Genomic DNA, 144,179 nt, shown 5'->3' with positions numbered 1-144,179 from the left:
AGAACACACATGGTGGAGGGGGTGTTATAGCCTGTAGGATGGCATGGTGATATTAGGTGATGGACGGTATAAGGGAAAAGGGGGGGGGAAATAAATCCATCAACGTCAAACAGATCCCAGTGACAGGAGAAGATAGTAAAAACCCAGAAGTAAGGGTGACCTGTAGGTAGCCAGAATGGGATAAGCAGCGCGGTTACTTTAAATTTGTAATAGAGCAAAGGAGGGGCGCTTGAAGGGCGTTCTATAAAGCCGGAGGCACGGGAAAAACAGCCGTCTCCGACTTTGCTTCTCACCAAAGAACTTCAGCGCTTACTGTTTGACCATCGTGTAAGCTATGATTAAAACGGATAGATTCCTCTTCTGAGCGTGAGTGTGTGTGTTTATCCGGTGCAGCACAGGTGGTTCCAAGTGGGTCTGACAGGCAGGTTAAAATCCCCCATGACCATAAACCTCGGGGTATCAACCGCCACCCCGGCTATAACGTTGAGCAGTTCAGCCAGGGCCACTGCCATGTGGCAGGGAGCCAAGTACGTGATCAGCAAGCCCACCTGTACCCCATGACCCCACTTCACCAGGAGGGACTCACATCTGGCAATCTGAGGGACAGTGGCCTCCCTTGGATCAAGACCTTCTCTTATAACAACCGCCCCTACCCTGTGACCTCGGTTGATGAAATGCGCGGAAACTAGGAGGGCACATTTCAATGAGGGGGACCCCCCCCTCTTGGCCCAACCAGGTCTCCTTGATACCTGCCAGATCCGCTCCCCCCTCATGAACAAGATCACAAATGAGGGGGGCTTTATTTACTACGGATCTGGCATTGCATAACATCAGCCGAAGGTCCGGGCCCTGAGAGTCTGAACTACCTGGGGGACGAGAGGAGACTTGGGGGCCGGAGAACGCCACTGCTTGAAGACAGCGGGCGCGCACTCCCACAACCAGGTTTGGCCCCCTGCTCCTGCCATATCTGCCCCTCCCACTCACAGTACTGATGTACTGGCTCTCATCGTTGCAAGCTCTAACCCCCTCCTTGACCCGGAGCCCCATGCCTCCCATGCCATGACCCCTAGCCAGGCCTGGTCCCACCCTCAGTGGGTTATCCCCCAAACCCACAACCCCAGACGAACTGGGGATAAGGCATGCCTTAGTGGCACCTTTTTGTCCGGCGGGAAATGGACAAGTGGAAAGAATGGTGAGACTCACCAAGGAGACTCTCACCAGAATGGGCCCCAGGAACTGGCAGGAAAAAATTGACAAGTTCCTCCTCGCCCAACATATAACTCCCAGCTCAGCCACCCACCGGAGCCCAGCAGAGATGTTGATGGGCAGGAGACTACGGTCCCGGTTGGATCGATTACACCCAGAATACCACCCGGATACCCCCATATATTCGGCCAAACCCGAAAGGGATTTCAATGTGGATGACTTGGTGTTTGCCCATAACTACGCAGGGCACCCGACATGGGTAAAAGCTAGGGTAATTGCGATTACAGGTCCCAAATCATATAAGGTGGAGCTAGAAGATGGTAAAATATGGAGAAGGCACATTGACCAACTCTGGAAAAGGTAGGGAGAATCATGGCTCTGCCCCGTGGAACATACATGCCGGATTTGGGAAACACCAATGACAATACACCAGCCCTACCTACTAATACACCCGATGCACTAAACTCAAGCCGGAGAGTCAGTAGTGGGGACTTACCGGGGTCAGGCAAGAGTCCCCCGAGCAGTCCAGGACCAGGAAGCAGGGAAGTTAGGCCAGAAACCACCACGTGCATCGAAGAGTTCCAGGAGGTTCCATCCCAGCCGGCTGGAACAGCAACAGGGCTGACTGAGCCGGCTGAAGTCCCAGGAACAAATGAGCTGTGCAGGCCTAGTAGGACGATCAGGCGCCCCGCCTACCGGCGTGACTACATCACATACATAGGTCACGGATTGGACAATCCTTCAGCTAGGAGGGGAGGGGTGTTACGTACATACGTACTTAGGAATTTGCATGACTACCGTGGATTGGATGAAATTCGTGGCGGGAAAAATAAATTGCTGTCAGTGGCTGGCTGGCAAGTCGAATGGCTTTAAAAGATGAGCCGCGGCTGCTGTGCCGGCAGTTCTTGTTCTGCAATGATCTGAATAAACAGAGGAATAAGTTCTGGAGTCCCGTCTTTTCCTTTCCCGCGCTTCAAACTTAACTTAGATCCAAGGGAGACCACTGTTCCACAGATAGCCGGATGTGAGTCCCTCTTTGTGAAGTGGGGTCATGGAGTACAGATGGGCTTGTTGGTCACGTACCTGGCTCCCTGCCACGTGGCAACGGCCCTGCCCGAGCTCCTTAACGTTATAGCCGAGGTGGCGGTGGCTACCCCCAGACTTGCCATCATGGGGGACTTTAACCTGCCATCCATCGGTGAAACGTCTGAGGTGGCTCGAGAGTTCATGGCTTCCATGACGGCCATGGACCTTACTCAGTTAATTCATGACCCCACTCACACAGGGGGACACACTCTGGACTTAGTTTTTGTCTCTGGTCAGTGGTTGAGTGGCCTTGATATAGGGGATATAGTCATCGAACCCTTGTCATGGTCTGACCACTCGCTCCTTCGACTGGACTTTCTAACCGCTGCACCCTGCCGCAGGGAGGCGGGACCGACAAGGTGGTTCCGCCCCAGGCGCCTGATGGACCCTGACAGGTTCCAGATGGAGCTTGGGCCATTTCCTGAGATTCTGGCTCATGACTCGGCGGAAGACCTGGTGGCCGCCTGGGACAGTGCGGCTGCCGGGGCCTTGGACCGAGTCGTGCCTTTGCGGCCTCTGACCCGGCACCGAACTCACCTAGCTCCTTGGTTCTCCGAGGAGCTTAGAGAGATGAAGCGCCGGAAAAGACGCCTGGAGAGTAGCTGGAGGACCAGCCGCTCCGAATCTGACCGAACACGGGTGAGGTCTCATATTAAGACCTACCTAGTGGCGATAAAAGCGGCGAAAACTAGCTATTTTGCCGCTCTTATCGCGTCATCAGATAATCGCCCAGCCGCCCTGTTTAGGGTGACCCGCTCCCTCCTCCATCTGGAAGTGCGGGATGACCCCTTGCAGGGTCGAGCTGAGGATTTTGTGCAATATCTGTATGACAAAATCGCTCAGATTCGAGAAGGGCTGGCCTCTGACTGGGTATGTCCGGACGGGATGACTGAGGCAGGTCTTGAGAGTGTTATCTGGGGGGAGTTCGATCCTGTGACTCCCGAGGACATGGACAGGATCCTGGGACGGCTGAACGCGACCACATGTTTATTGGACCCGTGTCCCTCCTGGTTGGTACTGGCCTCCCGGGAGGTGACGCGAGGCTGGCTCCAGATGATTGTTAACGCTTCTTTGGGTGAGGGGGTCCTGCCGGCCGCTTTGAAAGAAGCGGTGGTGAGGCCCCTCCTCAAGAAGCCCTCTCTGGATCCGGCTGTTTTGGCTAACTATCGTCCAGTCTCCAACCTTCGCTTCGTTGCGAAGGTTGTTGAGAGTGTGGTGGCGCAACAGCTTCCCCGGTACCTGGATGAAGCTGTCCATCTAGACCCGCTCCAGTCCGGCTTCCGGCCTGGGCACAGCACGGAAACGGCATTGGTCGCATTGGTGGATGATCTCTGGAGGGCCCGGGATAGGGGTCATTCCTCTATCCTGGTCCTGTTAGACCTCTCAGCGGCTTTTGATACCATCGACCATGGTATCATGTTGCACCGGTTGGCGGGGTTGGGGGTGGGAGGCACCGTTTTGCGGTGGTTCTCCTCCTACCTCTCCGACCGGTCGCAATCTGTGTTGACAGGGGGGCAGCGGTCGACCCCGAGGCACCTTGCTTGTGGGGTGCCACAAGGGTCGGTACTCTCGCCCCTTCTGTTCAACATTTATGTAAAGCCGCTGGGTGAGATCATCCGTGGCTTCGGGGTGGAGTTCCATCAATACGCTGATGACACCCAGCTGTATATCTCCACCCCAGGCCACCCCAATGATGCCCTTGAAGTGTTGTCCCAGTGCCTGGAGGCCGTGCGGGCCTGGATGGGGAGAAACAGGCTCCAACTCAACCCCTCCAAGACCGAGTGGCTGTGGCTCCCGGCGTCCCGATATAGCCAGCTGACGCCATCGCTGACTATTGGGGGTGAATTACTCGCCCCCACGGAGAGGGCTCGCAACTTGGGCGTCCTCCTGGACGCACGGCTGTCCTTGGAAGATCATTTGACGGCCGTGGCCAGGGGGGCTTTTTATCAGGTTCGCCTGATACGCCAGTTGCGTCCCTTTCTAGATCGGGACTCCCTACGCACAGTCACTCAGGCACTCGTCACCTCCCGCCTGGACTACTGCAACGCTCTCTACATGGGGCTCCCCCTGGGGTGCACCCGGAGGCTCCAGCTGGTCCAGAACGCGGCCGCGCGGGGGATCATGGGGGCGACGAGGCGCTCCCACGTGACACCTCTCCTGCGCGAGCTGCACTCCCGGTGGTCTTCCGGGTGCGCTTCAAGGTGTTGGTGACCACCTTTAAAGCGCTCCATGGCTTAGGGCCGGGGTACTTACGAGACCGCCTTCTGCCACCAATAGCCTCCCACCGGCCAGTACGCTCACACAGAGTGGGCCTCCTCAGGGTGCCGTCCGCCAGGCAATGTCGGCTGGCGACCCCCAGGGGGAGAGCCTTCTCTGTGGTGGCGCCTACCCTCTGGAACACCCTCCCCCCAGAATTACGCATAATAACAGACCTCCGGATTTTTCGTCGGGCCCTAAAAACCTATTTATTCCAACAAGCTGGGCTGGCTTGACCAAATTTTTTAATTTTTAAATTGATTTTAAATTGGAAATGGTTTTAATTTGGCCAAAACATTTAATTATTTTAAATAGTTTTTTAGATTCACCATGTTTGTATATATGTCTTGTTTTTACCTTGGCTGTGCACCGCCCTGAGTCCTATTTTGGAGAAGGGCGGTATAAAAATTTAATTAAATAAATAAATAAATAAATAAACAGTCTGAGCTATGCTTTTCTTCTTTAAATGGAAGTACTACCCATTTTAACCAGACATTAAGACTCATTAGTTTGGAATACTAGTATGGCTTGCACTGAACCTTGACAGTACTTATTTTCCTTACAAACTAGCTCAACTTTGTTTCCTTTAAATCTTGCTTTCGTTACACACCGCCCGCTTCAAACCAAGAGCTCCGTTTTTAGGGAAAGAGAGTGGACTGGAAGGGGGGGCGCTTTGGAAATAAAAGTGCAGCAAGAGAAAAGGGGAAAGGCGCGCTCTGGATTCTGGACTCCGAGCCTTCCCTGAGCCAAGAAGTCCTCCTCGTTCTCATTCTTCCCAATCCCTTCCCACTCCCGGATCCTTCTCTCCCCCCCCCCCCCGCTTCCTTTTCCTTGAAACTCCTTTCAGGGTGGGAGGGAAAACCAAATAAAAACGGGAAGGAGGCAAGGACAGAAAATGGTGCATGGAGGAGGGCATTTTTCAGCCGCTTTCTGGGACTGAAAATTTGAGGGGACCCAAGGAAGCAGCAACCGGCCAGGACTAAGACGTCACCCGCTCCCACCACTTTTTTAAAAGCAAAAAAAAAATGCTTTTAAAAGAAAAAAAAAGAGCCTCTGATGATCAGGCAACTCAGCTGGGATCGTTAGAGCCTTTTAAAAGCATTTGGCCTTTTAAAAGCCTTTTAAACCTCTTTGGCCAAAGAGGTTGTAGAAAAAATGCTTTTAAAATTAAAAAAAAGCCTCTGATGATCGCGCGGCTCAGCTGGGCATGGGGGGGGCGGGCAGGGATTTTTGCTACCAGTTCTGCAAACCACCTGCCACCAACACTTCCAGATTGGGCGATCCGGTCCGAAGTGGGAGCATTTCACCCCTGCCCTGGCCCCATCTCTGCCTCCAATGCAGAGCCCTCATCTGAGCCTTCCCCAGACTCCAGGACTGGCCCATATTCCTCCCCAGCCTCCTCACTGCCTGACTCTGCTGCCAGCTCTGCAGGCTGCTGGCGGACCACAACACAGCTGAAGATATTGGGCCAACTAGTGAGTCTGCTGCTAAGAAATGCCAGTCATGCCAGGATTATGCTGGGGTCTAAGAAGAGAAAGTGCTGGGTTTGAAGGATACGTTGGAGGCAACAGATTAAAAAACTGAACTACTGACAACGAAGGTGACTGTGCAGTTTGGAATAAAAAAGACATCTTGAAGGAAGGGGTGAAAAAAAAGCTTTTTTCTTTAAAAACAACAACAAACTCTTATGTCCGTTAACAACTAACTGAAGAGCATTTAGTATTCCATATATATATATATATATATATCCCTTATATATATCTATATAGCAACTGAAGTATTTATAATCTATATTTGTACTTATTATACTTAGATAATACTTATTTTTATTTACATATACATATATTGAAATATTTATAACTTGTATTAATCCATATCAATCTTTGTGTATTCACATACTTATATATTTAGTTCTGCATATTAATAGACTTTCACTTAATTGTAAGTGAATAGAGTAGTATACATAGAGATATAGAAATATATCCAAGGTTGCTAAGTGTAATGGTAATAGAAGTTTAGGAAGGGACATCCCAAGAACAAATCACAAGGGAAGACATAGAAGAGGAGAAGAAAAAGGAAGACACAGAAGAAAAAGGGGGGGAAAAATCTAGACCAGTGAGAGCAGTAACTTTAAAGGGTAAATAAGTACAAGAGACTAGAAATTAATTATAGGAATGAACGATACTAAGATCATATCGTTGAACGTGAATGGCTTAAATGACCATAAAAAAAGAAGGATAATATTGTCAAAATTGGTGAAACAAAACCCCGACATAATCTGTATCCAAGAGGTCCATATAAAAAAAGATGAAGCCAACCACTTAAACTATACTAAATTTGGTAAAGTATTTTCTTCACTAGCCGACAAAAGAAAAAGCGGGGTAGCTATCTATGTTAAGAAAGGAATAGAGGCAGAATGCAAATACAAAGATGAAAAAGGGAGAATACTTATAGTAGAAATAACGAGAGGTAATTCTAAGGTGTTATTGGTAGGGGTCTATGCCCCGAATAAAAAACAAGGGAAATTTTACCGGAAACTCCACGAACAGCTGGCAAAATGGGCACACATTGAAATATGTATGCTAGGAGATTTTAATGGAATTGTGGATCCAAAGTACGATTATAAGTGTGACATAACTAAAAAAAATAAAAGATCTCCCTTACCAAAGCCCTTTTTTGATTTGGTGGACGAGATAAATTTAGCAGACATGTGGCGTACCTTACACCCCCAGGATAGACAATTTACCTTCTATTCAATGCCACAGAGATCTTGGTCCAGAATAGATATGGTTTGGGCTACCAGAAAATTGGCTTTAGAAATTAAAAAGGTTAACATGTGCACGAATACTTGGGCAGACCATAAGCTCCTTGAAATCAGTTGGCTCCATGACACCAAAAAAATACACCAGAGATGGAGTTTAAAGATTAATTTGTTAAATGAAAAAGAGTTTTCACTTAAATTGAATGAAGAAGTTAAACGCTTCTTCACAGAAAATGGGAATAGAGAGACAGCTAAAGAAATCGTGTGGGACACCATGAAGGCTTATGTGAGAGGGGTAGCTATCTCATATACTGCCTTCAAAAATAAGGGAAAAAGAAAGATTAGAGAAGAACTCACCCAAAAACTATTACAAGTTGATGATGAACTTCAGCAACGCCCGGGAGATGAGGCGATTAAACAACAGTGGTTGATGATGAACTTATTCAACGTACAATGTACCAAATTGTATAAACACTGTACCTCTGATGAAGAAAGAGATTGTATACTATTTTTATATTTTGGAAAAAATCAATAAAGTATTTATAAAAAAAAAAAAAGAAGTTTAGGAAGGAAAGAATACATTGATGAATTATTGACTACGATTGATTTGTGTTATTATTGATTTATATATTTATATATTATATATATTATATATTAATAATTACTAAGCAAATATTAATAGTGTACTAAACAATTGACTGTTAGAAATTGGAATTTACTTAATTAAGGATTATATTATAGTATAATAAGAGATTATTGGGGAACATTATAACAGTTAAAGGGAAAGAATATAAGGGAAATACGGATGGATAAAAAGAGGAAGAGAGGAATAAAGAAATACTGGAGATATATACATATATATATATATTTGTTTTCTGAGGTTTTCGCGGGTGTTTGTATGTAGGTCTTTGGTTATTCGGGTTTTCTCCCACGTGAAATTGGAAGTGTCTTGGCGACGTTTCGACGAAGTCTCATTCGTCATTTTCAGGCTGGTGTTTTCGGCTTCGTGCTTCTAGGAGCAATGTGTGGTCGCAGCTGTTTCTTCCTTTTAACTGCCAGTGGGGGTGTGAACTGATTGGATGGGGGTTGGCTGTGCTCTGATTGGCTGGGGGTGTGTTCTGTTTGGGTGGGGGCTTGTTTGTGCTCGGGTTAGTCTGAGTTGCAGGGGGATTTGAGCTGGTGAGCTCCGTTGCTGTTGTTTGGCTTCACGTTCGTGGTCATGCCACAAACGCGAAGGTATCATCTCATTTATTCATGCTGTGTGGGCGTTTTTCTATCTCAATGGCTTCTCTGATTATTCTGTTGTTAAAGTGTTCAGTTTTGGCGATAGTTCTGGTCTTTTTAAAGTCAATTTCATGTCCTGTGGCTTTAAGGTGTTGGACCAGGGAAGAAGTTGGTTCCTCTTTTCTGACTGAGTTCTTGTGTTCTTCAATGCGTGCACTTATTCTTCTGTTGGTTTGTCCGATGCATGTGGTGGGGCAGGCGGTGCATGGGATTTCATATACTCCTTGATTTTCTAACTCAATTTTGTCTTTGGGGTTTCTTAGGATGGTGGATATTTTTCGGTTTGTGCAGAATGCTGTCTTGATGTTGTGTTTGTGGAGGATCTTACTGATTCTGTCTGTGGTGCCTTTTATGTATGGGAGAAGGGCTTTGCCGTTTTCTTGTTCTCTGTCTTGGATTTTAGTGGGGGTTTCTTTTTGGTAATCTTATTTCTTTGGAATCCATTGGATGTTAGTACGTTAGTGAGAGTGTGTAGTTCGGTTTTTAGGTGTTGTTCGTCAGCTAAGCGTTTTGTTCTGGAGATGAGTGTCTTGGCTACGGAGTTGATCTGTGCTGGGTGGTGGTGTGAGAGTGCGTGCAGATAGTGGTTTGTGTGTGTTTTTTTCTGGTAGATGGTGTGTCCTAGGGAGCCATTGGATTTCTTGTAGACTAAGACATCCAGGAAGGGAAGTTGGTTGTTAGCTTCTGTTTCCATGGTGAACTGTATTTTGGGGTGTAGGCTGTTGAGGTGTGTGAGGAAGTGGTCCAGTTTTTCTTTCCCGTGTGGCCAGATTATGAAGGTGTTGTCTACGTATCTGAGCCAGAGTTTGGGTTTGTGATCAGATTTTTGTAGAGCTTGGGTTTCAAAGTGTTCAATGTAGAGGTTTCAATGACAGGTGAGAGAGGTGATCCCATGGGTGCTCCTTCTATTTGTTTGTATTTTTGTCCATTATAGATGAAGTATGTGTTGGATAGGCAGTGGTTGGTCAGATCTAGGATGTGCTTGGGGGGGTATATTTGTTTTGGATAGCTGTCAAGGCTTCTTTGATTGGCACTTGGGTGAAGAGGGATATGACATCGAAGCTCATGAGTAGGTCGCTGGGCTGTAAGTTTTGTTTCTTTATGATCTCTATGAACTGGAATGAGTTTTTTATGTGTGAGGTGATGGATTCTGCATAGGGCTGTAGTTGTTTGGTGAGAAATTTGGCTAGGTTTTGTAGAGGTGAGCCTATGGAGCTGACTATGGGTCTAAGTGGAGTTCCTTCTTTGTGTATCTTGGGGAGACCATAGAGCTTAGGGCATCTGGATGACTTCTCTCTGGGAATGATTCTTTGCTGGATCTCTTCGCTGATGGGGGAGGCTTTTATTTTGGATCTAGTGGTTTTTTCCAGGTAGGTGGTGGGGTCTATGTTTAGGGGTTTGTATGTGGAGTCTTGGAGTAGGTTGGTTAATTTGGTTTGGTAGTCAGATGTGTTCATAACCACCATGGCATTGCCCTTGTCTGCTGGTAGGATTATTATGCTGGTGTCTTCTTTCAGGTTAAGTAGTGCTGTCTGTTCCTTTTTGGGTAAGTTGCTTTTGGGTGGCTTGCTGGTGCAGAGGATGTTGGTGATTTCGAGTCTGATTCTGTTAGCATCGTCGGGGTTGATTTTGGTCAGGCTGGTTTCAACTCCGCATATAATGGTTTTGGTGGGGATGTGTTTGGGAGTGACTGCAAAGTTGAATCCTTTGGAAAGGACATTGGTTTCGGCTTTGGTGAGAATCCTGTCTGAGATGTTATGCACTGTTTGTTTCGTGTGTGGCTGTGAGGGGGGAGGGGTTTGTTTCTGGCGTTCTTGTAGTCTTCGGAGTTTGTTGGTGTGTGTGTCTGTCTTGAGGGTGGTCTGTGTTTCGGCTCTCCAGACAGTGAGTTGTTTGGATTTGTCCCAAAGTGTAGGGTGGATCTTGTTGCTGAGTTTGAGGTGAAGTGTGAGGAGATCTTTGTTGATTCGGTCTAGGAGGAATCTTTTTGTGTGAAGTTCATTTCTCCAATCCATCTGAAGCAGACTGACACCCACCATGAAGATGTGGCACGACCACGAACGTGAAGCCAAACAACAGCAATGCAGCTCACCAGCTCAAATCCCCCTGCAACTCAGACTAACCCGAGCACAACCAAGCCCCCACCCAAACAGAACACACCCCAGCCAATCAGAGCACAGGCAACCCCCATCCAATCAGTTCACACCCCCACTGGCAGTTAAAAGGAAGAAACAGCTGCGACCACACATTGCTTCTAGAAGCACGAAGCCGAAAACACCAGCCTGAAGATGACGAATGAGACTTCGTTGAAACGTCGCCAAGACACTTCCAATTTCACGTGGGAGAAAACCTGAATAACCAAAGACCATATATATGGTATTGTGGAAAAACTTTTTAAGAAATATCAAAATGACAAGCACAACTACCACAGTCACCAAAATGGGGGGGGGGGGGAAATAACCTCAATGACAGCTTCCCCCTCAGGATCAAAGTCAGTGGAAGCCATGTTGGGAGGAGAAAAAGTGGGCTCTACCATCAATTTACAACATATGCAGTCAATCTCAGTAGTTCCGTGCAAGACACAAGCAAAACTCAGCAAACACAGTTCAGCTCTTTGCAAAATGCTGGTTTATTCATGTCGGCTTCCAGACACATGCTGCAATTCACAAAAACAAAGGAAATCAGCGCTATGGATTCCTGACGGTGAGCGTTTAAATAGCCCGTCCGTCCATTACCTCCATTTCCTCCGTAATACCATGCCCTTGTTATTAGTACCACACACTCCCTCATCAGCGTATCGGGCTTCAGTGTGCTCTGGAGTGGTCTTCCGCAGCAACGTTCATGAACCACCCTACACCTGTCGCACACGACACCTCCACCCCACACCCCGCACACGACCACCTGCACCCAGTGCCACCATCACCCCGTGTGTATGTATATCTTATTATGTTCTTTGCTGCTGTCATTGCGTGGTAGCGTTGTCAAGCGTGCTGCGAGGCTCGACAGGCGGCTCCCCTTTCACCAAGGATCCCCCTGTAAGAGACAAATGTACACCATTAGCGCTGAACCACGGTTTCTGTGGATTTACTTTATGAAACCATCGCAGTAGCCGTTTGACGTGTACATCAGTGCATGGTATCCAGGACGCCTCCTCTAATGGATATCCTGTCCATTTAACCAGGTAATACAACTTCCCTCTTTGTAGCTTAGAGTCTAATATTTCGTCTACTTCATAATGCCCTTCTGTGATTGGACCAGGACGATCACAGTCCTTCTGGGTTTGTTTAGCTGGTTTAAGCAGGCTACTATGAAATACAGGGTGAATTTTCCCCAGTAACGGAGGGAGTTTCAGCATTACAGTATCTGGATTGATAACCCTGACAATGGGGAAGGGGCCCAGGTATTTTGGTCCTAGTTTCCTACTGGGGAGCCTTAATTTGATGTATTTTGTAGAAAGATATACCATGTCCCCTACCCGTAAAGGTGGAGCAGGATCTCGGTGCTTGTCAGCCTGAGATTTGTATGCAAGAGCTGCCTTATCCAACGCCTCCCTGACTTGGGGCCATACCATATTCAAAGTATCAGCCCATTCATGGGGCATGTGTGAGGTTGTCGGTGACTGGTCTAATCCTGGTATAGCTACAAAGTCCCGTCCCATCACTACATGAAAGGGAGTGAGGCCCGTACTACTATGGACCGCATTGTTATAGGCCACCTCCGCAAATGGTAGGAGGGAGGACCAATCGGTCTGTTGATATGACACATAACAACGGAGATAGTGTTCTATCATCGCATTTGCCCTTTCAACGGCTCCGTTGGTACTGGGATGAAATGCGGAACTAAGACCTTGTGTCGATCCGATAGCAGACAGGAAGTTTCTCCAAAACCGAGCCATGAATTGTACCCACCTATCGGAAATGATGAGACGGGGTACCCCATGTAACCTGTAAATATGGATTATAAACAGTTTAGCCAGCTTACGTGCCGAGGGTAACCCTTGGCAAGGAATGAAGTGAGCCTGTTTAGAAAACAGGTCGATAACCGTCCAGATTACCGTGTTCCCATTGCTGTCCAGTAGGTCGACTATAAAATCCATTCCTATCTCCTCCCAAGGATGGGTAGGCCTAGCTACTGTCTGTAATAACCCTAAAGGCTTACCAGGTCGGGATTTGGCTTTCGCACAAATAGAGCAGTTTTGTGTGTATGTCTCCACATCTTTCCTCATGTGTGGCCACCAGAATTGATGCCGGGTTAGGAGTAGTGTTTTAAGGAAACCATAATGCCCGGCCGACTTGTTATCATGACATCTTTGTAATACCAGTCCCCGGACCTCCTCCGGAACATACAACCTATCCCCCTTCCACGGTAGGCCGTCCCTATGTGTAAGCAAATGATTGTTTTCTTTGAACCATGTGTCAGATTTCAAGGCCGTTTGTAACAACTCCTTCCATTCCTTTTGTTTCTCAGTTGTTGTCGCTACGACAGCCTCACTACCTGTGTTGCCATTGGGCACCATAGCCTGAACTATCTCGTCTCGTTTGCTATGGAACTGCAGCATGCGAGATAAAGCATCGGCTAGAAAATTCTTGCCTCCGGGCATGTGTTTCAGGGTAAAGTGGAAATGCTGAAAATAATGTGCCCACCAGACCTGTTTCGGTGATAACCATCTGGGGGTTTGTAACACTATTAAATTACGGTGATCCATCCATACCTCGAACGGCACCTGGGCTCCTTCTAAGATATGGCGCCAGGTGAGGAGAGCCCAACGAACAGCGAATGCCTCTTTCTCCCAAATAGCCCAGCCCCTCTCCGTGGGAGTAAACTTCTTGGATGTGTATGCACACGGGTGTAACTGTCCCTGACTATCAGCTTGTAACAACACGGCCCCTACTGCAACGTCACTAGCATCCACCTGGACTATGAATGGTTTTGTTTGATCAGGATGTTGTAATACTGGTGCCTCAGCAAAACAATGTTTCAAGGTCTTGAATGCTCTCTGGCACTCTAATGTCCACTCCAGACGCTGGCCCGGTCATAAAGGACCCTCCCCTTTTGTGCGTAGGAGGTTTGTCAATGGTAGAGCAATGTGTGCGAATGTTGGAATGAATTGATGATAAAAATTGGCGAACCCGAGGAAGCTTTGTAACTGTCATCTGGTTGTCAGGGCCTGCCATTCCAGTACAGCTTTCACCTTCATCGGGTCCATCGCTATGCCATTGTTAGATATACGATAGCCTAGATAGTCTAACTCAATGTGGTGGAATTCGCACTTAGATACCTTAACGTACAGGTGTGCTTTTAGCAACCGTTCCAATACCTGACGAACGAGTTGGACGTGTTCCTGCATGGTCTTCGTATATATGAGGATATCGTCCAGATACACTAGAAAGCCTTGATACAGATAATCATGTAACACCTCATTAATTAGTTGCATAAAGACGGTGGGAGCACCCTGCAACCCAAAGGGCATAACACAGAATTTGAAACTACCCAATGGGCAGTTGAAGGTGGTCTTCCACTCATCCCCTTGCTTCACACGAACCCTATAATAGGCTTCCCACAAGTCTAGTTTTGTAAAGTACTTCCCAGTAGCCAATGCAGCTAAGAGGTCTTTCATTAATGGTAGCGGGTATAGTGGCTCTACGCTAACTGCGTTCAATCCTCGATAATCGACACACAAATGAAGACCCCAATCCTTTTCCTCCCGGAACAATACTGGGGCGGCCAAGCGCGAACGACTGGGTTGTATAAACCCCCTAGCCAGATTCTTATCGATATATTTGCGTAGTTCCTCCACCTCCCTCGGGGTCATTGCATACATACGCGGCTTCGGTAACTGCACACCGGGTATCAATTCGATGGCACAGTCCGTTGGTCGGTGTGGCGGTAACGTGTCACATTCTTTTTCATCGAAAACGGGTGCTAGATCCGCATATTCTGTGGGGACCCCCTCGGGACTTACCCTATGGTCTAGTCCTATCATCGACACCCCCTGCTGGTCTGATACCTCACGTACAGAATCCGGCTCTGGTCCTATTGGTAACCGCAGTCTGCGGAAACCCCCCTCCCACCATATGGTGGGTGTCCATTTGTCCAACCAGGCCAGGCCCAGTATCACAGGTTCAATCATCGTGTCCACCACTATGAACCGTATGTACTCCCAATGATCCTCCATCTCCAGTTTTACTAATTCAGTCACCTGGGTAGCTGGGGCTCCTCCTAGGGTAAACCCGTCCATCTGTTCAAATGTTATTGGGGATTTCAGGGTTCGTAGCCTTATACCTAGGCGAGTAGCAACAGATCGCCTCATCAAACATCTCGTGCACCCAGAATCAATAAGAGCTTTGTGCTGTACACGTGGACTACCCTGTAATGGGGTCAAAGATATCGGGATAAGGAAGGGACGAATGGGATCACTTACCATCGGTTCGTTACTCTCCTCGTCCTCCTCACTCTCCGCTAGAACGACAGGAACTATCCCGGGATGTATAGAAGGGCCCGTCTCCTTGGTGTTGGGGCACTTGGTCCAGTCAGCTGCGCCGGTGGCAGCGGGCACTCTAGAGCCCTATGGCCCGTTTGGTTACAATGGAAACATCGCAAGGGGCACCGAATGGAATCGGTTACCCGAGGATCGGGCTCCCCCCTACCTGTCGCTCTACCAAAACCGGGCCTCTCAGGTTGACGGCGGCTGGGACTCGAGCTCACACCACTTCTGATCCGGAATTCCCTTAAGCCAACGTCCAAGTCAATAGCAGCTTTACACCATTCGGACAGACGGGGTGGCATCCCCCGATATACACAGGCCTGCCGCAAATCACGGTCCAGTCCAAGATGAAACTGGTGAACCAGCATGCGTTCAGGCCACCCCCGCACTCTCCCTGCTAACCGGCGGAATTCTTTCACATATTCTTTTGCCGGGCGGCCCCATTGCTTCAAAGCTACGAGCTCTCCTTCTGCCACCTGGGTTCGAGTATCGTCTTCGAACCGCACTCTGAGGCCCTCCAGGAATAGCGATGTCAGGGCGTTTATTAATCCCATGTTTGGCTCTGGGACTAATTACCCTGGTTTAGAGTAGATGAATCGAGGCTTATTCCAAGTTGCAAATAATCTGAAAAGAAACGCGAGAAAGGTTTCTAATAAAACTCATTTATTTGTTATAAAGAAAATAAAACACCTCACTAACTAAGAAAAGTTAATTGTTACATTAATAAAATAACGCAGTGACAAGCCCGACATCGGTGAGCTCTCGGGCATGGTCGTTATGCAGATCCGCCACCCAATCAGCAGCCTCCTCCGTCAGAGTCGTTGTAATGGCCACCACCATAGACCATCGGGTGGGATACAAACGGCCATACAGGTCGATATAGCTAAGTACCTGGCTTAGAAAGAGAGCCACCCGATCGGGGTTACCATCAAACGTGGTCTGTAAGGGGGGTGGTCCCCATACTGGTTGGGACCCCCACACCCCCGGATGCCCCGCCGGTCCTGGAGGTTCCTGACCTGAAACACTCGGGCCCCTGGACCCGGCAACCTGTCCCGGAACTGAGCGAAGCAAGCCAAGTACCGGTCCCATAGTTGTCGATCCAACAGGTTGGGGTGTTGGGTGGTGTGTGGCATGCGGCCAGGAACCACCACCTAGGGAAGGGCCCACCCGCAACTTGGGGCTGGCTAACCGGAACCGGGTCTCTTTTCCTGTAGAGGATGGGTGCCAGCCAGTGTTACCTTCAGTCCCCATCAACCACGGTTGCCTGGACTGGGCGTCACAAAAGCTGGCTTCTCCAAAGCGCTCCCGAAGTACTTCTATGGTGGATTGGCCCAGCCCTGTTGAGTAGCTCCACTCCCCGTCATCGTCGTCGACCCAATGCCTCTCTCTCCATCGATAAAACCTTTCGCTGTACGGGGGCGATGTTGGGTCTTTGCAAGCAGCCGGAGCAGCCAAAGCGGGGCTTTGCCACCACTCCCCTGATCCTGCCTGGCTGGCCACACCCCTCGCCAGCCCAGCCTCTCTAGTCTCCTCACCCTAACTGTGGCTTCGTCCTCGTTCCTTCGGCCGAACCGAAGGCTGAGGCTCAACCGGAATTTCTTCCGCGTCGGGTGGTGGCCCCTCCTCCTCCAGGGCCGGTGAAGCAGTGGCTGTATCCACGCCCTCTGCCATCTCTAGCCAGAAAAAGGGGGAGCGCTGATTTCCTCTCAGTAGTTCTGTGCAAGACGCAAGCAAAACTCAGCAAACACAGTTCAGCTCTTTGCAAAATGCTGGTTTATTCACGTCGGCTTCCAGACACATGCTGCGATTCGTAAAAATGAACAAAATCAGCACTATGGATCCCTGACGGTGAGCATTTAAATAGCCCGCCAGTTCATTACCTCCATTTCCTCTGTAATACCACGCCCTTGTTATTAATAACACACACCCCTCATCAGCGTATCGGGCTTCAGTGTGCTCTGGAGCGGTCTTCCGCAGCAACGTTCATGAACCGCCCTACACCCGTCGCACACGACACCTCCACCCCACACCCCGCACACGACCACCTGCACCCAGTGCCACCATCACCCCGTGTGTATGTATATCTTATGTATGTTCCTTGCTGCTGTCATTGCGTGGTAGCGTTGTCGAGCATGCTGCGAGGCTCGACAGTCAATGTCAGCACGTCAAGATGCTGTCAAACTTGCATTGCGTGTCTGAGTCAGAGCGGGAAGAAGAACGCTGCCAACAGGTTTCAGTTGCTGTAATCTTTTATTTCACCTGATCAGCTCCGCTAATAACAAGTGAACTTGATGTGAAAATACACAAAGTCGGCGTTGGGAGCGACTGCCTCCCAACGCCTTTTAAAGATCGCGCCCGCTCTTGCAGCTTGTTAACATGCCCTTCCGGGTATGGCATTCACAACGCATGCGTGAGCCGCATCCTCCTCCTTCTCAGCGGTGGGCGGAGGGCGTCAGGAACACAAAGCCTGTCCTGACTGCAGCGTGACCGACCGCCTGCAATTACACTACTCACCCCCACCACCAGTGTAAACGTGAGATCCCACCCAATAACCCAACCAACCCCCACAAGCCGCTTGCTGCTGAAGGTTTTCTAGCACCAGGATCCACCGTAAGTCAGGGTGTCGAGGGGATCCCGACAGGCGGCTCCCCCTACCAGGGATTCTCCTGGAAAACAGAAACGAACATGTTAACATCAGTTTAGGGTGTTAAACACATCCTCCAGGGTCCAGGTTTATGTGGATAGTGTTTATGGAACCGCTTAAGCAGTCGGCTAGCTCTTACGTTCATAGTGGTAACCCAGGAAGCATCCTCGAATTGATACCCTTTCCACCTGATTAAGTAGTGTAGTTTACCCCTACTAATTTTTGAATCTAATATTTCATCTATCTCGTAGTGGTTTCCGTCTACTGGCCCTGGTCTATCCAATTGCTCTCAGACTTTGTCTACCGGTTTTAAGAAACTACTATGAAACACAGGGTGCACAGTTTTAATTCCACTGTAACTGGATTAATCACTTTTATAACAGGGAAAGGTCCGAGGTATTTGGGTCCTAACTTGCGACTAGGCGTTCGTAACTTTAGGTATTTTGTCGACAGATACACCTGATCTCCAATGACGAAGGGTTTGTGATCTGACCTTTTTTTATCTGCCTGGACCTTATATGTTTCAGTTGCTTTATCCAAAGCCTCCTTTATGTGTGGCCACTGTCTCCCAATGTGTGTAGCCCACGTGTCAGGAGAAACATGTTCCTGGTTTTGTAAGTCTAGTTCAGGGATTGCAGCAAATTCCTTACCTGACACGACCTGAAAGGGTGTGACCCCTGTACTGCCATGGACAGCATTGTTATACGCTACTTCAGCAAACGGGAGTAGTTCCAACCAGTCGGACTGTTGATAGAACACATAACAACGCAGGTATTGCTCAACCATAGCATTTGCCCTTTCGGCGGCCCCATTGGTACTCGGATGGAAACCTGAGCTTAATCCCTGTGACGAGCCTATCATCTTTATAAAACTGCGCCAAAACTTTGCGGTAAACTGAACACCCCTGTCTGAAATAATACGCTGAGGTGCTCCATGCAAGCGATATACATGCCAAACGAACAATTTCGATAGTTTTCGGGCTGATGGTAACCCATGGCACGGGATGAAATGGGCTTGCTTGGAAAAGAGATCAACCACAGTCCATATCACAGTATTACCGTTACTTTCTGGAAGATCCACGATAAAATCCATGGCGATCTCATCCCAAGGCCTGGTGGGTTCTGCTACGGTTTGCAAGAGCCCGAGCGGTTTTCCCGGTCGAGATTTAGCCATGGCACACACTTTACAGCTCTTCACATACTGCTCAATTTCCTTTCTCATTCGTGGCCACCAAAATTGGCGTCTTACGAGGTGTAGGGTTTTGAGGAAACCAAAATGTCCAGCCATTTTATTATCATGACATCTATGTAGCACTAACTGTCGTAGTGATTTGGGAATATACAACTTGTCCCCCAACCAAGCAAAGCTGTCTCGATGGGTCAACGTCGTTCCGTGTTCCGACAACCAAGTGTCTAAAGCTGATTCTCGCCTCAGATCCTCCTTCCACGTGGTAGACGGCTCGGTATGCAACGTCCGGGCCACCTGTTGGTTTCCGGGCATCATTGCTTGCACTACTTCCTCTCTTTTACTATCAAACTGAGGCAATCGCGATAGAGCATCTGCCAAAAAGTTCTTCCCCCCGGGACATATTTCAACTCAAAGTTGAAACGCTGGAAGTATTGTGCCCAACGCACCTGTTTCGGCGACAACCGTCTGGGGCTTTGAAGCGCTTCCAGGTTTTTGTGGTCAGTCTATACTTCAAACTTAATACCACTGCCCTCCAACAAGTGTCGCCACGTGAGTAGTGCCCATCTCACCGCGAATGCTTCCTTTTCCCAGATAGCCCAATGCCTTTCTGTGATTGTAAATTTGCGTGAAGTATATGCGCACGGATATAGTTCCCCCTCCATGGTTCTTTGCAGTAATACAGCTCCTACAGCAACGTCGCTAGCATCAGCTTGCACAATGAACGGTAAAGCTGGTTCAGGATGTTGTAGGATCGGAGCTTGTGAAAACATGGTCTTCAATCCCTCAAACGCTCTTTGGCAGTCTGGAGTCCATACCAACAATTGTCCTGGTTTTGCTTTTAGGCCTGGCGATTTCGTGCAGAGCAGATCAGTTAACGGGCGAGCTATTTGAGCAAATGGGGGAATAAACTGCCGATAAAAATTTGCGAACCCGAGAAAACTTTGTAACTGCCTCCGTGTCGTAGGTGCTTGCCATTCCAGCACCGTGCTCACTTTTTTCGGGTCCATTTCCACCCCATCCCCAGAAATGTGATATCCTAAATAATCTAACTTTGTGCAGTGGAATTCGCATTTCGATAGCTTAACGAAAAGCTTCGCATGCAGTAATTTAGATAACACCTGCCGCACTAATTTTGTATGTTCTTCCATCATTCTGGTGTAGATCAAGATATCGTCTAGATAAACGAGGACACCCCGATATAGGTGTTCATGCAACACCTCATTTATTACTTGCATAAATACAGCCGGGGCACCCTGTAGACCAAAAAGCATCACCCAGAATTTATAACTTCCTAGTGGACAATTAAACGTGGTCTTCCACTCATCGCCTGGTTTTATGCGTACCCTGTAATAGGCCTCTCGTAAGTCCAGTTTTGTGAACACTCTCCTGGTTGACAATGTGGCCAATAGATCCTTCATCAAAGGAAGGGGGTATAGGTATTCAACGCATACAGCGTTTAATCTACGGAAGTCCACACATAATCGTAAACCCCCATCCTTCTTTTCCCGGAACAGCACAGGAGCAGCCATGTGTGACCGGCTAGGTTGGATAAAACCCCTAGCTAAGTTCTTATCGATGTATCGTCTGAGTTCCTCCAACTCTGGTTTTGTCATGGCATACATGCGTGGTTTGGGCAGTTTGACACCTGGTTTTAGTTCTATGACACAATCGGTGGCTCTGTGGGGAGGCAATACCTCACACCCCACAGAGGGGGCCCGCAACTTGGGCGTCCTCCTGGACACACGGCTGTCTTTAGAAGAGCATATGACGGCCGTGGCCAGGGGGGCTTTTTATCAGGTTTGCCTGATACGCCAGTTGCGCCCCTTTCTGGATCGGGACTCCTTGTGCACAGTCACTCATGCCTTGGTTACATCACGCCTGGACTACTGTAACGCTCTCTACATGGGGCTCCCCCTGAGGAGCACCCGGAGGCTCCAGCTGGTGCAGAATGCGGCCGCGCAGGTGATTATGGGAGCGACGTGGCACTCCCACGTAACACCTCTCCTGCGCGAGCTGCATTGGCTCCCGGTGGTCTTCCGGGTGCGCTTTAAGGTGTTGGTTCTCATCTTTAAAGCGCTCCATGGCTTAGGGCCAGGGTATTTGCGAGACCACCTGCTGCTACCGATAACCTCCCACCGGCCAATACGCTCTCACAGAGAGGGCCTCCTCGGGGTGCCGTCGGTCAGGCAATGTCGGCTGGCAGCCCCCAGGGGGCGAGCCTTCTCTGTGGGGGCACCCGCCCTGTGGAATGAGCTGCCTCCTGGAATACGATTGATCCCGGACCTCCGGACCTTCCGTAAAGCCCTGAAGACGTTTTTATTTCATCAAGCCGGCCTAGCCTAAATGGTTTTAATTGGGATTTTAAATTTTATGGATTTGGGGTTTTAAATTGGGTAGCCAGTGATTTAATTCTTTTAATTATCTTAACTTTTGCATTTGTATGTTTTTTAATTTTGGCTGTTCACCGCCCTGAGTCCCTTCCGGGAGAAGGGCGGTATACAAATTAAATAAATAAATAAATAAATAAATAAATAAATAAATAAATAAATGTAGGTCAGCGACCCAATCAGGTGCCTCCCCCATTAAGATAGTGGTGATAGCGACCACCATGGCCCATTGCGATGGGTAGAGGTGGCCGTAGAGATCCATGTAGCTCAATATCTGGCTTAAGAATAATGACACCCTATCTGCACTGCCATCAAAAGTGGCCTGTATAGGGGGGGGCAGAGTTGATGGTGTGGCTGGCCAATACAAGGCACCCACATAGGGGCCGGCCCCGGCATCCGAGCATCCTGGCCCACTCCAACCCCCCCTCTCTGCTGACCAGTATGTCCACGCTGTCCCGTCTGGCCCATCGGCTGGGGGCTCTGCCGGCGTGGGGCTGCCCGATCCACTCCATGCAAGCCCTCTCCTGATACTGATGTGGTAGGGCCAGAGGGTGGACGGTCTTTCCTTCCAGGCCTATACACCCCCTTCTCAATACGTAGCTTCAGGCTCGCCAAAAGAAAATGGGTTTCAGTACTGTTTCGGGTTTCCCCTTGTCCTTGCCAAGCATCCTGTCCCGGTACCCATGGTTGCCAGGAAGGGGCGTCCCTGAAACTGGCCTCTCCGAACTTTTCACATAAAATGTCCAACGTGGAGGTCCCCAACCCCGTGGAATAACTCCAGTCACACTCTTCATCTTCAATCCACCGTTGCTCTCTCCACCCCTGGAAGGACGGCTCCCCCCCCGGGGTGTAAGTTGTTTGGGCCCGGTTATAGTGGGACTCTGCCACCACTCACCCGTCATGAGTTTTGTTCCAAGGGAACCAGCCGCCTCCATGTCTGCAGAAACGCCCTCCTTAACTGGGGCGTTCTTTCTTTGGGGCGTACCACCGGCAGCTCCGTCTCTCCCGAAGCTTGGACAACCGGCAAAGCCTCCACTGCGACATCCCCTGCCACCTCCTCTAGCACTGGTGAACCGCCCGTTGTGCCTTCAGCCATTATACACACGTAGCCGGCCGGTCAAACCAGAAAAGAAAGGAAAACGCCAACTTTCTGTCAAACTTGCATTGCGTGTCTGAGTCAGAGCGGGAAGAAGAACGCTGCCAATAGGTTTCAGTTGCTGTAATCTTTTATTCCACCTGATCAGCTCCGCTAACAACAAGTGAACTTGATGTGAAAATACACAAAGTCGGTGTTGGGAGCGGCTGCCTCCCAACGCCTTTTAAAGATCGCGCCCACTCTTGCAGCTTGTTAACACGCCCTTCCGGGTATGGCATTCACAACGCATGCGTGAACCGCATCCTCCTCCTTCTCAGCGGCGGGCAGAGGGCGTCAGGAACACAAAGCCTGTCCCGACCGCAGCGTGACTGACCGCCTGCAATTACACTACTCACCCCACCACCAGTGTAAATGTGAGATCCCACCCAATAACCCAACCAACCCCCACAAGCCGCTTGTTGCTGAAGGTTTTCTAGCACCAGGATCCACCGTAAGTCAGGGTGTCGAGGGGATCCCAACAGATGCATTTATCCTAGTGCTGACATAAGAAGGAGAATGCAGGCGTCTGCAACGGGACAGTTGCCTTTCACCTACTTATTTCCTCTGGAGATAATGTCCCCTAGGAGATGGATGGGAGGGGGGAAATTCTTTGAATTGGAGCAGTAGATTAGGGGTGAATGATTGGGAAGATGGCCAATGAATGCAGAGGAGTGGGGGAAGGAAGAGGAGGGGTTTGGGGTAAGGACGTCAGTGCCGACTGCAACGAGTCGGTGTAAAAAGTGCTGTGCTTAATAAAATGGAAATTTGTTTTATAAAAGACTTTGTTTGCGATGCAATTTATTTGAAGACAGCCTGAAAACCTGACAGTCAACCTTATTAGCAATACAAGAAACGATGCTAAAAATGCAGGAGGTCATGGCAACCAATCACGAAGACATTAAGAATGACATGGGAGAAGTAAAGGGGGAGATAAAGGAGGAGATACGAAAGTTAGATGAAAAAATCTGTACAATGCAGGAGACAATAATTTAAAACGAACAAAAGATAAAGTCGGTTGAGGCTAAAACGGAACATATGGAAAAAAAGATGGACATAGTAACGAATAAAATGATGGCGGAACATAGGGAACTGGAAGGAGCCATAATAAATTTGGAGATGGAGAAATAGATGGTATATCTCCGCTTTCAAAATATACTGGAAAACAAGGAAGAAAATCTCCCTGCACTGATGGCTGAGCTACTAGCGGAACTATTGCAAAAAGGCAAACAAGAATTGGAAAACGAAATCGATGAGGCATATAGGATCCACACGAATTATACACGGAGGAATAGGCTCCCGAGAGAGGTCCACGTCAAATTTGTTAGGAAAAAAATAAGAGATGAAATATATAGTAAAACATGCGAGGACCCACTGATGTTCAAAGGAAAGGAGATGTACTGTACTGAAACAAATTCCCAAAAGAATAAGAGAGCAAAGACGAAATTATCATTTTCTCTCTACACAATTACTAAAATATAGAGTGATGTTTCGATGGCTCATCCCGGAGGGGATGTTGATAACGTGGCAGGAGAAAAAAATTCAGATTGACATATTAGAAAAGGCTCAGGAGTTCTATGATCATTATATAAGCGGAGAAGATGAACAAGACAGCAGGGAAGATGATGGAGAAAGTAAAAGTCAGGAAGATCAGATTTCGGAAGAAAAAATTGTAGAACAAGACACAAGAGACCATTAGGAAGTAGAGTGTCAAGTGAGGGAAGGAGCCAGAACCAGAGCACAGACCAAGAACAGAGCGAGGAGAGGACTGAGATCAATGGATAAGTAAGAAGATGGAAAATGAAATAAAGATGCTGTCAATATAAACAGCATCAACTCAGCTACTAAACGTAAACAAATACTATCAAGATTACAGAAAGAGAAAATGGATATCATCTGCCTCCAGGAGGTACATATTAAGGAAAAACATAGTGATCTCATAAAATGTCCTAAATTAGGGGAAGTATTTTCAGCATTGGCACAGAATAAAAAAAGAGGGATTGCTGTATATATAAAAGATTGGTTAAACCCTAGGAAAATATTTAGTGATAAAGATGGAAGAATTTCAATAATGGAAATAAGTACAAATTATAGGAAAATTCTGCTAGTAACAATTTATGTACCAAGCATAAACCAAGAAAAAAATTATAATAAATTACACAGGAAATTAACGGAATTAGAGGGCAAAAATATTTGTATAATAGGGGACTTCAATGGAGTGGTAGACAATAAATTGGATTATAAGACAGTGAAAGAAAACAAAAATAGAAGACAAAAATTACCAAATGCATTTTTTGAATTGGTAAAAGAGTTTAATCTAAACGATGCATGGAGACAATTAAATATACAGAAAAGACAATACACCTTCTTCTCTCATTCACATAACTCATGGTCCCACATAGACATGGCTTGGATGAATCCAGAATTGATCAATAATCTAGAAGAGATGGATATCATGCCAAACACCTGGGCGGATCATAGTCCCTTAGTATTAAAATGGAAAGGTAGGGGGAAAAAGAAGAGATGGACATTAGATCAAAGAATTGTAAAAGAGAAACGTTATTCACAAATAATGGAGAAGGAATTAAATATGTTTTTTAAAGAGAATAGGAATGAAGATACTACAATACAAAACCTATGGGACACTGACAAAGCTTATATGAGGGGGATAACTATTGCTTATATGGCGAGGGGAAACAAAGAGAAGAAGGAACAACAAATGTCAACATTGGAGAAGCTGAAAAAATTAGAACTATCACTTCAGAAAGATCCCCAAAACAGGGAAATCAGACAATCAATTCATTCAAAACTATAGGCCAATCTCGCTGTTAAATGCAGACTATAAAATCCTGGCAACAATAATAGCAGAAAGACTAAAAAAGATATTAAATAAAATAATTCATTTGGATCAAAATGGGTTTTTACCCAAACAACAAATTAAGAACAATACAAGGATTATCATGAATATTTTAGAATATTATGAGGCTCATCCAGAAAAACAATTGGTAGTAATAATGATAGATGCACAAAAGGCGTTTGACAACTTGAATTGGCAGTTTTTAATTAATCAATTAATCGGGATGAAATTTGGCGAAAAATTTATAGAAATTATTAAGACAATTTATTCTAAGCAAACAGCAAAAATTATGGTCAATGGAGATCTTACAGAAAAAGTCGATATAAACAAAGGGGTTAGACAACGCTGTCCATTGTCCCCCCTCTTATTCATCCTTTCATTGGAAATATTATTGGCACAGGTAAGGGGAAATAAGGAAATAAAAGGGTTAAAAATTAAAAGAGAAGAATACAAAACACAGGCGTTTGCAGACGACATGGCATTTATATTACAGGACCCTTTGGAAACAGGAGAAAAACTCCTACTAGAAATAGAGAAATTTGGAATAGTAGCAGGCCTGAAAATAAATAAAAACAAAACAAGGATAATTACCAAGAATCTCACGCAAGGCCAAAACAAGAAATTAGAGGAAAAACTAGGAATTCAAATTGTCAAAAAAGCAAAGTAAGGGACTTCCGGTGGCAACGCGTCGTCGATAGCAGCTCCTTTCGGAGCGCTAGCCCCGCGATCTCATTAAAGCTGCTAAAACAGCGAAAAACAGCTGTTTAGCAGTTTGAAAATTTTCCCCTCAGGAAAAGAGGGGAAAGAGAGCAGCCAGGCTTGGGTTGAGCTCCCCAAGAGTCCCAGGAATAATTCCTGGGGCACGAACAGTGAGAGCTCCCTAGAAGCCTGACACAAGCTCCGGACCCGGGACGCTTCTGCATTTAGCAGAACAAGACGCTGCAACCATCCCTGCAACATTTTAACACTATTCTGGATACAAAAGCAGGCAGAGCAAAGACAGGAGGAACTCCAATTGCAAGTATTAAACTTTAACTCCTGTGTATTGAATACTTCCTTCTTGATTGCTGTGGGAAGAAAGTGAAAGGAAATGGCGCTGAGCCTTAATTGGGTGTGGTAACAAAAGTTAACTTCAAAGTACTCATCTGCGCTGACAGTTTCTGCTGCCAATAAAAGGAACTTGTCTCAAAAGAAAGAAGAATTAAATTGGACTGTAGAGAAATTTAAATTTGCTGAGGACAGAAACTAATTGGAAATTGAGCTAATTTCTGGGAGTGGTTGCTGTAAAAGTTTTAATTTGGAACTGAAAATTTGAAAATGGCTTCTAAGCAAATAAAGATTGCTGGGGCTAAAATTACTGTGAGCTCCCCTATTCCACCACCTAAACCGCAATCTTTGACAGCTCCAGCAGAACCACAAGTTTTAACCCTGGAAGCCCTGCAGCAAGCCTTAAAGCTGCAAGCCTTCTCTTTAGAAGAAAAATTTACTTCTGTTCTTGATGAAAAAATAAAAGTGGTGACTGATAAAATGGATGAAGTAACTCTAGAAGTGACAGAAATCAAGGATGAAATTCAAGCTCGAAATAAGGCAATTAGAGAAGACATTATTTTTGCATTTAAAGGTTTGGCAAGTCATATTGAAGGGTTAGATGAAAGACTAGAGGAAGTTAATCAATCAAACGTGAATTTGGAGCATAAAATGGGAGAAGTTCAGACTCAGATAGAAAAAGCGGACCTAGAGGTGATGATGATGCAATATAGATAGATGGAATTTGCTATAAGAGTAAGAGGTCTGAAAGAAAATACCCAAGAGAATTTGAGAGAGATCTTTGCAGAAGCCTTTGCACAGATAACTCAAGAAAGAAAGGAGGATCTGGATTGGCAAATGGACAAAATTTATCGTGTTAATTCATGGGTGGCCAGGCAGAGAAATTTACCAAGAGATATTGTAATCTACTTCACAACAAGAAGGCTAAGAAATATGATATTGCAGGCTTCCTACAAAAATAAACTTCAAGTGTCAGGGCAGGAAGTTCTAACACTAAAAGAAATTCCTCCCAAAATGTTGAGAGCAAGGAAGGACTATGCTTTTGTGGTGGATGAACTCAGAAAATGTCAGATACAGTATAGATGGGAGATTCCAACTGGATTGGTGGTGGATTATTCAGGACAGAGATTCCGTCTTAATACATTATGGAAAGCAAGGGATTTCTACTTTAATGGATTGAGGGCTGGAGGTTCCTCTTCTCCAGAAACCAGAAGAAGAAAGGAAATAGAGGAAACAAGAATGGGAGTGAAAGAAATTACCCAGGCTCTGGCAGAGGCTCAAGGAGGGGTTTTAATTGTTGAAGAAGATTTACCACAACTTACGAGCTCTGCCCAAGATACGGAGTTATTTGGCAAAGTAGAGGAGCCGAGGGATCAAAGGCAGACTTGAGCAGCAAAGAAACACTAAGAGGAATTAAAGGTGCAGCAAGCTCAGATCAAAGCACAAGAAACCACAAAATCAGAAGCAGTGGGAGGAGCTAGGCCGAAGATCAAAGTGAAAGATGACCTTCAGCTGATGCTTGAAAAGCTTCAAAGTGCCAAAAATGGCAAGTAAATCTCTAACTTGGAATGTCAATGGATTAAATTCACCGCAAAAGAGGAGGCAAATATTTCATTATCTGAAGCAGTACAAAAATGACATTATATGCCTACAAGAGACACATATTAGAATGCAAGATCAAAAATATTTAACAAATGCAAGATTGGGGACACATTTTATAGCATCTGCAGTGGACAAGAAAAATGGTATAGTTATATACCTAAAAAAAGGCTTAATTGCTAAATTAATTGAAGCAGACCCACAAGGAAGATATATTGCAATTGAAATCTTAATAGAAGGGAAAAAAACATTATTGATTGGACTATATGCACCAAATCAGCAACAAGAAAGTTTTTATAAGACTTTACATGCTAAATTAATACAGTGGAATTATAAAACACATATAATGATGGGAGACTGGAATGGAGTTTTGGATATTAAAAAGGATAAAAAAAGATCTCTACAAAATATTCAAACATGTGCTAGATTGCCTAAATCTTTTTTTGAAATGATGGAGGATATGGAGCTGAGAGATATTTGGCGTGAGAGGAATGGAGAAGAGACCGATTTTACCTTTTTTTCTGACAGACATCAGTCATTTTCCAGGATTGATTTTATATTAATTTCTAATGAATTCCTTTCTAGGGTGAAGAAAACGAAGATATGTCCAAGAACATTAACAGATCATAGTCCAGTGGGGATGGAATTAGAATATGAAAAGGCACCCAGGAAGTCCTGGAGGCTGAATGAAAATTTGTTTAGATATGAGGAAAATGTGAAAGAATGTAAACAATTTATGGAAGAATTTTTTGTTATGAATTTGCATAAAGGTACACCTATGGAGATGGTTTGGGATGCAAGTAAAGCATATATGAGAGGTATTTTAATTTATTTGAATAATAAACATAGACATAAACAGGAAAGGAAACGGAAGGAGTTAGAAGAAGAAATAAAAAATAAAGAGCAGGTATTAATTTTAAACCCAACTGATAAGAAAACAAAAGAAGCAATTAATTTATTGCGAGGGCAATTTAATATGTTGATGGCAGATCAGGTAGCAACTAATTTGCAATATGCCAAACATAATTCTTTTTGTAATGCGAATAAACCAGGCAGATGGTTGGCATATTTGCTTAGGAAAAAACAAAAGCTACGTACTATAGAGAAAATAGAATATAAAGGTAAAGAGGTGTACCAGCAAAATATGATTAAAAAAGCATTTTCAGAATTTTATACCAAGTTGTATACTAGTGATAAGATTCAAGGTATAGATATAGATAAATATTTGCAGAGGGGAAATATCTCCATAATCTCAGAAGAACAAAGGGAAGGATTGAATCAACTGATAACTGTGGAGGAAATTATTTTAGCAATTAAACAATTGAAGGTGGGAAAAGCCCCCAGGACAGATGGGTTGACAGTAGTTTATTATAAAAATTTGCAGGCAGAAATGGTGCAACCACTTAAAGAATTATTTAATAAAATACAAACTGGAGGACAAGTGCCTCCTTCCTGGAGAACAGCATTTATTTCCCTGATTCCAAAGGAAGATCAAGATCATACTCATCCAAAAAACTATAGGCCTATATCATTGTTAAATACAGATTACAAGATCTTTACTAAAATATTGGCAAATAGGTTGATGCCAGTTATGCAACAAATGATTCACAATGATCAAACCGGTTTTATTAATAGGCGATATATGAAGAGTAATGTAAGACAAATAGTTAATATATTGGAGTATTTGGGAAAAAACAAATACTGCGGTGCTTATATTTTTAGATGCGGAAAAAGCGTTTGATCGATTGAACTGGAATTTTTTATTGAAAATAATTGAAAAGATGCAATTTGGAGAGTACTTTATACAATCTATTAAGGCAATATATCAGCAACAAACAGCACAAGTAATAATTAATGGTAGTTTAACGGAAACTTTTAATATAGAAAAGGGAACAAGACAAGGATGTCCTTTATCTCCATTATTGTTTATTTTGACTCTGGAATTATTGTTGAATAAAATACGTGGTTCAGATAAAATAAGGGGAATTAAAATTAGGAATGAGGATTACAGGGTACGAGCATTCGCAGATGACCTGGTTGTGACTTTGACCCAACCAATAAATTCGGTTATAGGTTTAATGGATATAATTAACCAATACGGACAAGTCTCTGGATTTAAAATTAATGCAGGGAAAATGAAGATAATAATTAAAAAATATGGTTACAAGTCAAAAAGAAGAAATTGAAAGAATAACAGGATTTGAATCAGTTAAGAAGGTTAAATATTTAGGGGTTTATATTACAACATCAAATGTGAAATTATATAAGTATAATTATGAAGTACTGTGGCAAAAAATCCAGAAAGAGATGGAGAGTTGGAAAAAATTGCAATTATCATTGCTGGGAAGGATAGCTGCAGTAAAGATGAATATTTTGCCAAAATTTTTATTTCTTTTCCAAATGATACCAATACTGAAAAAAGATGGAAATTTGAACGAATGGCAGAAGGGTATTACCAATTTTGTGTGGGCAGGAAAGAGACCAAGGATCAAACGGAAAATAATGCAAGATATACATGAAAGAGGAGGCCTCAAAATGCCTAATTTAAGATTGTATTATGAGGCAGCTGTGCTCTCAGCAATTAGTGATTGGATTAATTTAACAGAAGAGAGAATATTGAATATTGAAGGGTATGATTTGTTATATGGATGGCATGCATATTTACTATATGATAAAAAGGTGGATAAGAATTTTAAAAGTCATATATTAAGAAATGCATTGTTACGTGTATGGAAAAAGTATCAATATAAATTAAATAACAAATTACCTGTTTGGACAATACCTAGACATATGATAGAAAATATAAGTGTGGAGCAGAAACAAGATGTGACTACTTATAAAGAGCTTCTTATTTTGGAAAGAGGTATATTGCAATTAAAATCTTTAGAGGTATTAAAGGAAGAAAGGAAAATTCAAACCTGGTTTCAATATGGGCAACTGTATACTAGGTGGAAAGAAGATCAGAAAATTGGTATTGTGCAAAATGAAGAAAATTTGATAAAACAAATTAAAGATCAAAGTCCAATGCATATTAAAAGGTTGTATAATGCACTGATAGAAATAGATTCAGAAACTGAGTTAGTGAAGGATTGTATGATAAAATGGGCACAAAACTTTGGGGAATTAATATCTATGGATGTATGGGAGAAAATATGGGTTAGAAATGTGAAGTTTACTCAAGCCTAAAATCTAAGAGAAAATTTTTACAAAATGTTTTATAGATGGCACTTAGATCCTCAAAAGCTAGCCTGTATGTACCCAAATTTACAACCTACATGTTGGAGATGTAAATGTGATGATGCAACATATTTTCATGTATGGTGGACATGTAAGAAAATTAAGGCATTTTGGATTAAGATATGGTGGATTATACAAAATATTCTTAAAAGGAAGATAAAATTTACTCCACAGTTGTTTTTATTGGGTATAATTGAAGGATTTACAGTTATAGAGACTAATTTGATTTTGAATTTAATAACGGCAGCCAGACTTTTGGTGGCGCAATACTGGAAGAAGGAAGAAATACCTACTATTGAAGAATGGACATTAAAAGTAGCTAATCTGGAAAATAACCGGGAAAACTTAAAGGATATTTGTGCAGATGCAATTGCAGGGCTAATCAAAGAAAGTCCGGATGATGTGGCAAGTCGAATTGATAAAATCTACAGGGTTAACTCTTGGGTGGCAAGACAAAGGCAGTTGCCAAGAGATGTGGTGATTTATTTTACAACCAGGAGGATCAGAAATGATATTTTACAAGCTTCCTACAAGAATAAGGTTCAAGTGGCTGGGCAAGAAGTGGTGGTTCTGAAAGAGATCCCTCCAAAATGTTAAGAAGCAGAAAGGACTTTGGCTTTTTGGTAAATGAACTGAGAAACCAACAAGTGCAGTACAGATGGGATGTTCCAACTGGTCTAATAGTGAATTATAGTGGAGAAAGATACCGGTTAAACACAGTTTGGAAGGCAAAAGATTTTTATGTTAATGTTCTAAAGGCTGGACATCCACCCTCACCGGGGGGTGGGGGAGGTAGAAAGAAAATGGAGATGTTACAACAAGAAAAAGATGGAAAGCAGATACAAACGTATGCTGAAGTTGCACCATGGAAGAAGTTTTGGATCTTGGGGGCCCACCCCCAACTCTGGAACCACTTAAGAAGGATGAGCCAAGAGAACAACGACTGACCCGAGCAACTTATAAACGTCAAGAACAACAATTAAAAGTGCAACAACTTCAAGATTTACCTCAAGAAGTTCAAAAAACAGAAGCAGTGGGGGGGGGGCTAGGCTGAAGAGTAAGGTGGTGGAGGAGGTTCAGCTGATGCTCTTAAAGCTTTGAAAGGCCAAAGATGGCAACTAAGTTCCTATCCTGGAATGTTAATGGTTTAAATTCACCACAAAAAAAGAAAGTATTTCACTATTTGAAACAATTTAAGAACGATGTTATTTGTTTGCAAGAAACACATATTAGACTATCAGACCAAAAATATTTGATAAATTCAAGATTAGGTACACATTTTGTGGCATCAGCACCAGAGAAGAAAAATGGGTTAGTTATATATGTAAAGAAAGGACTATCAGCTAATTTAATTGAGGCAGATACTCAAGGAAGATATATTGCAATTGAACTATTAACTCAGAGTGGAAAGATGCTTTTAATTGGAATATATGCACCTAATCAACAACAGGATAAATTTTATAAATTTTTACACACTAAAATAATACAATGGGACTATAAATCTTTTATCCTAATGGGTGATTGGAATGGAGTAATAGACACACAGAAAGATAAAAAAAGTTTATCAAAGATCTCAACACGTGCGAAATTACCTAAATCTTTTTTTGATATGATGGAAGATATGGAGCTGAGAGATATTTGGAGAGAACAGAATGCTGAGGAAAGAGATTTTACATTTTTTTCCGATAGACATCAATCCTTTTCTAGGATTGATTTTATACTAATTACAAATGATTTTTTTTCTAGGGTGAAGAAGACGAAGATATGTTCAAGAATCTTAACCGATCACAGTCCGGTTTGGGTGGAATTGGAACAGGAGAAGGGGGAAAGGAGGTCTTGGAGGTTAAATGAAAATTTATTTAGATATGAAGAAAATGTGAATGAGCTTAAAAAACAAATGAAAGATTTTTTTGCTATTAACATGCATAAGGGTACCTCTATGGAAATGGTATGGGATGCAAGTAAGGCCTACATGAGGGGAGCTTTAATACATATGAATAATAAACATAGATTAAAACAACAGAAGAAGTGGAAAGAGATAGAGGAAGAAATAAAAAAGAAAGAACAATTACTTATAATTAATCCAGGAGATAAGAAAGTAAAAGAAACAATAAATATATTACGAGAGCAATTCAATATGTTAATGGCTGATCAAGTGGCAACTAGTTTACAATATGCTAAACACAATACATTTTGTAATGCTAATAAACCAGGCAGGTGGTTGGCTTATGTGTTGAGGAAAAAACAGAAGTCACGAGTCATTGGTAAGATAGAATTTAGAGGTAAGGAAGTTTATCAACAGAATATGATCAAAAAGGCTTTTTTAGAATTTTATACAAAGCTATATGCCAGTGATTCAATACAAGGTATAGATATAGATAGATACCTAAAGGAAGAGAATATTCCTGAATTAACGTTAGAACAGAGGGAAGGACTGAATCAGCCAATAACTTCTGAGGAGATTATTGCAGCAATTAAGCAGTTAAAAACAGGTAAAGCTCCGGGAACAGATGGATTAACAGCTGTTTATTACAAGAACCTACAGTCTGAAATGGTAGAACCGCTTAGAGCTTTATTTTGTAAAATTCAATTAGGGGGAGGAGTTCCACCGTCTTGGAAAACAGCTTTTGTGTCACTGATCCCGAAGGAAAATCAAAACTGTACCAAACCTGAAAATTTTAGGCCAATATCACTTTTGAATACTGACTACAAAGTTTTTGCTAAGATATTAGCGAATAGATTAATGCCAGTTATGCAACAAACAATTCATAATGACCAATCAGGTTTTATAAAAGGGAGGCAAATTAAATATAATGTTAGACAAATTGTAAATTTATTGGAATATCTGGAAAAAAACAACCAGGTCCCTGCAGCGTTTATATTTTTGGATGCAGAGAAGGCATTTGATCGATTGAATTGGCAATTTTTGTTTAAGATAATTGAAAAAATGCATTTTGGAGAGTATTTTATACAATCAATTAGAGCAATATATCAGGAACAAACAGCACAAATAATAGTTAATGGAGGCTTAACAGATGCTTTTAAAATCGAGAAAGGTACAAGGCAGGGCTGTCCTTTGTCTCCATTGTTGTTTATTTTAACTTTAGAAGTTTTGTTGAATAAGATACCTGACTCTGACAAAATAAAAGGAATTGTAATTAGACAGCAAGATTATAGATTAAGAGCGTTTGCAGATGACTTGGTTGTTACTTTATCTCAACCTATAGAATCGGCTCCACATATGTTGGACATAATAGGTCAATATGGTAAGGTGTCTGGATTTAAAGTAAACCAACATAAGACAAAGATGATAACTAAAAATATGTCCATATTTCAAAGAGAAGATTTAGGGAGAATAACGGGATTTGAAATAGTTAAAAAGGTTAAATATTTAGGAGTATATATTGCAGCCTCAAATACGAAATTATTTTAAAACAATTATGAAGTTCTTCGGCAGAAAGTGCAGAAAGAAATGGAAAATTGGAAAAAGCTACAACTATCTTTACTGGGAAGGATAGCAGTAATAAAAATGAATGTATTACCCAGGTTTTTATTTTTGTTTCAAATGATATCAGTGCTTAAGAAAGACGGAAACTTGAGGGAGTGGCAGAAAGGGATTAATACTTTTATCTGGGGTGGGAAGAAACCAAGAGTGAAACTGAAAATTATACAGGATGTACGTGAGAGAGGAGGTCTTAAAATGCCTAACTTAAGATTGTACTATGAAGCAGCTGTTTTATCACAAATTAGTGATTGGTTTAACTTAACTGAAGAGAGAATGTTAAATATAGAAGGTTATGATTTGTTATATGGATGGCATGCTTATTTGTTATATGAAAAAAAAGTGGATAAAGTGTTTAAGGGTCATATACTTAGAAATGCATTGTTGAGGGTTTGGAAAAAGTATCAATACAAGCTAAACTACAAGATACCTATATGGGCAAATCCCAGACATGCAATAGAAAATATAAGTATAGAACAAAAAACGGAGGTGATTACTTATAAAGAGCTTCTTTTTATGGAAAGGGGTAAACTGCAATTGAAATCTTTAAATGTATTGAAAGAAGAAGGGATAATTTATACTTGGTTTCAGTATGGTCAGCTTCAAGCTAGATGGAGGGAAGATCAAAAAATTGGTGTCATGCAAAATGAGGAAAACCTGGTAAAACAGATTAGAGATCAAAGTCAGATGCATATTAAAAGGTTGTATAACGCTTTATTGGAAATAGATTCAGAAACGGAATTGGTTAAGGATTGTATGATAAAATGGGCACAAAACTTTCAGGAACCAGTGATGATGGAGACATGGGAAAAGATTTGGGTCAGAAATGTTAAGTTTACGCAAGCGCAAAATTTGAGAGAGAATTTTTATAAAATGTTTTATAGATGGCACTTAGATCCTAAAAAATTATCATGTATGTATCCGAATTTGCAAGCTAAATGTTGGAGATGTGAATGTGATGATGCAACTTATTATCATATATGGTGGACTTGTAAGAAAATCAAGGCATTTTGGATAAAAATTTGGTGGGTGATGCAGAATATTTTGAAAAAAAGGTTGAAATTTACTCCTCAATTGTTTTTATTGGGTATAACGACGGATTGTACAGCATTAGAGACTAAACTGATTTTGAACTTAATATCAGCAGCTAGGCTGTTGGTAGCGCAATACTGGAAGAAGGACTCTTTGCCTACTATTGAAGAATGGACATTGAAAGTAGCAAATTTAGCGGAAATGGCGAAAATTTCAGCATATTTGAAGGACTATACACAAGAAAGATACATATCAGAATGGAGAAGATGGATTGATTATATTCAAAATAAGTATCAGACAAGAAAATATCAAATAGCTTATGAATGAATGTTAAACTTTAGAAGTATTATGTTATCCATAGTGGAGTTAAGGTTTCGGGGGGGATTTGGTAATTTAAGAATAGTTAGGCTAAGTTAGCTTATGATTGTTAATTGAAACACCCTGTATTTTGCTCTGGGAAGTCTGGGGGGGAGGGTGGGATGGGAAGGGGGGCCGGGGGGGGGGAATTTTCTTTGTAAAACTTTTCAAAAAAAAAAGTAGCTAATCTGGCGGAGATGGCTAAAATTTCTGCATATTTGAAGGATCGTTCGAATGAAAGATATGTACTGGAATGGAGAAGATGGATTGACTATATACAAAACAAATACGGGACTAAAAAGTTGCAAATAGTTTATGAATGAAATATTTAGATGATTTTTTTTTCCACTTTGATATTTTAGTACCTATGGCGGAGTTAAAGAGTAAGGGGAAGTTAAGAGTTTATAGTTAGTTTGCTTATGTTAGATTATGTTTGTTAAATGCAATACCCTGTATTTTGCTCTGGGAAGTCGGGGGGGGGGGAGGGAGAGGGGAAGGGGTGGGGGAAGGCGGGGAATTTGTTTGTAAAACATTTTAAAACTTTTCAATAATAAAAAAAAAAAGCAAAGTACCTGGGCATTTGGCTCACGGCAAGAACATCTTCAATAAAGGAAGACAACTGCTCAAAATTATTGCAACAAATTCAAAAAGATTTTAAAAATTGGGCAAAACTACAAATTTCTTTGATTGGGAGAATCGCCACGATAAAGATGAAGATCTTACCTAAAATTTTATATTTGTTCCAAACAGTACCTATAAAATTGGGGAAAACCTTTTTTGACAAATTGAATAAAATTATTAGTAAATTCATATGGCTAGGGAAAAAGCCAAGAATTAAAATTAAAATGTTACCAGATGCCAGAAGTAAGGGTGGCTTTGGCCTTCCAGACTGGGAACTGTACCATCAGGCAGCAGTAATGTCATGGCTCAGGGAATGGATAAATCTAAAGAATGGAAGAAATTTAACAATTGAGGGCCATGACTTGCAGAAAGGTTGGCATGCCTTTATTTGGGATGGAAAAGACAAAGCCGACAAGTATTTCCAGGGGCATCAAGTGAGGGAAGTACTATTAGAAACTTGGATGAAAATTAAAAGGAACTTTTATCCAAAAATCCCAAGATGGGTGTCGACAATGGAAGCCTTGGTTTAACCTAATTTAATTGATCTTTACAAAATAGTAACATATAAGGAACTGTTAGATGGATTAGGGAATTTGAAATCTAGACAAAAATTATTGGATGAAGGAATTAAAATTGATTGGTGGCCCTATTTACAAATACAAACAAAATATAAAAAAGATTGAGAAGTATATGGATTTCAAACTGACCAAGAAGAAATGGACAAAATATTAACTGGGACTGATGAGAAAATAATTACTAAAATATATAAATGCCTCCTTCAATTCAAAATGGAGGAGGAAACAGTAAAGGAAACGATGATAATTTGGGCAAAAAACTTTAGGTATAATATTGAATTAGAGTATTGGGAAAAATTATGGGGAACAAATTATAAGATGATGTTGTCAGCCGCCTATAAAGAAAATATTTACAAAATGTTTCATAGGTGGCATTTACCCCCGGCGAGATTGGCCAAGATATCCCCAAAAAATGCACCAAATTGCTGGAAATGCAATCATCAACATGGGACATATTTCCACATGTGGTGGACATGCCCCAAAGCAAAGGCATAGTGGTTAAAAATCCAAAAATGGTTAGAGGAAATGACAGGGGAAAAAATTGCTATGAAACCCGAACTATTTTTATTGGGAATTATAAAAGAGAAGATTAGGAAAGAAATTTATTACCTTATACTTCACATAATTACGGCCGCCAGAATTTCATTTGCACAAAATTGGAAACAAAGATTTGCTCCATCAAATACGATGATCATAAAAAAGGTGCTAGAATGTGCAGAAGCAGATAAAATAACAATGGAATTAAAAGACCGAGAGGAAACGATTTATTATGAGACATGGACTAGATGGTATAACTGGTTGGAGAAACAATCCAAAATTAATGTATAAATGTATAAACATAAGAGAAGATTGTGTAATAGATAGGTATAAATTGTAGTGAATATAGAAATTAGTAAGTAATACATAAAATGTATGTGTATATAGTTGGTTATAGATATTATTACAGATGCCGGTATCGGAAAGCTGTAAAAATGTAACAAGGATGTTAAAGATGTAAATGTTGAATAAAAATTATCTTAAAAAAAGAAAGAAAGAAAGATGATGTCAAGAACATTGGGCATTGGAGTCTTAGCTGGTTGAAACTGTTAAGAAGGTAGTGGTCAGCTAGCCATAGCCACCCTGCCCTGTTGACCAGTGAAGAAGACATCTTCAGGATGGCAGATGCTGAAGTAAGTGTTTCTATAACTATGAAAGATATAGCTTAACATTGATATATTATTATATACAGATTTATATAAAAAGTCAAATTGGTTTTTATATATATAATATGTATTTTGTGATTATTAGGAGGATGCATCAGATTCGCAATGTGTTAAAGTCTGTGAAGGTATTCTTTTTCCTTTTACCATTCAAATACAGTATTATAGGGTTGGGTTGTCCTTTTTTGTGGCAGTGCAGATTCCAGTATGATTCAATTTTTCTTTCAGATTGTGAGGAAGATGATCTATTTGCAGCATTTACAATGCCCACAGATTCACAATGGAATTTATATATCAGGGGTAGCAATTTAAACCCCTTAGGAGGGCCTACAGAGACGATATTAGGAGGTATGTCATTTAATTTGCAGACATTACTATTGTATAAATGACAGTGCATGTTAGGGAATGGTTATCTATCATCAAAATTAATGTGTAAGGATTGGGGGTGGCCTCTTTATTCAAAGTATAGGTATTTAGTATGTTATGGGATTCTCTGTCTTTTCTGTAGCAAGAAGGATACCTATATGATTCGGTGTTTATTTCAGATTGGGATGATGATGATGATGATGAAATGTTTGCTGCTTTTACAATGCCCAAGGACTCTCAATGGGCTGTATATAACAGGGGTCACAGTGAACCCCCCATTACGATGGACACAAGAAAACGAATTAGAAGGTTTGGTGTTTTATTTTGCAGACATAATTATTGTATAAAAGCTGTAATGTGTTAGGGGTTGTAATAAATGTCTGTCATTAAGCAATAATATGTGTGGAGGGGGTTGGTGTGTGTGTGTGTGTGTTATGTGTCATGCTATAGGCTGTATTATTTATTGTAATAAATGTGAGAACCCTGTACCTTATTGCTGTACATTCCTTTCAGAATGGTGGAATGGTCAGATGCAAGCCAAATTCCCAGGGGGCAGTGCTTCACATCATAGTCAAAGGGGTGGGAACCCGCAAGCAAGCACATCACATGCACCTGTGGAGGGACAGCTGCCAGAAATGGAGCAGCAGATAGCCACAACACAGGGGTCTGAAGAAATGGAAATGCAAGGTCTGAACTTATATTCACATATGGATTTTAGGAAAAAAAGCAGCTATTATGAATTTCCAGGCGGTATTCAATATATTTTTTTGTGCTATAATAAGTACTAATCCTAAATGTTAATTATTCGTGTACCTACAGATAGAGACAGTGAACAGGTCTCTGCAGAAGCACCAAGTCCTACAGGATCACAAAACGTTCAGCAGAATATTGAACTACAGGAGGATCCACCATGCAATGTGCGGGACGTTCAAGGACAGGAAATTGAACCCCAGCCATCCACATCCTGTGGCATACAAGGTTAATTAAAATGTACAAGAACTGGTAAATAGGGGTGTATGTATTCATTAAACAGTGACAGGCCTTCGATATGTCTTTTTTATTTATTTAGAACCTGTATGTAAAAAGTCAAAAATGGGGGATGAGAATCAGCAGCCCACACCCACACACAGTGACATTACCAGTGAAGAGTGTGATATGTCAGAAACACAATCAGCAGAGGAATGGGACTCTTTGGAAGATTCCGAACTGCTAAGTACACCTGAAGCACCGACTGTGTACCTGGAGAGAGTTCAATCATGGCAGAGGGCCCTGCAGCATTACAGAGCAATAGAGTACTATGAATGTTATAGATTTGTAAATATGGAGCATGTTCAATCATTCACGCTGGCTATAGATGTTATTCATAATGAGATACAGAATCTTTTGAACTGTATTTCCAGGGAAATAAGACCAAATGATTTTGTACAATTGCGGCTGGATGCTGAGGAATTAGGTAGGCCCCTCTTTAGTGTTAGAAGGCCTCTTGAAGAGTTAGATGCTGACCAGTTCCTTAGTTATGTAGAGAGTTTATTACAAAGCAATGTGGAGATCTTATGGAGGAACTCTTTGGAATTAACTGTCACGATTGTGAAGAACCACGAGTGGGGCGGTCTTAGGAAATTAGGAACTGTTCTATTCAGTAAGATTTTAGAGAATAAAAGACAACACCTGATTGATTTTAATGTGGAGGGGATATTTCTGTGTTTTGCAGGCAGTCTACTGTCATTGTCGAGTGCCCTCGACAATTTACCGAATAAGAGGGGCACTCCACGTGGAAAACCAGCTGGCTGAACATATTAATGCCAGAATAATAAACACGGGTGTTGGTGATGGTGCCGAGAATGGGGCGATAGTGGTAGCAATGTTGGTGGCGGGATTAGTGGGGTTCGGTACAGCTGTTTGTGGGATATTGGGAGGTCGGAATCCTGTGCCGGATAGTTGGAACAGCCTGACCTGAAGCTGTAAACACAGACCGATGATGTCATATGCCAGCAACCCGAGGAAAGCTCCAGCAAGTTCAAAGCAGGGAGAAAAGCATGCAGCTTATCAACTGACGCTGATTGTGGGCAATTACAAAGCAGCCGGCAGGATAGCCTATAAAAAGGAGCTGAGTAGCGGCCACTCTCAGCTCCAGCTTTATTCTTGTATAGAGAGCCGGCCTTTGCTTATCATCTGTCGAGTAGCTGTCATTAAACGAGTTAAATCATAGTTTGAGTCGTGTGTTTAATTCGGCAAGCACAGGCAGGAAAGAAAAGCAGAGAGTCATTGTTAGATAACGAGATGTCTACTAAACAAGAAATTATTACCAGAGCCACGGACCTCCATAACACACTCGGGATATCTACATCCCACAGAATTGATTTTTCACAGATACACTTATTTGAGGGCCACTTTGGTATAACTATAAAGATTGTGTTTTATCACGAAGGGGGTTGGAGGTTTTATGTAACTGGAGGGACCCTGGAAGTAAGAGTGGTGTTTATGCTGTTACACGACAGTCATTATTATGAGATAAAAAACATCAAAGGATTCATGGGTGCACGTTACTTCTGCATACTGTGCCACACAGGGTATCACCACAAATTTAGGCACAATTGTCAATATTTTTGTCGAGCTTGTACGGGTTCAGAATGCCGCAAAGTGGTTGGGGGGAGCGGGAGGTGCCATACATGAAAACTGCTTTGTTGCTCTAATGCATGTCTTGAAAGACATGAACAGTTGTCTGTGGAAGGAAAAATTGTTTTTTTTTTTAATTTGATTTATATGCCGCCCTTCTCCGAAGACTCAGGGCGGCTTACAATGTGCTCAGCAATAGCCTTCATCCTTTTGTATATTTTATACAAAGTCAGCTTATTGCCCCCACAACTGGGTCCTCATTTCACCTACCTTAGAAAGGATGGAAGGCTGAGTCAACCTTGAGCCTTGGCGAGATTCGAACCCTGCAGTAATTGCAGGCAGCTGGTCTTTAATAACCAGCTTAATAACAGGGTGCCTTAAACCCCTGTACTACCAAGGCTCTTGTGAGGATAATGTGGTTTTTTCCAGGTGTGGTATCTATGTGCCTGCACCACATGTCGAATGTAAGAAAATGACGTGCGGACAGTGTGATACCAAAGTAGATAGCCGGACAGGTCACTTATGTCATCTGAAAAGGATTTTTAAGCCAAATGTAGGTTACAGGTACATTGTGTATGATTTTGAATGTTGTCAAGAAACTGGGGCGCACATACTGAACTATGTCTATGCCATAGACATGCTGGATGATGGTGATGTTAGGAAGTGGGAATGGTACGGTGATAAGTGTCTGGAGCAGAGGTGGGTTGCTACCGGTTTGGACTGGTTCGGGAGAACCATTAGCGGAAATTTGAAGTGGTTCCCCGAACCGTTAGTGACCTTTGGCTGGCCATGCCCCCGAACCGGTCCCCGCTCGCTCACCCCACTCACCCGATGCTCGCCCGCCCCACCCAGCCACTACTTGCGGGTGATGGACTGATGCGGGCAGGGAGGGAGGGGAGCACGCGGGAGATTGCGTCAACAGAGCTCTTCCTAAAGGGGGGTCGAGCCTCTCCGCCGACAACATCTTCACCTGAGGGCATCGCTGGCAGCCACTTCCTGTGCCCCCCGTCCCGTGCTCTTCCCGCTGCTGCTCTGCCTCCTCGATGCATGGAGACGGTGGTTTCTTTCGCTGCCTGCGATCTGCTGCCTGCCTGTAATCTGCAGTTTACTCATGAGCATGGTGCTCACGAGTAAACTGCAGATTACAGGAAGCCGGTATATCGTTGTCTTACTTGCTCTGCTGCTCGCCTGGCAGCTCCAGGCCGTTGTGTGCAGGGAAAAACCTTGCAAAGTAAAGAAAAACTTCTGAGTGTGAGAAGTTATTTGCCTCACACTCCCTGCATGCAACAGCTGAGAGACGACCCGGAGCTGCCACTCTCCGGTAAAATGTGCATCTCGCAGTGGGGCGCAATTTGGGGTGGCAGGTGGGGCAGGGGATGGGGATGGGGGGGAGCTCGACAAGCTTTGCAGCCGTGTAGCTACAAAGGTTGCTGTGCTGGCTCCCTTCTCCCTGCCAGCCAGCGCCTCCCGAAGCCACCAGCGATACATGCAGCCGCTGCGCTGGGACTGATAGGGGCAGCAGCAGCCCTCTCCTGTCTTTCTCCAGCTGGGCAGGGAAAAAAGGAGGGGGACTTCACAAACAAAAGAGAATTCTCTTTTTTGGCACCGGAGCCAAAGCTAAAAGAAACTGGTGGGGAGAAAAAGAGGGAGGGTAGGAATAGGGAAAGGGCACTTTTTTCATTGTTTTAACTGTAGCAACATCTTTCCCAGCTACTGCTTTCTCTGCTCAGCAGCAGAGCTTTTTTTTTTTTAAGGTTAGTCCCCTTCTTCCCAGGAGAGAGAAGAGCAGGGGCAGGGAGAGAAAAAGAAGGCGGTGCGGGATAGTGGAGGGTGGGAGTCTTAGTCCCAGCCGGTTGCTGCTTCCTTGGGTCCCCTCAACTTTTCAGTCCCAGAAAGCGGCTGAAAAATGCCCTCCTCCATGCACCATTTTCTGTCCTTGCCTCCTTCCCGTTTTTATTTGGTTTTTCCTCCCACCCTGAAAGGAGTTTCAAGCAAAAGGAAGTGGGGGGGGAAGGATCCGGGAGTGGGAAGGGATTGGGAAGAATGAGAACGAGGAGGGCTTCCCGGCTCAGGGAAGGCTCAGAGTCTGGAATCCAGAGCGCACCTTTCCCCTTTTCTCTTGCTGCACTTTTATTTCCAAACCCCCCCCCCTCCAGTCCACTCTCTTTCCCTAAAAACGGAGATCTTGGTCCGAAGCGGGCGGTGTGTAACGAAAACAAGATTTAAAGGAAACAAAGTTGAGCTAGTTTGGAAGGAAAACAAGTACTGTCAAGGTTCAGTGCAAGCCATACTAGTATTCCAAATTAATGAGTCTTAATGTCTGGTTAAAATGGGTAGTACTTCCATTTAAAGAAGAAAAGCATAGCTCAGACTATTGCTATGATTTTTTGCTCCTATATTCTGTTGTTTAGATATAAATTTTGTTAACGTAGAAATTTTACTTACAGCCTATTAAACGGACCTAGCTGTCTGCCTGCAATCATGTGTATCTATTAGGAGTAAATCCCACTGAAAGAGGGATTGGCCTTACTGCCAAGTAAACATGCATAGGCTTTACATAGTTGAGAGATAGGGTTTCAATTAGTATCAAGTGTATTGTTATGTCCTTATAAGGACATCCGCCGGGGATTGGCTAATCCACCGGCGGGAAAAATGAACTGCTGTCACTGGCCGGCCTGCCTGCCGGAGCGCTATAAAAGAGACCTCCGGCAGCGCAGCTGGCAGTCTTGTTCTGTACTAAATAAAGTGCTGAATGGACCAATGCTGGTCGCGTCTTCTGTCCCTGCGCCTAATCTAACACTGGCGACGAAGGATTCAAAGAACCACAGCGACAAACCTCGTGGCACACCGCCAACCGACCTAAGAGCTAAGCACTGAGTTGAAGTCACGAAGCCGAAGCCACCGGAGTCATGGCGACACCGCAAGCCCCACTAGTCTCGCTAGCCGCATTCAACCCTGGAAAGGAGAAATGGAGATCCTACATGGTCCGGTTTCGCCAGTTCCTGAGGGGCAACAACTACCAGAACCTGAATGATGACCGCAAAAGAGCACTTTTCCTGGCTCACTGCGGTTCCGAAGTGCTGGAGATGGCCATCAACCTTGTGGTGCCAAGGGACATCGAGGAAATGTCTTGGGCCGACCTCCAAGAAGTGTTGCAAGAGCACTATGCCCCAACGGGAACTCCAACTGCCAACTGCTTCAATTTCCAACAGAGGAACCAGCGGGACAGAGAGCCGATTAAAGATTTTGTGGCAGCCCTACGCCAAATCACAGCAAATTGATAATGTGGACAATGCCATCAGAGACCGCATTGTCTTTGGCATGAAGGACATGGCACTCCAAAAGAAATTCCTGAGCCGAAAGAAGATAACGCTCAAGGAAGTCATCGAGGAAGCCATGGCTGCGGAAACTTCAGAAAAAGCGGCAGCCGCAATGATGAAGGCCAAAGCAGTCCACAAGATCCAAAGGGCACCCCAATCTTCCACCGAGGAATCGACTGCTGGATCCGACTCGGATGAGGAAATGGCCGTCCACAAGGTCTCCAGACCCCCAAGGCAGGAAACCACTCAAAATGGCAACCAGGGGGAGCGCTGCACCAGCTGCAGAGGGGACCATGCGAGGGACAAATGCCGGTGGAGAGATGCGACCTGCAGACGCTGCCTCAAGAGGGGTCACATCGCAGAAGCCTGCAGAGCCGAGGATCCAGCTCCGGAACCGTCCAGTCACCATCTGCACGAAAATCGCAAAGATTACCAGATGTCATCTAGACGGTCCTCGTATCAACCCAGATGTGGAGAGAACGAGTTCACGAAGAACGGAGCAGTCCACCAGACGACCATCGCGCACACCAACGACAACAGCGCCACCAAATACCACGTGACGGTGAACGTGGAAGGGATGCCATGCTCCATGGAGGTAGATTCGGGATCGATCTACTCCATCATGGACTGGCATCAACTGAAGCGCTTAAAGCCTGGCTTCAGCAAGAAGGACTTAAAACCCCTGCGATCGAGGCTCGTAGACTTTGGAGGAAATCCAATCGGAGTCCTGGGAAGAACCTCTCTCCAGATCACCTATCACGAGTTCCATGGCGACCTTCCCATCACAAGCATTGAGCACAGCTGCCCAAACCTTCTGGGAGTGGAGTGGTTCAAACCCTTAGGGCTCTTAATTGGAGGGATCCACCAAATTCGCAAGGACGAACTCGACAACCTCATCGAAGAGTTCAAGGAAGTCTTTGATGGTAAGCTGGGGAAATTTGTGGGAAAACCCATTTCCTTCAATTTAGACAAAACAATTACACCAATTAGACTAAAGCCTCGCAGAGTTCCATTTGCCTTGCGGCCCAAGGTAGATGCCCAGCTAGACAAATTAATTGCCCAAGGCGTATTGAAACCGATCGATCATGAGACATGGGAGACCCCCATTGTGACCCCAATGAAGCATGATGGGTCTGTGCGCATCTGTGCTGACTATAAATGTTCAATCAATAAGGCCTTACAGCAGAGCGCATACCCTGTCCCAGTGGTGCAACATCTGCTGCATTCACTCGGGAGTGGGTCAATATTCGCAAAACTGGACCTGGCCCAGGCTTACCAGCAACTGCCAGTGGACGAAAAAACTGCAGAGGCACAAACAATTGTCACCCACAGGGGCGCTGTCAGCATTTCACGCTGCACTTACTCCAATGCTGACAGTAGAAGAAGAAGCGGAGGCATTTGGAAAGAGACATTTGACCCTTCACCTACTTATTTTCACTGGAGAGAATATCATCTAGGAGATGGGATGGGAGGGGGGAAATTCCTTTGAGGGGAGCAGTAGATTAGGGGCAGAGTGACGGGGAAGATGGCCAATGAGTATAGAGGAGTGCGGAAAGGAAAAGGAGGGTTTGCCTGCGGAAGCCAGACTTGGCTGCAATGAGTCGGGGATAGAATAAATAAATTAATAAATTAGAGTTTTATTTCAAAGACTTTGTTTGAAATGCAATTTATTCAAGACAACTTCGAAACCTGACAGACAGCCAAGTCTCTTTTCTAAAGCCAAGCTGGCTGACCTCCCAGATCTATGGAATGAGTAGAGGAGCAGTCCGGATGTCATGGCAGATAAGAAACTGTCCGAAGACAGCTTACTTCAGGCAACTGGAACAGAACCAATCTTGATCCCAGCCAGCTTGGACGCTACGGAGCCTCAACACCTCCCTCCTCCTTCGCAAGGCAGCCAAGGTCAGACGATCGGGCTACAAACCAAGAAGAGAAAAGATGAGTATTCGGGGCTTTTGCCAAAATCCGCAGAGGCTGAGTTTCCCTTCCCGAACGTTCAGGGGAAGGGGGAGTCCCTAAGTGAATTGGGGAGGGCAGACTGGTTATGGGACTGGCAGCAGGCCAGGCACCAAAAAGCTTCAGGGAAACCACTTGAGAGCCCCATAGATGAATTGAAGGAGAAATATGACCGTGCCATCCTTCTGTGGGAGGAGCCATCCTGCAGGCCTAAGGAGAGGGGGGAGCCAGCCGAGCCTGCTGAACTGAGTCATCATAGACGGAAGCACAGCCCTCCCCCCTCCCACACCAGAAGGAAGGGAAGCCCAAAGGTGCATCCATGGGTTCCCCCATTGCACAGCAAGCACAGCAGCCCAGACAGGACATCACCTCCCCGTCCTCGAACAAGAGATGAGGAAGAGGACCAGCGGCACCGAGAGCAGGCTTACAGAGCCCCGCACTGGGAGGATAGAGCAGCAATGGAGGACCCACCCCATTTCAGAGGGAAGTTCGATGGGGATCCAGACCAGCTAGCGCAATTCCTCAACACAGCTGAGATTTACATCGAGTGCTATGGACACCTCTATCCATTTCCCAGAGCCCTAGTCAGTGCCATCTCAGAAGGGTTGGAGGGAGAAGCAAGGAGCTGGTCAGCAGCCCTCTACAAGAACAGGGCCCCCCAACTGCAAGACGCAGATGGGTTTTTACAACTACTACGAGCCCGTTTCGAGGAGGCAGAGGAGGACCCGTATGTGGAGGACGAGCTCAGGAACCTAATGCAGAAGGGGAGGCCCATCAAAGAGCATATCTGTGAATTCAGGAGAGTCATTGGGACCTTACCTCCCTTACCAGAGCGACTACTGGTATATTTCTTCAGAACAAGCCTAGATAAGTGAATCGCCCAAGAGACCACTTATTGGGACATCCCGAACCAACTCTCTGAATGGTTCCGGGTAGCGGTGCAAGTCGAGAGAGGGTTGCGTGCTAACGACATGTTAAAGCAACCAGATGCCAAGGAGAGAGGCCAAACGGACCAGGAACCACACAGAAAACGAGGAACCACAGCACCACGGCCTACCCAGAGGCCATTCGCCCCACAGAGCCTGCTGAGGTGCTACAGATGTGGGGGAACTGGCCACCTGGCAGTAGCGTGTGGAACCCCGAGGCCGAGGCCAGACCCACCGCCCAAGGCACGACCGGAACGAGGGCCCAAGCGCACCACCAACGCGCCACAAAAACTCCCCCCGGGTACAGAGATCTTTGCCCACCTGACTGAAACAAGGGGGATCCCAGACGATGGAATTCAATCCCCCGAATCGTATGACAGCGAGGACGATGGTGAAGACGACCCAATGGTGAGTGGGCCCATCCACCCTTTTCTCTTCCCCATACGCCTAACGGCCCCAAAAACAGGGACCCAAGGGACTTTCCAAGCCCTAATAGATTCGGGCTGCACGAGGTGCCTGATTAACCTACCCACAGTCCTAAAATTGGGGATCCGAGCTAAAAAACTCAACCACCCAATCCAATTTGAGCAAGTTGATGGATCCCTAGTGGGGGGAACTTACGCCACACACTTGACCGAGCCAGTGAGGCTGGAGCTAGCAGATCACTGGGAAATGATTCGGTTCATAATAGCCCCCAAAATGACAGATCCAGTCATACTGGGACTCTCGTGGCTAGACAAGTGGGGCCCAATCATCTGGTGGCAAGAGGGAAGCCGCAGATTGAGGATAGCAAAGGGGCCCCAGCCCCTGCCGCTCCAACCAGGAGAGACGCCCCCCACACAAAAGCTCCAATCCTTCCCGCCTGAGCAAAAAAAGATGGCGCCGACACAAGGGCCCCTCCCGAAGGGTACAGCGAAACAACTGGGGCCCACATCCAACAGCTCCCATGAAATGGAACAGATCCCAAGAGAGTACCAAGACCTTGCAGAGGTATTTAGCGAGGCTGAGTCTGACGTTCTATCCCCCCACCACGAAGCCGATTGCGCCATCAATATCATCCCTGGTGATCTGTCCCCGTACCCACACACACACCCACACAGCCAGTCGAGGGTTAAGGAAACACTTTGGAACGCACCCAGGTCTTATCTCCGACTTGGCAGCGATAGACACACCGTCTGCCAAGGGTCTTTATTTTCACAAACAGACAGATAAGATACGAACGTTCAAGAAAGTCCAAACAGAAATAATATTCCTCCCAGCAGTTCCGGACGAGGCTTTAGTGACTCCAAGGTTTTGCTTTGTTCGTCACAAGGATCCTTTGACCACTACCCTCTATTATATAGTCTCTGGGGTGTGGTCCAGTGACTCAGTTCTAATCCCTAGCACGCCTCCCAAGCTGCTGCAAACGTTTATCACGCCTTCGGAGGCGTGCGTCCAGGAATGATGTTTCATTATCACTTTGACTCGAATCAGCTGTTTCCTCTCCCTCAGCCGGCACTTGAAACAATGCCAGAGGGGAGGGGCCTGGAGAGGGAGGCCTGGCTGACTCCTCTTCCTCATGCTCGGAGCTTTCTTCCTCCGATGGGACAGGCTCAGAGGGCGGGGCCACAACACCTGGAGCGAAGCTACCTAAACCTAAAATGTATGCCATGACGCCCCGTGTAATGCAAGAAATGCGAAACTACATAGACAAGAACCTACGAAGGGGTTTCATTGAGCCAGCCAAACCACGGGTCGCGGCACCAGTCCTCTTTAAAGAGAAGAAAGATGGCTCTATGCGCCTGGTAGTTGATTTTAGGGCTATCAACGCTATCTGCGTACAGAACTTATATCCTCTTCCCCTCATGAAAGACATGCTAGCCCACCTGGCCAAAGGGAAAGTTTTCACCAAACTAGACCTCCACGAAGCCTACTACTGGATACACATCAGAGAAGGAGATGAGTGGAAAACAGCATTCAACTGCCCCCTAGGGAGTTTCCAATTTAAGGTGATGCCATTTGGACTACAGGGAGCCCCAGCGGTGTTCATGCAATTGATAAAGAGCACCTCTATAAGGGGGTCCTTGTCTACCTAGATGACATTCTCATTTACATGGAAACCATAGACGAACACATACCCCTTGTCCACCAAGTGCTGGAGAAACTGATGGAGGTGAACCTATATGTCAAACTATCAAAATGCGAAATCCATCAGTCACGGCTAGACTATTTGGGCTACCAAGTGTCAAACGAGGGGATAGAAATGGACCCAGCCAAAGTACAATCAGTCCTAAACTGGCAACCCCCACGCACCCGCAGACAACTGCAAAGCTTCCTGGGGTTTGCAAACTTCTATAGACAATTCATCCCCTCCTTTGCAAGAATTGCCAAACCCCTAATGGACCTCCTGAAAAAAGGGAGTCCAGCAACAAAACCCCACCCAGGACAACCTCTACAGTGGGACCCGGCCTGCCAACAGGCATTCGAGACACTAAAAGAAATGTTTGCAGAAGAACTGGTCCTAAAGCATCCTGACCCCGAACAACCCTTCGTCATTCAAGCAGATGCCAGCGATGTGGCAGTGGGGGCTGTCCTACTCCAAAAGAACAGCCAAGGGGACTTAGAACCTTGTGCCTACACATCCCGCAAACTTACCAACACAGAGAGGCATTGGGCGGCGTGGGAAAAGGAAGCGTTCGCAGTGAGGTGGGCGCTGTTGACCTGGCGACACCTGCTAGAAGGAGGCCAGAGACCGTTTGAAGTTTGGACTGACCATAAGAATCTGGAGGCCCTCAGGGCCCCATGGAGGTTGTCGCCCAGACAAGTCCGGTGGGCGCAATACTTCAATCGTTTCAACTTTGAGCTGAAGCACATCCCAGGGGGGAAGAACTTTCTGGCCGATGCCCTCTCCCGAATGCCCCAATACAACAGTGAATGGGAGCAGGTGGTGAATGCCATCATCCCCTCTGCCCAAGGAGTGGGTCAAGTAATCACCAGATGGCAGCGTCGCGACCAGCAGGGCCAACCAGCAAGTGACGGACCCCTGGTTCCGAGACAATCAACATCTCTTGACAAAAAGGGATGACCTAGCATGGAAAGGGACGAAACTCTATGTCCCAGAGACTCTACACACCCTGGTCCTCAAGAGGAGCCATGATGTTAAACCAGCGGGGCATTTCGGCTTCCTAAAGACTCTGCATTTAGTACGAAGACAGTTTTGGTGGCCCCACATGAGAAAAGATGTAGACAGCTATGTAAAAAGTTGTACCATCTGTGCCACGATGAAAACCCGACCAGGAAGACCTCCCGGGCTGCTGCAGCCAGTAACTGAACTGACAAGACCATGGGAGGAGATTGCAATGGACTTCATAGTAGAACTGCCGAGGAGTGGCGGAAACACAGTGATCTGGACTGTAATAGACTTATTCTCCAAACAGGCACATTTCATACCCTGCAGCGGACTACCCTCAGCCCGTCAATTGGCCAAACTATTCGTAAAACACATCTACCGCCTGCATGGAGTACCCAGAAGAATCATCTCCGATCGAGGTGTCCAGTTCACAGCGAAATTCTGGAGGGAATTCCTACGATCCATAGGATCATCCCAAGGCCTCAGCTCAGCGTTTCACCCAAGCACCAATGGGGGGGGCGGAGAGACTGAATGCCATGATAGAGCAGTACCTGAGGTGCTACATCGACTACCAACAGTCTAACTGGGCGGACCTCCTATCTTTTGCGGAGGTCGCGTATAACAATGCTGTCCACAGTAGCACAGGACTAACCCCATTTAAGATAGTGAGCGGTATGGATTTCGTCCCCATGCCAGAGTACCCAAGAGAGCCCCCTTCCTCAGTCACTTTGACCGATTGGATGGAAATGTTGAAAGAAACCTGGGAGAACGTCAAGAAGGCATTAGCCAAGGCGGCTCAATCCTATAAGAAACAAGCAGATAAGCACCGAACCCCCCAAAGACCATTCCGAGTGGGAGAGAAGGTCTACCTCTCCACCAAGTATTTGAGACTCAGGCTCCCGACCAGGAAACTGGGCCCAAAATTTATAGGCCCGTTCCCTATAGTAAAAGTAATCAACCCGGTTACAGTACAACTGCAGCTGCCCCGACTACTAGGGAGAATACACCCTGTTTTCCACAGTAGCCTCCTGAAACCTGTAGTGGGGTCAACTTTAAGGCCAGTGCCACGTGACCCCCCGAGCCCCTGGTCATTGGGGGCCACACTCACTATGAGGTACAGTGAATTTTCGATTCGAGGTGGCACAGGGATCACCTCAAATACTTAATTAAGTGGAAGGGTTACCCCTTGTCAGAGGCTTCCTGGGTGAAAAGCAGAAACATTCAGGCTGACCGCCTTATAGCCAAATTCCATGCAGATCATCCGGGCAAGGCGGGAGGGGGTGGGACACACACACCCCGGACGGGGTAACGGTACTTAACTTGTTGCTTGTCTTACACAGGCCACTCTGGAGAAATGAAGGGGGAGGGGCCGGATGTCAGCATTTCATGCTGCACTTACTCCAATGCTGACATTAGAAGAAGAAGCGGAGGCATTTGGAAAGAGACATTTGACCCTTCACCTACTTATTTTCACTGGAGAGAATATCACCTAGGAGATGGGATGGGAGGGGGGAAATTCCTTTGAGGGGAGCAGTAGATTAGGGGCAGAGTGGTGGGGAAGATGGCCAATGAGTATAGAGGAGTGGGGAAAGGAAAAGGTGGGTTTGCCTGCGGAAGCCAGACTTGGCTGCAATGAGTCGGGGATAGAATGTGCATGCTTAATAAATTAGAGTTTTATTTCAAAGACTTTGTTTGAAATGCAATTTATTCAAGACAACTTCGAAACCTGACAGGCGCATTTAAATGCAACCATCTCCAATTTGGAGTCAGCGCAGCCCCAGGCATTTTCCAATCCATGATGGAACGCCTTCTCCAAGGCATTCCGGGGTGGTGCCGTATTTTGATGATGTCTTAATCTCCGGGCACTCAAAAACCCAACTACTTGAGCGGCTGAGGCTTGTCCTACAGAGGTTCAAGGCGAAGGGTTTAAGAGTCAGGAGAGATAAGTGCATCATTGGAGTCCAGGAGGTCGAGTTCCTGGGCTATCTCATTGATGGCACTGGCATCCACCCCACAAAATCAAAGGTAAAGGCCATCCACGAAGCTCCAGCCCCCCAAAACAAAGCAGAGCTTCAGGCTTTCCTAGGACTACTGAAATTTTACAGTGTCTTCTTGCAACAGAAAGCCATGACTGCTGAGCCACTCCACCGCCTACTGGGAAAAGCAGCACCATGGAAATGGGAGGAGGAAGAGGAAGTGGCATTCAAAGCCATCAAAGGACTGCTTTCATCAGAGATCATGCTCATGCAATACCATGAGACGCTACCACTTTTGCTGACCTGACCCAATGGCTCAGAAGCACCCATTGCCTACTTTTCAAAGACAATGTCCAGCACAGAACGAAACTACAGCCAGCTCGATAAGGAAGCCTTGGCCATCGTCGCTGGCATCAAGCGCTTCCACGAGTACCTCTACGGCAGGAACTTCACCATAGTCACCGATCACAAGCCGCTGTTGGGACTGTTTGCGGGAGACAAACCTACGCCAGCATACATGTCCCCCAGGATGACGCAATGGGCAATTTTCCTAGCGGGGTACTCGTATACACTGATCCATAGACCCGGCAAGACCATTGGGAACGCAGATGCCCATCCAAAGAACCGGTGGAAGACCCAGCACCCACACTTGGGCTCTTCTACATCGACGACGACCTGGCTTGCCCAGTAACATCTGCAGACGTGGCAACACAGACCCAGAAGGACAAGACGCTCAAACAGGTACTGTCATGGGTCCTGCGGTGCTGGCCTACGGGGAGGATGGCAGACGAGTTCAGCCCATTCACCAGGAAGCAGCAAGAGCTGTCCACCATGAAAGGCTGCCTCCTCTGGGGTGACCGAGTCGTGATTCCCCACACCCTGCAACGAAAGACTCTGGAAACACTGCACAGCAGTCACCCGGGCATAGTAAGGATGAAGGGGTTGGCACGAAGCTATGTTTGGTGGCCAACCCTTGATAAAGACATTGAAGAATGGGTCGCCAAATGTGACCCGTGCCAAGAAGTCTGGCCAGCACCACCGCGTGCCCAGCCAACAGAGTGGGAGACACCCAGCAACCCATGGTCGAGGATCCATATTGACTTTGTGGGTCCAATGAACGGGAAGTATCTCCTAATCGTAGTGGACGCATTCTCGAAATGGCTGGAGGTAGTCCCCATGGCATCCACCACGACGGAAGCAACAACCAGAGCGCTCCGGACACTTTTCGCAACCCACGGCCTACCAGATGTGTTAGTTTCCGACAATGGGCCCCAGCTGACGTCCAAGCCCATGGAAACATTCCTGGCAGGCCTGGGCATCTGTCATGCCCTGATAGCACCCTACAGACCAGCTGGAAATGGGCAGGTAGAAAGAATGGTGAGACTCACCAAGGAAGCGCTCACCAAGATGGGCACGGGCGATTGGCAAGAGAGGATAAACCGATTCCTCCTCACCCAACACATCACGCCACACGCCACCAAGCACAAGAGCCCAGCAGAACTGTTGATGGGCAGAAGACTGAGGTCACCCCTGGACCGGCTGCACCCCCAGTACAACCCAGAGGTGCCACCTAACGCCAGCCGCCCGCTCCGCGCCTTCACCATAGGAGACCCGGTATTTGCGCTAAACCTTCACGGGTCTCCGAAATGGCTGAAGGAGAAGATAGAGAGCATAACCGGCCCGAAGTCCTACAGAGTAGAGCTGGAAGACGGACAGGTCTGTAGACGTCACATCGACCAGCTCCGTAGAAGGTGGAGGGAAGTAGGACGGAACCAACCCGGCGAGGTGGGCCTGCCACCCCCCGACGAGGTAGACCTGCAACACCTCAATGAGGTAGACCTGCAACACCCCGACGAGGTAGGCTGACAACACCCCGACGAGGTAGGCTTGCACCACCCTGACGAGGTAAGCCTGCACCACCCTGGCAAGGTGAGCTTTCGGCATTCCGTGGGAGTAGACCGGTACCCGGAGGGAGAGGGGAGCCAGCACCGCCCCGGCGAGGAAGACCTGCGCCACCCCAGCGGGGGAGACCTCCACCTCTACCATCGGGTAGATCGGTGACATCCAGGAAGGGAAGACCCACAACACCCTGGCAAGACCGACCCGTGCCACCCTGGCGAGGGAGACCTCCACCAGCACAACGAAGTAGACCAGGGACAACCTGAAAAGGGAGGCCCACAACACCCCGGTGAAGTCAGCCTGCACCACCCCGGCGAGGGAGACCCCCACTGCCACAACAAGGTAGACTGGGAACAACATGAGAGGGGAGGCCCACAACACCCCGGCGGAGTCGACCTGCGCCACTCCGGTGAGGGAGACCTCCACCACCCTGACAGGGTAGGCCGGCAACGAGTAGGGAAGGCAGTTCCACAACACAACAGCAAGGGAGGCTGACACCAGCCCAACAAGGCAGACAGGTGACCCCTGGCAAGGTCGGCCAGCAGCCACGACAACCCGACTCGCAGAAGTGCCAACAACAACAAAAATGACATCAATAACAGAGAGAAAAAGAAAAAACCATGGACTTACCGGACAGCTGTTGTTCCCCAACATCTGACAGCAATGTCCAGCTGTGAGGTATTCAGACCCCAGGTCAGGGAGAAGACCAGTGCCACCAGCGGGTAGATCCCAACAATGCGGCCAGAGGTGCTGGGACAGGGCCCGCACACTCGACGGCCGAACTCCGGACAGCCCCAGGACAGGGACTGGAGGGAACAGGAGCTCCACCTGCTCGGGACGGCGGCGAAGCTCAACTGGGACTGTGCAGGTCAAGTAGGTCCATCAAACGTCCCGCCTACCTGCGCAACTACGTAACGTTTATTGATAGTGAAGGACAAGCCACAAACTAGGAGGGGAGAGGTGTTATGTCCTTATAAGGACATCCGCCGGGGATTGGCTAATCCACCGGCAGGAAAAATGAACTGCTGTCACTGGCCGGCCGGCCGGCCTGCCGGAGTGCTATAAAAGAGAGCTCCGGCAGCGCAGCCGGCAGTCTTGTTCTGTACTAAATAAAGTGCTGAATGGACCAACGCTGGTCGCGTCTTCTGTCCTTGCGCCTAATCTAACACGTATTATATAGAGAAATGAGAACTTCTGTAACAACAGATACTTTGTGCCCAGACCAGGTGTGTGTGTGTGTGTGAGTGTGTGTGTGTGTGAGAGAGAGTGAGAGAGACAGACAGACAGAAAGAGAGAAAGAAAGAAAAAAAGAAAGAGGGAAGGAGAGAAAGATAGAAAAGAAAGAAAGAGGGAGGGAGGGAGGGAGGGAGGGAGGGAGAGAGAGAGAGAGAGAGAGAGAGAGAGAAACTCTGTGCTATTAGTTTTAATTGTTCCATTATTTATCATGTGTTAATATTTTACACTGTCCCTACACCTAGAGTGATTTTACTGCCTTTCTTTTGTCCAGGGCTACCACATATTTTTCAGGGATTTACATGCATTCAATGTCTATAGTCCAGAGCATAAATATGTGTGTGTTTATTTTGTACATCAGGTTGTATAAGTCCATCTTAATATGCTATTCCTGGTATGTGATGTTTTGTATACATACAGAGAAAGAAGCACTCTTGTGATCTTTGACTTTTAGGCTTGCTGTCAAACATCAGCCATAATACTAATGACTGTTTTGAACAATATGCAGGTTGTATTACACGAATGGCTATTTTATATGTGAAATTATGACTGAAATATTTCTGCACCTATATTGGTTCTCACTGTCAGGAAGTTTCTCCTTAGTTTTAGGTTGCTTCTCTCTTTGTTCAGTTTCCATCCATTGCTTCTTGTTTTGCCTTCTGGTACTTTGGAAAATACATTGCCCCCCCCCTTCTTTCTGGCAGCCCCTTAAAAGCCTGTTACCTATCACACTCTTGGGCAAAGCATGTGAGCCATTTCCTCCTTTCAGTGGTCCATGAAAGTACAGCTATAGTATGTAGATAATAAAGTTGAAAAAAGGTGAACAACATTTTTACAGAACTATAGATATGTTGAGGCTGGGTGTGACAAGGAATGGCTGGAAAGGGAGGGGCCAGGCGAGGCACCCCTTGATGTGAGTGACATTGAGTTGGCCATGCCCACCCAGTCACATGACCATCAAGCCACACCCACTGTCACATGACCATCAAGCCACACCCACAAAATAAGTCACACCCACAGAACCGGTAGTAAAAAAATTTAGAACCCACCCCTGGTCTGGAGGAATTTGTGAAAACTTTTGTACACCCTAAGTTTAAAGGCACCACATTCATAGCTCACAACTCCAAGAGTTATGACGGATACCTAATCCTCCGACAACTCATTTGTGAAAAGGTGAAGGTACAACTCTTAACTCGGCAGTATTGGCTAATTTTCGTCCTGTCTCCAACCTTTGCTTCGTTGCGAAGGTTGTTGAGAGTGTGGTTGTGCGACAGCTTCCCCAGTACCTGGATGAAGCGTCGTATCTGGATCCGTTCCAGTCGGGCTTCAGGCCTGGGTACAGCACGGAAACGGCATTGGTCGCGTTGGTTGATGATCTCTGGAGGGCTCGGGACAGGGGTTGTTCCTCTGTCCTGGTCCTGTTAGATCTCTCAGCGGCTTTTTTTTTTTTTTATTGCAAAAGTTTTACAATTACATTTTCACCCCATTTTACCCCCCCCCCCCTCAACCCACCCAAATCTCCCAACCTCATCCTCCCTAGCCCTCCCTAACCCTCCCCTCCCCCCGGACTTCCATACAATATGCTCATATCAAAAGAAAAAAAAAACCCTTTGTATAAAACTTGAACCCCTCCCTCCCCCTTATAATTTTTCATCTTCATTACATTAAAATATTTTAAATATGCCGAAATCTTCGCCATCTCTGCAAAACTGGCCATCTTCAAAGTCCATTCCTCAATCGTGGGCAAAGCTTCATTTTTCCAGTATTTACCTATCAATAATCTCGCAGCTGTTATCATATACAATATCAACTTTGTTTCACCCGAAGTAAAACCCTTAACTATACCCAATAAAAACAATTGTGTAGAAAATTGAACTTTTTTCTTCAAAACATTCTGCATAACCCACCAAATTTTTATCCAAAAAGCCTTAACTTTCTTACAGGTCCACCAAACATGATAATATGTAGCATCTAAACAATCACATCTCCAACATTTTGGCTGAACATTAGGGTACATACACAACAATTTTTTGGGGTCTAAATGCCATCTATAAAACATTTTATAAAAATTTTCCCTTAAATTCTGCGACTGTGTAAACTTAACGTTCTGAACCCAAATTTTTTCCCATGTTTCCAACATCACTGGTTCTTCAAAATTTTGTGCCCACTTAATCATACAGTCTTTAACCAATTCAGTTTCTGAATCCATTTCTAACAAAACATTATAAAGCCTTTTAATATGCATTGGACCTTTCTCTTTTATATGTCTAACCAACTCTTCCTCATGCAACATAATACCAGTTTTTTGGTCCTCTTTCCATCTCAGTTGAAGTTGATTGTATTGTAGCCAAATTAAGTTAATCCCTTCAGCCAACAGTGTCTGTAGTGTCTTCAGTTGCCATCTGCCCACATCTGTAAAAAGAACCTCTTTATATAAAAACCCCCCGAGTGACATTATATTTGTATTCCACATAATATGACCAAGATCCAGCCATAGCGGTATTTTGTAATCCCATTTGAGTCGGTGCTTCTTCCAAACCCTCATCAAAGAGTCTCTAAGTATATGGCTTTTAAATACTTTATCCACTTTGTTCTCATAAAATAAGTAGGCATGCCATCCGAATTCAAGATCAAAACTTTCTATATTCAGTATTCCAGTCTTTTTCCTTCCAAACCAATCACTTGCTTGAGTCAAAGCTGCTGCTTCATAATATAATTGTAGGTTTGGAAGTTTAAGACCTCCCCTTTCTGGAACATCTTGCATAATTTTCAGTTTCACTCTCGGTTTTTTCTCATTCCAGACAAATCTATTCACTCCACTTTGCCACACTTTCAATTGTTTATCACTTTTAAGCACCGGAATCATTTGAAACAAAGAAAGAAATCTTGGCAAAATGTTCATCTTAACTCTCAGCGGCTTTTGATACCATCGACCATGGTATCATGCTGCACCGGCTGGAAGGGTTGGGGGTGGGAGGCACCGTTTTACGGTGGTTCTCCTCCTTTCTCTCTGACCGGTCACAGTCTGTGTTGACAGGGGGGCAGAGATCGACCCCGAGGCCCCTTATATGTGGGGTGCCGCAGGGATCGGTTCTCTCGCCCCTTTTGTTCAACATTTATGTAAAGCCGCTGGGCGAGATCATCTGTGGTTTCGGGGTGAAGTACCATCTGTACGCTGACGACACCCAGCTGTACATCTCCACCCCGGACCACCCCAACGATGCCCTTGAAGTGATGTCCCAGTGCCTGGAGGCCGTACGGATCTGGATGGGGAGAAACGGGCTCAGGCTCAACCCATCCAAGACCGAGTGGCTGTGGTTTCCGACGTCCCGATATAGTCAGCTGGCACCATCACTGGCTATTGGGGGCGAATCATTGGCCCCCACGGAAAGGGCTCGTAACTTGGGCGTCCTCCTGGATTCACGGCTGTCTTTAGAAGAGCACTTGACGGCCGTGACCGGGAGGATTTTTCATCAGGTTCGCCTGATTCGCCAGTTGCATCCCTTTCTAGATCGGGACTCGTTACGCACAGTCACTCATGCCCTCGTCACCTCTCGTCTGGACTATTGTAACGCTCTCTACATGGGGCTCCCCTTGAGGTGCACCCGGAGGCTCCAACTGGCACAGAGTGCGGCCGCGCGGGTGGTTATGGGAGCGGCGTGGAGCTCCCATGTAACACCTCTCCTGCGCGAGCTGCACTGGCTCCCGGTGGTCTTCCAGGTGCGCTTCAAGGTTCTGGTTACCACCTTTAAAGCGCTCCATGGCTAAGGACCTGGTTACTTACGGGACCGCCTACTACCATCAATAGCCTCCCACTGACCAGTACGCTCCCACAGAGAGGGGCTCCTCCAGGTGCCGTCGGCCAAACAATGTCGGCTGTCGGCCCCTAGGGGGAGAGCCTTCTCTGTGGGGGCACCGACGATCTGGAACGAGCTCCCCCCAGAGATACGGAGGATTCCGGATCTGTGCACCTTCCGCCGCGAGCTGAAGACTCTGTTATTTCATCAAGCTGGCCTCGCCTAAATCTTCTCCCTTTTAAGTGCAAATTTTAAATTTTAATGTATTTTAAAATATGGGTATTTTAAATTATGGGTTTTAATTCAGCCAAATTTATTTAATTCATTTTATTCGATTTTAAATTTTGTATATGTATGTGTTTTATTTTATGGCTGTTCACCGCCCTGAGTCCTTCGGGAGTAGGGCGGTATAGAAATTCAATAAAATAAAATAAATAAATAATAAAATAACTCAGGGGGGTAAGCTGCTATGCATAACCCTACTGCTCTTTCATATATGTTTTATCGATAGCTTTTCTTTTTTCCCCATGAAATTGAGTAAATTACCCAAAGCTATGGGCTTTCAAGGCTCCAAGGGTTATTTTCCTCATTTGTTCAATACTGCAGAGAATCAAGATTATGTGGGCTTGTTGCTGGATGCCAAGTATTATAGTACTGAAACCATGATGCCTGGTGAGAGAGAGGAATTTGAGAAATGGCATGCTGCTAATAAAGGTACAACATTTAACCTCAAAAAAGATCTTGCTTTCTACTGTAAACAAGATGTTAAGATACTGAGAGATGTTTGTTTAAAGGTTTAAAGAACAAGTGATGGAAATGACAAGAAGGATTTAGTAATTTATTGTAATTGTCCTCCTGTATACTCGAACATCTGCCAGTTAGCCAAATTCCCAAGTATTTAACTTTATTAACTACTTTTAGTCCAGTTACCTCCTGTAGACCTCTCTTAGATTCTTCTAAGATATTCTTAGTTAATATATTTGTTTTATTTTTATTAATTAATAACCCTGCTACTGCCCCAAATTCTTCAATTGTCTCTAATAAGTATAAACAAGATTCTGTGGGCTCTTCCAGAATAAAAACCATATCATCAGCAAAGGCCTGGGTTTTATATACCTGTTGTCCAATTCTAAGGCCTTTAATTTTTTCTTCATTCCTTATTTTACGTAATAGAGTTTCTAATGATAAGATGAAAAGTAAGGGAGATAGGGGACATCCCTGTCTTGTGCCTTTGCCAATAGGAAATTCTTCCGTCAAGTCCCCATTTATCAATAATCTGGCCATTTGTTTAGAATAGATGGCTTTAATCGCATTTATAAACCTCTGCCCAAAGCCCATATATTCTAGTTGTAATATTATAAAGTCCCAATTAACTCTATCAAATGCCTTCATGGCATCTATAAAGACTAATGCGACCTGTTTGCCTGGGTGTTCTTCATAGTATTCCAATATATTTAGCATAAATCTCAAATTATCTCATAATTGTCGTGATGGTAGGAATCCATTTTGGTCCATATGTATGAATTCATTCAGAAACCCTTTTAATCTGTTTGCTAAGATTGTGGTAAAAATTTTGTAATCTGAATTCAGAAGGGAAATTGGTCTATAATTTTTAATATCTGATGAGGGGGGGATCTTCCTTAGGAATCAAACTAATATTTGCCTCTCTCCATGAATGGGGAATTTCCGCTTTTCCCACTACTTCATTAAATAGATCCTTCATATGCTCTCCCATAACCTCAAACATTGTTTTGTATAATTCAGCTGGAAGTCCATCTGTGCCAGGCATTTTCAGATTCCCTGTTTCTTTACTGCTTTTTCAATCTCCATTAAGGTAATTTCCTCATCTAGTATCTCTTTCGTTAAATTAGGTATCTTGGGTAAGTCCGAATTCTCTATATAATTTTTTATCGCACCTAATGAAATCTCCTCCCTTTTGTATAGTTCTTTGTAGAAGTCCACTGCAATTTTTTCTTTCCCTTTTTTTTATCTTTTAATAAATTCCCTTCCTTGTCTTCTAATTGGTCAATTCGTCTAATCTGTTTTTCTTTTTTTAATCTGAATGTAAGCCATCTTCCTAGTTTATTAGCTGATTCAAAGTGTTTTTGTTTTGCTATCTTTATCTTATCTTTCAATTTGTCCAGTTCCAGGAGATTAAGCTGATGTCTTAGTAGTATTATCTGTTCTTTTTCCCCTGCAGAAAGTGGGTTATCTTGTAATTGTTCCTTGGCTTTTATTAATTTACTTATTAGCTCACCTCTTTCTTGTTCTTCTTTTTTATGTTTATTGGCCATATATTTAATGCTAAAACCTCTTATAAAAGCTTTAGCGGTATCCCAGATTATTTGAAGTGACATTCCCGGTGTTTTATTCTCTTGGAAGAAAAGGGGTATTTCTATCTTAAGCTTCTGTATAAATTCAGTCTCTTTTAAAATCTCTGATCTCATCATCCACCTCCTTCTATTTTTCTCCTCTTTCTTTAGTATAACTAGTACTGGGTTATGATCTGCCCAGTCATTCGGCATAATTCTAGTCTCTGCTACTAAAGAGTTAAGTTCTTGTGTCAACCAAATCATGTCCAGCCTGGACCACGATTTATGTCTAGGTGAATAATAAGCAAATTGTTCTTTGGTCGGATTGTGCTCATGCCATGTGTCTTTCAGTCCTATTTCCTCTCTCATTTCGTTACAAATGGCTGGTAAGATTTTCCTATCTTGTCCTCCGTTTCTTTTTTGACTTTCCCCTGTTTTGTAATCCTGTGTCCTATTAACGACTGCATTAAAGTCGCCCAGAAGACATACCTGCTCATAGTCCAAGTCACAGATTTCTCTTTGTATTTTCCAGAAGAACAGTTTATGTTTAGTATTTGGGGCATAAATTCCTATCAGTAAAACTTTACTCTGAAATATTTCCACCTCTAATATTAATATTCGTCCCTCTTCATCTGCAAAAAGTTGTTTCGGGGAGAGATATTCCTTTACATACATTGCAACGCCTCTCTTTCTCTCCTCTGAGGCCGCTACAAACAATTTCCCTGCTTTAGGACATTTCAGTAAATTAACATGTGACAATTTAATGTGCGTTTCTTGCATACAGACTATATCCACATTAGTTTTCACAATTTTAGTTAGTATACGTCTCCTCTTTGCCGGAGCATTGAGGCCATTGACATTTACTGTCAAAAGTCTCACTCCTTGATCCATCTCTATCTATTGGTCCCTTTAGTTTTAACTGCTAAACGAGTTTCAACCCCGTATTCTTCTAGTTCTCCTTCCTCCCCCTTCCTCCCATCTCGTTTCCCCTTTCCTTGGTACACTTGTGTTCCTCTCTCATTTCTCCACTCCTCTTTCTGATCTTTCTGGTTCTTTTTAACTCTTTCTTTATCTCTTTCACTTTCAGTGGGTCCAAAGAAGCTTTCACAGAATTCCTGTGCATCCTGTATATTTTCAATTTTAATCTTTCGGTCTTGCCAAGTCACCAAAAGTCCTTCAGGCAATAACCATCGATAAGGCGCGTTGTGTTTCCTTAATTGTGAGGTTATAAACTGGTAGCTCTGTCTCTGTTCTCTCACCCTTCTAGGGATCTGCTTTAGAAATGTAATCTGCCGTCCTTTAGATGTAATATTCTGATCCCTGGCCTTATGAAGGGTTTCATCTCTGAGCGCCTTTTTAGTAAGTCTTATGTGGATTTCCCTGGGCAGATTATGCTGTCTTGCATAGTTGGTATAAACACGATAGGCCTCATCTATCTCGCCATAGACTTCTTCCTTCTTCCTCCCCACTACTTCCGCAATCACTTCTCCCACAGTTTCCTCCAACCGTTCCTCTCTGTCCTCCATCACATTTTGCAAATGTAGGAAGAAAGCAGACTTCTCCATCTCTAAGAATACTATTTCCTCTTCGAGTTTCCCGACCGCTTGAGCACATCTCCTTTCACAATTATCTACTTGAGTTTCAACTCTTTCAATAGTTTTTTCAACCTCAGTCAATCTCTCCTCATGTTTAGTCAGGGTTGTTCTCATCTCTCCCAATGTCTCTTTAATTTGTTTCATCTCTCCTCTTAATTCACTCATCTCTGTTTTCAGGTCCTCGAAATTTTTAGATGTAACTTCTTGATTCTTTTCAATTAATTCTTGGATATTTTGGAACATCGTCTGCATTCCTTGCATTGTGATTGGTTTCTCTGCTGTTGGTAAATTTTCAGCTGATTTTCTTAGCCCTGGAGGGGTTGTAATCGGTGAAGATGCCACTGTAGAGGCTATATGTTTTTTGGTCACTTTGGTGGAGGTTACTGTGGTTGACATATTTGCTAAACAAAGGAAGCTTTTCCAGATTATCATACACTATTATTATTATTATTATTATTATTATTATTATTATTATTATTATTATTATTATTATTATTATGTCTATTTGAATTTGCACATTCAATCCACTTTCTCTTTTATTTCACTCCTATTAATATACACTCTCAGATTTCAATATTTATAACCGTATATCAATTCAACCTTATCTTATATATCTATAATTAGCTAAAATCTATATGACTATATATACAAATTATTATATCAAATTATATTAAGTAATAAATCTAAATAGGTAATTATATGCTCAATCGATTAGACCATAATTATTATATACAATTAATACTAAAAATTGATTATATCTTCAAAGAAAAAGGAAAGCTTCCTTAATCCCCACTCTTATTTCCGTTTGTCCAGCTAGTTGAAATAGGCAGGAAAAGGCTCACTGTCACGCTAAACTCCCAGGGAGGAAGGGGGGTTCATAGAAAAGAAAATTCACCCCCAAATCATCATTGGCTTTATAAAGTTAGTCATTATATATTGCTCCTTTATCCACTGGGGTTCAGTTCTTAACCCAGCTAAGAGCTTTCACTCACTCCAATAATCACCAGCACTTAATCCAGTTCACTCGCCCTTCCATCTCTCTCCAATTCCTCAGCAGCAAGATCACCAAAAGCTTCGTGAGTAAAAGCTTCCTTCCCTTCTGATCTGGGCTGCCACTATTCTCTCCAGTCGCTGCACAGTCCCTGCAATTCTCAATCCAATCTCCTTCTTCTTCTCCCTTCATGTTCTGTCCTGTCTCCCCGTGCCAGTCAAAATCGCAGCATCATTGGCTTCGGGGCCGCTTATACGCGGCCTTCTTCTTGGTCTCCGAATCCTCGTGGCTCACATTTCGTTGCAGCGAGGGGGTCGCACACCCTCTCCTCGCCTCCGAAGAAAGCCCCTCTGCTCCCCCTGCCTCTCCAGGGCTGAGAGCGGCTAAAAAAAAACCGCGGAGCTTCAAGAAATTTGATCAGCACAACGGAGCTCACGCCGGGCCGATCTTCCACCTTGACAGCTGCACCGGAATTACTAATTACTAAATTACTAATTCAAATCAAAAAAGATCTAGATAGATGGGGCAAAATACAACTCTCACTACTAGGACGAGTAACAACAGTGAAATCCTATGTGTTACCGAAGTTTAACTTTTTATTTCAGACTGCCCCAGTGAGTTTATCTAAAAATTTTTTTACGGAGTTGAATCAAATAATATCGAAATTTGTCTGGCAGGGGAAGAAACCGCAGATTAAAAGAAAGATGATGCAGGAAATAAGAGAAAGAGGAGGCTTAGGACTACCATGTTGGGAGAATTATTACTCAGCTGCTCTATTAACCTGGGTAAAAGAATGGATTACTTTATCTAATAATCGTCTTGACGATTATTTTGACATACAACAGGGTTGGCATAAGGCACTCTGGCGTGAGAATACCCCACAGAGTAAATGGTTTACCCGACATTATATAAGAAAGATCTTAATCCGAAATTGGGAAAAAGTCAGTAAAAAATATTACATTAAAATGCCTTGTTGGTTAGCACCTTTAGAAGCAGTGACATATCCCAATCTTTACAACATGGCTAAAAAATTAACATATAAAGACTTGCTGAACATACAAGGGAGATTAAAGTCTAAACAGGAATTAACCTCTCAAGGAGTGCAAATGGATTGGTGGAGTTACCTGCAGATTCAGTCTAAATACCAAAAGGATAGAGATGGAAGAGGTATTGATGGTGACCTACAAGAGTTAGATAAAATCTTGATGGGCCAAGAAAAAGGCATGATTTCAAAAACTTATAAACTGCTCATGAAAATAGAGATAGGTGAGGAAATAGTCAAAGATTCCATGATCGCTTGGGGGGAAAATTTGGGGTATCCAATACATTTAGATAAATGGCAAGAGATTTGGTAGGATAATATGAAATTAGTAGTATCCACGGCCTATAAAGAAAATATCTATAAAATGATATACAGGTGGCACCTGCCTCCCGATAGACTAGCTAAAATGTTCTCTGGGCAGTTGGCGGATTGTTGGAAATGCGGATGGGAACATGGCACCTATTACCACCAGTGGTTGACATGTCCGAAAGCAGTGATATTTTGGGGGAAAATAAAAAAATGGCTCAATGAGATCTTAATGTTAAAAATCGATTGGCGACCAGAGACATGCTTGCTCGGTGCTAAGCCGGAAAATATAAAAAGGGACTTATGGTATTTGGCACTACATATCATTACAGCGGCGAGACTGACGTATGCTCAACTCTGGAAAAATCAAAATATCCCAACAGAGGAGGCTATTATAAAAAATTTTTTAGAATGTGTGGAAGCAGATATGCTAACTAAAAAATTACAGGATAGAGAGCAAAGACAAGTAGGTTTAGCTTGGGACAAATTCTATAAATGGTTAGAAAAGAGGAAACTATAACCCACATTAGATGAGGAATGGTATTTAATGAGAAATTTATATTATATAGGATAAGTGAGGTCGGATAGACCCAATTGATGTATTAAGGTATATAAGCTGTTCTGTCTTCTCCGGAATATAATTTAGAGTTATAGTACCGAATATTTGTTCATTAAGGTACTATATGGAAGTACGTATGTTTATTGTTGTATTGTTTTTTGTGTGTCACTTTATGTTGTGTTGTCTTTTCTTTTTAACTGAAATGTAAATAAAGATTATTTTAAAAAAAAATGACAAGAAGGGATTTTTTTCACAGGGAGGGGTGGAGAGATTCTTGAAGAGATTGAAATTTGTTGCATTGATCCTTTCCAATATGTAACATTAGCATCTATTTGTATGGCACAGTACCGTTTCATGTTTTTGAAGAAGGATACCATTGCGTTAGCTCCTCTGGACAATTACCAGAAGAGCAAGAAAAGCTATTCTGCATGCTCTATACAATGGCTGATGTATATAGAGCATACCGAGGGTATAACCATCCAACATGCTCTGCAAGGTGGAGAAAAGCAAGTAGGTATTTACTTTTTGGATGGGTTTGCTGTCATAAACGGTGTCCCCACCGCTTTTGAATTTTATGGCTGTTTTTTTCACGGATGCCCTATATGCTACAAGGCCCAAGACTTCAACAGTCTGCTTGATTCAACCTATGGCTTTTTGTACTCACGCATAAGGGTGAGAGAAGAATACCTGAAGAGCATGGGGTATGTAGTACGCATCATCAGGAACACGAGTGGAACAATATGTTGAAGAACAATGAGGGTTTGAAACATTTTCTAGCAGATAGTAATCTTCCAATGCCCTTGAATCCCAGAGATGCATTTTTTGGGGGGCGGACAAATGCTACATGTCTGTACTATAAACCAAAGCAGGGGGAACAAATCTTATATTATGATTTTACAAGCTTATATCCCTTTGTAAACAAGAACAAGCTGTACCCGATAGGGCATCCAGAAATAATATACCAAAACTTTGGGGATATAAAACAGTATTTTGGATTTGCTAAAGTTAAAGTGTACACACCAAGGGGTTTCTACTTTCCGGTACTGCCGCATAAGTTGGGTGGAAAATTAATGTTTAGTCTGTGTGCAACCTGTACAGAAAAACAAGTCACGGAGTGTCTCCACAATGATGAAGAAAGAGCCCTAACTGGCACGTGGTGTACTGTAGAATTGAATGTCGCTGTAGAGAATGGCTACAGAATTGCAGAGATCTATGAAGTTTGGCATTTTGAAAGGAAGTCAAAAACCTTGTTTTCCGGCTATATTAACATGCATCTCCGTCAAAAACAGGAGGCTAATGGTTATCCCGATTGGTGCAAAACAGAGGAAGATAAAGACCGTTACGTTTGGGATTATGAAAAGAATGAGGGGGTCCGTTTACACAAGGAACATATTGAAGTCAATCCTGCTAAGAGGCAGATTGCTAAACTGTTTTTAAACTCCTTGTGGGGTAAATTCGGTCAGAGTACCAATCAGCTGACTACATCAGTGGTGACAGAGCCTGAGGAATTATTTAAGTATCTTTTTGTTCCCCATTATGAAGTGTCCTCTTGTGAATTTGTGGATGATGAAACAGCCATTATAACATGGAAAACAGCCAAAAAACATCCTACTAAGTCAGTGTGTACAAATGTGTTCATTGCTTGTTTTACAACTGTTTATGTATGGTTAGAATTATACAGATTATTGGATCGTTTGGGGGACAGATGTCTCTATCACGATACCGATTCTGTCATTTTTATTAGCAGAGAGGGGGCGTGGCATTAGGCGATTATTTAGGACAGCTGACAAGCGAGATTCCTCCAAACACTTCAATCACCGAGTTTGTGGCAGTTGGTCCAAAAACCTACGGGTATCCTTTGTCAAATGGCTCTACTGTGTTAAAGGTGAAGGGTATAACATTAAATAGCACCAACTGCATTAAGGTTAACTTTGAAAGCCTAAAAGTTCTGATTGATGAGTATTGCCAATCAGAGGGTGAGGAAAAGAAAGAGAACAGGGTCCAGCAGCCGGGAATTGTTAGGATTAAGAAACGGTGAGCTCTGGAAACCTGGGTACTCAGAAAAACTCTAAAAGTTGTCTATAATAAAAGGGTGCTCAAAACAGAGGATTATTGTACGTTACCTTACGGTTATTAAGTATGATGAAAAACAGGGCATCATTTGTACATCCTTTCTCATGTATTATAAGCGGACCTTCCAATTCGGGAAAATCTTGTTTTATAAAACAAACGTTAGAACACGGTGAGCATGTATTATCTGAAATGCCTCAAAACATTATATGGTTTTATAGCTGTTGGCAACCTCTGTACAATGAATTGCTTAATAAATTTCCTAATATTAAGCTTATGGAGGGGCTTCCTGACTCTTTTGAAGCTACTGACTTGTTTCCACTGAATCAAACCAATTTAGTGGTGGTAGATGATCTCATGGCAGCCGCCGGTGACAACGAACAAATAGAGAAAGCTTTTACACAGTATGTCCATCACAAAAACCTTAGCATTATTCTCATACTTCAAAACCTGTTTTTTCAAGGTAAGAAAATGAGAACAATAACTCTAAATGCAAAATATTTGGTGCTATTCCGCTGCCCCCGTGATCAGATGCAAGTAGTCACATTGGCATGTCAAATGTATCCGTCTAACACACGGTACTTTTTAGAAGTATTCCAAGTTTCCACTAGCAAACCTCACGGTTATCTTTTAGTTGATCTGGCTGCCGCTACTCCAGAAAACTTTAGGCTGAGAACCGGCATCTACCCCCCTGAATGGCCGGTAGTTTACACTGTAAAAAAGAAGGGTAAAAAGTAACAGCTGTATCTGGAGGGCACACAGTTCATACAGGATGTCTGAGAGGGTGCACAGAAATTGGGGGTTATTAAAAATCTTAGTAAAGGCAGGGCCAAAACAGAGAAAGGCCATCTTATGCAATGCTAATAATGACCTGGTGGGGGCCATAGCCGAAATAGCTCTGAACACTTTAAAAGGTAACCTGCCTCTGAAGCCTTCACAATATCAAAATTTAAAGAGAAAGAAAGACTGTATTAAAAAACTGAGCAATAGTAAGCTCTCTCTGAAAAAGAAGAAACAGGTTATTCTTCAGTCAGGTGGTTTTATAGCACCATTACTAGGGGCGGCTATACCATTGCTGACTAATCTATTAGTGCGGTAAACATGGAGCACGCAGAGAAAATGTATTTGGTGTCGAGGCATCAGATGGAGCAGCTACACGGTCGGACACCTACAATAGGAACCACTACTGTTAGCCGATTGGACGATGACATGCGGGCCATACTTCAGAGAGTGGATCTAAGTGAAGATGACAAGATAAAACTATACAACTTATTGCTGCAGAGATTTCTAAGGTTGACCAGACAAAATTTATTTATTTATTTAATTTGTATACCGCCCTTCTCCAACAGGACTCAGGGCGGTGAACAGCCACAGTAAAACACAACATATAAAATTTAAAAGCAGTTTAAAAGACATTAAATAATTTTGGCCATCAATTTAAAACAACCCAGTTAAAACCAATTACAAATTAAAACCGCAAGGATGGGATCAAGCCAGCCTGGCTAGAAGAAATAGATGTGTTTTCAGGGCCCGACAAAAAGTCCGGAGGTCTGGTATCGTGCGTATCTCTGGGGGTCGGTCGTTCCAGAGGGCAGGTGCCACCACAGAGAAGGCTCTCCCCCTGGGGGTCGCCAGCCGACATTGTCTGGCCGACAGTACCCTGAGGAGGCCCTCTCTGTGCGAGCGAACTGGCCGGTGGGAGGCTATTGGCGGCAGAAGGTGGTCTCGTAGATACCCCAGCCCTAAGCCATGGAGTGCTTTAAAGGTGGTCACCAACACCTTGAAGCACACCCGGAAGACCACAGGAAGCCAGTGCAGCTCGTGCAGGAGAGGTGTCACATGGGAGCGCCCCGTCGCTCCCATAATCCCCCAGAGTCAAAATGACTCTGAGAAAGGTATTCTGAATCTTATTCAACTTCCAGAAGCATTTAAACAAACACCTGTTGTACCAGAACCTGAACCACCGCTCTCATCGCTGGATCCAACAACGCAGGAGATGTTAGAGGGGGTGAGACAAGAAAAATACTTCTCTTTTGTTGAACAAAATGAAACAACATCAAGACATTTTGGTTTGGGATGATTACAGAGCCATTTCCTACAAGGGTACAAAGGTGCTCGGGACTAACATTGTAGATCTGGTCAAAGGGGTTTTTCAACACCGGGCACGTACTGCAAAATATTATCCTAAGGGATGGAACGAGTTTATGTTGGCGATGGCTGAGATGAACGTACCAACGGTATTGCTAACTTCTAATTCTGTTAAAGAGCAACTGGAAAAGTTGAAAGAGGCCGGGAGGCTGTAAGTTCTACAAAATCATCCTCTGCTATGTCTGCACCTGCTGCAAGTTCTATGTCAGATCCTAAAAGTGTTCTAAATTTTGGTGACTGGCTCCAATTGTGAATGAATAAAACACTGTAAAACATGCAATATTTTTAACGTTTTGTGTTTATTTTATAATGTACCATACGTGTTTGCATACATTGGTAACTGTAGCACGTTCCGGAAACGCTTCCAGGCTTCAAATTTACTACAAAATGCTTCACCATTTGATCATTTCTGACATCTTTGTCAGAGTATAGCTTTAAAATATCTTTGTAAGGTAACCCTTTAAAGCGTTTAACTAGATAAAATAAGTAATGCTGTCCACAGGTTATTGCCAGGGGATGCTGCAGTTGAAGCGGTTGATACGTGTACTTCTTAGCTTGCAGTTCTAAAAACCTCACGATGCCAACGGGGAAGTCAGAGTCATCTGGAGCTCTTCCATAGGAGTCAAAAAATTCACCATTGCTGTGCATTGGAAAGTAGAGCGCCAACCAGTGTTCACCGGGTAGAGTATGGGGGTGGGTATTTACAATTAAACTGAAAGGTCTCTTGGAGATTTTTCTCTTGGGTAACAAATCACTGGGGTATACGTCTAGAAAGAGCGCATTTCCAGACAACACGTGTAATATCTGCATGGTATCCATTCTCACATATAATCAAACAATACATTCCTTGTGTGGCTTATTTCAATAAGATTTTCAAAGATTGCATAGAGTGTCATATTGACGGTATTGGGGAGGGGTACAGCAAATCTAATTTCTGCTCTGAGGTTTCTGTTCTTGATCAGGGAATAGTGCTCTGAGCATCCTTGATCGGGACTCAAATCAAAACAATATAAAGTATAGCCATTGTTAAATTCCTCACGGTTGATTAGCACAGACCAATCTTTCATTGCTTTGCCAGACATCTGTAACAATTGCATATATTCTCTCACAAAAAGGTTATGTTCATAATCAGGCTGAAGGGATTTAGCAGGAATCTGTTCACCGTCACAATACAGGGCACAAAAGTTAACTTTATAGTGCTGAAAATTGAAAGGATTTCTTTCATAATTACCGCTAAATGCTGTGTTGTCCACAAAACCAATCAATAATTGCTTAGGTAACTGCCCCAGAAATAGGTTTTCCTGGTTACATACAAGACTGCCTGCAGGAATGCTGTAAACCTTCATACCAACACGATCAATGGGATATTTGGCATTGGAGTTCAGCAGAGCTTCTGCATGTCCTAACCGCACACCAGGGGATACTTTTACACACTTTACAAAGAGAGACGCTGCCAGGATCTGTACTTTGTAATTCTCATTACCGTCCCTCATCAGGCAGAACTCATTTTTACTTCTTGAGAGTTTAATGTTCACATCCACACAGTTAATCAATAGTTTGTCTTGAAAAAATAGATCGCTATGCAAGGGCCCTAGCAGATCCCATTTACGACTGCCAGCTGTATGTCTGGCTCTTGCTCTGAAACCAGAGTTACCGGCAGCAGTCAGCAAGGTGTTCTCCATGAGCGTTGCATCATCCTTGTAAAAACCACCCACTGAAAACTGGGTACCCAAAGCATCTCCGCCATAGTTCAGAATAAGTTCAATAAGGGCTCTGTATGCGTAGCAGTGGTGACTGTGTAATCACACGGTCGCCTAATGTAACATCCACCTGGTTGAACAGTGATGCTATGGGGTAGTTGACAAGACTCACTCTTGCACCATCATCGATATCCGTGCCATCAGCCTTCACAACCTTGCAGCTCACATACAGCAGAGTATTGTTTAAATCTGTGTAATGATCGCCATGACCCGTTATAAAAGAATTCCAAGGGGGCATTGGGGGTCAGTGCTGATAAAGGGGGGATCTCGATGTACGTGCAGTTTTCAATGCTAGTTTGCGTAGGTGCCAATTGAAAAAGATCTAGTTCCGATTTGACACATTCCTCTGAAGCCTCGTGGATAAAAGCCATTTTATCTTAGAAGATGTTCTGTTTGTCACAGCTCTTCCTTCCTTGTGTACGTTTCCTCTTTGCATGGCGTGTTTTTTTTAACAAGCCGCCTTTTTTTAGGAGGCATGGGCGGACCAACAGACAGTTTCTTCCTGATCACCGCCATGCCAGATCCCTCCTGCTCACCCCGAAAAACACATGATACAAGCCGTCCTGACACGTCTCTGGCAATGTTATTAGCCGCCGCTTTTACGTGAGGTTTAATGATTTCTAGACCTCTCCTCAGTAATGGCATTGCTTTTTGAAAAAGTCCCCGGAACAGGCCCCCTATACCCGTACCATACATAACAGGTGATCCTCGGAAACCTGGCAGACCATTTCCAGCCTGTGCCCTGTAATAGTCTACATATGCTTGAGGACTCCCGCACTTCTTTATCACGACCATCCTTCACTTTTCTGAGGCCAGAAATGAAGCTTAATAACGACCTTACCGTGGTTAAAAGCTATGTTTTCATTCTGATCTGTTTTGATTTCTACAGTAACCGTATCAATATAATGTTTGTTGACAGGTACATAATGTGGTTGCTCATAGGTCGTCATGATTATTTCGTTGTCCTTACCCTGCACAGGTAAACAATGTAGTAACGGCACATAGAAGTCACCCACTATCTGCAAACTTACAATATCTGTATAAATATGCAGCGTGTTGAATCCTCCTGTAATGTCCATGACAAAGTTACTTTTTTTGGTACGTACATGTGGTTGTAATCCTAATATCTTCCCAAGACCTTCAGTGACTAGGATGCTGTAGGGGCCCTCGCATTTAAGTCTGATTTTCCGTCCGATTGCATCAAACTTCATGATTACTTCTGGCTGGTCTTCGGCCTCTGCCATAACCTTGTTCATATTTTCTATTACTTGCTGAATGGTTGCGTAGTGACCAGCTTTTAAAGAAAAATGCCATTTTTTCCCTCTCATTAGAGATTTCAAAATATTCCTTTGCATTTAATGTATTCCAAGTGTGCGGATATTGTAACTCAACCAGCCCTACTTCCCATGATCCCGGAAGCTCCAACACTTTTGCTAGTCGAATAGTAAAGTTGGAACTTTTGTTGTTGGGAAATGCTGCCGCTGATGCATTGCTGGGCAGTGTAATATAAAAACCAGCCATGTCAAAGGTGACACACTTCATACTCCTTAACCCAACTGTTGAACTTCTCCGGCCACCCAGACCATTTAACTAGATATTCTCTTTGTTTTCCCCTCCCTCTTTTCCTGACTATTTTCTCGATTCTGTAGACACATTCTTGATCGCTAGGAATCTTTTGCAGGTCTTCTGGGTAAAAAGTACCCTGTACGGGATCCTCTGCATAATCCATTAATCTATATACACCCCTTTCTCCCCTCCGAACCCGTTCTTTGACAATAAACATTTCATCTGTAAAGGTTTGATGATAACCCTTTTCAAACCTACCCCTTAGTCTGGATATCCTAACGTGATCCCCCACCTTAAGGGCTTTTAACTTTCCGACTGCTTTAAAACTTTTTCCATATAGTCGTAGCCACATGTCTTTTTCGTTAGATCGTTTCACCATATTGGGGGCTGTCCAGATACTGCGATGGTAAGAGCTATTGTACCCCTACATGAGAGCCGGTAAAACATCTACATACCGATGAGTGTTTTTAGCTGTAAAATACCTCCACAGTTTATTTTTCAGAGTTCGATTAAACCTCTCTATAACAGCAGCTTTAGTTTCACTATGTGTGACAAAATGGTGTATGCCATAATCAGTGGTGGGATTCAATTTTTTTAACAACTGGTTCTGTGGGTGTGGCTTATTTGGGTGGGCATGGCTTGGAGGTCATGTGACCAGGTGGGCATGGCTAGCTGATCATGTGACCGGGTGGCCGTGGCTATGTGTATAGGGACTACTCAGAGGGCTGAAAAAAGTCATTTCTGACAGGTCCTCACACTTATGACCATCCTCATTTTTATGCCCGTTGCAGCATTCATAACAACCGTGTCACTCATTTCACAACTGCTTCTCTTCACCATGGTGACAAGATAGGGCGAAAAACGTAAAATGTGAGGACAGTCGTAAGTGTGAGGACTGGTCAAAAGTGTGAGGACAGGTCAAAAATAACTTTTTCAGCCCTCTGAGTAGTCCATATGCACAAAAGGACTACCCAGAGGGCTGAAAAAAGTGATTTCTGACCAGTCCTCGCACTTTTGACTGGTCCTCGCACTTATGACTGGTCATCATTTATGCCCATTGCAGCATTCTTAACAACCATGTCACTCATTTCACAACTGCGGTGCTTCATGTGACTGGGTGGACATGGCCAGGTGGTCATGTGGCATCACTTCTTTGCCCTAATGACAGTTTGCTGCAATGCTCATAAGTGTGAAAAATGGTCATAAGTCACTTTTTCCAGTGCCATTGTAACTGTTGTAAGTCGAGGATTACCTGTATAAAAATACAAAAAGCTTCTTTGCTTGCAAAAAGCTGCCCTAAATACCAATCATTAGATTAGAAATACCTGCAAACTGGAGTTACAAATCAGGGAGGGTGCCAGAGCACCTTGAGGAATTAAAATAGTTAAAATGCAATGATAACTATCAGCAGCCAACTCTTGCTCATAAAGTGAAACCCTTTAGCAGAGAGGTCATTTAAGCTCTCCAGAATGAAGCAAAGGAGCAAACAGAGTATCTGTTGCTTGTTAAACCAATTACCAGAACAAATAGACACAGAATTAGTCAGATTTCCAAAGCTGCTTCTTTTCAGGAACAGAGATTAACATTTTTCCTTCCAAACAAAGCTGAATAGGGAAAATTATCCCATCACTAAACACAGGATTAAACATCACCAAGCACAGAATTAAACTTCACCAAAAACCAGTTTTAGACCAAAAATCAGAAAGGGTATGTCACTCATCTTGGTTCCTTGTCATTAAAAGCTTCTGCTTCGTTATTCAATTATTTCTTCAAAGTGCTGACCATTGCACCCTAGCTGGAAGAACTCCAACAGGGGAGTATTTCCTCCCAACAGCGGTGTAAAAAGCTTAAAACAACCATTCCCCTTTTTAGAAAGTCAAGCAAAAAAACCCCCGAGAACCTCCGGAACTGGAAGTGACAGTGTCTAGGCATACTGCCGGAGAGGCAGTTTCCTAAGCAGGGCAATAAAGATTAGGCTAGGAAACAACACAGAATGTTGTAATTCCTTACAGAATTAACCCTGTAAAGTTTTTATTTATTTATTTTATTTTATTTTGAATTTGTATACCGCCCTTCTCCCTGAGGACTCAGGGCGGTGAACAGCCAAGTAAAAACATCAAGTACAAATATTAAAATACAGTTAAAAATATACATATATAAATTTGGCCCTGTTAATTAAAAACAATAAACAAAACACTTAAAAACACTTAAAAAATTAGGCCAGCCCGGCTTGCTGGAAAAGAAAGGTTTTAAGGGCACGGCGGAAGGCACTGAGGTTTGGATTCTCCTTATCTCTGGAGGCAGTTGATTCCAGAGGGTAGGTGCCCCCACAGAGAAGGCCCTCCCCCTGGGGGTCACCAGCCTACACTGTTTGGCTGATGGCACCCTGAGGAGGCCCTCTCTGTGGGAGCGCACAGGTCAATGGGAGGTCGTCGGTGGCAGCAGGCGGTCTCGAAGATAGCTAGGCCCTATGCCATGGAGCGCTTTAAAGGTGATAACCAACACCTTGAAGCGCACCCGGAAGACCACTGGGAGCCAGTGCAGCTCGTGCAGGAGCGGTGTTACATGGGAGTGCCATGCTGCTCCCGTCACTACCCGCGCTGCTGCGTTCTGGACCAGTTGGAGCCTCCGGGTGCTCTTCAAGGGGAGCCCCATGTAGAGAGCGTTGCAGTAGTCAAGGCGAGAGGTGACGAGGGCATGAGTGACTGTGCACAGGGAATCCCGATCAAGAAAGGGCCGCAACTGGCGAATCAGGCGAACCTGACAAAAGGTCCCCCTGGTTACAGCCGTCAGATGTTCCTCCAAGGACAGCTGCGTATCCAGGAGGACTCCCAGATTGCGAGCCCTCTCAGTGGGGGCCAACGACTCGCCCCCAATAGTCAGTGATGGAGTCAACTGACTATATCGGGATGCCGGGAGCCACAGCCACTCAGTCATGGAAGGGTTGAGCCTGAACTTGTTCCTCCCCATCCAGATCCGCACAGCCTCCAGGCACTGGGACATCACTTCAAGGGCATCGTTGGGGTGGCCTGGGGTGGAGATGTACAGCTGGGTGTCATCAGCGTACTGATGGTATCTCACCCCAAAGCCATGGATGATCTCGCCCAGCGGCTTCACATAAATGTTGAACAGGAGGGGTGAGAGGACCGACCCCTGAGGCACTCCACATATAAGAGGCCTTGAGGTCAACCTCTGCCCCCCTGCCAACATGAACTGCGATACGGTGCCCCCCATCCCCAACTCTTCCAACCGGTGCAGCATGATACCATGGTCGATGGTATCAAAAGCCGCTGAGAGGTCTAACAGGACCAGAACAGAGGAGCAACCCCTGTCCTGAGCCCTCCAGAGATCATCAACCAACGCGACCAATGCCGTTTCCGTGCTGTGCCCAGGCCTGAAACCCGACTGGAACGGATCTAGATAGGATGTTTCCTCCAGGAATTGCGGAAACTGTCGCGCGACCACACTCTCAACAACCTTCGCCAGGAAGCGAAGGTTGGAGACAGGACGATAGTTGGCCAATATTGCCGGATCCAGGGACGGCTTCTTGAGGAGAGGCCTCACCACCGCCTCTTTCAAGGCGGCGGGGAAGTGACCCTCACTCAACGAAGCGTTGATAACACCCTGGAGCCAGCCTCGTGTAACCTCCCGGGAGGCCAGTACCAACCAGGAGGGACACGGGTCCAGTAAACATGTGGCCGCACTAAGTCTCCCCAAAATCCTGTCCACATCATCGGGAGTCACAGCATCAAACTCCTCCCAGGTAACATTCTCAAGACTATTCCTCGTCACCCTGCCCTGATCTACCCAGTCAGAGTCCAAATCCCCCCGGATCTGAGCGATTTTGTCATACAGGTATTGTCCGAAATCCTCCGCCCTGCCTTCCAAGGGATCCTTGGAAAAAAACAAAAGATTTCTTTTAACAACCAGTTCTCCGAACTGCTTAACTAATTAACTACTTAACAACCGGTTCTACCGAACCGGTGCGAACCGGTAGAATCCCACCACTGTCCATAATGCTCCAAAAGTGTCTTCAGAGGTTTATTTAGGAATTCTTTTCCGGCATCTGTCTGTAACTTTCTGGAGGCCTTTCCTGATTGGAAGATGCAGACAGCCCAGGAATATTTGGAAAGTACGTTGATCACTGTTAAAATAAATTTCAAACCGCTGTTTTCAGAGTCAAATCCTGATAAATCCATGAGATCTGCTTGCCATTGACAGTCTATGCAAGAAACTATTGTTGCGTTCCTAGGAAAATTTATTCTTGCAGGCTTATGAAGAGTATATGGATCTTGTCTGGAAAGCCATGTCTTGACACGCTTCAAGGTTAAGTTTTTAATGCACTTCTGCCCTACCTTAAATAGGGGCTCTACACCTCCATAGCTACCCATACATTCGGGTGTATAATACAATTCCTTTCAAATATTTTCATACTTCATTCTCCACCATTCGCACCATACAATAAACACACTTTGCTCTTTAGCACAAACCTTTTATTTGTAATTTACAGATCGTTTACCAAACTTCACTAGCAGAATAACCTTCATCATTAGTAGTGCTGTAGTAATAGTCATCATCATCATCTTCAACTTCTGTAGTCATCACACAAATACAACCAACACGACCACATGCACATCCTTCAGCAACGTTAACTACGTTTGCAATTTCTCTTTTTACATCCCCCAGTAGACAAATGGGGTATTCGGTAAGTTTCAGAACTGCCCATTAATATCATCATTAACATCAGCAGTAGGCGTGTTGGTAATGGTCTTCGTATGGCACTGACAATCACCTCTGTCCTCTGTAGAGTCTTCCTCGCTTGAGATGCTTCTTAAAAAAACCAGACTCTTGTCATGTTTATATCCAGGGACCATTGCTGATTAAATATAAACAATATACCATTACTAAATCTAACAGCAACTTTCTCAATTTATTATATAAAGTTATCATCAATAGCTGTAGTAAAAAGTCAATTTAGTTTCATTTACCTAAGCACCCCTCTGCAGACTCTTCATCGGTTGATAAGTTTGTTATTAAGGAGGCACTGTTGCTGTGGCTATAACCTGGAACAGAACCTGGAAAATATATTAATTCATTACCTATCATGATGGTAACAGTGTTATCCTGAATTACACATTTGAATATATAACCCATTTTTTTACTACTCAGGCCTGTTCCTTGGACCAGCGATAAAGAGCATTTCTTAGTCATTTCCTACCCCGACAGGTAAGGTCTGGTGAGATTGTCCACATCTTCATGTTCTATAGCATCCCATACGTTACAGCACGATAGACGACATCCAAACAAAATAGGCCTGAAGTACTGTAAGTCTTCATCAAACATTGTACAACATATTTTACAGCAGTCGTTCAGAATAGGCCTTAACTCGAGCCATGATGTAGAAGGGTCTACAACCTTTTTATTATTTCCTTCGTCAGGCCCCATGTTATTATTAAACAAGGCCTACGCTTTAAGCGGCTGAATTGTCACCCTTCTGCAGAGGACCTCTTTTATCAGGCTGTGAACCGCCGGCCACGCCTGGAACAGGTCAGAACATGCCCTAAACAAGCTTGTCACACATGCCATCGCGATCGTCACATGCCCACTATCTAGCAACCGTATACACAGCGCATGACCGCAAGCCACCCCTCCCTGGGGCATGCCCCAATGATGTCCTGGGGCCTCTTGTAATATACAGAGCATGCACATAACCTCATGCTTTTATTATTTATTCTTTCTCTTAATTTTATTTTTCCAGCCTTCTAGTGCTACCCATTACCCACCCCCTTCGGAAATATATAAAAAATAAAAACATTTTGCATACAAAAAGGGCTTTCTTTGCAAGAAATAGTATTTTATTTTTTGTACATCTCCACAGAAGTAAAAACCTCTGAGAACATAGAAGAGGATGTGTTCAAGTTCCATACATTACACCTGCAAACAGGGGCCAAGTTTGCTTTTTGATAATGCTTTTACTTCTTGGTCTGTGTAAACAAGTTTTTGGGGCCTGTGAGGCTCAGAAACGCTTCTGTTTTTTGTATTAGAAGGCCCCGTGCTCTCTCCGTCAATCATTTTGATTCTGCCAATGGGAAGCCTTTCAGGGCGGATTAGCCTCTTCCATGTGCTTGGCCTGTCAATCATTTTCTTTCAGCCAATGGGAAGTGCCTCTGAATCAGAGAAACAACTTCATAGGCTGCTGCTGTCAATCCCCACCTCTACAAATATGGACCAATGAGAAGTGACTCAGATGCATAATTAATGTGTCAAGCTGAAAGGGATTGTGGGACAGACGTGTTTGCTGTTACAGCAGTTCCGGGTGAAAGGCCCCGGGAGTCAGAGAGGGGCTGTGTGTGGTTTTGTCACAGTACTACCGGGTGAGAATGATTATGGGACAAGGAGTGGTGGCTCACAATGACGTAACAGTACTTCCGATAAAAAGGGTTTGTGGGTAAAGAGATGTGGGGTTATGACGTTATAGTCCTCCAAGGTAATGGGGGCTGGGCGGATGTGATGTCACAAAAGGGGCGGGGCTCCACCATAAACAAATTATGTCACACAAAAGGGGCAGGGCTCCACCATAAACAAATTATGTCACACAAAAGGGGCAGGGCTCCACCATAAACAAAATACATCACACAAAAGGGGCTGGGCTAAAACCCCTACTATAATTTGGTATGTACTCCTTACTACTCATGGAAATTAAACTATTGATGTCACTTACCTTTGACATGTAATACATCATTAATAATGTGATCCATAAATTTCCTAGAACCTTCTGCCCAGTTTAAGACCTTAATTTTATAATAATTGCTCTTTTACTGCTTTCTGAAAACTATTCATATGGACAAAATAAATAGATTCAATTTCATTTTTAAATGAAGGCTTTCCCATAGATTGGCAGTAGCAGACATTTGAATCTGTGGCTAAAACATAAACAAAGTTGTAATGAGGGTACACTCTAGGCCCAGATTATTCATTTAAGGTTTGACTTCAATATTTAATTGGGCTGTGTGTTGCAGTGGCCATAGTACATGTATAGACCAGTTTAACTGGTTGGACACTTGTATGGAGCTTAGCATCGAAATAATCAAACTAAGAAAAGCGGGTTCATATGGATACTCTCTGAAGGGCCCTATTCATTCTCTCTTTGTTTATAACATAGGATGTGCCTGCAAAAGCAAAGATATCTCCTTGTATAAACATTGAGAAACAAAGCAGACACATCTCTTATCTCTTTGTAAACACATTCCTGAGAATCAGATAAGGGAGATGGGCCTCTCGCCTGGTAGTATCTGGTACCAAGGTTTCGCTTTACATCTTCACCATTGCTTTCCTATCTCTCGTATGTAATATGAGATGTGTAGCCATAATAACGCCTTCTGATGACGCTGTATTTGGGTAACTAATAAAAGAGATTGTAGCTCTTTGTTTGCTGCTCTCTCATCCCGAGAAAACGCTTGTCCTGTGTTTTCCTAATCTGGACTAATCATGAGAAGCCCGCCAGAATGAATTCAACATCTGGTGATCCCGACGTGATAACCCTGCTTGGTGCTATATGTCTCTTGGTAATTTCATACTCATTCGGCTGGAAGAAGCCTCTGCAAACCAGGGCCGGTCGTCTGCGGACGAAGCACCCTCCCATAAATCGTGAGTATGGAGGCAGAATTGCCAGGTACCCCGACATGATAGCCCTTGAGGCTATACGTCTCTTGGAACCCCTGTTCTCACCGCCTGGAAGAGGCTGTGCACCACGATTTCGCCTGAAACACGGCGACAATCTTTCGTGAGTATGGGGGGGAGGTCTTTCCAAGCAGCAGACGCAGTATCTGAGGAGCTTGGTGAGATATCCAAGACTAATATTATTGTTTTTAAAAAGATAACGGGAAAGTCCTGCCTGTGATAAAAAAAGAATTTGATCTACCTTCTAAAATACTTTTGGCAATAAAAGGGCTCTTTAAAAGTGAATATGTGGAAGCAGATGGGAACATGCCTCCACAAACCTCCCCAGCCCTGGAAAAAATTTTTTTGCACTCTGGAGATTAGTTATAGAGTGTTTTATGATACATTAAAAAATAAATAAATAAAAGCCTTCAGGACACTGTTAATAGTTCCTTTTCAGACTTTGTTGAGAGATTGCTCTCACGTTAAATCACCCACGCAGACGCACGGCATGAAATTAAACATCAGCTCATTCTGAAGGAGTCAGTTACACCCCCACTAAGCAGAATTTAAAGAAACAGTTAGACAAAAAAAGGGGGATGGATAGAATAAATTGCTGAAATGCTTTCAGTGTGTCTGCCGGCTGCAATTTTGCAAGCTTCTTCTGAATGTGCTTAACAAGCCTTCAGAAAAATGCTTGTTTCTGGCAAGCGTCAACAAGCCTTCTCTAACATAAAGAAAGAAAGCTAAAAAACAACACCACTTAAAAGCTATTGTTGGGCTGGGAAAAAATCTTAATTTGGCAGATATGATTAAAGTGTGTCAGGATCATCATATAGATGACATTTTAATTGGAGCACAAAAAATACAACCTAATTGGCTTTTTGAAAATACAAAATGATTTATGTGTAAATGAATTGCACATTGCCCCAGAGAAAATACAGCTCCTTATCTGTATGTGCAATCTCTTTCTGCTCCGGCTTTTAAAGTTACCCAAAGTTAAATTTGCAACAATTACTGGGTACTATTAATTGGGACTGCTCATATTTCTCTTTACCTATGCATTTACTTAGTCCATTATTTGAGTTATTGACTAATAGAAAAAGCCAGGAGATTTAATTCTGTTTTAGAACAGCAAAAAGTACATTGCTTTATTTGTCTCATTACCATCTAAAAATGTTTTACCCTTTATTTAAGCTATTGCTGAAATTATAACCTTGGGACGTAATCCAGACTGTCGAAGAAATGGAACTGATCTAATAAATATTATTCTTTCTATCTCAAAATCTGACTTTTACTTTTGTCTTCAGAATGATTCATCTCTTCAGTGTGCTCTAACTGACTATGTAAGCTGTATTTCATATCATTTGCCTAAAGATCCTAGGTTTACTTGCTTAATGATTTTCTCCAGAGGAGCCATTGCTTACAAGGATACTCATGACGACATCTGGAAAGAATCTTACACTAATTGTCTGGGATTATCTTAGCTTTCACACTTTTTCTCAACAAGCTTTTAATTTGATCTCTGACTCTCAGTATGTTTCTCAGGCTGAAAAAATAAATAAATAAATAAATAAATTGTTTATTGTTCTTCCCACCCGGGGTTTAGCAGGAAATAAAATTAGAGCCTGTCTAAATGGGAAGACTCAGATAATTTGAACTAATCAACTTGAAGTGATTTCTGTTAAAAATATTTTGTTGATGTGCATCTATAATGATAGTGTGTGGAATTGATATGCTTGGCTGGCCAGCAAAAATTGACTGGGTTTTGTTAATTGTGTTCGAGGATCGTGCCCAATAACTCCATAGACAAGTTCTTAGTAAATCAATTATTGTTTATTGATCATACATCTTATCGTTACAGGTACAAGTCTGGAACTGCAGCAGGACCGCATGGCTGACCCTTAAGTACCCCCGGGGCGTGGCTAAGGTAAGGAGGGGTTATTGGGCTAGGGTGGACCTTGGGGGCTGGCTTGTCCAGCCCCCCTGCTCCCAGCTCTGGGTCAGAGGCAAGGCATTTATTTATGACAAAACCCCCTCTAAATGCCTGGCCGAGATGTTTTTGCGTGGTGTGTACCTGAGGTGTCCTTTTCAGTAGGACGCCTAATTTTGATGTGAGATACGTGTGCTGTTTATTTTGCAATGGCTTTGTTAGGATGTCTGCTGTCTGCTCTTCCGTGTCACAATGTATAACCTTCACAAATCCTATGTTCGCGAACTGTCTGACGTGCTTGTACTTTATGTCGATATGCCTCGACCTTTGACCCACCGCTTCAGCCTTAGATATTTCCATGGCAGCTTTGTTGTCCTCGTGCATGATGATGGGGTAGCTTGGCTCGGCCCATATGTCAGCGAGCAGGTCATCAAACCAGACCAGGTTGTTGGCGGCTTTGGACAAGCAGATATATTCGGCCTCCGTGGTGGATGTGGCTACCAGGTCTTGCTTGCCTGTGTACCAATGAACTGGGCTGTTGTTCAGAAAAAATATGTAACCTGAGGTACTCCTTCTGCACTTTACGTCCCCAGCCCAGTCAGCGTCAGCGTAACACGTGAGTGTGGGTGTTGTGGTGTTCTCGGGCTCTAATGACAGGCAAGCCTCGGAGGTTTGCTTTAGATACCTTAATACCCTTTTGATGGCCTCCCAGTGGTACACAGTGGGCTTACCCACATGTCTTGACAGCAAGTTAACTGGCAGGGCGATGTCTGGCCTGGTCCAGTTAGCAATGTATAGTAGGGAGCCTATGGTGGATCTGTATAATGTGTTGTCCTTGAACGCCTCAGCCTCATTATACATGTCCTTTAAGAAATCTGGTTGCATTGGCGTTTCACACCCCTTGGCGCTTGCCATGTTGCATTTATGAACTAGTTCCAAAATTTTATCCTTCTGTGACAGTTGAAAGCCCTTGCTTGTTTTCGTGATCTGCACCCCCAAGTATTTGTCTACCTTGCCTAATACTTTTAGTGTAAAATGTTTTCCTAGCTCATTGGCGAAGTTATTACATTTGCTGGCTTGATCACCGATATACAATATATCGTCTACGTATATCAAAACATATTCGAGGGAGTTGTCTGACTTCTTGGTGAAGAAGCAGTTGTCGGCTGAAGTGGCTGAGAACCCCATGGATTTTAATGTCTTGGATAGGCACTCATACCAACGTTTCCCTGATTGTTTGAGTCCATACAAGCTTCGGTTTAAAATCCAGGTTTCTCCCTTTTTGGTGCTTTGGCTGGGTGGCGCTCTCACGTATATCTCTTTGTCGAGTTCAGCGTGCAGGTAAGCGGTTTGCACGTCGAACTGGTGCACTTCTAGCCCTAGCAGTGATGCGATTACGAGTGCACACTTCACGCTCTCGGCCCTGACCGTGGGGGAGTACGTTTCCGTGTAGTCATCAGGGTATTTCTGGGCGAATCCCTGAGCCACCAGCCTTGCTTTGTAGAGCGCTTTGTTTCCCTCTAGGGTTTTAACCTTGTAGACCCACCTAGTGCCTATGGTTGTCTTTCCTGTTGGGACTTTAGAGGGAGTGTACACTTTTAGTTCCCTCAAGCTATCCATTTCCCTTTCCATGGCTTGTTCCCATTTTTCTCTCTCCTCATTTGGCAACCTCAGTACGTCCTCATATGTGTTGGGGGTTAGTTGGTTATTATGTAGGGATAGTATGTAGTCCCCTAACCTTTCTGGCCTTTTGCCCCTGTTTGTCCTGACTGGTCTGTCAGGAGGTGTCTCTGTGTCATGCATGTATCTAGCTTCTCTCTCGGTGAGTGAGTCTACTTTAATGATCGGGTGGTTTTCCTTCCATCCCTTCACTGGTATTTCCTGTCCCCTGGGTTTGTTTTTCCTCTGTTCAGTGTCCCTCCCTGCTTGGTGTTTCATTTCCTTTTGATCATCCCCTGGTCCGTCCTTGTTAAGGGACACCTCGTTGAGGTGTATTTTAGACCAGTTAGCGTTTTCGTGAAAAACAGCTGTTCGTGATATCACGAAATTGTTGCTGTTGTCTATGAACCTGTATCCCTTCGTCCCCGGTTCATAGCCCATGAACCTCAGCCTCCTGGATACCCTGTCTCCCTTACGCCTGAGTTGCTTGGGTATATGTACATCTGCTGTAACCCCGAATATGTGTAAGTGTGACACCTGTGGTTTCCTTTGGTACATTAATTCATATGGGGTTTTATTTAGTACGCTGGACCACAGTCTATTTAGAGTATAGTTCGAATAAATGAGTGCTTCGGACCAGAAATGCTGCCCTAGGCCGGCATCATCTAATGCGCACCTCATCATGGTCTGTAGCGTTCCGTTTTTTCGTTCCGCCACGCCATTTTGAAAAGCGGAAAATGGAGAAGTCGTGTAGTGGACCATCCCGCGTGCTTTTAACCATCGCGAGAAGTCGCTTGATAAGAATTCGGACCCCCGGTCTGTCATTATTTGTCTGATTTTGGTGTTGTGTTGTGTCTCTACCCTTGCATAGAATTCCTTAAATTTTTGAAAAACCTCACTTTTGTGTTTTAGGGTGTACACGAAGCCATAGCGGCTAAAGTCATCCACTATGGTCAGGAAGTACCTCTTCCTGTACTTGATGGAGGGCCTTAGTGGCCCAACTAGGTCCATATGTACAAGTTGGAAAATCGAATTAGTTGTGCGTACTGACTTCTTGGGCCTTGGTTTGGTTTTTAATTTGGAGCCCTTACAAATAGAACACTCGAGATAGTTCTCACAATCCTTTATTTTTGCACCTTCAGAACATTCCAACATTTTCTGCACTACGGGGAAACTAATGTGTCCTAGTTTCCTGTGCAATAGGTGAGCACAGTTGTCATGCATTGGTTTCCCTATCATGGGTTTCTCATTCCTAGGTGTCCCCCGTTTACTGGGTTCATCAGTGATGTGTGTGAGCTCAACCCCCTCTACTTCCTTACTTGCGTTGCCTGTGCTATTGGGGCTAACCCCTTGGTGGTTGTTCACTTCTGGCTGTGTGCTCTTGGTTGGGTGGAAGAATGGTAGTTCCCCACAGACTATTACTTTCCCTATCCCTTTACCCCGTCTGGTTACCTGTGCCTTTCCTTCTTTGAAAATCACCTCGACATTGTTATCCTTGCTTAGTTTTAGGGTGGCAAGGATATTATATGGTATATTTGGCACTAGAAGTACTCCCCGTACCATACCTATCCCTGGTACGTACGCATTACCTTTGCCTGTTACTTGCACGTTATTCTGGTTAGCCACTTTCACTACAAAACTTTCTCCCGTGAAAGAGGTTAGTAGGTTGCGATCATGTGTGGTGTGGTTTGTGGCTCCTGAGTCCAGCAGCCATGTGCCTTCCTCCCTGCCTTGGCCTACGTGTTGTGCTTGGTCCCCTATGCCATATAGGGATCCGGTGTGGCTTTCCCTGGAACTGTCCCTGTGGTCTCTCCTGTCTCTAGGGCTAGGTGAATCCCTACGCCTGTGCCTGGCCTCTGGTGAACGTCCGCTAGTGTGCCTGGTCCTTTGTTCTAGTCTATCTCTCCTATGCATCCTGTCCCCTGTATTTTTAGGGCAGTCCCTCTTGTAATGGTTTCTTGACCCACATATATAGCACTCTGTGTTGCCCTGGCTCCTGCCCTGTGGCTCAACCTTTCTGCTGGGTCTTTGCTCCCTGCGGCTTAGGGAGCGTTCCTTTCTGATGCAATCCTCTGATATTAGTTTACTCGTTAGTAAGTCAAGTGAGAGCCTCCCTGTCCCTAGGTTGTCTATCTGCGTAATAAAGGTGTCCCAACTGGGGTCTAGGGAATTCACTATGATACTTATCATGGTCCTCTCGCTTATGACCTCCCCCCTTTGTGTCAGCTGGGTCCTAGTATTATTTAGTGATAGTAAATGCTCGCTCATGGGTGTCCCTGCCTTGAGTTTTGTGGCATAAAATTCCCTGGATAGCCTGGTGGTGCTGGCAACACTTTGGCAGTAAAACAGTTTGTGCATTCTCTGTATTATCTCTAATGCAGTCAGGTGGTGACCAATACTGGGGTAAATACTGGGGGTAATGCTAGCAATGACAATGCAGTAAGCTTTGTGGTGGATGCAATCCAGTTCAAAAGTCCAGGGTTTTTCTGGGGGGTCAGTAATCATAGATAGCAGGTCTTCCTTAAGTAGGGTGCCCTGGAGCTGTTGATTCCAGTCCAGGAAATTCTCCCCATCTAGCCTCAGTCTAGGAAAATCACTGGGTAAATTCCCTGAATTGTAAGTTAAATTACTTACATTATGTCGCTGTCCATGGTTCCTCACATAAGGATACTCGCAATAAGGCAGAGGAACGACTGTGGCAAGTCTGAACTGACTTGTCTCTATGTGTCTGCGTCGGTGTAGCTCTATGTCCTGTTCCGTTTCTCTTACAGGGGCGTGCTGCGCATGCGTGAGGTTCATTTCTCCCCAGTCGTCGTGGAGTGAGGAGCTCGTCCATGCTGCTCCCGGATGAAGGCCCCAATCTTCCGGATGGGCCTTCAGCTCCTCTCCGGTTGGCCTTGCCTGCTCGGGATCGTCGCGGATCGTCGCCTGGAGCCTCGGAGAGCGGTGAGGATCGCCGATGGACGCTGGGAATCCCGTTGGGGCCGCGAATGGTCCCGGTCGGCCCGGTCTCGCGCGGGTGCCGCCTGTGGGTGTCGGGCCGATCCCCCTGCCCGCCGATGGACGTCCTCTGCCTGCGGATGGCCTCGCGGTCCACGGATCTGGTCCCGGTCGTCGGTCCGGTGAGTAATCCCATCGCCCTTGGTGTCCCGTTTTTGCGGGTGGGTCCCTTAGGGGCTCTGGGTGGTCCTGGGTCCACGCGATGGTGGCTGCCTTCCCGGGGTGGGCGTTGGCGCCGGCCCACGTCGCGTTGGGGTCCCTTTTGTTTTTTGGCCTGGCACCGGGGTGTACGGTTGGTATTTTCACCTTGTCCCCTAGGGCCGCGGCGATTAGTTCGATGGCTTTATTGACCTCGGGCTCGGTAGGCGAGTCAGTAGGTTTGGGTTTTGGGCTTTTTTGTTTTTTGTGATATTTTTGGTCGGTAGTTTTTGAGTAGGCCCCGATTCCCGCCATGGAATTTAAATCTCGGGAGTCTATTGGTGGATGGTCGGCCATTTTTGATGACGCCGTCTTCCAAGATGGCCGCCGTGAAAAGGGCGCGAAGTCTCCTTCGGCCTTTGCGGTAGGTTTTTGGTGGGGGAAATTTTCCCTTACCGGGTCTCCTTCGCTGTAATCGGATTCGTCCTCATCTTCCTCACTCGCTGCTTCGCAGCCTTTGATCAGGCTTCGGAGTTCCGCGATGAGGTCGTTGTTGCTTTGTGACGAATCTATCAGCTCGAGGAGTTTTCCTTTTAGGTCGTGCATCTCTTCCTTTGAGGTTTCGTGCTTCGTCCACCCCTCGTTGCTCCTGGCCGGGGTGGATGGGTGGTGGAGTAGACCGCTCTTCTCGGGTGCCTCTCCTTGCGTGGTTTCGGGTTGAGCAGGTCGTTCTGCCATCTTCTTGGTGAATGCTCTGGTATTCACCCTGTCTGTCGTGGTCCCTTGCATGCTGTGGAGTATCAGGATTGGGCTATCCAACCATCCTCTGCTACCATATTGTTAATTGTGTTCGAGGATCGTGCCCAATAACTCCATAGACAAGTTCTTAGTAAATCAATTATTGTTTATTGATCATACATCTTATCGTTACAGGTACAAGTCTGGAACTGCAGCAGGACCGCATGGCTGACCCTTAAGTACCCCCGGGGCGTGGCTAAGGTAAGGAGGGGTTATTGGGCTAGGGTGGACCTTGGGGGCTGGCTTGTCCAGCCCCCCTGCTCCCAGCTCTGGGTCAGAGGCAAGGCATTTATTTATGACAGGTTTGAACTTGAAACTGTGGAAAACCGGGCAATGGTTATGGGCCCATATCACCTTTTGTGATTATGACTGTTGCCTGAAGTTTTTCACTGTTTTGGGAATAAACTAGTTCATTGAAATAATTTGAATGACTGATTCGCATGAAGGATGTATTATATAAAAGGTCTGATTGCAGTACAGATGTGAATGGGTGTGTATTGGATTGCATGAAATGTAATTTTGTGTATAAGCACCTTTTTTCTTTTCTCTCCCTGCCCTCCGAGGAGAAGGGAGGCTTGGTCTGTTTTAAAAAAATTTTCCTTTCCCTCACCCCCTCCCTTTTTTCCCTGGGAGATGAGAGGTACGAAAGAGGGGGGGGGGGCTACTTTGTACTTTTAACCATTTTTTTTCTCTCAGAGAACCAGCCAGAGAAAGGCGGGAGTGAAAGGGTGATATCTGATACCTGCCTTTGCAGAGCACTGAACGGCTCAGAATGCAATTTTGATTTTTTTTCTTCTGAACATTTTTGATGTTTTAAATACTTTCATACCCAATTCTATTTCAGAGCATTGACTCAAAATGCTCCTTAATGTTTTTATGTCTACGTGCATTTTGCATACTTAACAAATGGCATGTTTGTTCTTTGTTTGTCTGTTGTTTGTTTATTTGTTTGTTTATTTGGAATTATCACAGAGATGAGTTAGAAGTTACAATATGTAGAAAGAGAGATAAAATACATAGGACATTTAATTAATGACAGAAGATAACACCTGAAGAGTTGAGGAAATTTTTAGGACTGACTGGATATTGTAGGCTGTGAATAGATAATTGTGCTATTTTGAATAAAGACTGGTATGCAAAGAACCCAGTGTTACAGAGAATGTAAGAGAGAGTTAGTGAAGGAAAGCAGAAAGTTGACTTTTGGAAGTATGCTTGTCTACAAGGAGATTTAGAAGGACGATCAGATATTGGTACAGAGAAGGAGTTGAATTGTTTAAGAGAAAGTTGGTTTGCACAGACGGGCTGGCTTGGAAGTCAGAATGGCAGTGGGAGAAGGACTTGAATGTTTAGTGTTATGAGGAGATTTGTTTATTGGAAGGTTATAGATGTTGTGGGTAGCGGAGACAGAGATTGAAAGAGGGAAATGACAAAGCTGCAACTGCGCTCATGGTTATATCTTCCATCACACCATGGGACAGTCATGCCTATTTTTATCAAAATAAAAAGCATTAGCGAAACAATTTGGTCTCACGGCAGCTGAAGCAACTGCCATCATACAACAATGTCCTACCTGTAGTCAACAAGCTCATTCTATCCCTATGGGTGTAACCCTAGAGGACTAAAAGCTTGTGAAATTTGGCAAATGGATGTAACTCAGTACCCATCCTTTGCCCCATGGAAATATTTGCATGTTTCCATGGATACTTATTCAGGATTTATTATTGGCATTCCCAAAAAGGGAGGAAGCAACCAAACATGTAATAAATCATTGTATTCGGACTTCTGCATCGATGGGACGCCCAATTGAACTCAAAACTGACAATGGATCTGCGTACACCAGTACTGCCTTTGCAGACTTTTGTAACAAGTGGTCCATCACACACACATTTGGCTTATAAAATTGAAAGAGGAAAAATGCCTCGGCCTCCCAGCCATGCAAAACAAACTCAATCTTTGTTTATATACTTTGAACTTCCTTAACTTGACTGGACAGCCTCCCACATCGGCTGCGACCCGTCATTTTTCTGCTTCTCCATCAGCCACTCCAAAACCGAAGGTATATTTCCGCCAACTACCTGATCCTGCATGGAGAGGGCCCGCTGACCTTATTACCTGAGGCCATGGATATGCTGCTGTCCAGGACAATGATCGCATCATTTGGATCCCCAAAAGACACGTAAGACCATTTCATTTACAACAAAAAGAAGGAGAAACCCCTGGTGCTGAGATTTAAGAGAAAAAACATCTTGCTAAGTCCTCCCGGCAACAGACTCTTAACGCAAGGTGGTGATCATCAGCTTTGCAGGACTACACCGGAAGTTGGTTCCCTGCGCACAGCGGAAGATTTCATCAGGAGAAAAAAATACCTTCCCATTGTACATATACATTTTAACACTTTCTTACACATACTAATGTTAGTAGAATTGTTTTTCTAATTTTGCTAGTAATTTTGTTTCACACGTATAAGTGACTATGATTTGTTTATGGCCTTGGACATTGTTAGCTTTGGGACTCTCAAGTGACCATGTAAGAACGCTCCTGCCACAAACGCATTGTCTATGTACAAGGTCCTTACTTTCTACCTAAATCTACTCCACCACCTAAGGTTCCCATATTGACATATCCAGCTGAGGGGGGAGTGAATAAGAACAATGGGCCTCTGTAACAATTGCATAAAAGAGACTATATATCATGGATTCTGGAATTAAGTCACGATCTTGCATCTATTGCCCCTACATCTCATGATCCTTCATGTCAGCAGCCTCTATATTCAATCATGATGGGACAGTAATAAAAGACATTCAAATAGCTGCTAATCGGACAAACTCCACTACTCCTATTTCCTAAACCACACCCATCACTGACACTGGGTGGCTCATTAAAAACTCAGATATCCAGAGGCATCTTGCCCAATCTTGGGTGGCAATGAACTATTGGGATCTTCATTTATTAAATAACTGGACAGTATATATGTTCAACGAGACTATCAAGGTGCTGAAGCTGATGAATAAAGAACTGGCTGAAATCAGAGAGGTAGTCTTACAAAACAGATATGCCTTAGCTAAAGGAGGCAATTGTGCCCTTATATATTCATGTTGTTGTACCTATGTATCTGATTATCAGTATAACATCAGTCACACCATAGAACATATGGAAAACTTGATCAAAAAAACAATCCCTTATCATCCAATGGATCTGGCGCCATTGACACCTGGACTGCTCTTTGGTCATGGCTCCTGGATGGTTCTTGGTTGAAATCAATTATGCCAACTATTGTATCTATAATTGTACTGCTTGTTTTGCTTTGTTGCTGTATCCAATGTCTCCCCTCCCTTCTGCAAATGTGCAAAGGTTTTATTCCCTCCAATAGGAAGGACGTCCTGAAAAGTGAAACCAAAGCCCTTCTGGAACTGGAGGAAGAAATCAGGTGTGGTCAGAGAAGGTGCTCGGGACTTGCAAGATAGGGCTTCCAAGATAACTCAGAGGTTACAAACTCCTGACATGTGGTTTTCTTGGGTGTCTGGATTCGGATGGATTTACAATTTGTGTGAGTGATTTGTGGAAATGTACAACTCAGAAACATGATGGCCTACCTCGCTTGACATCTCCTGGCCACTTTTCCACTAACTTTGTTCACCTTAATAAAAGGATGGGTGAGCTAAAAACATTTGCAGAAACCAGATGGCTGAAGAACATATTGTCTACTGTACTCATGATCATTGCTTTGCTTATTTCTGTATGTTGTAGTATTCAATATATTCCTGCTTTGTTTGCTATGATGATAGGCATGTTTCCCAGGCATAAAGAGAACATCATAATAACAACACAGCTGAACCCTGTTGCAAAAAACAAAAACAGAGGAAATGTGGGAATGCAGTGGCCATAGTACATGTATAGACCAGTTTAACTGGTTGGACACTTGTATGGAGCTTAGCATCGAAATAATCAAACTAAGAAAAGCGGGTTCATATGGATACTCTCTGAAGGGCCCTATTCATTCTCTCTTTGTTTATAACATAGGATGTGCCTGCAAAAGCAAAGATATCTCCTTGTATAAACATTGAGAAACAAAGCAGACACATCTCTTATCTCTTTGTAAACACATTCCTGAGAATCAGATAAGGGAGATGGGCCTCTCGCCTGGTAGTATCTGGTACCAAGGTTTCGCTTTACATCTTCACCATTGCTTTCCTATCTCTCGTATGTAATATGAGATGTGTAGCCATAATAACGCCTTCTGATGACGCTGTATTTGGGTAACTAATAAAAGAGATTGTAGCTCTTTGTTTGCTGCTCTCTCATCCCGAGAAAACGCTTGTCCTGTGTTTTCCTAATCTGGACTAATCATGAGAAGCCCGCCAGAATGAATTCAACAGTGTGTTTGCTCCAGTTATTCAGCAAATTATTATTTCTATTTGTTTCAGGATGAATTGGAAAGGGGGGGGGAGAAGTCTATTGATTATGCAAGAAAATGTGAAGAAACCAATTTGATTTATTATAGTATCACATTTTTTACTTATTTGGGGATAATGGAGGCTAGGGGCTAGGCAGCTCACCCACCCACCCAGCAGCTAAAATCAGCTTTAATGGTTGCTTACTGGTAGTATTTTTTCCTCCCTAAGTTCTCTCAACATTGAGGTTCAGGAGACTTCTAATGTCCCCAAATTGGTGAAAGTTGCTGTTTACACCAAATCCATCCTATTCTTTTCCAGACAATGACAGAATGGGCACCTTATCTAACCTACAGTATCTCCACTTCACCCTCAGAAATAGCTCCAGTTGACTGAGATGGACCTGGAATGGGTAAAATGGAAGAATAGCTGGTCTTGCCACAACTTAATATAACTGCACCAAATCTCAGTATTTTCTATTTGTAAATATTTCCTCCAGACCATAAAAACTCTTGAAATTGGCCCAACACACTCTCCATGTATTTCAGTATAACTCTTCTAAGTTTAAGTCTGGCTCCAATTCTGTTTCTAGCAAACATATACAGTCAGGTCCAGAAATATTGGGACATCGACACAATTCTAACATCTTTGGCTCTATACACCACCACAATGGAGTTGGAATGAAACAAACACAATGTGTGTTAACTGCAGACTGTCAGCTTTAATTTGAGGGTATGTACATCCAACTCAGGTGAACGGTGTAGGACTTACAGCAGTTTGCATATGTGCCTCCCACTTGTTAAGGGACCAAAAGTAATGGGACAGAATAATAATCATAAATCAAACTTTCCCTTCTTAATACTTGGTTGCAAATCCTTTGCAGTCAATCACAGCCTGAAGTCTGGAACGCATAGACATCACCAGATGCTGGGTTTCATCCCTGGTGATGCTCTGCCAGGCCTCTACTGCAACTGTCTTCAGTTCCTGCTTGTTCTTGGGGCATTTTCCCTTCAGTTTTGTCTTCAGCAAGTGAAATGCATGCTCAATGGGATTCAGGTCAGGTGATTGACTTGGCCATTGCATAACATTCCACTTCTGTCCCTTCAAAAACTCTTTGGTTGCTTTTGCAGTATGCTTTGGGTCATTGTCCATCTGCACTGTGAAGTGCCATCCAATGAGTTCTGCAGCATTTGGCTGAATGTGAGCAGATAATATTGCCCAAAACACTTCAGAATTCATCCTGCTGCTTTTGTCAGCAGTCACATCATCAATAAATACAAGAGAACCAGTTCCATTGGCAGCCATACATGCCCACGCCATGACACTACCACCACCATGCTTCACTGATGAGATGGTATGCTTAGGATCATGAGCAATTCCTTTCCTTCTCCATACTCTTCTCTTCCCATCACTCTGGTACAAGTTGAACTTGGTCTCATCTGTCCATAGGATCTTGTTCCAGAACTGTGAAGGCTTTGTTAGATGTTGTTTGGCAAACTCTAATCTGGCCTTCCTGTTTTTGAAGCTCACCAATGGTTTACATCTTGTGGTGAACCCTCTGTATTCACTCTGGTGAAGTCTTCTCTTGATTGTTGACTTTGACACACATACACCTACCTCCTGGAGAGCGTTCTTGATCTGGCCAACTGTTGTGAAGGGTGTTTTCTTCACCAGGGAAAGAATTCTTCGGTCATCCACCACACTTGTTTTCCATGGTCTCCCAGGTCTTTTGGTGTTGCTGAGATCACTGGTGCATTCCTTCTTTTTGAGAATGTTTCAAACAGTTGTTTTGGCCACGCCTAATGTTCTTGCTATCTCTCTGATGGGTTTGTTTTGTTTCTTCAGCCTAATGATGGCTTGCTTCACTGATAGTGACAGCTCTGTGGATCTCATCTTGAGAGTTGACACCAACAGATTCCAAATGCAAATAGCACACTTGAAATGAACTCTGGGCCTTTTATCTGCACATTGTAATTGGGGTAATGAGGGAATATCACACACCTGGCCATGGAACAGCTGAGAAGCCAATTGTCCCATTACTTTTGGTCCCTTAACAAGTGGGAGGCACATATACAAACTGCTGTAAATCCTACACCGTTCACCTGAGTTGGATGTACATACCCTCAAATTAAAGCTGACAGTCTGCACTTAACGCACATTGTGTTTGTTTCATTCCAACTCCATTGTGGTGGTGTATAGAGCCAAATATGTTAGAATTGTGTCGATGTCCCAATATTTCTGGACCTGACTGTATTTTTATAACAGACATTTTTTTAAAAGCAGATTTTATATACGTTTGTGCATTACACATGACTCCTTGCCACAGCACACTGTTGTGGAAAACAATAGTCTCATAAAAGGAAGGTATTTTCTTTCCCAGAGATCAGATCTTTGGGGAAAGGCTGCATACTGTAGGTAAAGACTTAATACAGTGGTACTGTCAGCGTCCCAGCACTGACATATATAAGGAGAGGAGAAGCTTGAACTTTTGCCTACTTAATTCCTTTGAAGATTCTGTCTCCTTGGAGATGGGAGGGGGAGACATTCCTGTGATCTGACGGAGAAGGGATGAGGAAAGTGGCTTGGACGCAGAGAATTGGGGATCAGAAAGGGAGGGATTGGGGGCCAAAGGTCAGTACTGACCACGAAAGAGCCAGGGACAGATCACTATGCTCAATAAAGAGAAAATTTCCTCAAAGATCGGCAGTTTGGAAATTCATTTATTTTGAGATAGCATCGAAACCTGACAAACGGTCAGTACTCACAACTTTCCAAGCCAAACTGGCAAACCTCCAACCCTCCAGCTCCCTGTCAGATGTTTGGACGGAGTGGCACCAGGGTTCCGAAGCCATGGCAGAAAGCCAACTCTCTACTGAAAGCTTACTTCAAGTGGCTGCGAACCAACCCTCCCCTCCCTACTCCAGCCAGCTTGGATGTAACAGGGCCTCAACTCCCCCCCTTCCCCAGCAAAGCTGCAACCCCCCCTTCCTCCACCACTGCCGCAGAATTACCAAGGTCATACGATCGTGCTCCAAGCCAAGAGAAGAAAAAATGATGAACCTTGGTGGACTTTGCCAAAATCTGCAGAAGTTGAGTTCCCCTTTCCGGACGCAAAAGGTAAGGGGAAGCCTCTGAGTGAATTGGGAAGGGCGGACTGGTTATGGGACTGGCAACAAGCCAGACAGCAAAAAGCTTCAAAACTGCCACTCAAGAGCCCCATGGAGAAATTGAAGCAAGATTTTGACTGTGCCGTCTGACTGGAGTAGGGACCATCCTGCAGGCCCAAAGAGAGGGGGAGGCCAGCCGAGCCTGTTGAACTGAGTCACCATAGACAGGAGCGCAGCCCTCCCCCCTCCCACACCAGAAGGAAAGAAAGTCCCAGTGTACATCCATGGGTTCCTCCTCTGCCCAGCAAGCACACCAGCCTAAGCAGGACATCGCCCCCCCCGCCCCCGAATGAGAGATGAGGAAGAAGTCAAATGGCACCCTAGACAGGCTCACAGAGCCCCGCAATGGGAGGAGGGGCCACCGAGGGCGAAGCCACCCCAGTTCAGAGGGAAGTTCAATGGGGATCCAGACCAGGTAGCGCAGTTCCTCGATGCAGCTGAGATCTATATCGAGCGCTATGGACACCTCTATCCATTCCCCAGAGCCCTAGTCAGTGCCATTTCAGAAGGGCTGGAGGGAGAAGCAAGGAGTTGGTCAGCAGCCCTCTACAAGAATAGGGCCCCCCAACTGCAAGACGCAGATGGTTTCTTGCAACTACTACGGGCTAGGTTCGAGGAGGCAGGGGAGGACCCCTATGTGGAAGATGAACTCAGAAACCTAATGCAGAAAGGGAAGCCCATCAAGGAGCACATTCGTGAATTCAGAAGAGTCATTGGCACCTTACCTCCCCTACCAGAGCGACTGCTAGTGTATTTCTTCAGAACAAGCCTAGATAAGCGAATCGCCCAAGTGACCGCTTATTGGGACATCCCAAACCGACTCTCCGAATGGTTCCGGGTGGCGATGGAAATTGAGAGGGGGCTGCGTGCCAACGACATGCTAAAGCAATCAGAGGTCAAGGAGAGGTACCAATCGGACCTGAGACCACATACCAGACGAGGAACCACGGCACTACGGCCTACTCAAAGGCCCTTCGTTCCGCGGAGCCCAATGAGGTGCTACAGATGTGGGGGAATGGGCCATCTGGCAGCAGCGTGTGGAACCCCGGGGCCGAGGCCAAACCCACCGCCAAAGGCATGACCAGAACGGGGCCCCAAGCGCGCCACCGATGCGCCATGAAATCTCCCCCCAGGCACAGAGGTCTTCGCCCACCTGACCGAAGCAAGGAGAGTCCCAGATGATGGAGATCAATCCCCTGACTCATATGACAGAGAGGACGATGGTGAAGATGACCCAATGGTGAGTGGACCCATCCACCCTTTCCTTTTCCCCATACGCCTAACAGCCCCAAAAACAGGGACCCAAGGGACTTTCCAAGCCCTGATAGATTCGGGCTGCACTAGGTGCCTGATTAATCTACCCACAGTCCTAAAATTGGGGATCCGAGCTAAGAAGCTCCACCACCCAATTCGATTTGAGCAAGTTGATGGGACCCTAGTAGGCGGAGCTTACGCCACACACCTGACCGAGCCAGTGAAGCTGGAACTAGGGAATCACTGGGAGATGATTCGGTTCATAATAGCCCCCAAGATGACCAATCCAGTCATACTGGGACTTTCCTGGCTAGACAAGTGGGGCCCAATCATCTGGTGGCAAGAGGGGACCCGCAGATTGAGGATAGCAAAGGGGCCCCAACCTCTGCCGCTCCAACCAGGACAGACTCCCCACACACACGAGCCCCAACTTCTCCCGCCTGAACAAAAGAAGATGACGCTGACACAAGGGCCCCTCCCGAAGGGTACTGCGAAGCAGCTGGGGGCCACATCCAACAGCTCCCATGAAGCAGAACAGATCCCAAAAGAGTACCAAGACCTTGCAGAGGTATTTAGCGAGGCCGAGTGTGATGTCCTACCCCCCCCCCCACGATGCCGACTGTGCCATCGAAATCATCCCTGGGGCAAAACTACCTAAACCTAAATTGTATGCCATGATGCCCTGTGAAATGCAAGAAATGCGAAACTACATAGACAAGAACCTACAAAGGGGTTTCATTGAGCCAGCCAAACCGCGAGTCGCAGCACCGGTACTTTTCAAAGAGAAGAAAGACAGCTCTATGCGCCTAGTAGTTGACTTTTGCTGTTTCAACGCTATCTGCGTACACAACTTATATCCCCTCCCCCTCATGAAAGACATGCTAGCCCACCTGGCCAAAGGGAAAGTTTTCACCAAACTAGACCTCCGCGAAGCCTACTACCGGATACACATCAGAGAAGGGGACGAGTGGAAGACAGCATTCAACTGCCCACTAGGGAGTTTCCAATTTAAGGTGATGCCATTTGGGCTACAGGGGGCCCCAGCAGTGTTCATGCAATTGATAAATGAGGTTCTACATGACCACCCCTATAAGGGGGTCCTCGTCTACCTAGATGACATTCTCATTTATACAGAAACCATAGATGAACCCATACCCCTCGTCCACAAAGTGCTGGAAAAACTGCTGAAAGCAAACCTCTATGTCAAACTATCAAAATGCGAGTTCCACCAGTCGCGGCTAGACTACTTAGGTTACCGAGTGTCAAACGAGGGGATAGAAATGGACCCAGCCAAAGTACAATCAGTCCTAGACTGGCGACCCCCTCGCACCCGAAGACAACTGCAAAGCTTCCTGGGGTTCGCGAACTTCTACAGGCAATTCATCCCCTCCTTTGCAAGAATTGCCAAACCTCTGATGGACCTCCTAAAAACAGGAAGTCCGGCAACAAAACCCCGCCCAGGACAACCTCTACAGTGGGACCCGGCCTGCCAACAGGCATTCGAGACACTAAAAGAAATGTTTGCAAAAGAACCAGTCCTGAAGCACCCTGACCCCGAGCAACCCTTCGTCATCCAAGCAGATGCCAGCGACGTGGCAGTGGGGGCTGTCCTACTCCAAAAGAACAGCCAAGGGGACCTACAACCCTGTGCCTACACATCCCGTAAACTCACCGACCCAGAGAGACGATGGGCGGCGTGGGAAAAGGAAGCGTTCGCAGTGAGGTGGGCGCTGTTGACCTGGCGACATCTGCTAGAAGGAGGCCAGAGACCGTTTGAAGTTTGGACTGACCATAAAAACCTGGAGGCCCTTAGGACCCCATGGAAGTTATCGCCCAGGCAAGTCCGGTGGGCCCAATACTTCAATCGTTTCAACTTCAAGCTGAAGCACATCCCAGGGGGGAAGAACTTTCTGGCCGATGCCCTCTCCCGAATGCCCCAATACAACAGTGAACGGGAGCAGGTGGTGAATGCCATCATCCCCTCTCCTCAAGGAGTAGGTCAGGTAACCGCCAGACAGCAGTATCGTGACCAGCAGAGCCAACCAGCAGGTGACCTGACGGCAAGGCTCAAAGCAGAAACGTTGGCAGACCCCTGGTTCCAAAACAATCAACATCTCTTGACAAAAAGGGACGACCTAGCATGGAAAGGGATGAAGCTTTATGTCCCAGAGACTCTACGCACCCTGGTCCTAAAGAGGAGTCACGACGTTAAACCAGCGGGGCATTTTGGTTTCGTAAAGACTCTGCATTTAGCACGGAGACAGTTTTGGTGGCCCCACATGAGAAAAGACGTAGACAGCTATGTAAAAAGTTGTACCATCTGTGCCACGATGAAAACCCAACCAGGAAGACCTCCCGGGCTGCTGCAGCCAGTAGCTGAACCGTTAAGGCCATGGGAGGAGATTGCAATGGACTTCATAGTAGAGCTGCCAAGGAGTGGCGGAAACACAGTGATCTGGACTGTAATAGACTTATTCTCCAAACAGGCACATTTCGTACCCTGCAGCGGACTACCCTCAGCCCGCCAGTTGGCCAAACTGTTTGTGAAACACATCTACCGCCTACACGGAGTACCCAGAAGAATCATCTCCGATCGAGGTGTCCAGTTTACAGCGAAATTCTGGAGGGAATTCCTCCGATCCATAGGATCATCCCAAGGCCTCAGCTCAGCGTTTCACCCGAACACCAATGGGGGGGCAGAGAGATTAAATGCCATGATAGAGCGGTACCTGAGGTGCTACGTTGACTACCAACAATCGAACTGGGTGGACCTCCTATCCTTTGTGGAGGTCGCATATAACAATGCTGTCCACAGTAGCACAGGACTAACCCCATTTAAGATAGTGAGCGGTATGGATTTCGTCTCCATGCCAGAGTACCCAAGGGAACCCCCTTCCTCAGTTAGCTTGACCGATTGGATGGCAACGCTGAGAGAAACCTGGGAGAACGTCAAGAAAGCATTGGACAAGGCGGCACAGTCTTATAAGAAACAATCAGATAAGAACTGAGTCCCCCAAAGACCGTTCCGAGTAGGAGAGAAAGTCTACCTCTCCACCAAGTATTTAAGACTCAGGCTCCCGACCAGGAAACTGGGCCCAAAATTTATAGGACCATTTCCTATAGTAAAAATAATCAACCCGGTCACAGTACAATTGCAATTGCCCCGGTTACTAGGAAAGATACACCCCGTTTTTCACAGTAGTCTCCTGAAGCCTGTGGTGGGGTCAACTTTAAGGCCGGTGCTACGTGATCCCCCGGGGCCCTTTATCATTGGGGGCCACACTCACTATGAAGTACAGCGAATTCTTGATTCGAGGTGGCACAGGGGACACCTCCAATACTTAATTAAGTGGAAGGGTTACCCCTTGTCAGAGGCTTCCTGGGTGAAGAGTACGAACATTCAAGCTGACCGCCTTATAGCTAAATTCCATGCAGATCACCCGAAAAAGGCGGGAGGGGGTGGGACACACCCTCAGAGGGGGTAATGGTACTAAACTTGTTGTTTGTCTCGTGCTGGCCTCACTGGGAGAGTGAAGGGAGAGGGGCCGGATGTCAGCGTCCCAGCACTGACATATATAAGGAGAGGAGAAGCTTGAACTTTTGCCTACTTAATTCCTTTGAAGATTCTGTCTCCTCGGAGATGGGAGGGGGAGACATTCCTGTGATCTGACAGAGAAGGGATGAGGAAAGTGGCTTGGAAGATAGACAATGAGAAGCAGAGAATTGGGGATCGGAAAGGGAGGGATTGGGGGCCAAAGGTCAGTACTGACCGCGAAAGAGCCAGGGACAGATCACTATGCTCAATAAAGAGAAAATTTCCTCAAAGATCGGCAGTTTGGAAATTCATTTATTTTGAGATAGCATCGAAACCTGACAGGTACCTTGGTACTCAACTGCTTTGAATCTCATGAAATTTGGTACTCAATGCACTTTGATGTGAAAATTTTGTCCTGGTACTTGTTTGTTTGGCACAAGCTAGAACTTGGGAGTTAGCTGCCTTGTTGCTCATTACATTATTCCTTATGGGAAAAAATTGCTAGGTACTCATCGTTTTTGGTACTTATTGTGCCTCCCCAAACCAATTAACGATGAATACCAAGGTACCACTGTAGTCCTCAGCATCTCCAGATAAACATGAAAAAGACTCTTCTCTATATTTATCATCAATTTTCTTCTGACCATATTTTTCTAAGAAATTTTTTAATTTACAATTATCAATTTCTTTTTTAAGATATAATTCTTGAAAAAACTTTTTAACAATTTCACATTTCTCTAATTTTTTATAACATCTCTTACCTTTTTCATCTATTAGGACACCTATTTCTCTTTTTTCTTTTTTATCTTTCGCCATTCTTGCTAATAATTTTGAATTTTTATTACCATATTCAAAAAATTCTCTTTTTAAATAGCTTAAATTTTTGTTAACTATTTCTGTATCTTCCGCTATTTGTTTATTTTTCAATTTTTTAAGTTCCTCCCATAATTTCCTATCCTTAGTCACTAGAAATCTATTTTCCAATTCTTTTATCAATTTCTTCTTTTCCTCTATTTTTACTTTATAATTCTTATACTTCCTACTTGATAATTTAATACTTTCTCCTCTAAAAATTGCTTTCATTGTGTCCCAATGGAAAAGGATATTACCTCTGAGGAAATTAAAGATGTGATTCAGAAACTAAAACTTGGAAAATCTCCAGGTGAGGATGGGTTACCAGCAGAATTTTATAAAGAGTTTAAAGAAACTTTGATCCCAAAACTGCAGAAATTGTATAATGAGATATTACATGGAGGTGATATTCCCATGTCTTGGAATAGAACAATCCTTAATCCCGAAACCAGATAAAGATTTAGAAAAGATTGAATTCTATCGGCCCATTTCCTTGATTAACCAAGATGCTAAGATATTTACTGCAATTGTAGCAAATAGATTGAATAATTTTATAGATAAATATATAATGTGCATTTTGCGCATGCTCGAAGATGGCGGCTCGCGGGTGAAGCTCCGACGTCTGGGGGCAATGTCGGTGTTCCCATGGACTCCTGGAGGGCCGAATTTCCAACCAACGGCCCTGGCCCAGCAAGTTGAACATGAGGACAGCCTGCTGCGAGCTTTTGGATGCTTTTGAGCCGCTCGTGAGGCTGTCTGGAGCAGTGGAGTGCTACGAGGCTATGGCGGCGCAGACGGGAGGCTTGGAATTGATCGGGGTGGCGCCTTTTGCCTTGGCGTCTCCCCAGCGGCGGCTGGATGGGGTAGGGTGTGTGTATGAGGGCGATGGCGGCATGCAAGAGCGCCGCTGGAAGCCCCCCCTCCCCGAAAAAAGCTTGGGACTGCTAGCAGCGGTGGCGACGTTGGGCGCGGTGGCTGCGGCGGCGGGAGTGAAATGGCAGCTGCTGGGGTGACGCCGAGGGGAGTGGCACGACCCTGGTGGAACTTTTCAAACTTAGACCTTTTCCAACTGGTCTATTGCCAGCTGTGGAAGGGGGAGTCCTGGTGGACTGATTTGGAGCTACCTGATTGGTAACTCTCCTGAAGACCTTCTGAAGACCTTGGGACTTGGGGGGGGGATTAGAAGATCTTGTGGAGACTGGAGGGGTTGGGAAGAGCTAGGCTATGATTGGCCTATTGCCCCAGTCCGTCTCCCCCTCCCCCCCTTCCCCCTTTTCCCACCGCGGCCCGGATGTGGGCGTTGGTTGGGATCATTATCATCCGGACTTGATCCTTTCTGCATCTGGACTCATTACCCCTTAAAAATAACTACAGCTGACCCCCGCCTCCGGCTATACCATCAGTACTATTGTCATCTGTACTACCTTGCTGTCAGGAGATGTATAAACCTGGGCATGGGCAAGGAGGGAGTCACTTTGTTGCAGCTGTCACCGAAGAAGATCTGCTGTTACCAGTGAGAGGGCTGGTCACTGCTCTCCCGGGGCAGCGGCCTGAGACTCCTCTCCACTGTAGTGAGAAGACAGTGGAGTCCGGTTGACCCGTGCCGGAATGGTGAACTCTCTCTCCTGGACCTTTTTTAATCAGCACCATTGAATCCTTGGACTCGTTCATCTTCCCCAGACAGACTATAGGATGTATTCACTGGCTGAGCTCTTCGTGCTGCGAGACTCCCCCCTCTCGCAGGCCTGGCCCTCCATGTTATCGAGGGCCTATCTTGATGATGGATTTTGGAATCCCGAGAGATGGCATGCAGCGAAGAGGGGGTTGAGGGGTTTTTTATTTAAATTTTTAATGAAAATTTTAAGGAGACCCGGGAGGAAGGGAGGGGGTTGTAAAAGTGGACCTGGGGGGGTCCAGATAGCTACTGAGCGGGGCAATAGGTTGATTGGTTGCAGCAGAGGGGTTGGGAAAGGAAATTTATCCGGGGAACAGGGGGGCAACAGGAAGGGCAATGAAATTGAAATAATGAGTGGGAGGGGCAGGTATGATGGGCGCAGGGGGCCATATCATGTGTCGGGGGTGTGCACACTCTGTTTACGAGCAATTGCGCACTTCGGCCCCCAATGTGCGACTTGTGGCCTGGGTTGTGCAGAGTCTCAGGCCAAGGGTCCGCGGCTGATGTTGTGTAATGCCAGGTCGGTTGTTAATAAAGCCCCCCTCATTTGTGATCTTATTTTGGAGGGGGGTGCGGACCTGGCAGGTATTACGGAGACCTGGTTGGTCCAAGAGGGGGGGTCCCCCTCGTCAAAATGTGCCCACCAGGTTTCCGTGCATTTCATCAGCCAAGGGCCCAGGGGAGGGGTGAGGGAGTGGCGGTGATTATTAGGGAAAGTCTTTGTCCGAGGGAGACCACTGTTCCTCAGATAGCCGGATGTGAGTCCCTTTTTGTGAAGTGGGACTGTGGGGTGCAGATGGGTTTGCTGACTACGTACCTGGCTCCCTGCCACGTGGCAGCAACCCTGCCCGAGCTACTTGACGTCATTGCCGGGGTGGCGGTGGATACCCCCTGACTTATTGTCATGGGGGATTTCAACCTTCCATCCACGGGTGAGGCGTCAGAGGTGGCTCGGGAGTTCATGGCTTCCATGACGGCCATAGACCTGACCCAGTTAGTTCAAGGCCCCACTCACATAGGGGGACACACTCTGGACTTGATTTTTGTCTCTGGTCAGTGGTTGAATGATCTTGGTAGAGGGGACCTAGATATTAAACCCTTGTCATGGACAGATCATTCGCTCCTTCACTTGGACTTTCCTACCGCTTCCCCCCGCCGCAGGGAGACGGAACCGACCAGATGGTTCCATCCCAGGTGCCTGATGGATCCCGAAAGGTTCCTGACGGAGCTTGGGCCATTTCCTGAGACTCTGACACACGACTCGACTGAAGAGCTGGTGGCCGCCTGGGAGAGTGCGGCCGCCAGAGCTTTGGATCGCATTGTGCCTTTGCGGCCTCTGACCCAATGCCGATCTCAATTGGCTCCTTGGTTCTCTGAGGAGCTGAGAGAGATGAAGCGTCGGAAAAGACGCCTAGAGAGCATTTGGAGGACTAGTCAATCCGATTCCGACCGGACACAGGTGAGGTCTTATATCAAGACCTACCTAGTGGCGATAAAAGCGGCGAAATCTAACCATTTTTCTGCTCTTATCGCATCTGCCCAGCCGCCCTGTTTAGGGTGACCCACTCCCTTCTTCGGGGGGGGGGGAGTGCGGGAAGATCCCTTGCAGGGTCGTGCTGAGGATTTTGTGCAATTCCTGCATGATAAAGTCGCTTGGATTCGGGATGGCTTGGACTCCGATTGGATGAGTCCAGGGGAGGAGACGAGGGTAGGTCTTGAGAATATTATCTGGGAGGAGTTTGATCCTGTGGCTCCCGAGGATGTGGACAGGGTTCTGGGTAAGATTAGTACCGCCACGTGTTTATTGGACCCGTGTCCCTCCTGGTTGGTACTGGCCTCCCGGGAGGTTACACAAGGCTGGCTCCAGGGGATTATAACTGCTTCTCTGAGTGAGGGTGCCTTTCCTGCCACCTTGAAAGAGGCGGTAGTGAGGCCCCTCCTCAAGAAGCCTTCCCTGGACCCGGCTGAATTAGCCAACTACCGTGCGGTCTCCAACCTTCGTTTTGTGGCGAAGGTTGTTGAGAGCGTGGTGGCACGACAGCTTCCCCGACACCTGGATGAAGCTATCTATCTGGACCCGTGCCAGTCGGGCTTCAGGCAGGGGTACAGCACAGAAACGGCATTGGTCGCGTTGGTGGATGATCTCTGGAGGGCTCGGGACAGGGGTTGCGTCTCTGTCCTAGTCCTATTAGATCTCTCAGCGGCTTTTGATACCATCGACCATGGTATCATGCTGCAGCGGTTGAGGGGGTTAGGAATAGGGGGCACCGTTTTGCGGTGGTTCTCCTCCTTCCTCTCCGACCGCTCGCAGTTTGTGGTGGCAGGGGGGCAGAGGTCGACCTCGAGGCACCTCACACGGGGAGTGCCGCAAGGGTCGGTCCTCTCGCCCCTTCTGTTCAACATTTATGTGAAGCCGCTGGGTGAGATCATCCGTGGTTTTGGGGTGAAGTGTCATCTGTACGCTGATGATACTCAGCTGTACATCTCCACCCCAGACCACCCCAACGATGCCCTTGATGTGATGTCTCGCTGTCTGGAGGCCATGCGGGTCTGGATGGGGAGGAACAGGCTCAGACTCAACCCCTCCAAGACTGAGTGGCTGTGGCTTCCGGGGTCCCGATATAGTCAGCAGGTGCCATCGCTGACTATTGGGGGTGAATCTTTGCCCCCCACAGAGAGGGCTCACAATCTGGGTGTCCTCCTGAATGCATGGCTGTCTTTAGAAGAGCATATGACGGCCGTGGCCAGGGGGGCCTTTTATCAGGTTCGCCTGATTCGCCAGTTGCAGCCCTTTCTGGACCGGGACGCCTTGCGCATGGTCACTCACGCCCTTGTCACCTCCCGGCTGGACTATTGTAATGCTCTCTACATGGGGCTCCCCTTGAAGAGCACTCGGAGGCTCCAACTGGTCCAGAATGCGGCCGCGCGGGTGGTTATGGGTGCAACTCGTTGTGCCCATGTGACACCCCTCCTGCGCGAGCTGCACTGGCTCCCAGTGGTCTTCCGGGTGCAATTCAAGGTGCTGGTTACCACCTTTAAAGCGCTCCATGGCATAGGACCTGGGTACCTTCGAGACCGACTTCTGCCACCAATAGCCTCCCACCGGCCAGTTCGCTCCCACAGAGAGGGTCTCCTCAGGGTGCCATCGGCCAAGTTATGTCGGCTGGCGACACCCAGGGGGAAGGCCTTCTCTGTGGGAGCCCCAGCCCTGTAGAATGAACTGCCCCCGGAAATACGTAAGATCTCCGACCTCTGGGTATTTCGCTGTGCACTGAAGACCCTGTTGTTCCGCCAGGCTGGGCTATCGACATGATAATTTTAAATTGGGGTATTTTAAATTTCTGGGGTTTTAAATGGAGCCAAATTTATTTAATAATTTTAAATTTTAAATTGATGTTTGTCTTGTGTTTTTAAATAGGCTGTACACCACCCTGAGTCCTTCGGGAGAAGGGCGGTATAGAAATAAAATTATTATTATTATTATTATTATTATTATTATTATTATTATTATTATTATTATTATTATTATTATTATTATAAACCACAATCAAGTAGGTTTTGTTAAAGGGCGTTATATGTGTGATTTAGTTAGAAGAGTATTAAATGTTATTGATATTGCTGAGAATAATGGTGATAAGATAGGTATTCTTGCCTTGGATATTTTTAAAGCCTTTGATTCTATACAATGGGATACTATAAAAGAAATGATTTCTGCATTAGGATTTGGTAATAAATTTATTCATATTATTTCCAAATTGTACCAGAGGGGTACGGCAAGAGTGAAGGTAAATGGTATATTTACACAAGATATAAATTTGGAAGCAGGGACGAGACAGGGTTGTCCCCTGTCTCCGACCCTATTTTTATTAGCAATGGAAATTTTAACAACTTTGATTGAAGAGGATTCAGAATTAATAGGTTATAAAGGCATCAAAGTTAATTTATATGCAGATGACACTCTTGTCATTTTAAATAATATTACAAATGATATAAAAAGAGTTCAAATACATTTGGAAGAATTTGAAGATATGACTGGTTTGAAAGTAAATTGGGCAAAATCAGAATTATTAATGGAAATTGAGAGGGAAAACAAATTAGAAAAATTACAAAATCAATTTGGAATTAGGATAAAGGATAATTTAAGATATTTAGGTATTATACTTTCACTTAAAATTAAAAATTTAAAGAAACTAAATTATGACATAGTAATAAAAGAAATTGAAGAGAAAATTGGGAAATATAAAAAACTAAAGTTATCTTGGTTTGGTAGAGTAGCTTTATGTAAAATGATGTTACTTCCTAAATTTAACTTTTTATTCGAGATGCTTCCGATTTTTTTAACCGAGAAGGACATTGAAGTATATAAAAAAAAAATTAGATAAATTTTGTAATGGGGATAAAAAACCAAGATTGATTAAGAAAATGTGGTATCAGAACCAAAAACAAGGTGGTTTAGGAATTCCAAAATTATTAAACTATTATAGAGCATTTAATATAAAAACAGTAGTAAAAATTTTAAAAGGAGATGTTAAACTTTGGGGTAACTTGGAAATGAAGGAAATAAAGAAGTTTGGTTATAAATGGTTTTTGGAAAATCTTAAAGGTAAGGTTAAAATTTGTAATTATTGGTTAAATAGTTTGACTAAAAATTGGGACAGAGTAGCAAAAAAATTAATACCAGACACATTGTATTTAGGTAAACTGAAAGAGAATTGCCCAATGAAATTAAATAGTAACAGAGAGAGGATTATAATAGAAGAGAAAGTGGAAACAATTAGTGAATGGTTGAAATTTATAGAAAATGAAATGAGGAAAGAGGAAATTTATGGAAATTAAATATTAATTGGTTTGAAAGAATTCAAATGAATAAATGGAATAGGAAATGCAAAGAAAGGAATGATGAGAGTAGAAAGGAAACGGAATTTGAAAACTTGACATCTCGAATAATAAAAGATGAAATTGGGCCAAAGGGATTAGTTAGTAAAATTTATAAAATTATTAACTTTGATAATAATTCACAAAGGGTAATGAAAGAGAATTGGGTAAAAGAACTGGGTATTGAAATTTCTGATCAAAATTGGAATATGAACTGGGTTAGTAGAATAATGAGGACATTATCAATAAGGATTAAAGAACATAACTATAAAGTTATTTGGAAGTGGTATTTGACCCCAATAAGACTTTTTCAAATGGATAATAAAGTGGATAAAATGTGTTGGAGATGTAAAGTGGAACTCGGGACATACAGTCAGGTCCAGAAATATTGGGACATCGACACAATTCTAACATCTTTGGCTCTATACACCACCACAATGGAGTTGGAATGAAACAAACACAATGTGCGTTAACTACAGACTGTCAGCTTTAATTTGAGGGTATGTACATCCAACTCAGGTGAACGGTGTAGGATTTACAGCAGTTTGCATATGTGCCTCCCACTTGTTAAGGGACCAAAAGTAATGGGACAGAATAATAATCATAAATCAAACTTTCCCTTCTTAATACTTGGTTGCAAATCCTTTGCAGTCAATCACAGCCTGACGTCTGGAATGCATAGACATCACCAGATGCTGGGTTTCATCCCTGGTGATGCTCTGCCAGGCCTCTACTGCAACTGTCTTCAGTTCCTGCTTGTTCTTGGGGCATTTTCCCTTCAGTTTTGTCTTCAGCAAGTGAAATGCATGCTCAATGGGATTCAGGTCAGGTGATTGACTTGGCCATTGCATAACATTCCACTTCTGTCCCTTCAAAAACTCTTTGGTTGCTTTTGCAGTATGCTTTGGGTCATTGTCCATCTTCACTGTGAAGCGCCGTACAATGAGTTCTGCAGCATTTGGCTGAATGTGAGCAGATAATATTGCCCAAAACACTTCAGAATTCATCCTGCTGCTTTTGTCAGCAGTCACATCATCAATAAATACAAGAGAACCAGTTCCATTGGCAGCCATACATGCCCACGCCATGACAATACCACCACCATGCTTCACTGATGAGGTGGTATGCTTAGGATCATGAGCAATTCCTTTCCTTCTCCATACTCTTCTCTTCCCATCACTCTGGTACAAGTTGATCTTGGTCTCATCTGTCCATAGGATCTTGTTCCAGAACTGTGAAGGCTTTGTTAGATGTTGTTTGGCACACTCTAATCTGGCCTTCCTGTTTTTGAGGCTCACCAATGGTTTACATCTTGTGGTGAACCCTCTGTATTCACTCTGGTGAAATCTTCTCTTGATTGTTGACTTTGACACACTTACACCTACCTCCTGGAGAGTGTTCTTGATCTGGCCAACTGTTGTGAAGGGTGTTTTCTTCACCAGGGAAAGAATTCTTTGGTCATCCACCACACTTGTTTTCCATGGTCTCCCAGGTCTTTTGGTGTTGCTGAGCTCACCGGTGCATTCCTTCTTTTTGAGAATGTTTCAAACAGTTGTTTTGGCCACGCCTAATGTTCTTGCTATCTCTTTGATGGGTTTGTTTTGTTTCTTCAGCCTAATGATGGCTTGCTTCACTGATAGTGACAGCTCTTTGGATCTCATCTTGAGAGTTGACAGCAACAGATTCCAAATGCAAATAGCACACTTGAAATGAACTCTGGGCCTTTTATCTGCACATTGTAATTGGGGTATTGAGGGAATATCACACACTTGGCCATGGAACAACTGAGAAGCCAATTGTCCCATTACTTTTGGTCCCTTAACAAGTGGGAGGCACATATACAAACTGCTGTAAGTCCTACACTGTTCACCTGAGTTGGATGTACATACCCTCAAATTAAAGCTGACAGTCTGCAGTTAACGCACATTGTATTTGTTTCATTCCAACTCCATTGTGGTGGTGTATAGAGCCAAAGATATTAGAATTGTGTCAATGTCCCAATATTTCTGGACCTGACTGTATGCTCATATGTGGTGTAAATGTAATGGGGTTGAACTTTTTTGGTCTAAGATAGAAAATGAAATATTTGAAATGATTAAGAAGAGGGTCAAATTGAAATTGGAAACCATATTATTATTAATATTGAATGAAACAACATTAACAACTGGAGAAAGAGAATTGGTGAGGATTTTGGTTATAATGGGGAGAATTATAATTGCTAGATATTGGAAATTAAATGTTGACTTAAAATTAGAAGAATGGTATAATGAAACATGGAAATTTGCATTAAATGATAAATTGACTTGTGATATTAAAATTAGAAGTGGTATATACAAAGAAAATGTTTTTTGGGACACTTGGCAACCATTTGTGGACTTTGCACTTGGGAGATTGGATGAATCGGCACCAGTACCTTATCAAAGAGATTTCTGGAAGAATTGAAGACTTCAATTTCCTAAAACTTCCTTTCCGTTTGTATAGCACGTTGGGGGGAAAAAAAAATTTCTTTCCTTAGTATTGATTTTTGTATTTTTTTTTCTTTCTGTTATTCCTTAACAATAAAAATATAATAAAAAATTTAAAAGAAAAAAAAAAAGAAAAAGACTCTTCTCCAAACTCTGTAAAGTTAGTGCTGAGCAGCTTTCCAGACTTGCCACCATCCCAGATACTAGGGCTGCAATTCTTAAAATCTGAACACTTCCAGGAAGCATTATGCTGGGGAAGGTTGACCAAGGTCATACAGAATGGAACAAAATGGACCATTTGCCAGTCTGTATAGTCACTTCTATTCTTCAGAGACTACAATTTAAGAAAAGTGAAGCTTTCACAGAACAACATGTGACACCTCCACTGAGTGCGAAGTGGTACAGCCATCATGTTGCAGTACACATAAAACACACAAAAAATAAGAGAGGAAAATCTCAGATGAGACAATAGACTCAGAAGCCAAAAACGTGTTATGTAGGAAAAACAAAACTAAGAAACAATTATGGCCATAGAATCTCTTTATTCAAACAGAACACATACATACATACATGCACACACACAGGGAAAAAGAAAACAAAACAAAATGGCATGATGCAGACAACACGAAAGGCCACTTCTCTCCTTTGTGATTTTAAGAGCTTCAAGAAATATTGCCACTTATATTGAGGGGTGAGAGAAGAGGGAGACAGGAGGGGTACAAATCTGACTGCAAGTACAGAAGGCGGAAGGGGGGCATTTACTTTTTATACAAGAATATTCCCCATCACGATTTCCGGTTGGCACCGCAGGCGTCGCGGACGGTCTCTTCGGACTGCCAGCCCTGCGATTAGGTAAAAGCCGCTTTGACAGCGCTAATCGGCTGTCTGGCAGCTTAAAAACCTCTCCATCGGGAGAAGAAGGAGAGGAGAGCTGGTGGGTGCGAGTAGAGCTCCCCGAAAGTCCTCTGGAATAATTCCAGAGGCTTGGAGGGTGAGAGCTCCCCGGTCAGCCCACTAAGAAGCTCCGGATCCGGGACAACTCTGTTTTAAACAGAGCCAGACGCCGTGACCAATCCTGCAGGCAAAAGTGAGTTTGACTGAATACAAGCGCAGGCAGAGCCGAAACAAGAGAACAAGCTTTAAAAGTAACAGTGCTTAACTCCAGATTTACATCGTTTCTAATCGAATCCCTTTGAGCTGGAGGCTGAAGATGGCGCCTTTGTTATGGGTGTGAAAGTGAAAGTTAGAAATGAAAGTGTTTATTGAGAACTTTGCACTTTGAGAGTGGATTAAAGCTGCTGGGAATTGAGAGCTTGTGGAGAAAAGACTATTTTGCTTGATAAATTAGAGAGTATAAATTACAAGCTTTTGAAAATTGTTCAAGGGACTTTGTGGCTGTGAAAGGAAAAAAGATTTTTTTAAAAAAAGAAAAAAGAATATGGCTTCTAAACAAGTTAAGCCAGGAGCTTCTAGAGGTGGAGGAGGTTCTCCAGTAGTGTCAGTAGTGACACAGAAAGCCCAACTTCCGTCTGATTCACAGAGTCAGGAGGCTTCTTTTAATGAACTCAAATAATTTATAAAAGAAGCCATGAATAATCAAGCTGTAGCTATGAATAACCTAACAGTAATTGTGGAAGGGAAATTAAAGAAATTTGAGGAGGATATAAAGTCAATTAAAGAAGTTGCTGAAGCAAAGCATGATGAAATAAGAGATGATATTGTTTTTGCAGTCTCAGGATTGGCAAAACTTGTTATTCAGGTGGATGAGAGAGTGGAAGAAATCAATGAAGCCAATCTGAACTTGGAAAACAAAGTAGGAGATATTATGACTAAAACAGAGAAGGTGGATGATGAATTGGTAATGTTACAATACAGATCTATGGAATTTGCCCTGAGACTGAGAGGGCTAAAAGAAAATAACCGGGAAAACTTAAAGGATATTTGTGCAGAAGCAATTGCAGGGTTAATCAAAGAAAGTCCAGATGATGTGGCAAGTCGAATTGATAAAATCTACAGGGTTAACTCTTGGGTGGCAAGACAAAGGCAGTTGCCAAGAGATGTGGTGATTTATTTTACAACCAGGAGGATCAGAAATGATATCTTACAAGCTTCCTACAAGAATAAGGTTCAAGTGGCTGGACAAGAAGTGGTGGTTCTGAAAGAGATCCCTCCAAAAATGTTAAGAAGCAGAAAGGACTTTGGCTTTTTGGTAAACGAACTGAGAAACCAACAAGTGCAGTACAGATGGGATGTTCCAACTGGTCTAATAGTGAATTATAGTGGAGAAAGATACTGGTTAAACACAGTTTGGAAGGCAAAAGATTTTTATGTTAATGTTCTAAAGGCTGGATATCCACCCTCACCGGGGTGGGGGGGGGTAGAAAGAAAATGGAGATGTTACAACAAGAAAAAGATGGAAAGCAGATACAAACTTATGCTGAAGTTGCAGCTGGAGGAACCACCATGGAAGAAGATCTGGATCTTGGGGGCCCACCCCCAACTCTGGAACCATTTAAGAAGGAAGAGCCAAGAGAACAACGACTGACCTGAGCAACTTATAAACGTCAAGAACAACAATTAAAAGTGCAACAATCTCAAGATTCATCTCAAGAAGTCCAAAAAACAGAAGCAGTGGGGGGGGGGGCTAGGCTGAGGAGTAAGGTGGAGGAGGATGTTCAGCTGATGCTCTTGAAGCTTTGAAAGGCCAAAGATGGCTTCTGAATAAAATACAACGATCAATTTAAACTGAAAATGGCCTCAAAATCTGTAAAGACCGTTCCTATCAAAGGAACTGGGAGCGCTGGAAGCTCCCCAGCTCATACTCCTAGATTGCAAGCCTCTGCCCCTCTAACAGACCCACAGACTTTAACGTTTGAGATGATACAAGAAGCCCTACAAGCCACACAAAATAAAATTGCTACTGTGATTAATGAAAAAATTAATGAAACTAATGAAAAAATTAATGAAACTAATAAAAAAATACAGGCTGTTTCAGATGAGATTTTAATTCAGAATCAGCAAATCAGAGATGATATATTGTTGGCATTTAATTGTTTGGCAGGTGATATTGAAATGTTGGATGATAAAGTTGAAAAAATTAAGAAATCTACGGAAATTTTGGACAATAAATTGGAAGAGACTCACAGTAGACTTGAGAGAGCTGAAGTTGATGTAACCATGTTACAATATAGAGATATGGAATTTGCTTTAAGATTCAGAGGGGTGAAGGAGAATAAACAAGAGAACTTGAAAGAAATGATGTCAGAGGCATTGGCACAGTTGCTGGGGGAGACAAAAACTGAGCTGGGCTGGCAGATTGACAAGGCATATCATGTTAATTCTTGGGTGGCCAGACAGAAGCACTTACCAAGAGATATTGTAATATATTTTACTACAAGGAGAGTACGCAATGAAATTTTACAGGCTACTTTTAAAAACAAGCTTCAAGTTGAAGGCCAGGAGGTGATGACAATGAAAGAAATCCCCCCCAAGATGCTGAGAGCTAGAAGGGAGTATGCTTTTCTGGTGGATGAGCTGATAAAACGTCAATTACAGTACAGATGGGAGGTCCCAGCCGGTTTAGTGGTGACATATTCTGGAAAGAGATATCGGCTTAATACAATATGGAAAGCAAGAGATTTTTACATCAATGTATTAAAGGCTGGGACACCCAAATCACCCAAATCACCAGAAGGAAAAAGAAAGAAGGAAGTAATGCAAGGAGAGAGAGAAGAGCTACTGACAGTAGTTCAGGGGGGAGTTTTGACTGGTCAAGAAGAACCACTACAAATTCAGATGGCTGTTCAAGATGTGGATTTAATTGATATATTTGCAGAACCGAAGGATCAAAGACAGACCAGAGCAGCAATAGCTAAGCGTAAGGAAGAACTAAAACAGCAACAACTACAACAACAACAACAACAACAACAACAACAACTGCAGATAGCAACCCAAGAAACTACCAAAATAGAAGCTGTGGGAGGAGCAAGACCTAAAGGTCAAATGAGGCAAGATCATCAGAAATTGCTCCAGACGCTTCAGAGGCCCAGAGATGGGAACTAGATTTTTGACCTGGAATGTTAATGGTTTGAATTCTCCGCAGAAGAGAAGGAAAATATTTCACTATCTTAAACAATTTAAGAATGAAGTAATTTGTTTACAAGAGACACATATTAGACTATTAGACCAAAAATATTTGATAAATTCAAGATTAGGTACACATTTTGTGGCATCAGCACCAGAGAAGAAAAATGGGCTAGTTGTATATGTAAAGAAAGGACTATTAGCTAAGTTAATTGAGGCAGATACTCAAGGAAGATATATTGCAATTGAATTACTAACTCAGAATGGAAAGATGCTTTTAATTGGAATATATGCACCTAATCAACAACAGGACAAATTTTATAAATTTTTACATACTAAAATAATACAATGGGATTATAAATCTTTTATCCTAATGGGTGATTGGAATGGAGTAATAGACACACAGAAAGATAAAAAAAGTTTATCAAAGATCTCGACACATGCGAAATTACCTAAATCTTTTTTTGATATGATGGAAGATATGGAGCTGAGGGATATTTGGAGAGAACGGAATGCTGAGGAAAGAGATTTTACATTTTTTTCCGATAGACATCAATCCTTTTCTAGGATTGATTTTATACTAATCACAAATGATTTCTTTTCTAGGGTGAAGAAGACAAAGATATGTCCAAGAATCTTAACTGATCTGGGTGGAATTGGAACAGGAGAAGGGGGAAAGGAGGTCTTGGAGGTTAAACGAAAATTTATTTAGATATGAAGAAAATGTGAATGAGCTTAAAAAACAAATGAAAGAATTTTTTGCTATTAATATGCATAAGGGTACCTCTATGGAAATGGTATGGGATGCAAGTAAGGCCTACATGAGAGGAGCTTTAATACATATGAATAATAAACATAGATTAAAACAACAGAAGAAGCGGAAAGAGATAGAGGAAGAAATAAAAAAGAAAGAACAATTACTTATAATTAATCCAGGAGATAAGAAAGTAAAAGAAACAATAAATATATTACGAGAGCAATTCAATATGTTAATGGCTGATCAAGTGGCAACTAGTTTACAATATGCTAAACACAATACATTTTGTAATGCTAATAAACCAGGCAGGTGGTTGGCTTATGTGTTGAGGAAAAAACAGAAATCACGAGTTATTGGTAAGATAGAATTTAGAGGTAAGGAAGTTTATCAACAGAATATGATCAAAAAGGCTTTTTTAGAATTTTATACAAAGCTATATGCCAGTGACTCAATACAAGGTATAGATATAGATAGATACTTAACAGAAGAGAATATTCCTGAATTAATGTTAGAACAGAGGGAAGGATTGAATCAGCCAATAACCTCTGAGGAGATCATTGCAGCAATTAAACAGTTAAAAACAGGTAAAGCTCTGGGAACAGATGGAATAACAGCTGTTTATTACAAGAATTTACAGTCTGAAATGGTAGAACCGCTTAGAGCTTTATTTTGCAAAATTCAATTAGGGGGAGGAGTTCCACCCTCTTGGAGAACAGCTTATGTTTCATTGATCCCGAAGGAAGACCAAAACTGTGCCAAACCTGAGAATGTTAGGCCAATATCACTTTTGAACACTGACTATAAAATCTTTGCCAAGATATTAGCGAATAGATTAATGCCAGTCATGCAACAAACAATTCACAATGACCAATCAGGGTTTATAAAAGGGAGGCAAATGAAATATAATGTTAGACAAATTGTAAATCTACTGGAATATTTGGAAAAAAACAACCAAGTCCCTGCAGCATTCATATTTTTGGATGCAGAGAAGGCATTTGATCGATAGATTAAGAGCGTTTGCAGATGACTTGGTTGTTACTTTATCTCAACCTGTAGAATCAGCTCCACATATGTTGGATATAATAGGTCAATATGGTAGGGTATCTGGATTTAAAGTAAATCAACATAAGACAAAGGTGATCACTAAAAATGTGTCTATATCTCAAAGAGAAGATTTAGGAAGAATAACGGGGTTTGAAATAGTCAAAAAGGTTAAATATTTGGGAGTATATATTGCAGCCTCTAATACGAAATTGTTTAAAAACAATTATGAAGTTCTCTGGCAAAAAGTGCAGAAAGAAATGGAGAATTGGAAAAAGTTACAACTATCTCTACTGGGAAGGATAGCAGTAATAAAAATGAATGTATTACCCAGGTTTTTATTTTTGTTTCAAATGATATCAGTGCTTAAGAAAGATGGAAATTTGAGAGAGTGGTAGCAAGGGGTTAATACTTTTATTTGGGGTGGGAAGAAACCAAGAGTGAAATTGAAAATCATACAGGATATACGTGAGAGAGGAGGTCTTAAAATGCCTAACTTAAGATTGTATTATGAAGCAGCTGTTTTATCACAAATTAGCGATTGGTTTAACCTAACTGAAGAGAGAATGTTAAATATAGAAGGTTATGATTTGTTATATGGATGGCATGCTTATTTGTTATATGAAAAAAAAGTGGATAAAGTGTTTAAGGGTCATATACTTAGAAATGCGTTGTTGAGGGTTTGGAAAAAGTATCAATATAAGCTAAACTATAAGATACCTATATGGGCAAATCCCAGACATGCAATAGAAAATATAAGTATAGAACAAAAAATGGAGGTGATTACTTATAAAGAACTTCTTTTTATGGAAAGGGGTAAACTGCAATTGAAATCTTTAAATGTATTGAAAGAAGAAGGGATAATCTATACTTGGTTTCAGTATGGTCAGCTTCAAGCTAGATGGAGGGAAGATCAAAAAATTGGTGTCATGCAAAATGAGGAAAACCTGGTAAAACAGATTAGAGATCAAAGTCAGATGCATATTAAAAGGTTGTATAATGCTTTATTGGAAATAGATTCAGAAACAGAATTGGTTAAGGATTGTATTTGTATTTGTATTTATTGAATTTGTATACCGCCCTACTCCCGAAGGACTCAGGGCGGTGAACAGCCATAAAAATAAAACATGGAAATACAAAATTTAAAATAGAGATAAAACAAATTAAATAAATTTGGCTGAACCATATTTAAAACCCCAATAATTTAAAACCAAATTTAAAATTCCCATTTAAAAGCGGAGAAGTTTAGGTCAGGCCGGCTTGCTGGAATAGGAACGTCTTAAGCGTGCGACGGAAGGTACGCAGATCCGGAATCCTCCGTATCTCGGGGGGGAGCTCGTTCCAGATAGTAGGTGCCCCCACAGAGAAGGCTCTCCCCCTGGGGGCCGCCAGTCGACATTGTTTGGCCGACGGCACCCGGAGGAGCCCCTCTCTATGGGAGCGTACTGGTCGGTGGGAGGCTATTGGTGGTAGCAGGCGGTCCCGTAAATAACCAGGTCCTAAGCCATGGAGCGCTCTAAAGGTGATAACCAAAACCTTGAAGCGCACTCGGAAGACCACCGGGAGCCAGTGCAGCTCGCGCAGGAGGGGCGTTACATGGGAGCGCCACGTCGCTCCCATCACCACCCGCGCAGCTGCACTCTGCGCCAGTTGGAGCCTCCGAGTGCTCCTCAAGGGGAGCCCCATGTAGAGAGCGTTACAGTAGTCCAGACGGGAGGTGACGAGGGCATGAGTGACCGTGCGTAACGAGTCCCGATCCAGAAAGGGACGCAACTGGCGGATCAGGCGAACCTGATGAAAAATCCTCCCGGTCACGGCCGTCAAGTGCTCTTCTAAAGACAGCCGTGAATCCAGGAGGACACCCAAGTTGCGAGCCCTCTCCGTGGGGGCCAATGCTTCGCCCCCAATAGTCAGCGATGGCACCAGCTGACTATATCGGGATGTCGGAAACCACAGCCACTCGGTCTTGGATGGGTTGAGTCTGAGCCTGTTTCTCCCCATCCAGATCCGTACGGCCTCCAGGCACCGGGACATCACTTCAAGGGCATTGTTGGGGTGGTCTGGGGTGGAGATGTACAGCTGGGTGTCGTCAGCGTACTGATGGTACTCCACCCCGAAACCACGAATGATCTCGCCCAGCGGCTTCACATAAATGTTGAACAAAAGGGGCGAGAGGACCGATCCTTGTGGCACCCCACATATAAGGGGCCTTGGGGTCGACCTCTGCCCCCCTGTCAACACAGACTGCGACCGGTCAGAGAGAAAGGAGGAGAACCACCGTAGAACGGTGCCTCCCACCCCCAACCCTTCCAACCGGTGCAGCATGATACCATGGTCGATGGTATCAAAAGCCGCTGAGAGATCTAATAGGACCAGGACAGAGGAACAACCTCTGTCCCGAGCCCTCCAGAGATCATCCACCAACGCGACCAATGCCGTTTCCGTGCTGTACCCAGGCCTGAAGCCCGACTGGAATGGATCTAGATACGTCGTTTCATCCAGGTACCGGGGAAACTGTCGTGCCACCACACTCTCGACAACCTTCGCAACAAAGCGAAGGTTGGAGACTGGACGATAATTAGCCAATATTGCCGGATCCAGGGAAGGCTTCTTGAGGAGAGGTCTCACCACCGCCTCTTTCAAGGCGGCGGGAAAGACACCCTCACTCAATGAAGCATTTATAATCCCCTGGAGCCAGCCTCGCGTCACCTCCCGGGAAGCCAGCACTAACCAGGAGGGGCACGGGTCCAACAAACATGTGGTCGCATTCAGTCTACCCAGAATCCTGTCCACGTCCTCAGGGGTCACAGAGTCAAACTCATCCCAGATAACATTCTCAGGACCTGCCTCCGTCACCCCCACTGGATCTACCCAGTCGGAGTCCAGATCTTCCCGAATCTGAGTGATTTTGTCATACAGATACTGAACAAAGTCCTCGGCTCTTCCCTCCAAGGGGTCCTCCCTCGCTTCCTGGTGGAGCAGGGAGCGGGTCACCCTAAACAGGGCGGCCGGGCGGTTATCTGATGACGCAATAAGAGCAGCAAGATGAGTACGTTTCGCTGCTTTTATCGCCACTAGGTAATTCTTAATATGAGATCTTACCAGTGTCCGGTCAGATTCAGTGCGACTGGCCCTCCAACTACTCTCTAGGCGTCTTTTCCGGCGCTTCATCTCCCTCAGCTCCTCGGTAAACCAAGGAGCCAGGTGAGATCGGCGCCGGGTCAGAGGCCGCAAAGGCACGACTCGATCCAGAGCTCCAGTGGCCGCCCTATCCCAGGCGGCCACTAAGTCTCCAGTCGAGGCGTGAGCCAGGACCTCAGGCATTGGCCCAAGCTCCGTCTGGAACCTATCAGGTTCCATCAGGCACCTGGGGCGGTACCATCTTATCGGTTCCGCCTCCCTGCGGCGGGGAGCAGCGGTTCGAAGATCAAGGCGAAGGAGAGAGTGATCCGACCATGACAAGGGCTCGATGGCTATGTCCCCTATCTCGAGATCACTCAGCCACTGTCCAGAGACAAAAATCAAGTCCAGTGTGTTTCCCCCCATGTGCGTAGGGCCATGAATTAGCTGGGTCAGATCCATAGCCGTCATGGAAGCCATGAACTCCCGAGCCACCTCAGACGTCTCACCCACGGACGGCAGGTTGAAATCCCCCATGACCATAAGTCTGGGGGTATCAACCGCCACCGCGGCGATAACGTTGAGTAGCTCGGGCAGGGCTGCTGCCACGTGGCAGGGAGCCAGGTACGTGATCAGCAAACCCATCTGAACCCCATGACCCCACTTCACAAGGAGGGTCTCACAACCGGCCGTCTGAGGAACAGTGGCCTCCCTCGGCCTAAAACCTTCTCTAATAATAACCGCTACTCCCCCGCCCCTCCCCTGAGACCTCGGTTGATGGAATGCGTGGAAGCCTGGTGGGCACATTTCTACCAGAGGGACCCCTCCCTCCAGGCCCAACCAGGTCTCCGTAAGCCCTGCCAGGTCCACTCCCCCCTCCAGAACAAGATCACAAATGAGGGGGGCTTTATTTACTGCGGACCTGGCATTGCACAACATCAGCCGAAGGCCCGGGCCCTGAGGGTCTGTGCAACCTGGAGAACGAGTGGAGCCTTGGGGGCCGGAGCACGCTACCGCATGGAGACAGCGGGTGCGCGCTCCCTTAACATGATATGGCCCCCTGCTCCCGCCATATCTACCCCTCCCCCTCACAGTACCAATGGTAAAAACACAATCTGGACAAGCTCGACCCCCCCCATTTCCTCCGGAACTCCCACCCCCCCCGCCGCATATAGTAGCCAGGCCTGACCTTCCCATTGTATGATAAAATGGGCAAAAAACTTTCAGGAACCAGTGATGATGGAAACATGGGAAAAGATTTGGGTTAGAAATGTTAAGTTTATGCAAGCGCAAAATTTGAGAGAGAACTTTTATAAAATGTTTTATAGATGGCATTTAGATCCTAAAAAATTATCATGTATGTACCCGAATTTGCAAGCTAAATGTTGGAGATGTGAATGTGATGATGCAACTTATTATCATATATGGTGGACTTGTAAGAAAATCAAGGCATTTTGGATAAAAATTTGGTGGGTGATGCAGAACATTCTGAAAAAAAGGTTGAAATTTACTCCTCAATTGTTTTTATTGGGTATAACGATGGATTGTACAGCATTAGAGACTAAACTGATTTTGAACTTAATATCAGCAGCTAGGCCCGTGATGGCGAACCTATGGCACGCGTGCCAGAGGTGGCACGCGGAGCCATATTGGTGAGCACACGAGCGTTGCTCTAGGTCAGCTCCAGTGTGCATGCATGCGCCAGCCAGCTGATTTTTGGGCCTTCCAGTCTCACTGGAAGTTGGCAAATGGGCCGTTTCTGGCCTTTGGAGGGCCTCTGGGGGGTTGGGGAAGGCCGTTTTTGCCCTCCCCAGGCTCTAGAAAGCCTCTGGAGCCTGGGGAGGGCGAAAAACAGGCCTACCGGGCCCACCATGCCATCACGTGCCAAAAGTGTGGGGAGCGTGAGGAGGGTCGTGCACACATGCGTGGGGGGGGTGGGGCACATTGAATTATGGGTATGGGCACACGTGCACACGAACCCCCCCCCCCACGCTTCCCCTGCTTTTGGCACGCGACGGCAAAAAGGTTAGCCATCACTGAGCTAGGCTGTTGGTAGCGCAATATTGGAAGAAGGACTCTTTGCCTACTATTGAAGAATGGACATTGAAAGTAGCGGATTTAGCTGAAATGGCGAAAATTTCAGCATATTTGAAGGACTATACACAAGAAAGATACATATCGGAATGGAGAAGATGGATTGATTATATTCAAAATAAGTATCAGACAAGAAAATATCAAATAGCTTATGAATGAATGTTAAACTTTAGAAGTATTATGTTATCCATAGTGGAGTTAAGGTTTCAGGGGGGGATTTTGTAGTTTAAGAATAGTTAGGCTAAGTTAGCTTATGATTGTTAATTGAAACACCCTGTATTTTGCTCTGGGAAGTCTGGGGGAGAGGGAAGGAGGGTGGGGGGAATACTGGGGGGGGGGAATTTTCTTTGTAAAACTTTTCAATAAAAAAAAGAATATTCCCCATCACAACTTCTCACCGTACAACGCCAGATGTTCAGACACTGACCACTGCAAAACCCAGTTTTCAATCTTTGCCTCACTTCCTTTCTCCGCTATCAAGAGAACAGGCTGACATTAAATCCTCCTTCATTTCTTGGTTGAGTTTTGCCATGCTCTTGCCTAACTTGGTAGACAGGGGGCAAAGATGGCATAGTGATTTTGGTTGTTTTCAAAAGAATTACATAAAGTCCAGGAGATCAGAGATGAGGGAGAAAAAAATAAACGTAATTCTCAGATTTGGGAGGAGATAATTCTGTTTTCTAGGAGTCACGTGACAGAATCAGGGGTGGGTTCTGTGGGCGTGGCTTATTTTGTGGACCTGGCTTGGTGGGGGGGTAATGTGACTGGGTGGGCATGGCCAACTTTTTTTTTTTTTTTTTACTTTTAAAAGCATTTTTTCTACAACCTTAAGAAGTTGCAGAAAAAAATGCTTTTAAAAGCCTCTGATGATCAGGAAACTCAGCTGGGATCATTGTCAGAGGCTTTGAAAGGCATTTTTGTTCCTACAACCTCTTCGGCTGAAGAGGTTGTAGAAAAAATGCTTTTAAAAGCCTCTGATGATCCCAGCTGAGCTGCACGATCATCAGAGGCTTTTTTTTTTTACTTTTAAAAGCATTTTTTTGGGCAGAAGAGGTTGTAAAAAATGCTTTTAAAAGTAAAAAAAAAAAAGCCTCTGATGAGGTGGGCGGGGCAAGCATGCGGCGACAGGGTCGGGGACCGGTTCGGGGGCGTGGCCAGCCAATGTTATTACTGGTTCTCCAAACTACTACAAATTTTTACTAATGGTTCTTGCGAACCGGTGCGAACTGGGAGCAACCCACAACTGGACAGAATTATAATCTAGTGCAGTGGTAAGGACTGTAAACGGAGACCCTTGATCATTAAAAAAAAAGGTGGCATAACAGGGGTGGGTTCTAAATTTTTTTACTACTGGTTCTGTGGGTGTGGCTTATTTTGTGGGCGTGGTTTGATGGTCATGTGACAAACAATTATTTAGGATTTAGCAGAGGTACTGGTCTACCAGGCTTTTAGCTGCTTGCAGAGCTGTACCAGTGTACCCATTTGTTTTTGGAGCATACCGATCTACCTATTTGTTTTTGGAGCATTCCGATCTACCTATTTGTTTTTGGAGTGCACTGGTCTACCCATTTGTTTTTGGAGCGCACTGGTCTACCACCACACTGCCTTTTACCACTGATCAGCTGTACGGCGGCCCTTTGAAGCGTTGTGGCAAGAGTTTAAACAGTTTTTTGCCGCTCTGCCACCACCGAGAGCATCAGAAACCGCTTTCAGGCAGCTTGGCCTCAATTGCCAATCTACCACCACTGAGTGGTTTACAAGGAGCGGACCGGTTCTAGCCGATCAGTTGGGAGGCTTCTTGGCTTCTCAATTTAAAGCTAAGGTGTCTTGTTTTTTTTCTCTTCTTTGTCAAGTGAGCGCTGATTTTTTCCTTCTAGCCAATCAGCTGGGACTCAGGAGGCAGCAAATAGATTGGGGGCGGGGCCAGGCAGAGGTGGTATTTACCGGTTCTCCAAACTACTCAACATTTCCACTACCGGTTTGCAAGAACCAGGGAGAACCGGTAGCAACCCACCACTGTGGTGTAATGAGGACACTTTGGAGGAAATCTTGCAGATGTCGAGCCCAAGCCTCCGCTCGACAATAATGGGATGGGGAGGAGGAGAAAGAGAATGGGCACACGTACCTGATACTGCAAGACTGGAGTAGGAGCCTCCGCGAAGCCAAGGGGGAGGGGATAGCGAACCCCCCGCCACCAAACCCATCGGCGTGCCAGCTGCCGTGGGGGAGTAGTGGACCAGCCCGGCGGTAACCGGGGGGGCGCACAAGGAAAGACCCTCCTCCAGCGCTGTTGGGGGAGCCATTTCGGCGTTGGAGAGAATGATGGTGGGTGGATGACGACGAAGGGGATTGGAGCTATTCAATCGGCCTCGGCTCCTCTACGCTGGACATTATCAAGGAGAAATATGGAGAGTTCAGCTTTACAGATGCTTCATCGTGGCAGCCTTGGGCTCCTGGAGAGGAGCAAGTGCCCCCCTGGCGAGGGTCCGGTTCAGACCACCGGTTCCGGCTAGCTAGCCCCAAGCTGCAATTGGGCTCTCAGTCTGAGAGGGCCACTAGATGACCTGATGACTCCCCCATGGATGCTCATTCATCTGAAGAGAAGGGGCCTCACCGGATGGACCGTGGAAGGAGGGGCGCAGATGAACAGGGAGTCCGGGATACCAGTACCACCCGCTCAACCAAACCACACCCACAAGGGCTCCGAGTAGATAGAGTACCCAGACAGGGCCATCCCCCCAGGCCCCCTGTCACACGGAAGCAATTACAAAGTTTCCTAGGGTTCACCAACTTTTATAGGCAATTTATACCAGACTTTGCAAGAATAGCCTTACCCCTCACCGTCCTTCTCACCACAAAAGGACAGGTTACAAAAGTAAAACCGAGTCAGCATGTGTTATGGACAGAAAAATGTCAGAAGGCGTTTGAAACATTGAAAATGTTGTTTGCCCAAGAACCCATATTGCAGCACCCTAACCAAGAGGAGCCGTTTATTGTACAGGTAGATGCCAGTGACGTAGCGGTTGGCGCGGTCCTCTTGCAACCCAACAAAACCGGCCAGCTACTCCCATGCGCGTATACCTCAAAAAAGTTTACTTCCACCGAGAGAGGGTGGGCTATATGGGAAAAGGAGGCATTTGCTGTCAAATGGGCCCTCATGGCCGGGCAACACCTTCTGGAGGGTACCAAAAAGAGGTTCGAGGTGTGGACGGACCATAAGAATTTAATAGCATTACAAACACCCAGGAAGTTGTCACCCAAATAGGTTTGGTGGGCCCAGTACTTTCAACGATTTGATTTTAGTTTAAAACACGTCACAGCAGGTAGGAACTTCTTAGCGGATGCCCTCTCCCATATGCCACAGTTCCATAGCAAGCGGGATGAGGTGATTCAGGCCATGATACCAGAGAAGGCACCAGAGGGATGGACGCTAGGGTCCGTCGAAGCGCCTTCCAAATGGAAGGAAGCTCTGCGGAATGCTCTGCAAACAGACGGGTGGGTGAAAGCCAATCAACATCTGATTAAACAACAGGATGGCCTGGCCTGGAAGGGTGAAAAATTGTATGTGCCCCAGACCCTGCGAGAGACAGTGTTGCAGTGGTGCCATGATGCAAAATTCGCTGGACATTTTGGGTTTCTAAAAACCCTTCATCTAGTTTGGCGACAATTCTGGTGGCCAAAAATGCGATCCGATGTAGAGGCGTATGTTAACGGATGTCCAGTGTGTGCTAAAACAAAACCACGGCCAGGGAAACCCTTCGGGTTATTACAGACGGTGGCCACACCTGGAAGACCATGGGAAGATATACCCATGGAGTTTGTGGTCGGTTTACCCAAAAGTAATGGTAATACGGTCATCTGGACCGTCATTGACCTATTCTCAAAACAAGACCATTTTATCCCCTGCCGGGGACTACCGTCAGCATGCAAACTGACTAAACTCTTCATACAACATGTATACCGGATACACAGGGCCCCCCGCCGAATTATCTCTGATAGGGGAGTGCAGTTCACCGCCCGGTTCTGGAGGAATTTTATTTGGGCTATCGGCTCCTCCCAGGGTTTAAGTTCCGCCTTCCATCCAAGTACAAATGGGGCAGTGGAGAGGGCCAACGCGATGGTGGAACGTTATCTCCGGAGCTATGTATCCTATCAACAGACCGAATGGTCCCAGTTACTCCCTTTCGCCGAGGTGGTGTATAACAATGCCATACACCGGAGCACTGGGTTCACGCCATTTAAAATAGTCTCTGGCCAAGACTTTGTGGCCATCCCTGAAATAATGCCGCCCACCTACACAGGAACCCCCGAAGAGTGGGTCGAAAAGATACGGTCTTTATGGCCACCTATTAGGAAAGCCCTAGACAAAGCTGAAGATGAATATAAACGCCAGGCGGACAAAAAACAAACAGAATTAGACCCCTTCAAGGTAGGGGATATGGTGTATCTGTCAACCAAGTATATTAAATTAAGGGTACCCAACAAAAAACTGGGTCCAAAGTAACTAGGCCCCTGCCCGATAATTAGAGTCATTAATCCAGTCACATTTGTTCTCAAACTTCCGCCCGTGTTAGGGAAGATTCATCCAGCCTTCCATATGAGTCTCCTCAAACCAGCTACTTTGGTTAGGTGGTCACCTGAGCCCGCTGGCCCAGTAGAAAACGATCAATACGAAATAGATGACATTCTAGACCAGCGGTTCTCAACCTGGGGGTCGCGACCCCTTTGGGGGTCGAACGGCCATTTCCCAGGGGTCGCCAAAGCCCTCTCTCCCCCCCCCCGCCTTCACTCACCCTCTGCCTCTGCTGGATCGCCCGGTCGCCGTTCGCTTACCCCGCCCACTCCCAATCTATTGCTGCTCCGGAGTCCCAGCTGATGGCTAGAGGGAAAAAAACTTTAAATTCTTGCCGCGGGGCTTCAAAGAGCTAGCTGCAAAGAGGTAAATTCCTGGAGCAAGTTTTTTTCCCCCTAGCTATACTGAAAAGAGAAAGCGAAAGCAGGGTCTTAGCTGCAACGTGACAAAATGAGGCAGAGAGGTTTCTTTTTCTTTTTCCTCACCAAAAAAGGTAGGTACAAAACTGCAAACTGGGAAATTTAGGGCAAGAGGAGGTTCAAGATTTTAAAACACAAAAGAAAAAAAGCTCTATTTAACTAGGGAATTGTAATAATTGAGATACTATTAATTGTATATTGTGTTGAAAGCAGAAATGGTTAAGTTGTGGTTTGGAGGAATATATGGGGGAAATTATTTGGTTTATTATTATTGGTAAATATAATTAATTGATTTGTAAGAAATTGGATTGCATGGAAATAATTGGAATATTCATGTTCATATTGATAAATATACAAAAAAGATAGTTATATAACTAATTGATTTATATTAAAATGTTGAATTTGTATTAAACAACTGTATTACATAATTAACCAATGTGAGGATGGATATAAAAATAGATGACAATGCAAAGGGGTATAATATAGAATAGAAGGGAAAAATTGAATTTGATTAAGATTAGAGATGAGGATGAAGGGTAATATTGTTTTTTTTAAAAAATAGTTGAGGAATAAATATGGTAAAAAGGAAATATAGAAATTGTAAATTTAATTGAAATGACTAAATATTGTGTTGGAAGAAATATCCTTCTGGGTTCTGCTCCAAGTGGGGAAAAAGACACTGGAAACATGGAGACTGTTTGGAAAGATGTTTTAATAGTGGACAGGATCACATGGCTTGATGGGGCCCATTGTGTTAGTTTCTGTTCTATTGTGTTTCAAATGTCCTTTGACAAAGGATTGACTTTCTGCCTCTGGCCCATTAACAAAGGGTGGGGGGCAGGAAGGTGGGAGCTGCTTTGTCTGTAAAATATGCTTCTCCATTTCTCATCCAGGGAAATATAATATTCTGCCTTTTTAATATTTCCCAAAATATTTCATTCTTCTAGGAAAGGGGTGGCTGCTAACCTCCTACAACTGTTTAAATTTGTGGACCGGCCAAATACTCTGTTCAAAGAAAATATGTTGTATGTTTGTATGTGTGTTTCTAATTATTGCTATTTATTGCTATTTGTTCTCTTTTATTCTTTAAAGTTTAACAATTCATTCTTTATCTTAATATCTTTATATTTGTTTGGGGTTGGCTTTCTTCCCTTTCATCTTTTTTATTGTACAGCAATCTTTCTCCTCAAACCTACCACCTTTGTCTTTTCTTTCTTACTTACTTTCTCTTCCCCTCTCTTCTTCTTCTCCCTACTTCCTCTTTCTCCTTCTCCTCCTCTCTTCCTCCCTCTCTTACCTTCACTCCTATTCTAATTTCCCTTCCCTTCCTTCATCCCTCTCTATTGCTGTATCCTTTTATGCATATGGACTACTCAGAGGGCTGAAAAAGTTATTTTTGACTGGTCCTCGCACTTTTGACCAGTCCTCGAACTTACGACTGTCCTCACATTTTACGTTTTTGCCCTATCTTGTCACCATGGTGAAGAGAAGCAGTTGTGAAATGAGTGACATGGTTGTTAAGAATGCTACAATGGGCATAAATGATGACCAGTCATAACTGCGAAGACCGGTCAAAAGTGCGAGGACCTGTCAGAAATCACATTTTTCAGCCCTCTGGGTAGTCCTTTTGTGCACAGGGACTACTCAGAGGGCTGAAAAAGTTATTTTTGACTGGTCCTCGCACTTTTGACCAGTCCTTGAATTTACGACTGTCCTCACATTTTACGTTTTTTGCCCTATCTTATACCATGTTGAAGAGAAGCAGTTGTGAAATGAGTGACATGGTTGTTAAGAATGCTGCACAGGCATAAATGTGAGGATGGTCATAAGTGTGAGGACCAGTCAAAAATGCGAGGACCTGTCAGAAATGACTTTTTTTCAGCCCTCTGAGTAGTCCCTATACACATAGCCATGGCCACCCGGTCACATGACCAGCTAACCACGCCCACTCGGTCACATGACCTCCAAGCCACGCCCACAAAATAAGCCACGCCCACAGAACCGGTAGTAAAAGAAATTTAGAACCCACCCCTGGTTGGGGGTCACCACAACATGAGGAACTGTATTAAAGGGTCGCGGCATTAGGAAGGTTGAGAACCACTGTTCTAGACGCTCAGAGACATAGAGGGAAAATGCAGTATCTAGTGAAATGGCGGGGGTATCCAGATGAAGAGGCGTCATGGGTATTAGAGAAAGGATATGAACGCTCCCCGGCTCATCCATCGGTTCCACCGAAAATACCCCCTAAAACCAAAATCTGAAACTAACATAACTACCTTATGTCTTACAGAGGACCCCCTGGTGAAGGGGAGCCGCCTGTCGAGCCCAAGCCTCCGCTCGACAATAATGGGATGGGGAGGAGGAGAAAGAGAATGGGCACACATACCTGATACTGCAAGACTGTGCCCAGAAAACCAAGCAAACAAGGATGCAGGACTGCATCCAGATGCTGAACACAGAAACTCACAAGTGGTGGTGGTGGCACCGGGGTTTTGCGGCCGGGGCGGCGGGCTAGGGAACGGCGGAGGAGGGGCAGTGACCGGGGCGCTCCCAGGAACGAGGCGCCAGGAAGAGAGGCGTGCGTGATTGCCTGTCACAGCTGAATGCTCTCCGACCAGTAAATTAGGGAGGGGTGGAGCAAATGTATAAAGGGCGCTACGTAGCCGCTGTTTGTAGCGCCAACTTTAAACTACTATAGCGCTCAGCGTTGTTCCGGAGCTCCTGCTAAGCATTAAACCAACTTCACTGAAGACCCTGCATGTGTCCCGTTGTGTTTTCTTGCTACCTGCGAGTCGCCCAGGAGAAGGAGCTGAGAGCAGAAAGGAGAGCCTGCAATTCAGGTCTACAAGGGCAGTTAGAGTCTTGCATATTAAAAAGTGTAGAATTCTCAGTAGGAACTCAAGAAATGGCAGCAGTTTTCCAAGAGTCAAAAAACTACATCCACGGACTTCCGGTTTGCTTTTCGTAGCCGCCAGACAGTCCCTTGGGTCCGCCAGCCCCTTCGCCTGTAAAGAGCCGCCTTTACAATGGAAAGGCGGCTCGAAAAACTCCATTTCCAGGAGGAAATGTGAGATAGAGCAGGTGAGTGTAGGTAGAGCTCTCCGTGTAGTCCCCAGAGTTTTTTTTTTACTCTTGGGGGCGAGCGGATGCGGCTCCCTATAGCACTCGCCGTTTGCTCCGGGCGTTGGGAGACCTCTGCTTTTTTGCAGAGCAAGGCTACGAAAACGAGCCTTTCAAGATAACTAACAGATTAACTAAAGAGGATGAGATCTGGATCTGGACCTGTGACCCTAAATTGCAAGTATTTATACTTCTTTTGCAAAGGAAAGTAAAAAAGAGCTTTTAAAATGGCGACTGCCGAAATTTGAGCAGGGAAGCTGAAAAGGGAAAGTCCTTCTGTTTCTTATTAAGCCACAAAGTAGCGGAATAAATGCTCTTGGCTACAATTGAAGAAAAAGCTCCACTTTTGTGTTTTCTCTTTTCTGGAGATTTGATTTGATATTGATCTCGTTGGAAAGAAGCTTTGCTTTTTAAAAAGTTTGCCTGTGTGGAAATATGGCGTTTAGGCTTCCAAAGCTGGATAAACAAGCGGGGGGGGGATTTCCCCATCCACAAACTATATGAACAAGTTCTTAACCTACAGTCTCAGAAAACTGATTTTAATATAATTGAATTTCTTCTGGAGGAGATTGTAAAAAGGGATGAGATTATGAATCAGAACTTTGAGAAATTTAAGCAGGAAACTAAAGAAAAGATTATAAAAATAGCTAATGGTTTCTCAGAATTTTTGATCAGGTTGGATACAAATATTAATCTATTAGAGTCTAAAATGGAGGAAATTGAGGACAATTTGGAAAATAAAATAGAAAAAATTGAAAATGATTTGATAAACATCCAAGACAATAGTTTAGAAGAAAAACCTAAAATGGAAGCTGATTGTAATGTAGAAAATATACAACAACGTATTGAAAAGGAAGTTTTAATGATGCAATATAATTTTACTGAATATGCGATCAGACTGAGAGGATTACAGGAAAATAACAGAGATGACTTAAGGAAAATATCTTCTGAAGTTCTGGCTGGGATTTTAAAGGTTCATCCTGAGGAGGTATTTTGTAGGATCGATAGAGTTTATAGAATAAACTCCTGGATTGCAAAGCAGAGGCAATTGCCTAGAGATGTGGTGATTTATTTTACAGATAAAGAAATAAGAAATAATATTGTGCAGAAATCTTTTAAGTCTACTTTGCAATTGTTTGGAAGAAAGATTTGGATTTATAAAGAACTCCCGCCTAAGATGTTATTGGAAAGAAAGAAATTTGGTTTTCTGGTGGCTGAGCTTAAAAAAAGAAAGATTTTATTCAGATGGAATGCTCCAGTTGGTATAATATTGAGATATCAAGGAGAAAGATATCAATTAAATACTGTTGAAAAAGCGGAAGAATTTTATCAAAAAATTTTAAAAATGAACTTAACATCTTTATGCACAACACAAGACAAGCAGAAGGAGTTAGAAATAAAGGAAAAATATCGAGTTACAGAGGCCTTGGTAGATGAATTGCCTTTGGATTCTTCAGACACCTCAGCTGGATTATTTATAAATAAGAGAGAAGTGGTATCGGATTCTAACGTGACGACTCACCAAGCTACAGACAACCATGGAAATCAATTAATTGATACACAACTTACAGAAAAGAAATATGAGTCACAAAAGCAAAACCAACAAGATCAAGTTTTAAAGCAGAATGAAAACCGATCAGTTGACACACAACTTGCAGAAAGTAAATTAGGATGGAGATCAAACCCACAAAAAGAAAGGAAAAAAAGAAATAGATCTCACAAAAATAAAACTTTCTAAATTAAGCAACAGCGAAGCCAGTTATTTTTTTAAAAAATATATGACTGAATATATGAAAAGATGGTTGAGGCAAAGTATTGGTTAATATCATCCTGAGGAGAGTGACAGACCTCTGCAATGCCGTAATTTTGGGATGTGAAAAGGGCCTTAAATTGTTGGATTGGAATTATCTATTTTTGGGTTTTCTTTTTTTTTTCATTGGTCAACGTATTATACTTATGCTGAGCTATAAGGCAAGAGAGTTATGCTGGGGCATGCAGAAGATCTGGCTGTTACCCCATTATGAGAATGGGAATTAATAATCCTGAAGAAAGCCACTATTACAGATATTACATGGATTACAATTATAAAGTCACTCGGGTGGTTGTTTTCTTTTTTCTTATATATATACGAAGATATTCATTATTGATGGGGGCAGATGATAACTGAGGATTTTGAATATTCTGTTGCAACTGGGATGTTATGTTACCCTAATTCGGATGATGGAGTCAGCAATCCAGTGGAAAGATATTAAAGAAGATATTGTATGGATTATAAGTTTAAAGTCATTGATTTTGTTTATATAAGGGAATATTTTTTAGTAGGATGGGCAGAAGAACAAAGATATTAAGAATTGTTGTGTATGGTAATTTTGTAGGAAAGTGGGTGGAGATAGGTTAGTGATTTGATTATACAGATTAAGAAAAGGGATGCTTAAGAGATATATTTATGGGAGTGGAGGAAATGGATAGTGTAGAACAAATGTAAAACTAGAATATATGGGGAAGGCTGCTTTGAAATGTCATATTAATATACACAAAAGATTAAATGTTAAAGTAGGATTTATTATATAGTTTTAAAGTGGAAGGTTATTTTGAAATGTTATATTAATATACAGACATAAGTATGGGGGAGGAGAAAGAAAGGGCAGATTATCGATAAATTGGGAGTTATAATAATATTACTGTGTTAAATCAGAAGTTATTACATAGTGTTATAATGGAATGTTATTTTGAAGTGTATGGCAAGAGGGGGAAGTAATAATATTAATAATATCACTAGGAGTAAGGGTCAGTATTTGGAGGAGGGAGTAAGGGGATGGTAAAATATTATATAATCTGTTATGTATTAGGTTTTTATTTTGAAGAAGTCATAGGGGGGAGGGGGGGAGGGGGTGGTGAGGGGGGGTTAGGGAGGAGGGGGGTAAAAAGGGGGGAAAAATTTGTAATTGAAAACTTTTTCAATAAAAAAAAACTGCACCCACACAATTCAGATTTTTTTTTCTTAGTGGGGGAAGGAAGAAGAGAAAATTTAAATTACATTTTAGGAATATGCTGTAGATACAGTGGTGGGTTGCCCCCGGTTCACACCGGTTCTATAGAACTGGTAGTAAAACCAGTGGGAGGCTCCGCCCACTGACGTCATGAAAATGCTTCTGCGCATGCCCACCCTGTGTAGATATATAAGAAAACTCTTGTAAAAATGGATTCTGGGCTGTGGTGGGGAGATATGGTAGGCAATTGCTGCAGTGTGGACACAGAGTAGGCCAACATTCAAAGATTAAGGCTTATTTGTTACAGCACAGCTGATGAGCCAGGAGATGTGCTAACAATTGTGCTAACCACCAGGAGATGTGCTAACGATTATTGGCTGCAGCTTTGCTCTCGGATCCAGATAGCAGCTGACACAGGCAACATCAAGGGGATGTATGATGGCATCAAGCAGGCCTTAGGTCCAACACAGAAGAAATCTGCCCCTCTGAAGTCTGCTACAGGTGAGGTCATCCAGGACCAAGCACAGCAGATGGCATGCTGGGTGCAGCACTACTCTGAGTTATATTCCAGAGAAAATGTGGTAACTGAAGCAGCATTAAATAACATTGAGTGCCTGCCTGTCTTGGAGGAGCTTGACAGTGAACCAACTTTAGAAGAACTAAATGTGGCCCTGGACTCCCTTGCCTCTGGCAAGGCACCCGGGAAAGATAACATTCCTGCCTAAGTTCTGAAGTGCTGCAAAGAGAACATCTCCACTGAACTGCATGAAACCTATGTCTTTGTTGGAAGAAAGGTGGAGTACCACAGGACATGAAGGATGCAAATATCGTCATACTGTACAAGAACAAAGGTGACGGGGTGACTGTAACAACTACCGTGGCATCTCTCTTCTTAGTGTTGTAGGGAAGCTGCTTGCCCGTGTCGTACTGAAGAGGCTCCAGGTGCTTGCAGAGAGAGTCTATCCAGAATCACAGTGTGGATTTCGAGCCAACAGGTCCACTACTGACATGGTATTTTCCCTTAGACAGTTGCAGGAGAAATGCAGGGAACAAAGACAGCCACTTTTCGTAGCCTTCATAGATCTTACAAAGGCTTTTGACTTGGTTAGCAGGGACGGCCTTTATAAAATTCTCCCCAAGATTGGATGTCCGCCTCAGCTCCTCAACATCATCAGGTCCTTTCATGAGGAAATGAAGGGCACTGTAGTTTTTGATGGCTTAGCTTCAGATTCCTTTGATATTCGAAGTGGAGTGAAGCAGGGCTGTGTCCTCGCGCCAACTTTATTCAGGATCTTTTTTGCTGTCATGCTGAAACATGCTTTTGGAACTGCAACAGAGGGTATTTACCTCTGGACCAGATCAGACGGAAAACCCTTTAATCTCTCTAGATTGAGAGCAAAATCTAAAGTCCAGCTGAAATGCTTACGGGATTCCCTTTTTGCTGATGATGCTGCCGTCACTGCTCACTCTGCTGAAGACCTTCAACAACTTATGGACAGTTTTAGCAAGGCCTGCCAAGACTTTGTACTAACAATCAGCCTGAAAAAAAACACAAGTCATGGGTCAGGATGTGGATTCACCTCCCTGTATTACAATCTCTGCACAAGAACTGGAGGTCATCCATGACTTTGTGTACCTCGGCTCAACTATCTCTGACACTCTCTCTTTAGATACTGAGCTGAATAAACGTATTGGTAAAGCGGCCACCACATTTTCCAGACTTACAAAGAGAGTATGGCTTAATAAGAAGCTGACGGAACATACAAAGATCCAGGTCTATAAAGCCTGCATCCTGAGCACACTATTGTACTGCAGTGACTCTTGGACCCTCTATGTTGTGGCCCGCCAGAAGCCTGTGCAGATCGTGGCTGATCCCGACGAGGAGGAGGCTGGTGTGGTGTCGTGCCAGCAGCCGGCACAGCTGGCGCTCGCATCGGACAGCGAGGAGGCTGAAAAGGATGTGGTGCCAGAGGCAGAGACTCAGCCAGGGCCTTCAGAACCTCCAGAGGCTCCTTCAAGTGGAGAGAGCGAAGTGGAGGAGCCTTTTCTCAATGCTCGAGCACGCAGGGCTGCCAAAAGGCAGGAGTGGCTACTCAGGAGGAGGAGGTCTCCTCGAGAGTAAGGCTTGAGGATAATTGGCCACTCCCTTAGCCTATTTAAGTCACACACGGTTAGTAAGTTTCTTGCTGGAAACAACTTGTAATTATCATCAGAGCATTTTTGGAAAAGTCTTATCGTATTTTGTTTTCTGGGCTGGTTGCCAACCTTTGCCGGACTTTGGTTTATTCTTGCTACTTAATAAATTTGATAAGGACCGTTGGTGTGTGTCAATATCCTTGGAAATCCGGAGCTGGGGCAGAACAGTTTGTTTCCAGCCAGCAAAAACACACACCATAGCTTTGAAGATGATGGAGCAGCTGCATGAAGAGAATGTGAAGCTTCAGCAGCAGTTAACTTTGATGGCTGCTCAGATGGCTCAGCTTCAAAGCCAAATGGCTTCTTCTTCTCCGCCGCCTCCTCCGCCTCCTCCACCTCCTCGGAGAAGCTGCCCGGTAGCTGTGCCTGATAAATTTGCCGGTAATGTGGAAATGTTTCTGGCTTTCTTTGGACAATGCCAGCTGTTTATGAGCTTGCGAGCTGAGGACTTTCCGCAGGACCGATATATAATTCAGGTTTATTATCAGTTTGTTCTCTGGCTCGGCAGCTCATTGGGCCACGCCCTTGTTGGTTCAGAACAGCCCGTTGCTCAATGACTTTCGGGGGTTTTGTGAGCACCTGCAGCTGATGTATGAGGACCCTATTAAAGCTCAAACCTCCTCCAGATGCCTGAAGGCCTTGAAGCAAGGCCGGCTGCCTCTTCAGGAATACATCAGTGAGTTCCGTTTGATAAGCCAGGACTCAGCATGGAATGAGGCAGCACTTATGGATGCCTTCCAGGAGGGTTTGTTGGACGCGTTGCAGGATGAGTTGGCCAGAGTGGACATTCCTCCGACTCTGAACGAGCTGTGTCGCCTGTGCCTCAGGATCGATGCAAGGTTACAGCATCAGCCCTCTCGTCGTGCCCCTCCGGAACCCTGTACCTGAGGCTCGGGCTCCAAGGGAGGAGCCCATGGAGATTGGTGCAGCCAGACCCCGCCTGTCCAGAGCTGAGAAGGACAGATGCCGGGCAGGGGGGTTGTGTTTATATTGTGGGGAGCCTGGACACTTTGCTGCCTCTTGCACCTAGAAATGATTTGGCCTGCCGGCTCCTGGTCCTGTACCACAGCCCATGCTTAACCTGTTGGGAAACGGGCGGAGCCCGATCTAGGGGAGACCCGGGGTTGAGCACGTACCAACACAGACTCATGCCCTGCGGAAGTGGACTCTGGACCCCCTCGCCATTTAATTCTCAACACTAAGATCTTCCTTGCCAACAACCCCCAAGGGATCCCAGCTCATGCTTTGGTGGACTCCGGTGCGACAACCAACTTCATGGATGAGGTGTTGGCCACTCACTTTGCTGTCCCCCTGTGTCCCGTGGATCCTCCCATGGTCATGGAGACCATTGATGGTCGGGTGCTTCTGTCCGGGCTGATTAAGGCTGTCACTCAGCCCATGCGCCTGACCATTGGTAGGCATGAGGAGGCTATCCAATTTTACATCACATCCAGACTGCATTTCCCCTTAGTTTTGAGCCTGGCTTGGCTTCAGACTCATGAATCGGGACTCCCTACGCACGGTCACTCAAGCACTCATCACTTCCTGCCTGGACTACTGCAATGCTCTCTACATGGGGCTCCCCTTGGGGTGCACCCGGAGGCTACAGTTAGTCCAGAATGCGGCCGCGCGGGGGATTATGGGAGCGACGGGGCGCTCACATATGACACCTCTCCTGCATGAGCTGCACTGGCTTCCTGTGGTCTTCCGGGTGCGCTTCAAGGTGTTGGTGACCACCTTTAAAGTGCTCCATGGCTTAGGGCCGGGTTATCTGCGAGACCGCCTTCTGCCGCCAATAGCCTCCCACCGACCGGTTCACTCGCACAGAGAGGGCCTCCTCAGGGTGCCGTCGGCCAGACAGTGTCGGCTGGCGACCCCCAGGGGGAGACCCTTCTCTGTGGCAGCACCCGCCCTCTGGAATGACCTACCCCCTGAGATACGCACGATATCAGACCTCCGGACTTTTCGTCGGGCCCTGAAAACACACCTATTCCATCTAGCTGGGCTGGCTTGATCCCATCCTCTCAGTTTTAATTGAATTTGGTTTTAATTGGGTTGTTTTTAATATCTTGGGCCGAAATTATTTAATTGTTTTTTAAATTGTTTTTAAATTTTATATGCAATGTTTTATCTTGGCTGTACACTGCCCTGAGTCCCGCAGGAGAAGGGCGGTATAGAAATAAAATAATAATAATAATAATAATAATAATAATAATAATAATAATAATAATAATAATAATAATGACCCACACATTCTTTGGTCCCAGAATTTCTTGTCGTTCCCGAGCCTGCAGTGTGTGGATCATACTCACCAAGTGTGCGCAGGCCAGGTGCAGGGTCCACCTGCGGTCTCTTTTCTGGCCGACCTCTCGGACTTCGCGGATGTCTTTAGTGAGAATGAGGTGAAGCAGTTGCCCCCACACCGGCCGTACGATTGTCCCATTGACTTAATCCCGGATGCACCGCTCCCTGTGGGGAGGTTGTACTCGATGTCGGACCCTGAATTGGTGGCATTAAGGGAATTTGTGGACAAAAATCTGGCCCGGGGTTTTATCCGGCCCTCATCATCGCCCTTGTCCGCTCCGGTCCTCTTCATCAAGAAGAAAACTGGAGACTGTGCTATGACTACCGGAAACTGAACGCCATTACGGTGTGGAACCGGTACCCTCTGCCCTTGATCCCTGAACTTTTAGAGAGACTCCGGGGGGCTACCGTGTTTACCAAGCTGGACCTGCATGGCGCCTACAATCTGGTTCGGGTCCGAGAAGGGGATGAGTGGAAGACAGCGTTCGGCACCAGGTATGGTCACTTTGAATATATGGTCATGCCGTTTGGACTAACCAACGCTCCCGCTGTCTTCCAGCATTTTATGAACGATATTTTCCAGGATCTTTTGGACCAGTTCATGGTGGTGTACCTTGACAACATCCTGATTTTCTCCACATCCCGGAAAAGCCATCTCCAACATCTCCGTCTGGTTTTGCAATGGCTCCGTGACCACCAGTTGTACGCCAAGCTGGAGAAGTGCCAGTTCTTCCAGTCGACCATCGACTTCTTGGGCCATCACATTTCTCCCGAGGGCATCGGGATGGATTGGAGCAAAGTCAAGGTGTTGAGAAGTTGGCAACCTCCACGTCGGGTGAAAGATGTTCAGCGACTCCTAGGGTTCACCAACTATTACTGGACCTTCATCCCCGGCTTCGCCACTCTGACCGCACCCCTCATCCGATTCCTGCAAAAGAAAGTCCCGTTCCTGTGGGGCGACACCGAGCAGCAGGCGTTCCTGGCCTTAAAGCAGGCCTTCATGTCCGAGCCGATCCTCAAGCATCCTGACCTGCAGCGTCCATTTGTGGTCGAGACAGATGTATCGGATATCGCAGTCGGCACGGTGTTACTCCAGGCGCGCGTGGATGGCGGAACTCTTTTCCCATGCGCTTACTACTCCCGGAAGTTGAATCTTGCGAGTGCAACTATACCATCTGGGAAAAAGAGCTCCTGGCCATTAAGACCGTGTTCGAGACCTGGAAACACCACCTCGAGGGGGCCCGACATCAGGTGGAAGTCCAGACGGATCACAAGAATCTGGAGTTTCTGCAGACCGCGCGGAAGCTCAATCAACGCCAGATCCGGTGGTCCTTCTTCTTTACCCGTTTTAATTTTAAAGTCACCTACATCCCGAGTGGGCGCAATAAATGGGCAGATGCGGTCTCCAGGAAGCCCAACTATGCCCAAGCCAAGGACCCGCTTCTGCCTCGGACGATTCTTCCCGTCGAGTCGTTCGCTGCCATCTAGGAACCTGTTGACCTACGGGGTCAGATCCGGAAGGCGCAGTGGCAGGATGCCTTCGTCGACCTTCGGAAGCAGGAGGTAGGGCCCGACTCTCCCTGGACATTTACCGATGACCTCTTGAGGTACTGGGAGAGGATTTATGTTCCATCGGGGCCACTTAGGGGTCTCATTTTGTCCCAGTGCCATGACAACCCTGTGGCGGGGCATTTCGGGTTGTTCAAGACTCTGAATCTGGTGTCGCGGACTTTCTGGTGGCCTCGTCTCTGTCATGATGTGCAGTCCTTTTTTTTTTTAATTTTAAAAAACAAATTTTATTAGATTTAAAAAAAATAAAATTGTATAAAACATTTACAACCTTAAAATACAATCAACAGTATCAACAAATAACAAATAACTTCCGGTTTGCTTCCTGCCGCTGCTAGACGATCCCTTGGGATCGCCGCCCCATTGCCTGTAAAGAGCCGCCTTTACATCTGAAAGGCGGCTCGAAAAAACTCCATTTCCATGTGGAAATGGAGATAGAGCCGGCGGGGGCAGGTAGAGCTCTCTGCATAGCCCCAAAAGTTTTTTTTTTACTTTTGGGGACGAAGCAGATGACGCTCCCTTTTTCCCTTGCTGCTGCTCCGGGCGTTGGGAGACCTCTGCTTATGCAGAGCTAGGCGACAAGATCAAGCCTACAAAAATTAACAGAACAATCAAAAAGGATATGAGCTGGACCTGTGACCCTGAATCGCAAGTATTTTACTTATTTTACAATAGTTATTGAAGAAGGAAAAGGAAAAGGAAAAAAAAAGAATCTTTAAAAATGGTGACTGCCGAGGCTTGAGAAGGGGCTGAAAGGGAGAGTCCTTCCGTCTCCTATTGAGATACAAAGTAGCGGAATAAATACTTTTGGCTACACTTGAAAATAAAGTTTTACTTTTGTGTTTTTCTCTTCCTGGAGATCTGATATTGATCTTGGTTGGAAAGAAGTTTTTTTTTCTCTTTTGCCTCTCTTTTCTTCTTTTTAAAATAGCTTGTTTGTTTGGAAATATGGCATTAAAGCTTGCAAAGCCGGACAAACAAGCAGTGGGGGGGGATTCCCCCATTAATAAATTACGTGAACAAGTTTTAAAGCTCCAGTCTCAGAAAACTGATTTTAATATAATTGAATTTCTTTTGGAGGAGATTGTAAGAAGGGATGAGATTGTGAATCAGAACTTTGAAAAATTTAAGCAGGAAATTAAAGAATTAGTGCAATTAAAGTTTGATACTCTGGATTGAAAGATTATAAAAATGGCTGATGGCTTTGCAGAATTTATGATCAAGTTGCATGAAAATACTAACTTATTAGAGTCTAAAGTGGAAGAAATTGAGGACAATTTGGACAATAGAATACAAAAAATTGAAAATGATTTGACAAACATTCAAGACAATAGCTCAGAAGAAAAACCTAAAATGGAGGCTGAACAAAAGACTTGTAATGCAGAAAATATACAACAACGGATTGAAAGAGAAGTTTTAAAGATGCAATATAATTTTACTGAATATGCAATTAGACTGAGAGGTTTGCAGGAAAACAACAGAGATGATTTAAGGAAAATATCTTCTGAATTTCTGGCTGGGATTTTAAAGGTTCAACCTGAGGAGGTGTTTTGTAGGATTGACAGAGTTTACAGAATAAACTCCTGGATTGCAAAGCAAAGGCAATTGCCTAGAGATGTGGTGATTTATTTTACAGATAAAGAAATTAGGAATAATATTGTGCAAAATTCCTTCAATTCTACTTTGCAATTGTATGGAAGAAAGATTTGGATCTACAAAGAGCTCCCGCCCAAGATGTTAACCGAAAGGAAGAAATTTGGTTTTCTGGTGTCTGAGTTAAAAAAAAGAAATATTCCATTTAGGTGGGATGCCCCAGTTGGTATAATATTGAGATATCAAGGAGAAAGATACCAACTAAATACTGTTGAAAAAGCGGAAGAATTTTATCAAAAAAATTTGAAAATGAACTTAACATCTTTAGGCACAATACAGGATAAGCAGAAGGAGTTGGAAATAAAGGGAAAACATCGAATTACAGAGGTTGCGGTAGACAAATTGCCTTTGGATTCTTTAGATACCCCAGCTGGATTATCTACAAACATGAGAGAAGTGGCATCTGACTCTAACGTGATGATTCATCAAGTCAAAGACAAGTATGGAAACCAATTAGCTGATATACAATTGGCAAAAAAGAAATATGAGATACAAAAACAAAACCAACAAGATCAAGTTATAAAGCAGAATGAAAACCGATCAGCTGATATACAACTTGTAGAAAGAAAACCAGGATGGAAATTAAACCCACAAAAAGAAAAGAAAAAAAGAAACAGGTCTCATAAAAATAGAAATTTCTAAATCAAGCAACAGTGAAGCCAGTGATTTTAAAAAATACGAAAAGATAATGGAGGCGAAGTATTGGTTAATATTATCCTGAGGACAGTGACAGACCTCTGCAATGCCGTAATTTTGGGGTGTGAAAAGAACCTTAAATTGTTGGATTTGAATTATCTACTTTGGATTTCTTTCTTTTATCGATAAATATATTATAACTATCCTGAGTTACAAGGCAAGAGAGCTATGCTGGGGCATGCAGAAGATCTGGTTGTTACCCACTAGGATGATGGGAATTAATAATCCTGATGAAAACCACAATTACAACTATATGGAATATAATCATAATGTCACTCGGGTGGTTGTTTTTACTTTTATATATATATGAGGATATTCATTACTGATGGGGGCAGATGATGATTGAAGATTTTGAACCAACTGTTGCACCTGGATGCTATGTTACCCTATTATGGATGATGGACTTAACAATCCAGTGGAAAGACATCAAAGAAGATATTATATGGATTATAAATTTAAAGTCATTGTCTTTTTTTTTTTAATATAACGAAATATATATATATATAATATATATATATATATATATATATATATATATATATATATATATATATATATATATATATATATATATTAGCAGAGTGGGCAGTGGATTAAAGATATTAAAGATATTAAGAATTGTTGTGCATGGCAATTTTGTAGGAAAGTGGGTGGAAATAGGTTAGTTTACTGATTGATTAGTTTAAGAAAAGGGATGTTTAAGTGATATATTTAGGGGAGTGGAGGAAATGGATAGATTGAATAAATGTTAAATTAGGATTTATGGGGAAGGCTGCTTTGAAATGTTATATTAATATACACAAAAGATTAAATGTTAAAGTAGGATTTATTATATAGTCTTAAAGTGGAAGGTTGTTTTGAAATGTTGTAATAATATACAGATATAAGTTTGGGGGAGGAGAAAAAGGGCAGTTTATTGCTAAATTGGGAGTTATAATATTATTATGCTAAATTAGAAGTTATCACACAATGTTATAGTAGAATGCTTTTTTTGAAAAGGGGGGAGTAACAATATTAATAATATTTTTAATAAGTAAGGGTCAGTATTTAGAGGAGGGAGTAAGGGGATGGTAAAATATTATGTAATCTGTTATGAATTAGGTTTTTGTTGTGAAGAAGTCACAGGGGGGAGGGGTGGTGAGGGGGGGTTAGGGAGGAGGGGGGGAGAAAAAAAAGGGGGTAAAATTTGTATTTGAAAACTTTTTCAATAAAAAAAAATAACAAACAATTTCCTTTTTTATCTTTTTTATCTTAATGACGGTGTATAATCATTACTTTTAATTTCTTACTAAATTTTGACTTTACCTTCTTTTCCATTGGTTTATCCACTCATACCAACTGTCCCATATCTTAAAATACTGTGAGTCTTCCTTATCTTTCAATTTCAACATTAGTCTATCCATTTCTGCACATGTGTAAAGTTTTTGAATTATTTGCTGCTCCATTGGCAATTGATCTGTTTTCCAGACTTGTGCTAGGGCTAACCTAGCTGCCGTGATTATATGTAATATTAGGTACTTTTTTTCCTTTCTAATGTTTTGTTTAAGCATTCCTAACAAAAAAATTTCTGGTTCTAACTCAATATCCTCCGCAATTATTTCTGATATCCAAATTTTTATTTTTATCCAATATTTCTTAATTTTTGGGCAAAGCCACCAGACATGAAAGAAGGTTCCCTGTGCTAGCTTACATTTCCAACACGTTGGATTAAAATTTGCATACATCCTCGCCAATCTCGCAGGGGCTAGATACCATCTGTACCACATCTTGTAGTGGTTCTCCTTATATGCTACGGATTTTGTTATTCTATAGTTGGTTTCCCATACCCTTTCCCATTCTTCCAATTGTATGTTTTTGCCAATATTCCTTGCCCAAGCTATCATTTGTCTTTTGACTAGATTTTCTGCTAGGTCGAATTCTAATAAGTATTTGTAAATCTTTGAAATCAAATTTCCATCTTTAGCTCCTAATAATTTGTCTAGTCGGTTGCAATTTATTTCGATTCCTCCTTCCTCATTATCTTTATTGTATCTAGTTTGTATTTGTAGGTAGGGCCACCAATCTATTTCTATACCTTGTTCCCCGAGTTCCTGCCGTGTTTTTAATCTTCCTTGGGGATCCAGTAATTCTTTATATTTTATTAATTTATGGAGGGCTAGTGT

Source organism: Pituophis catenifer, unplaced genomic scaffold (assembly GCF_029215685.1).
Source record: "Pituophis catenifer annectens isolate HBS135680 unplaced genomic scaffold, rPitCat1.0.hap2 SCAF_5, whole genome shotgun sequence".
Taxonomy (NCBI): domain Eukaryota; kingdom Metazoa; phylum Chordata; class Lepidosauria; order Squamata; family Colubridae; genus Pituophis; species Pituophis catenifer.
The sequence above is the reverse complement of the archived record's forward strand: the minus strand, read 5'-3'. Positions refer to the sequence as shown.